Here is a 130,553-nt window from a genome sequence, read left to right as displayed (position 1 = left end):
ACCTTGCAAGACGTAGCTATAATTCGGGTTCCTCTTACCCACATGCACACTTTGCACTTGTCAACATTGAACTTCATCTGCCACTTGCACGCCCATTCTCCCAGTCTCGCAAGGTCCTCCTGTAATCGTTCACATTCCTCCTGCGACTTGACGACCCTGAATAATTTTGTGAAAATGTAAATTTATTAACGTGTGTAAATGAATTGATATTGAAATGAAAGTAAATTCTGTCAAGAGCAGTTTATATTTCCCTTGCTTCCCTTTAAAAATGTAAATAAATTAATTTTGGCTTTTTTTTAGTTCTGCCACAGACTGCAAATTTCAGTGTGCCATCAACATGAACATTTGCTATAAAGCAAAGTTTGAAGGATATGTGCTATTGCTATAATTATTTTGCAGGGTATTTTCATTATAATAGACTGGTCAAGTTTAAGTTATGGGATACTGTAACTATATATTAAATGTCAGTGTTTCCATTAAGTATGTATGTGGTTTATGTTGATGCAGGACAGTTGGGCAGATTATTTATTTAGAAATCCGTCATCAAGTGTACTCTAAGGCATTATTTAGTACTATCCCAAGAAACATACCTATATACAGACACCCTGATATTCAGTGTTAAACCCGATATTCACTTCCAGCCATTTCCGGCGTCTGGCGTAGAATATCCAGTTTCATTTTTGACTGTGGCAAATTAACTGGTTAAGTCAATATTCAGTGCTAACCCATTAAGTGCTTAGCGATTAAAGATAGGCCTGCTATTTATGCGGCCTAATTTAACCGCTAAACATACTTGGTTTGGCACTGAATACCTGTGTTGCACGATATAGCCAGTTAGTGGCTAGCTGCTAAACGTGGATGTTCAGCAGGAGATGACAGGTTATCTCCTGCTGAATAGCCATGGTTATGTGCTAAAATGCTATTTAACTGGCCAAGAGCCGTTCCTGGCTGGTTAAATAATTTTGAATATCAGGCCCATAGTGCCCACCCATATTAGCTTTGGGCCCACCCAAAATATCAGGTCTGGCTACGCCACTGCTACACAGCCTGTGCTAATTTTGTGCACGCCCTAAAAACGCTAGTGCACCTTAGTATACAGGGCCCCTAAAGTGCTGCTAAATAGTAATATTTGTGGGCAGGTCAGGGGCAGAGTTGGAAGTGCCAGTATCCAGCACTTAGAGGCATATTTTCAAAGCACTTTGGGAGGCTAAGTTCCATAGGTTTCTATGGAACTTTGGGAGGCTAAGTGCTTTGAAAATGAGCCTCTTAGCCTCATAACTTGGGCTGCATAAAAAGCTGTTCTCTATGTTTATGTGGTTCACCTTAGGCGGTTAAGTGCTGAATATTGCACTTAACCTCACTGAATATCCAGGGATAAAGCCAGTGACGGCCAAAAGAACATAGACCACCACCAGCTGAGTATCGTCCCCGGGTGAATTTAAACGCAAGGATGAGGGTGATAGTTGCAGTACAGGACAATGAACCAGATGGTTTGCAGTAGCTTCAGGGAAAAATGGTTAAAGAACAGACAAATGCAGATGTGTAAACCCTCACACTTCTCCTAGCTGGCTGCGACTGCTGATGTGCAGAAAGGCCCAGTAAAGTAGCGCAACTTATCCACTGGAAAGTGTGTAAATACTATAATGTTGCTGTACGAGAAAATTGTTGGGATTACAGCTGTAACAGAATTACAGAATAAAGGGAAATGGGACTTGACATACCGCCTTTCTGAGGTTTTTGCAACTACATTCAAAGTGTTTTACATATATTCAGGTACTTACTTTGTACCGGGGGCAATGGAGGGTTAAGTGACTTGCCCAGAGTCACAAGGAGCTGCAGTGGGAATTGAACTCAGTTCCCCAGGATCAAAGTCCACTGCAGTAACCACTAGGCTACTCCTCCACTAGCAATGTTCCATGTAGTAGCCTGCCCTTGTAGATCAGCAACGCGGCTGCGCAGGCTTCTGTTTCTGTGAGTCTGACGTCAAAACAGAAGCCTGCGCAGCCGCGTTGCTGATCTGCAAGGGTAGGCTTCTACATGGAATGTTGCTAGTGGAATAGCAACATTCCATGTAGAATCTCAAATACTAGCAACAGAATCTCAATAGTAGCAACATTCCATCTCGAATCTCCAATAGTAACAACAGAATCTCTACATTCCATTTAGAATCTCAGATAGGGAAAGGGAAATGGGACTTGATATACTGCCTTTCTGAGGTTTTTGCAACTACATTCAAAGGGGTTTACATATATTCAGGTACTTATTTTGTACCAGGGGTAATGGAGGGTTAAGTGACTTGCCCAGAGTCACAAGGAGCTGAAGAGTAGTAAATCACCAGGACCTGATGGTATTCATCCCAGAGTATTAATAGAACTAAAAAATGAACTTGCGGAGCTACTGTTAGAAATATGCAATCTGTCCCTAAAATCGAGTGTAGTACCGGAAGACTGGAGGGTAGCCAATGTTACTCCGATTTTAAGAAGGGTTCCAGAGGAGATCCGGGAAATTATAGACCGGTGAGTCTGACGTCGGTGCCGGGCAAGATGGTGGAGGCTATTATTAAGAATAAAATTGCAGAGCATATACAAAAAATGGACTGATGAGACAAAGTCAGCACGGATTTAGTGAAGGGAAGTCTTGCCTCACCAATCTAATGCATTTTTTGAGGGGGTAAGCAAACATGTGGACATGGGGAGCCGGTTGATATTGTATATCTGGATTTTCAGAAGGCGTTTGACAAAGTGCCGCACGAAAGACTCCTGAAGAAATTGCAGAGTCATGGAATCGGAGGTAGGGTATTATTATGGATTAAGAACTGGTTGAAAGATAGGAAGCAGAGAGTAGGATTGCGTGGCCAGTATTCTCAGTGGAGGAGGGTAGTTAGTGGGGTCCCGCAGGGGTCTGTGCTGGGTCCGTTGCTTTTTAATGTATTTATAAATGACCTAGAGATGGGAATAACTAGTGAGGTAATTAAATTCGCCGATGACACAAAATTATTCAGGGTCGTCAAGTCGCAGGAGGAATGTGAACGATTACAGGAGGACCTTGCGAGACTGGGAGATTGGGCGTGCAAGTGGCAGATGAAGTTCAATGTTGACAAGTGCAAAGTGATGCATGTGGGTAAGAGGAACCCGAATTATAGCTACGTCTTGCAAGGTTCCGCGTTAGGAGTTACGGATCAAGAAAGGGATCTGGGTGTCGTCGTCGATGATACGCTGAAACCTTCTGCTCAGTGTGCTGCTGCGGCTAGGAAAGCGAATAGAATGTTGGGTGTTATTAGGAAGTCCAGGTGTGCGGATGTTATAATGCCGTTGTATCGCTCCATGGTGCGACCGCACCTGGAGTATTGTGTTCAGTACTGGTCTCCGTATCTCAAAAAAGATATAGTAGAATTGGAAAAGGTACAGCGAAGGGCGACGAAAATGATAGTGGGGATGGGACGACTTTCCTATGAAGAGAGGCTGAGAAGGCTAGGGCTTTTTAGCTTGGAGAAGAGACGGCTGAGGGGAGATATGATAGAAGTGTATAAAATAATGAGTGGAATGGATCGGGTGGATGTGAAGCGACTGTTCACGCTATCCAAAAATACTAGGACTAGAGGGCATGAGTTGAAGCTACAGTGTGGTAAATTTAAAACGAATCGGAGAAAATTTTTCTTCACCCGTGTAATTAGACTCTGGAATTCGTTGCCGGAGAACGTGGTACGGGCGGTTAGCTTGACGGAGTTTAAAAAGGGGTTAGATAGATTCCTAAAGGACAAGTCCATAGACCGCTATTAAATGGACTTGGAAAAATTCCGCATTTTTAGGTATAACTTGTCTGGAATGTTTTTACGTTTGGAGAGCGTGCCAGGTGCCCTTGACCTGGATTGGCCACTGTCGGTGACAGGATGCTGGGCTAGATGGACCTTTGGTCTTTCCCAGTATGGCACTACTTATGTACTTATGTAAAGTCCACTGCACTAACCACTAGGCTACTCCTCCACATAGAGAAGTTAGGATTACCCGGGCCCTTCCAATTTCAACGGATAAAAAGCTTGATGCAAGAACACTGGACTTGGTAAATAAATAAACAACAGCGCCAGGACACACTTTTATACAAATTCTTTTAGAAGATCCTCACGTGCAGAAAAATACAGAGATTAAGAAAATGCAACTGAAATATTCTGCAACGGGCTTGTCAAGACACACTTGGAAATTGCATTTAAGTCTCCTATATATATATTGCATATGTGGGTTCAATTCCCACTGCAGCTCTTTGTGACCCTGGGCAAGTCCCTTAACCCTCCATCGTGTCAGGTACAAAAACCAAGATTGTGAACCCTCTAGGGACAGAGATAGTACCTGCTTTTAATTGGATTGTAAGCCACATTGAACCTGAACTCTGTTTGGGATAATGGGGGCTACAAATGTCTAAATAAATAAATAAATGTATTGAAGGAAGTTGTCTTTGGCACAGTGCAAGTACTGAAGCAAGCAGTAGCAGTAAGAGAAACCGAGATAATCTCCAGCATCCCCCAGTTTAGTAGTGAGGTTAAGAACTGTCATGATATGTTAGTCCGGTGGAGGTTAGCGTACCTACTAGTGTTTCTATATAGGGACCTTCAGCTAGATGTAGTAGCGGAGAAGGCAGGGGTTGCTAGGCAGTGCCTGAGACTGTGATAGCCATTTTCAGTTAACCCCTGGGGTTAGAGAGAAGCTTTATTGCCACAGCTCAGTGGGATTTTTAAAACGGGGGGGGGGGGGGAGGTAAGGAAAGCATTAATAAAAAGTGCATGAATGATTAAATGCTGGTGTGGGGAAGGGTGGTGATTTTTAAACTGTTAATTTAATTCTATTGTTTTTTTTTTGTGTGTGATGTAAGGGTGTGAGAAGTTCAGCAAGAAAGTGTCCCTGGAAAACTTTGGATTTAACTTCCCATGTTAAGGGAGAACGAATCGAAAATACATTTAAAATATTTCAGAGCAGCTTCATGGTTAATTGGTAAAAAGCTCTTAGGTGGTGTGATGGAAGGAGGGAGAGAGAACGGAAAGAGGGAAAAGGGTCAAAGGATACATTTTTGACATGGAGATTAGGATACTGCCAAAATCATAAAATTGAGTGTTACTGGAAAAAACCTGGCTGGGATTTCAGAGTTGTGCAAGCTCTGATGTAAATCAAAGGAAAGAGCTGTATTTTTTTAGCTTGACAACAGATCTGTGCTTTTCAAAATATGTTTAGTTTCAGTTTAAGAGAAGCTAAGCAAAGAAACTCACTAATATAGAACAAGAACACCAGCTGTAAGAAGGGAAACTAACCCTTCCCTGTCCTCACAAGACAAAAAAAATGTTCTTCTATAAAGAATATAAGAACGTAAAAGTTGCCATACTGGGTCAGACCAAGGGTGTATCTTCCCCCGTTTCCTGTTTTCAACAGTCCAAGAACCAAATGGTAACAAAATTCCATGCTGCGTAACCTCAGGAAAAAGCAGGGGCTTTCCCCAGGTCTACCTTAATAATGATTTATGGACTTTTCCTCCAGGAATTTGTCCAAACCTTTTTAAAACCCAGCTACATTAACTGGTTTTACCACTTGCTCTAGCACAGTTCTAGAGCTTAACTATATGCCGAGTGAAAAAATATTTTCTCTTGTTTTCAAAGTGCTACTATGTAACTTCATGACGTGTCCTTCTCGTCGTCGTACTTTTGATAACCAATCAATTTGCGTTTACCCATTCCACTCCATTCAGGATTTTATAGATCTCTGTCATATCTCCCCTTAGCCATCTCATCTCCAAGCTGAAGAGCCCTAACCTCTTTCGCCTTTCCTTGTGTGAGTCATTCCATCTCTGTACCTTTTCCAGCTCCACTGCAACTTTCTTTTGAGATGTGACCAGAATTACTCACAGTACTCAATATGTGGTCCCACCATGGAATGAAATTTAATGTGGACAATTCAAGGTGATGCACATTGGAAAGAATAATCCGAATCATACCTGAATCTAGGATCCACCTTGGGGGTCAGCGCTGAAGAAAAGATCTAGGTGGTGGTGTAGATAATACGCTGAAATCTTCTGCTCAATGTGCGGTAGTGGCCAAAAAGCAACTAGGATGCTAGGAATGGGATGGTGAATAAGACCGAAAATACTATAATACCTTGTATCGCTCCATGGTGCATCTGCACCTTAAGTATTGCATTCAGTTCTGGTCGCCGTATCTCAAAAAAGATATAGCAGAATTAGAAAAGGTGCAAAGAAGAGCGACCAAAATGATAAATGGGATGAAACTCCTCTCATATGAGGAAAGGCTAAAGAGGTTAGGGCTCTTCAGCTTGGAAAAGATGGATGAGAGGAGATATGATTGAGGTCTACAAAATCCTAAGTGGTGTAGAATGAGTAGAAGTAAATCGATTTTTTTTTTTGTACTCGTTCCAAAAGTACAAAGACTAGGGGACACTCGAAGAAGTTACATGGAAATACTTTTAAAACAAATAGGAGGAAATATTTTTTCACTCAACAAATAGTTACGCTCTGGAACTCTTTGCTGGAGGATGTGGTAATGTTGGTTAACGTATCTGGGTTTAAAAAAGGTTTGGACAAATTCCTGGAGGAATGTCCATAGTCTGTTATTGAGACAGACATGGGAAGCAATGGTTGCCCTGGGATTTGTAGTATGAAGTGTTGCCACAATTTGGATTTGGGTTTCTGGCAGGTATTTGTGACCTGGCTTGGCCACTGTTTGTAAAACAGGATACTGGGCTAGATGAATCACTGGTCTAATCCAATATGGCTACTCTTATGTTCTTAGTGATACAGAGGCATTTATTCTCTATTCCTTTTCCTAATAATTCCTAACATTGTTTGCTTTTTGGCATTTGCTGTACATGGAACAGAAGATTTCAATGCATTGTCCACAATGACCCCTGAACCCTTTTCCTCAGTGGTGAGTCCCTAATGTGGAGCCTAGCATTGCAGGGCTAATTAAGTGATTAGCTAATTAGGTAATAATTACTCTGTTAGTAGCTTGTCTCGTCTGTTTGGAGTATGATTTTAACCTAAAGTTTTGCTGGCAATATAAGAAGAATGTCACACATTGGAAAAATATTAATTTATTGGTTATATAAATAAATAAATGTGTTAAGAAAAAAAAAATATTTAAGAAAGATATATTAGTATGGTAAAAACAATAAGCAAAACTTAGCAGTAAGACTTATCAGTATGCGGTAGAACAGTGAGATAGTAATATCAATGCAACAAATAATTATTTCTGAGACATAACAGTGCTAACCTAAGAAACCACATGCTAAAAGGTTCTGACTCACTTGGAACATGGAAGTGCTTTCTGTCTCACCCCAGGACCATAGGAAAGATAACTGACCTCACCTTGTAGGCTGTCTGGAAAAGTCTTTTGGCTCCCTCTGTGTGGCAGGTTTCTCCTTTCCCTCTCGGACTCCTGGACAAGGCTGTGTAGATAGGCTGCCTTCTCCACTGTGTCTTCAATCAGTGTTCATTGTGGAAGGCTATCAGTAATGAAGCTGGAATGCACACAGCTCTTCTCTGGAACTATCTTAGTTGAAGCTGAGATGCTACTCAATACTGGTTCTTACTCAGTATGGCACGCATTCGTAGTTCAGTTTATGAGCAATGAGGGTTATAGCCTCTCAGTGATACTCAGAGGAACTACATCTTGGCTGGCAAAGTGACAGACATCTGTCTCTCAGGCCAACTCCAACTCCCCCACTGTCCTGAAAGAGTGCATGATATACAGGACATTGTATCATGTGTAGAAAAGTTCTCTGGTTGGACGAGCTGGGCAGACAGATTGCTGGCATGAAGGGTGCACATGGACAGTAGATGGTAAAGCTTTGGTCCACTAGGATCACCAAGCTACATGGTAATTGTCATTACCTTGGCATAGGAATGCTTGTCCTGTAGATATGATATGATGAGGCCCATGGCCTTGTAGATGGTCTTCCTTATCACATCGTCAAGAAAATGTAGCAAATTGGTGAGGCAAGACTTTCCTTGGCTGAATCCATGTTGACTCTGTTCCATTAAACTGAGTTTGTCTATGTGTTCAGTAATTTGTTCATTATAATGGTTTCTACCATTTTGTCAGGCTTACCTGGATTGCTCCTGGTGTTTTGTTGGCTGTCTTTCAATCTTCAGGTACTGTGGATGATTTTAATGACAGATTATAGTAGACTAGTAAAAAAGCCCTGTTTCTGATGCAAATGAAACGGGGGCTAGCAATGTTTTCTTCTGTGTGCATGTGGGAGTGTGTGTGTCCCTGCCCTCTGGCCTCTCTCCCCTCCCCCTCTGAGTCCTTCACTGTTACAGAGCCAGCGATTTGATTTCGTGCTCTGCTGTTTTCCTTCACTGACTGTGTTACAGAGAGGGCGGGGCAGACACTCATAGGGAAACTGGATATCTCGCCCCTTCACACTTCCGGCTGGAGGCTTCATAAAACGTTGGTGTTGCCTTTTATATAGAGAGATCTGCAGTTTCATTTTTTTGGGTTCTTTGCCCGATACTGCTTCCAAATGGCGCCCCTAGTGGTAGACGTGCTACTATCAAATGTTTACCATAATAACTCAGGGGTTTTCAACCTGGTCCTTGGGGCACACCCAGCCAGTCATGGTTTTCAGGATCTTGAAAACCTCACAGTAGCTATAATGAATTGAGAGGGGGCAGGAATTCCTTTTCAGAGAAAGGCAAGCCCTCCGAGCCACTCTTTTAAACAAGGTGAATAGCCTTCTGATCAAAATTTTTCTAAGTGCTGAATTTGAGTGAACCGAGCCTGTGGGCTCATTGTCAGGGGTTATCTGTTTGTTTAAGGAGATGTAAGGATGTTGGCATGCCAAATTATCCAAACTGGCTGGCAGACTCAGGGTTTGCACAGTTGAAGTTTCTTAAATTTCCCAGTACTTACTGAAAATAACAGAGGACATCTCTATAATAAGGATTCCTGTCATTGAAATGATTAAGTGATGTCAACTCTTAAAATAGCATTTATCGATGTGCAGTAGGCCATTTATACAGCCTGATCTCTGCTAGACTTGGAGAGAGATATCAATGAGCTTAAGGAGATGGGGTGAGTCGGCAGTGGAGCCAGGATTAGAAGGGAAAGGAATGTTTTCTGGGCTTCTGCTTCTTTGGTCTAACCACGGGACTGTGTCTCCTCTCTAAACTGCATCGGGACTTTAAATGAAAGCCTGAGCCTGTCATGGGTACCACATTAAAGCAGCACAAACGCTAATGTCAGATGAAATGAAAAACAGAAGAAACTTTAGCATCAGACTCCTCAGAACAGCTAACCAGTGTGCTGGTTTTTTTTTTTTTTTTTTTTTTAACATAGAGGTGTATTTTCAAAGCACTTCGACTTACAAAGTTCCATAGTAATATATGGAACTTTGTAAGTATAAGTGCTTTGAAAATGAACCCCATTGTAACATAGTAACTGATGCCAAAGACCTGAGTGGTCCATCCAGTCTGCTCAACAGCCACATTCATTATCAATTCAAGATTAAATCAATAATGGAACGCGAAATTATATACTTCATCAACTGTAGCGCCTTGACTCATAAGAGCCAACTTTGTGGGTGCTGTGGGTCCTTGAGCACCCCCTATAATTGAGAAAATTCTTTGTATGTGTCCAGGGAGGGGTTATTTCCACTGGGCTTAGCACCCCCAATAATTTTGAAAAGTTGGCTCCTATGCCTTGAATACTTTCCACTTTGCAAACAAGAGTTATTCAGGATGAAAGACTGTCCCACATTATGAGATTCATCAAACCGTGTAGCTTTGTGTATTTAAAGCAGTTTTTACATTTCTTATAGCATGGCATCTCAAATATATGGACCATTGGACTGCTGAGTATTGTTTCCATGAGTTGAAGTGGGTGTGGATGTTTAATATTAGGAAATACAGTACACCAACTTGCAATAAAAAACTCGTGTAATATGAAAAAGTTCCTGTATAACCTGCTTCAGCAGTTGTTTTATTTCTCTTTCTTGGCTAAAGTCGTGTGGTATCTGTGTTAATCTACTGTAAAAGTTACCAAACGCTCTGCTGGGTTTCCTGAGTCTCTTCCTTTCGGGGCATAACAGGGAGACAGTTAGCGACTGGCTAGCAAATGTATCCTAAAATTATGGAAAAACTAACAATTTTATTATGACAATACTGAAGCTGCTTTAAAGACACCCAACATACTAAATGGGGGGGGGGGGTGAACTGCTCCCTAGAAAATGAAGTATTCATGGCTGGTTTACTGAGTCAGCTAAACAAGGAGCAGCTCATAGGTGGAGGAGTTTCGTAATCTTGTGGAAACTATCAGGTAACACAATGTGAACTGGATTTAACCTGGCAGAAGGAGCTAGTTACAGACCAGTGGTTTAGTTTTCAGTCCAAGCTATCCCTGGTCGGTAGTTTCCAAGCTTGCTCTGGTCAAGGGAGCTGTTTTTAGTGTTGTTGGCAGCTACCCTTCCATAAGAGATGAGTTAACAATTTTTGTGGCCCTTTCAGTTGGTAATTTAATTGGAGATAAGTACCAATAATTGTCATTAACAAGCATTAATTAGCTCTAATTAGCAGTTGTGCATATCTTACGCCCCTATTTTGTAAACAGAGCACTTCTCAGAAACAACTGCAAAGGGGGTGTTAATGTGGGAGGGGAATGGGCATATGAAGGGCATTCTGACTAACCTTGTGCATACTTTATAGAATTATTGTTTTTATTTGTGCATCTGCTTCATGTAGGCGCCAAATGGCATAAGCGGTTGCACCTACTATTGGGCGCGTTACAGTTACGCTAGTATTCTGGAACATTCAGTGCACTGTTACAGAACACTAGCTGAAGGGTCCTTTCACCAGGGTGTGCCGAAAAATGGCCTGTATTGGAAGTGCGGCAAAATAAAAATTGGCGCGCATCTATTTTGGGCCTCAGACCTTACCGCCACCCATTGACTTAGTGTTAAGGTCTCATGCGTTAACCGAGCGGTAATCATCTGCGTGTGTACAATGCCGATTACTGCCCAGTTAGCGCCGCTGGTGGAAAACTTTCCAGCACACGTAGTGGAAGTGCGTAAAAAATGAAATTTCCGGTGGTGAAGGTTACCCATAAAATGGAACATTTATACCAGATGTGAAAAATGACTGCTATAAGAGCTGGACACATTATACAATTTTATGGACAATGGGACAAATATGTTATATGGAGATCCCAAGCTGGGATTGATCTTGATGCACCTAGGTTGATAGTACCACCGGCTTGATTGACTGGCAAGATGACATGCCTATGGACACTGGCCATCAGTTGGACAAGTTTCATTAGCAGGGGCGGGGGGAGGGAGGTGGTGGGGGTTAAGATTTAAAGGCATTGTTAATCAGTTATTGCCATAATTGCTTGATGTGTGACGGTTAGTTGAATTTAAAACTTTAATAAAAATAATTAAAAAGAAATTACTGCCCGGGTCACATGGTAACCATGTTGACTATTGTCTGCGATTTCAACACCCACTTCTTCAGTCTGGTATTTCTCTTCTGTGGTTCCTTACAATCTGGTTATGTTTTAACTGCTTTGAATACTTTTGTGTCCTCTGCATTCAGTTCAGTCATTGCTCCATAAAATACCACCACTCCCAGCATAGATCCTTGGCACTCCACTGTTTACCAGTTTCTGTTGGGAAAACTGATCAAGATGTCAGCCTCTAGAATTTTGGGCCAGTGTCAAAGTTTTGTCCTTTCATGTGTAACTAATGATTCTAAGGCACAGCCAGGAAGGAGCTGTAAAGTATCTGCTAAAGAGAGAAGGAAAACAGGATCTACGGAAGAAACTTATTACATCCTTTAATAATTCAGTGTTTGTTACACTAATAGGCTGGGAAGTAAATACTGCTTCACTGTAAATTCAGTGGTGCATTATTTATAGTGTTGAAATTTGAGATTTAATTAAGTCTTTAGTCCTAGACTTTTAAGCTTTTAATGAAACACGGTCTCACACTGGCAGCGGTAAGGTTTAGGAGGTTTGTTTTATTAAACTTTGTTTTTATTTAATTTTTTCTTTAAAATGTTGTCCCTGAACAATCAAGCTTATCATACACTATTATCATGAATGTCACAGGTTTCCAATGATACAGACTAGGGCTATGGATTTCTACATCATTCTGAACAGCATTCCCTATATTGCCCTGGCATATTTTGTTGGAAAATGAGATTTTCTGCCAGTTGGGAGAACAGTTAATTCAGTTTTCAATGTTCAGCTCTCACTGTTGAACTGATGATCCATTGTGGATCCAAGAATTTGTGTTCAGGAACAGGAGCAGCCGGCCAGGTGCTAGCCACTGCTAGCCTCATGAGCATGTGGGACAGTAGATCAAGGAATAGTCAAGGAGATGGGCACAAAACAAACCCTTTTCTCCAGAGGTACCACGAGGAGCCACAGGGAGGCTGCAGCAGGGAATGTTTTCTGGCTTCCAACATCTGTTGTGGGATAACAGTTTGGTTTTTAAGGGACCCTTTTTACAAAGCGTTGGTAAGCCCAAAGCAGGCTTACCGCATGCTAACTCGTTACTACCGCCGGCCCAATGTGGCTACCGGCGGTAGTTCTGCTTCAAATGCGTGCCATTTCTGGTGTGCCGGAAACATTTTTATTTTATAGCGTGTTGCTAACCCGGCGGTAATCATGCATCGCCGTGCGCTGCCTAGTTACCATGGGAGCCCTTACTGCCACCTCAATGGGTGGGTGTGCTCCCCCCCCCCCCCCTGCATGGCTACGTGGTAAGAGTAATCTTACCGCGTGCCCATTTTTTAAAAAGGGGCTTTTTACCTGCTGCGGTAAAAAGTGCCCTGGTGCATGGGAAAACGTTTCTTGCCGCTATCGCAGGGCCCTTTTCCCCCACAGCTTATTAAAAGGATCCCTACGTTTTTAAAGGTAGCCGCAGTGGATTTCTCCTTTGTGCATACTTTATTTATTTCACAATTCTTGATAATATCCGCTAATCACAAAATTACATTGCTGCTATGCGGTTCATGAAATCAAGTGTAAAAGAGCCAGAAAGTGCAAGAGAGGAGGAGAAGAGAAAAAAAAAACCAGAAAAGGGAGACAAAGAAAGCAAAGAAGAAGCTGAAAGGTGCCTGGCTGAAAGATGAGCTGAAACAGTGAGGTTTAAATCAGCATCTTGAACTTGGTGTCTGAGGATTGTTATCTAATTTGTAATGGAAGGGAGTTCTAAAGTTTCTACCGGCATAGTTGAAGGCGTAGCCTGAGAGATGTCTAAACACGTGGGGGAGGAGAAGGAGTAATTGTTGAGAGGAATGTGGTAGACAATCAGGACTGTAAGGGATTAATGGGTAATTAATATAATTGGAAGCACTAAGTAGGCAGCCTTTGAACAGTAAAGTGCAGAAACCAGTAACCAGTGTTTGCATTTGAGGAGTGGAGTGACAGGTATGTTTTAAAATATTATAACTGCAGTTTAGGGCACAATGTATTTATTTATCGCCATCCCATAGATCCCTTACACTGCAAAACAATTATAAGCCTATCTTCTAAATGCTTCCTAAAAGTCCTAGGTAGAAGAGCATATAATGAAATGGTAATACTTCTAAATCAAATATTTAATTACACTTGATATATCGCCAATCGCCATATGGCAGCTAGCTGCTTAACAATAAAACTCATAAAAGAAAAGGAGGCAGATACAAGTGAGATTAGAAGTTCCAGTTAAACTCTGGAACTCACTGCCAGAGGATGTGGTTACAGTGGTTAGCATATCTGAGTTTAAAAAATGTTTGAACAAGTTCCTGGAGGAAACGTCCTTAGTCTGCTATTGAGATAGACATGGGGGAAGCCACTGCTGTCCCTGGGATTGGTAGAGTGGAATGTTGATACTCTTTGGGTTCCTGCCAGATACTTGTGACCTGGATTGGCCACTATTGGAAGCAGGATACTGGACTAGATTGACCCTTGGTCTGACCTAGTATGGCTATTCTTATGTTCTTAATCAACATGCTTCCATCAAGTTCTGTAACACTCTAAAGAGCTACCAAATAGCCTGGTAGGTCCCTGTGGTCTTACTGGACTATATATTGGGTTTTGAGGAATTGTAGCCTGGTGCCAGGCCCAGCCAACCATAAACTACAGTACTGCTCTGTGATACTTCCATTATGACTTTTGTTTGATTCTTATCATCTTTTGCTGTGCCTTGCTGTCAAGGGATGGAAAGGTGGACTGCCTGCAATACTATATTCCCCAACCAGGTTCCTACCAGATAAGGACCTTTGGGCCCATCTAGTCTGCCCAGTTTCACTTTTAAGTACAGTGCCACAGACCCCAGTCTCTTTGCCGCTAGGTATTTCTGTACTCCTTGTATTACTCTATTTGTCTCCCTGTCCTCCACAACCCTTTCGATGAGCATGTTTCTTTGGATTTTGCTCAACTACTGTGATAGTCGCTGTTTCTATGACAAACAGATTGGCCTGGTTTTAATACTTGGAAGTACTGTGATAATCCAAGAGATACCTGAGTGGATTATTTAAAGACTTTTTAGAGTGGGTACGTTAAACAGTCTGAATGCATTCTTCATTTACTTCCATTCACACTGACCAGAATTATTAGTGGTTGACCTTAGCTGATTCTTTTGGGGTTGTCAACACCAGCTGATGCTTGAGCCGCTGTACAGAAATACATCTTTGTTTCTTTTTATTCCAGTATCAATGTTGTGTGTAGCTTTGAAAAGAATAGTAAAGCAATATGCCAGCCCTCATTCTTTTAAAATTTATACTGGCAGTGTGGTGTATGTCCATTCTGGAGATTAAGGTTCAGTTTTCATGGGTGGGGGTGAATTCAGTCATTGCACAACTCAGCTCCAAGTGGCTATGCTCAAAATGCACCTCATGTGGGTAATGGAGGGAACTGCAGCATATGACTTCTGGCCTTAGACTGCTGCAGTGTGATTGACTGGGGTTACAAGTTATTGGGGGGAATTGAGGAGCGAGTTAAAATTGCGAATGAAGGCTCATCACACAATAGCCCCAGTAGAGGCTTGCTCTAATTAAGCTGGAGGCTCTGAGGACTGAGATGAAATTGTTGGCCAATAGGAAAGGAATAGAAATACAGCTGGATCGCTTTGTTCCTCTAATCAAATTCAAGTGTCCCCTTCATCTGTCCAGTTCAGGCAGTGAATCCTCATTCTGTGAATGTGGTTTAAGCATTATCTTATGAAAGTAGACCTAAGCAGGAAGGGGTGTAAAATGTCATATAAACTGACATATAAATAACATGATAGTCACAGATTTTGTTATTTCCTTTAAGCCTCTGCAATCCAGGAAATTACTTTTCTTCTATTCACCAATTCTTTTTATTTTTTAATTATTCATCCCAGGAGACATGGGGATCCCAAATATGTGAAAATGACACCCCTGGACAACTGGATGCATTTAGCGGTTGTAGCATGTGGCGAGCGCCTGGAAGAGACCCTGACCATGCTTAAATCTGCTCTGCTGTTCAGTAAGAAAAGCCTTAGATTCCACATCTTTGCCGACGATTCCCTGAAGCCCGAGATTCAGAAGAAGGTAAACACATGATATTTCGAGCTCATCATCACTTCTCATTGGGGTTGAACAGCTAGGAAATTCTTGCTAGGGACAAACCAGTCAGTTTGCTTCATTTCTTCAGCCTAAACTCTTCCAAAACCAGACAGATCTCTCAAGATAGTTGCATTTCAACCCTGTCCTGGAGGTGCCACTCTCCAATCTGGTTTTCAGGATATCCACAGTGAAAATACACGAGAGAGACTTGCATACACTGGCCCTTGAAGTTTTTTTTTTTTTTTTTGTAATTTTATCAGTATATTCCACGACCTGTATACCACAGGTTTTCAACCCAGTCCTCCGGGCATACCCAGCCAGTCGGGGGGTCAATAAGGATATTCTGAAAACCCAGACTGTCTGTGTGTGCCCCGAGGACTGGGGTGAAAACCCTTGATCTATGAATTCTCATTGGATAACAATATTAAAACCAGTGGCATAGCCACAGGGGCCTGGCCCCCTCAACATGGATCCAGGGCTCCCAGTTTGGCTGGCGGGGGTCTCCAACCCCCGCCAGCTGAAGCATTTCTCCAGCATTGCTCTCCTAACATTGCCTGCCCTGCTTCCCTCTTGTTGCTTGCATCTTCAGTTTTAGTGAAACAGCATGTGCGACACTTCCGTATACTCAAGTTCATTAAAATCGAGCGTGCGGTATCTGTGTTCAGTTTTAATTTTTATGTTTTTAGCTTGCATTGTTTTATTGATTTATATATGCATATTAATTTACTGTTTCATTTGTTTGTATAGACCCCTGACACAGGCATTTTTATTTTTAGCCCACCCTTATCCAGGGTGGGTTTCAATAAAGCATTCATTAAAAATACAATAAATTAAAAAAAAATCAAAGCACATCACAAATACATCATCAGTCTGAATTATAATCATGGCCTTAGTTCCGAAAAACAACAAAATAGAATGGTACAGTGGGGAGACATTTCTAGCCTTCCCTCTCAATTTCCCGTATCATTTGGAGGAGTCCTGCTAACTGGTGAGTGACCCTACACTGCGAAGAGCTGGATTCTGGATCTATGGCTTGTTAATCGGTGGTTAGCTTGAGTCTTGCTTAGCCTTTTCTCCTGGAAAAATGGAGGCACAGAAGCATCCCTGGCCTAGTCACTGCCGACAGGTAGTGTAACACCATTTTAACAGCAAGGTGTTTCTATTTCAAAATGTGCAAGCTGTATTTGCAAACTACCAGACATGCTCTCTTCGTTATCTTCCTTTTCCCTCACTTCAGGGTTCAAAAGCCAGAGACTGAGGCAGACACTCTTCTTTGTGCATTTCACACTTCCTTAGGCTCAGCTCTCTTTCCTGACAATTTTTTTTTACTGAATGCAACTATTTCTCTATGTTTGGTGAGCATTTTATTATAGCAGGGCTATACTTTTGGGATTACAGTACAAGTAAAGCTTCCTGTTTTTCTGCTGTCATAGTTTCTAGAGAGACTGCACCAGTGAAATCCTGTTTGCTTTAGAAATTGGTTCTTATCAGCCTAGAGCAGGGATGTCCAGTCTCAACCCTTGCTAGTTCAGGTTTTCAGGATTTTCACAATGAATATGCATGAGATCAGTTTAAATATAATAGAAGCAGTGCATGCAAACAGATCTCATGTATATTCATTGGGGAAATCCTGAAAACCCAACTGGATTTGCAGCCCTTGAGGAACGAGATTTATTATGCCTCTAGGCCAGGGGTATTCAATGTGCAACGCAGCTCACGTAGGTACAGTTGGTAAAGGATTTCCGTTCTGCAGTCTAGAGGGGAAGATCAAACAAACTAAGAGATTTTACTAAAGACAAGAGTATTGATAACTACTAGCTTTATAGTACATAACTATCATAAAGGACATTTAATGAAAAACAAAACAGTGAATAATGACTGTGCAAATATGAGTAAAAAGTTCAGGACTTGCCTCTGGTACCTTTGAGGACCAGGACTGAGAACTGAGTATTTGGGCTGGGAAGAGAGATAGAGACTTGGCTGTCTATTCCTTTCTACCATAGTAGAGATGGCTGATCTCTCCTGCTGTTTTCTATAGAAAGACATTCTTTGTTTGCACAGTTCTGAAATATAGAACACTATAACCTGAAATAGTTATAAATGAAAACAAAGTAATGCAAACTCTCACTTCAAGCCTTTCAGGAGCCATTGATGCTACCAGTTTTGTCTCTGGGAAAGGCCAACTTACTTGATTTCTACTAGGATATGATAATATTCAGGAGAGAAATTTGCATACACAGTATATGAAATAGAGCTCCTGCATATTCATTTTAGGTATCCTGAAAATGTAATTGGCTGTTGGTTTCTCAGGACAGGTTTGGGAAGTCCTGATCTACAGAATAAGATTCATCTTGGCATAGGATCACTAGGGAACAGTATGAGCTCTGGAAGAGTATTCGTAGAATGCCTGACCATTAAAATTCAACTAAATCTAGAGTTAGTGCTGTACATATTTTGTTCTCAGTCAGTGTTCCTTTCACCTTGAAGTCCAGTTTTAATGCATGGTTTACATTTTTTTTCCAGTTGCAAGAATGGCAAAATTCACACAGAATCGAGTTTGACTATACCATCTACCCCATCACCTTTTCAGTAGGAAACGCCCAGGAGTGGAGGAAATTGTTCAAACCCTGTGCGGCTCAGCGGCTCTTTCTTCCGGTAAGACACCTGCTGTTCGGAATGTGTAACTGCAGGAGGACTGTGGAGGTGGCTGTGTGAAAGGTTCTGGGCCCACAGGCTGTGGCATTATTTGCTGGGCTTTGTAAGAACAGCTTTTCCCATCTCTTCCGAGAAAGGACATTTTTAGTTTTCCTACCTAGTACCAGGAAATTTTTGCTTTATTCAGTTTCTCCACTGACATTCTGATCAGGAGGATTTTGACACCCTTTCCCTTCCAGGTGCAACCAGTGGTTGGGGCGGGGGGGGGGGGGTATACTTCATTGATTAAATAAATGCAATTGTACTCAAAACAATTTCTACAACTTAACTGGCTTTTTACCCACTGATTGTAAAGCCGTACCTTGGAGATGGCACAGCAGTGAAATTTGAAACTAATATTTTGGGGTGGGAGGATTTTTTGACTTAGGTAAGCCATTTGAGGGGTCAGAGGGCAAAGAATGGCAACTCATCATGCAGAAGAAAGGAATTTTGGTTTCTTCGGCAGGGCCCAGCTGTTCTGGTTCTGTGTACTCCATAGTCCCTGGAAGTTTCATTGGTAATATCTTCTCCCACTTAGTATTTCTATCAGATCGGGTCACCTCTTGGGGCCTGGTGGTCTTCAGCTTTACAATGAAAGGAACAAACATCATTATCACTATTCAAACCGTGTACGGTCTGCATAGTTTTCATCTGCACACTTTACACCAGTGTTCAATGGAAAAGCTTTCCCTTTGAAAGTTATGTAGGCAAATGTATGAGCTATTTGTGCAGCTTTCTTTCTTAAGTGTAAAATTACACACCTACTTTTAGAAATAGAAACTTATGCGCGTAAATGTAATCCCTGCGCCTAGGAACACCTCCTTCCCTGTGCATGCTGTTTGTACCACGTTTTAAATGCACAAGGGGTTTAAAAAAAGATTTGGATAACTTCCTAAAAGAAAAGTCCATAAGCCATTATTAAGATGGACTTGGGGAAAATCCACTGCTTATTTCTAGATGAAGCAGCATAAGATGTACTGTTTTGGGATCTTGCCAGGTACTTGTGACCTGGATTGGCCACTGAAACAGGATGCTGGGCTTGATGTACATTCAGTCTGTCCCCAGTGCTTATGTTCTTTTCAATGGTGACACAGGCCCACCCAGCTGCAGCGCCACACTGCTCTCTTCCCACACCCTCCTCCACGGTGTTCTGGCATCTGCATTCTGGTCTCTGAACCCCTTCCCTCCCCGGTGTCGGTACAGGTGTCCTTGGTGCCTGCATCGATTTATTCTTACTGCTTGCTCCAGCTCTACAGGCTTTCATTTGCCACGTTCCGCCAGACAGGAAACAGGCAATGACGTCAGCGAGGGCGGGATGTGTCAGATGGAAGTCTGCGGGGCCGGCACAAGCAGCGCGAATCAATCACTGCAGGTGCCAAGGACACCTGTACTGACATCGTGGAGGGATGGAGTTCAGAGACAGGAGCACAGAATGTGTACGTGACATGAGGGGAAGAGAAGGGAAGGCAATGCAGTGGAGACCAGCACTGGACAAATGCTTCAGCTGGCAGGGGGGAGAGAAGCGGGGAGGTGGGCCACAATGTGCCCCTCTCACACACTTTGGGCTCTGGACCCTCCCACATCAAGGTCTGGCTAAGCCACTGCTGCGTGCTAATGATTAGCGCAGGATTAGTGCATGAGCCCTTAACGCCTACAAAATAGGTGCTGGTAAGGGCTCATGCACTAAATTTTGTTGGCTGTACACAAATGGCAACATTAGCACATTGCCAATAAATTGGAAAATCATTCATTTTCTGGCTGCAGCAAAAAAGTGGCCTTAGTACGTGGAAAAGAAGGCAGGCTAAGGCCACTTAGTAAAAAGACCTCTGAGAGATTTTTTTTTTTAAATATTCAAATCTCTTTATTCAAAAAGACAACATACCATACTAAAGCCAACATACACTTGTTCCCTTTGTACACTGATTAAAGAATAACAAGAAGCAATAAAAAGCCCCTATTCACATATGTAATAGTGGCATTTACACATGAATATCACAAAGATGATTCTGGCCAGTTTTAGAGCATTAGATATTATGTACTGAAGTTTTATGTTATGCTATTGTATTGTTTGCTAACTTTTTTTTATGTATGTTTTATTCTATAAGCCACCTAGAACTGTAGATAGTGCAGGATATAAATGTTTTAAAATACATAAATAAATAAAATAAAGTACCGATTTCAGAAAGCTGCTAGTTATACCTGGAAATCTGTGCTACATATAGAAAAATCCATAAGCCATTATTTAGATAGACTTGGGAAAATGCACTGCTTATTTCTAGGACAAGCAGCATAAAATCCATTTTATTGTTCTGGGATCTTGCCAGGTACTTGTGACCTGGATTGGCCACTGTTAGAAACAGGATACTTCACTTGATGGACCTTCTGTCTGTCCCAGTATGGCAATGCTTATTTTCTTACTAAAGACACCTTTAATGCTTATAAGTGGCATAAAGCTCTAGGTATGAGCTTATAGAATTTCCCCATTACTGTTTTTAATATGCATGTACTGCTATAAAGTTTAATTTGATCCACTTTTGGATTGGGTTATATTGCAGTGTCAGGTGAGGTGACTTGCAGGCTTATTTTCGAAAGAGAAGGGTGCCCATCTTTCGACACAAATTGGGAGATGTGCGTCCTTCTCCCAGGGTCACCCAAATCGACATAATTGAAAGCCAATTTTGGGCGTCCTCAACTGCTTTCCGTCGTGGGGAAGACCAAAGTTCACGGGGGCGTGTCAGAAACGTACCGAAGGCGGGACTGGGGCGTGCTTAACACATGGGCGTCCTTGGCCGATAATGGAAAAAAGAAGGGCGTCCCTGATGAGCACTTGGCCGACTTTACTTGGTTCATTTTTTCTTGCAACCAAGCCTCAAAAAGGTGCCTGAACTGACCAGATGACCACCGGAGGGAATCAGGGATGACCTCCTCTTACTCCCCCAGTGGTCACTAACCCCCTCCCACCCTAAAAAAAAAAAAAACTTTAAAAATATTTTTTGTCAGCCTCAAATGTCATATGCAGGTCCCTGGAGCAGTTTTAGTGGGTACCTCAGTGCACTTCAGACAGGTGACCCAGGCCCATACCCCCCCCCTACCTGTTATGTTTGTGGAGGAAACAGCAAGTCCTCCAAAACCCACTGTACCCACATGTAGGTGCCCCCTTCACCCCTTAGGGCTATGGTAGTGTTGTACAGTTGTGGGGAGTGGGTTTTGGGGGGCTCAGCACCCAAGGTAAGGAAGCTATGCACCTGGGAGCAATTTATGAAGTCCACTGCAGTGCCCCCTAGGGTGCCCGGTTGGTGTCCTGGCATGTTAGGGGGACCAGTGCACTATGAATGCTGGCTCCTCCCACGACCAAATGGCTTGGATTTGGTAGTTTCTGAGATGGTCGTCCTCGGTTTTCATTATCGCTGAAAACCGGGGACGACCATCTCTAAGGTCGACCTAAATGTTGAGATATGGGCGTCCCCAATCGTATTATCGAAATGAAAGATAGACCCCATCTTGTTTTGATAATACGGGTTTCCCTGCCCCTTCGTGGGGATGTCCTCAGCAAAACTTGGGCGCCCCGCCCCGTTCGATTATGCCTCTCATTATTATTATTATTATTTATGTATTTATTTTTTGCTGTTTTCCAAAGTGTGACTTCATCTATTTTGGTAGAGTTTTAACAGAAAGCAAAGGAAGTCCCGCACTGCTATGCACCCCCTCCCTCAGAACATATTATGTTGTGACATTTCGCTGATTATTGTGAAATTTTTACTTATTACACAGCACTGTGAGCATAGCTGGAAACGCTTTTAAAATCAAAATGAAAAAGTGAATAATCAAAATTGTTGAAAATTGTAACCAATCAATTGAGATGTTGCCTGTGCAGAAAGTGTCCCAAAGTGGGGGACCCTTAAGCATCTCCCCCATGGATCACCTTCTCTTTTATTTGCATTCTCTGAACAGGTCATTTTGCAAGATGTGGATTCACTCCTTTATGTGGACACCGATGTTCTCTTCCTAAGGTCGATGGATGACATCTGGGCCTTTTTGAAAGAATTCAATGCCACTCAGCTGGCAGCCATGGCACCAGAGCATGAAATACCAAAGATTGGCTGGTACAGCCGCTTCGCTCGACACCCATACTATGGGCTCACGGGACTCAATTCAGGAGTCATGCTGATGAATTTAACTCGCATACGAAAAACCCAGTTCAAAGTAAGAGGGTTCAATATTGATCCCTGCTGGTATTTATTGTGGAGATAATACATTGTACCACCATTCAATAATTGCCTGAAATGCCTAGATAATATGTAGACATTTTCAATCATGATCACAACTATGGAATTTGGAATTAGGTCACAAATTTAATTAACTACAACTTAGGGCCCCTTTTACTAAGGGAAGCTAGTGGATTTAGCGTATGCTAAACACTAACTTGCCCATAGCAATAAAATGTAATTAAACTCTGGAATTTGTTGCCAGAGATGTGGTAAAAGCAGTTAGCTTAGCGGGGTTTAAAAACGGTTTGGATAGCTTCCTAAAAGAAAATCCATAAGCCATTATTAAAATGAACTTGGGAAAATCCACTGCTTATTTCTAGGATAACTGTCAATCTTAGTGGCGATGATCTACTACCATTAACAAATGTACAATACAAAAAATAGTAGAATATCCAACGGAGTGTCAAATGTCTTGAATTAATTATGTATAACACTATAATATTCTACGGGGAAGTCTCATAGAGTCACTGGGGCAGTTTGACCCACCAATATAGGTGAACCCCTGTTTTGTGACAATTATAATCATTAACTGACCCCTTTCCTACCTATGTTTGTGATTTTTGTGTTTGCTTTTTTTGTTCAAGATTTTTTTTTATATATTTTTGTAAATCTCTCAAACTTGTATGTCTCTGGTGTTCAATGGTATGATTACCTCATAACTTCATATTATAGTCCAAGACATCGATTGACTCATTTGTATATAGAATCAAGTACCAGACGGTATACTCAACGTTACGGCAGTGCTTAATGTTTTGTTACAGCAGAGAAATTTGAGTCATCACTTATCTGCGTGTCCAGGTGCTGTACTTGCCCCGACAGGTGCCTGTTTCGCTCAATGTGGCTTTCTCAAGGGATAGACGCACTCAGGACCTGGAACATTAAATGCACATCCATCAGTGTGTCTATCTGGTGCTGATGCACACTGACGGATGTGCATTTAATGTTCCCCTTAGAATATTATAGTGTTATACATAATTAATTCAAGACATTCGACACTCCGTTGGATATTCTACTATTTTTTTGTATTGTATATTTCTAGGATAAGCAGCATAAAATGTATTGTACTGTTTTGGGATCTTGCCAGTTACTTGTAACCTGGATTGGCCACTGTTGGAAACAGGATGCTGGGCTTGATGGACCTTCGGTCTGTCCCAGTATGGCAATACTTATGTCTTTGTTTTTAGCGCATGCTAATTTTTAGCACACTAAGGCCCCCTTTTACTAAGGCGCGCTGTTTTTAGCATAGGAATGCATTGGCATCTCTAATGTTTAGCGCACCTTAGTAAAAAGGGGGCCTTAACTACACATGCCTCAAATTCTTTAATGACTGCAGACAAAAATACAAAGTCTAAATATTTGTACTTTATTTGAGACAGATTTCTACAAGTCAGTAAACACAAGCCCGGGAATATGGCAGCTAAAGTTGCACATGTAAATCAGTGCACATTGGCGATCTGCACACACAATTTAATTAATGAGCCAATCGGCACCAATAATTGGCTGCTAACAACCATTTGGCATTAATTGGCCTTAATTGGAATTTACATGCGGATTGTATGCTATAATGCTGTGTGTGTAAATCCTATATTGTGTAAATTCAAGGAGGCATGGCCAAGGGGCGTTCCCAGAGTTTACATGCATTGTTACAGAAGAGACCCCATTGGCACTTTAAGTTGTCACTAGTCTGAGCAGGGATGGCGTCATACAAGTGCTGATTTAATTTGTTGTCATGATGCATCTCTCCTAGAACAGCATGATACCAACAGGCTTGACATGGGAAGAAATGATGTATCCTTTATACCAAAAATATAAAACTACATTACGTGGGGCGACCAGGATTTATTGAACATCATCTTTTACTTTAACCCAGGTATGTAGTGAAATTTATTCTTATGCATTTATCATGTTTTAATATACCACCTATGACAAAAACTGTAGAGCAGGAGAAAAACAGATGTTACAAAAGAAAAGATACAATAAACTAAAAAAAAACATTAAACAATTTACAGCAATAAAATACTATTTAAAAAATACGTACATAAAAGGAAATCTATAAAAACCTCCATCCAAAACTTTGACTGAAAAAAACCAAGCCTTCAGCTGTTTACAAAATCTTAATGAGACTTTGTATAGAAATCAAGAGGAAACCATTCCACAAGGATGGTACAAAACCTAAAACTACACTGTTTCATCAGCATTGATTTAATTGCTTGTCAAATCATTCACTTGGAATTGAAAGTTTCAAAGAGCCTCAGCTATGAAGGAGGGATTCTGCAGAGGGCACATATAGTAAAAATGACCAAGGAGACCCTTTCCAACAATAAACACCCCAAGAAATATAAAAATATATATTTAAAATTATTATTGCTCAGCAGTCTTTTCACTAGTGGAAAGAAGGACCAGAGTGAACTTTCCAGAGGGCAGAGGAACAAAGATTAATGCAGTCTTTTACAGGATTAATTCTCCTGCTTGGCTCTGGGCAAGTCAAAGCTTGAGTTCAGTTCTGCCTAATTATTAAGTGCTTCAGCCACGGTGAATCAGCCACAGCAGGATGAAATTAATCCCGAAGGTGTATAAATAATAATAATAAGATGATTTTCAAATTAAGCTATTTTCTCCATGATTTGGGCTTTAGTGCCTACCTAATCCACTGGTACTCCTACCCCTACTGTTGTTCCAAGTTCTGCATGCTCTCATGCAATTTTTTTGATGATCAGAGAGCAGTAGGGTAATTTCATCCAGCACTGAACCCTAACTTCACAGAGAAAATAGCTTGCAGTGGAAGAAGGTCGCTTTTCTCTAAAGCTAACAATGTGGCTTCCTCAGCGACCCTCCAGACCGGTCAAGACGCGTGGGTTATGTACTCCTACCAGCAGAGGGAGACTGAGAAAACACTGAGCTTTGAACACTGCCTATATAACCTGTGCAGTACATACAGTAGCCAGTATTTTCTCAGTCTCAGCAGAGGTAGAAGGACAGCCTGTGCAGTCTTCAATAGTCTGGTGAGGTAGCTTTGATTTTAGGGATTCAGGATTTGGATTTCTTTCAGAGGATTTTATCCTTTAAGTACCCTGTACGTGGTTTACCAAAAAAAAAAAAAAAAAAGTGCTTCGGGGCCCTGGGTCCGGTGGGGCCCAGTAGTTCCCCCTGGGGTGTCACACCTGCTTTGGGGTCCCTCCCCCTGTGCTGCTCTCCAGTACTGGGTTACTGGCAGCTTTGTGCCTCGGCTGCTGTCTGTGTACTGCAGCCTTGAGAGCCTTGCAATTTTCAGCTGCCAGACCTGTCTCCTGTCTCTTTAAGGGAGATATATTTATTATTTAGTACGGAACGAACGGGAGTTCTTTTCCGTCTTAGTAGCGAGAGCAGTGTTGCTGGAGCCTGTCTGACATTGGGGCCGGTAAGGGGAAGCGCTGGCTTTACCTTGTAGTTATGGCGGGAAACTACTCCGTTGTCGCGCGTGCTCGCGCCGGGGCATCGAATCGCCGGGTGGTCAGTGTCGGTTGTGCGGTGAGCCCAAACGTGTAGGCAGTTCCCCCAGAGTTAACCGCGGAAGTCCCGGCGTTATCGGCGGCCCCCTTAGCAGCGGCAACTCAAGCGAGTCCGGCAGCGGCGCTTTCAGTTTCGGCGGGAACGGCCGCCATTTTGAATTCAGCGCGATGTGCAGAGGCTTCTGTGGTTGAGCCAGTTGCTCCCGTGGGGCACACAAAGTGCCTAATGAGGTCCAGGAGGGGTTAGCTTTCCTCCAGAGTTTGTTGGACTCTTTTCCAGGCTTGGAAATCGGGCCCCCCCCTGGGAGTGGAGGGGGTTAGTCCCATGCTGCCTAAAAGACCCCGGATGAGTGGACAGAGGATGAGGAATGTCTGTCTCAGGTGGGCACGGAAGGCCCATTTAGTGATGGGAGAGTCTGAGGTTTGAGGGTCCGGTAGATCCGGTGGACTCCCTTCCTGGGGAAGACCCTCAGTAGTTAGGATTTTTCATAGGGATGAGCTTTCGGAGCTCATTGATCAGGTCACAGCTACCCTTAAATTTAATCCTGAGGTAGCTTCAGGTGAATCTGGGCAGGATCCCTTGGTGAAAGGCATTCAGCGTAGAGCTCGGACCTTCCCTATGAACAAGGATCTCAGGGAGATGATTTCCCAGGAATGGGATTCGCCAGATTCGCCGTGTAAGGTTTCTAAGGCAATGGCGAGACTTTATCCCCTGCCGCAGGAGGATAGGGATTCCCTTAGGGCTCCTACGGTAGATGCAGTGGTGACAGCGGTTACTAAAGCGACGGCTATTCCAGTAGATGGTGGGGCCGCACTCCGTGAACCCCAGGATAGGAGATTGGAAGCATTTCTTAAGCGAAGCTTCGACTTGTCGGCGCTAGCTCTCCAGGCCTCGGTGTGTGGGGGCCTGGTGGCGCGGGCGTGTTTTCGCTGGGCCGAGAAGCTCCTGGATGATCCCGGGGAGTTTGGGACCTCGGGTTTACAGGATTTAGCCAAGTTGGAGATGGGTTCGTCTTTTTGTCTGACGCACTGTATGATTTGTTGCGTGCGTCGGCTAAAAATATGGCTATGATAGTGGGAGCGCGTAGGGCTCTCTGGTTAAGAGGTTGGGTCGCGGATGCGGCCTCTAAGGCTAAGTTGTGTTCTCTTCCCTTCAAGGGTTCTAGGCTTTTTGGAGAAGAGTTGGATAAGTTAGTGAAAGGCCTTAGTGAGGCAAAGGTGCCTCGACTCCCGGATTTTCGTCCCAAGCTGGGAGTTAGGGGTAATTCCTCTCGAGGTAGACTTGAGGCTCGACGGTATAGGCCTGGTAGGTTTAGTGGGGCCTCTAGAGGTAGGTTCTTCCAGCGCACCCAGTCCTTTCGCGGGAGTCGTCGCGGAGGCCGGGGCTCGTTCGGGGGAGGTCAGTCCTCGGGGCGGCTTGCCCAATGAAGGTGTGCGGACCCAGGTTCTGGTGCGTGTAGGAGCTCGGCTGAGTCAGTTTTACCAGAACTGGGTCCACATCACATCAGATCAGTGGGTTCTCGAAGTGGTTCGAGATGGTTATGCCCTGGAGTTCGAGACCTCTCCGCCCGAGCGGTTTCTAGAGTCCCCTTGTCACTCGAGGCTCAAGAGAGCAGCAGTACGAGACACGTTGCGTCGTCTTCTCAGTCTGGGAGCAGTGGTTTCTGTTCCGCCCGCTCAGCAACGCTCGGGGTGTTACTCAATTTACTTTGTGGTGCCAAAGAAGGAGGATGCCTTTCGGCCTATTTTGGATCTAAAGAGTCAATGCAGCGCTCAAAGTTCCCTCTTTTCACATGGAGACCTTGCGGTCGGTCATTGTGCAGTCCGGCAGGGAGAGTTTCTAACTTCTCTGGACTTGACGGAGGCGTATCTTCACATTCCCATTCGAGCGGCGCACCAGCGTTTTCTTCGCTTTGCAGTTTTGGGGAAGCACTTTCAGTTTTGTGCCCTGCCCTTCGGTCTGGCAACAGCTCCCCGCACCTTTTCCAAGGTCATGGTGGTGGTGGCGGCAGCGTTGCGCCGGCAGGGTATCTTAGTGCACCCGTATCTAGACGATTGGTTGATTCGGGCCAAGTCCCGGGCGGAGAGCGAGGGGCGACGTCGCGTGTGGTACAGTTTCTCCAGTCTCTGGGCTGGGTGGTGAATTTCAGCAAGAGTCAGTTGGTACCATCGCAGGCTCTGGAGTATCTGGGGGTTCTCTTCGATACGAGGTCGGGTCGAGTGTTTTTGCCTCCCCGAGAATCAGCAAGTTGCAGGACCTGATTCGGCGGTTTCTTGCACTGCCGTCCCCGACGGCCCGGGCTTACCTGCAAGTTCTGGGGATGATGGCGCGACCATAGAGGTAGTTCCTTGGGCCCGGGCGCACATGCGTCAGCTTCAGTCCTCTCTCCTCAGTCGGTGGGCTCCCCTGTCGCAGGAGTTGGAGGTACGGCTGCCGATGTCGCTGGTTGTCCGCCGCAGCCTCCGTTGGTGGCTCCGAACTTGCAATCTGGAGAAGGGAATGCCGTTGGAGTCCCCTCAGTGGGTGGTCTTGTCACAGACGCAAGCCTGCTAGGATGGGGAGCGCATTGTCTCGGTCAGGTAGCGCAGGGGCGGTGGTCCCAGGCGGAAGCAAGGTGGTCCATCAACCGGTTGGAGACTCGGGCCATTCGGTTGGCTCTTCAGAGTTTTCAGTCAATGCTTCTCCACAAGGCAGTCAGAGTGCTCTGCGACAATGCCACAGCAGTGGCCTATGTCAATCGGCAAGGGGGCACAAAGAGCCAGGCTGGTCGCGGAGGGAGACACGCACTGTTATGCCACTGGGCGGAAGGTCATCTTCAGGCGCTCTCGGCGGCTCATGTGGCGGGGTGGACAATGTAGACGCAGATTTTTTTGAGCCGGCAATACTCTGGATCCCGGAGAGTGGTCTCTGCATCAGGCGGTGTTCGGCCGAATTGTGTCGGTCTGGGGTATGCCAGGTATGGATCTGATGCCACGGCGCGCAATGCCCAAGTCCCCCAGGTTTTCAGTCGTTGGAGAGATCCGGTGTGGAGGGTCTCGACGCTCTGCTGTTACCCTGGCCGCAGGGATTGCTGTATGTGTTTCCTCCGTGGCCGTTGGTAGGTCGAATAATTCAGCGCATCGAGCGGCACTCAGGCCGGGTAATTTTGATAGCTCCAACTGGCCGCGCGTCGACCGTGGTACGGAGATCTGGTGCGGTTGCGATCGCGAAGCCCCTTCAGTTGTCGGAAACGGTACTCTTGTGTCAAGGGCCGATAGTTATGCCAGACCCGGCTCGGTTCTCGCTTATGGCTTGGCTCTTGAGAGGCACAGGTTGTGAGGAAGAAAGGGTTTACTGCCAGAGTTATTGATACCATGTTGAAGTCCCGCAGAACCTCCACCTCTTTGGCGTATGTTCGGTGTTGGAGAGTGTTTGAGCACTGGTGTGCAGAGCGGACGGTGTTGCCTTTTCGTTCCTCGGTGGCAGAGGTGTTAGAATTTCTGCAGGATGGTTTGGACAGGGGTCTGGCCTTGGCTACCTTGAAGGTTCAGGTGGCAGCGTTGTCATGTTTTCGGGGAAGGTTCAGGGGAAGTCCATTGCTTCTATTCCGGAGGTTTGTTCGTTTTTGAAGGGTGTGAAGTTGTTGCGGCCGCCTTGTCGGCGGTTGGTTCCCCCGTGGGATTTGAATCTCGTTTAGATGCCTTAGTCAGACCTCCATTTGAACCTTTGGTTACGGCTTCCTGCAAAGATCTTTCCTTGAAGGCGTTTTTTCTGGTAGCTATTACCTCAGCTCGGAGAGTCTCGGAATTGCAGGCTTTGTCGTGTAGAGAGCCCTTTCTGTCTTTTGCCAAAGAAAAGGTGTCTTTGAGGGCCGGTGCCTTCCTTTTTGCCAAAGGTGGTGTCAGAGTTTCATGTTAATCAGGTCATTTCGTTGCCTGTTTTAGGTGACTTGAAGGGAGATTCGGAACCAGCGTCGGCTGGCGAAGTTGGATGTTCGTCGCATCTTGCGGTGTTATCTGTCTAGAACTCAGGAATTCAGAGTGTCAGATCGTTTGTTCGTGCTTCATGGTGGCCCTAAAAAGGGCGCAGCGGCATCCAAGGCGACTATAGCAAGATGGTTGAAGGAGGCGATTGCGTCGGCCTATTTGGTGAAGGGCCGTGAGGTTCCTAAGGGTTTTCTGCTCATTCTACCAGAGCAGTTGCGGCCTCCTGGGCGGAGAATAGTATGATTCCGCCTTCAGATATTTGTCGGGCGGCGGTTTGGTCTTCTTGCATTCGTTTGTGAAGCATTATAGGATTGATGTGCATGCGAAGGAAGAGGCGAGTTTTGGAGCTGCAGTGTTGACCCTCTGGCCTTCGTAGATCCCGCCCATAAGGTAGTTACTGCTTTGGTACGTCCCACGCGTCTTGACCGGTCTGGAGGGTCGCTGAGGAAGGTGAAATTAGATCTTACCTGCTAATTTTCTTTCCTCTAGACCCTCCAGACCGGTCAAGGACCCGCCCAGATATACTGTAGGCCAGGAGGGTAGTTTTTCTGTGAGCATCTCTTGGCAGCTGATGATTGTCATAATCTCAGACTCTTGTTACCAGTTTGTGGCTGGTCTGTGGTCTGGTGCAGGTGTGGCGTGGCAGACAGTCCACCTGTGGAAGCACGAATTGACAGTCTTTACAATGCAAATAAAGAAACAGTGATTAAGAAACAGTGATTGTTCTTGCAGTTGGCGGAAGCCATGTACAGGGTTGCTAGTTTAAAGTTCAAGTTGTGTGTTTGTTACTCTGCTTTGTGAGTGCATACTGGCTACTGTATGTACTGCACAGGTTATATAGGCAGTGTTCAAATGCTCAGTGTTTTCTCAGTCTCCCCTCTGCTGGTAGGATTACATAACCCACGCGTCTTGACCGGTCTGGAGGGTCTAGAGGAAAGAAAATTAGCAGGTAAGATCTAATTTCACCTTTGTGCGTACGCCTTAGGGGAGTATTTCAACATCATTAAGGTTCATGATAATCCTTGAAAAGCACACCTTGCTTGGCCTTTGCCCATGGTGCTGCTAATGGCACACTGCATTTATTCACAGCCTCACATTTCTCAGTATGTCACCTGTTATGCGTTTAATCTTGGAACCAGCTTGGCCCGCCCTTTAAAGCCTCTCAGTTAGACAATATAGTGTTCCGTAGGTGGGCTGAAATGGGAATCACAAGGCTAGAACATGTTTTGGGATCTAGAGGTCAGATGCTGGAGTTGGGGGCCTTGGGGGTAGGAATAGAGACCAGCTCCATGTTTGCACATTGTCAACTTGCACATTATGTTAGGTCCCTGGAGCCTGGAAGTTGGGGGGTGGACATGGCGGCGCCTTAGAGCATTTTTTCGATCAGTGCCGGGGGATCACCTATCAGGTTCGGTCTTCAGAGAGCTTTGGGGGAGCAAAGTAGGGGGAGGGATACAGGGAACATACTGCAACGCTGGGCCCAAGATCTGCAACGACCTAATTTGAGTCTTGATTTTCAGAAATTAATTGCACGCATTCCCACGCTGTCGGGTAATGCGACACTGGTGAATGTCAATTTAGAATCACGTATAGAGCATACATGACCAAGGGTCAGGTATTCCGATTTGGAGGTGTCCAAGATCCGACCTGTATGAAATGTGGACTGGGAGAGAGTACATGGTTTCACTCGCTATGGGAATGCCCAAAAATAAAACGTTATTGGGGGGATATAATTAAGTATTTGGAATCAGTGTTACAGGGAGGTGTTCTTTCTTCCCCAGAGGGATTCCTGCTTGATAGATATGAAGTCTTTGGGCAGTATAAGGGGGGGACTCGGCAGTTCATTCGCAAGGCGGGAATTATAGGGAAAAAACTTATTATGGAGGCGTGGATGCAGGAGGAGCCGCCAGACTATTGGCACTGGAGGAACCGCTTACATGAGCTGATGATGCAGGAACGTAGGCTGGTGGGAATGCTCCCCTAGAAGACGGAAGGCGTTCTTGAAGATCTGGGAGCAATATATTCAACTCTGTCAGCCAAGGCTCACAGTTTTGTTTTGAATCGCCTTTGAAGTTTTTTTTTTTTTTTTCTTTTTCTCACTTTAGCTTCATTAGTTATTGGTGTTTGGGGGGAGGGGAGGGAGGGAAGGGTGGAAGATAAGGTATGGGGCCTGTAGGATAAATATCTGTTAAGGAAGCTTGTCTCAATGGGAGGGGGCGGGATGATTGGGTAAGCGGGTAGCGTTATGTGTTCAAAGGTGTCTTAAAGGGGGAATGGGGTTGGAATTCATCACTGTTTATAAGTCAGTCTAATAGTGTTATACTCCATGTTGTACTACAGAATGGATGAATGTTTATTAAGGGAGGGAGGGGGGGGGGGATGGCATGGGAGAAAATCAAAATAATTTGACGTCGGAAGGAACACCGACAGATGCCTGTTGCATTAGTTCTGTTATTGATGTATTATTAATGAATGAAAGATGATGAAAGCTGTTTATTCTGTGTGTTAAATTAATAAACAGATTTAAACATAAAGCCTCTCAGTTATACACAGACTCTTCAACTGCACTAGGATGGAGGAGTGGCCTAGTGGTTACAGCATCAGGGTTGTTATCCAGGGGTGCCCAGTTCAAATCCCACTGCTGCATCCTTGTTATCTTGGGCAAGTTACTTCACCCTCTATTGCCTCAAGTACAAAATGAGACTGTGAGCCCTCCAGAGACAGAGAAAAGGCCTAGTGTGCCTGAATGCAACTCACATTGAACTACTAGAGTATGAGCAAAATCCAAAATAGATCACTCTAAGGAATCAGCTTCCAAAGGTTCATTTTGTTAACCTTAAGGTATCTCTGAGGCCTTTTAAATGTATAGAATAGACCAAGTCAGCTTGCAGCAGAACTGATTGTCCAGCCTAATAGACACAGCAGAGGGATGAAAATCAGGGACGCTTGGTTTCAAATTCCACTGACACTTCTTTTGATCTTAGGCAAATTACTTACAATGCATAGATTCAAAGTTTGAGAATTACCTACTATACCTGAATGTAATTTGCCTTGAGCTACTACTGAAAATGCGTGAGCTAAATATGAATGCTTCTTCCTTTCAACTTTCTATATGTCACTAATTTTGCATTATATAGCACTTTAGCAACACACCTTCTTTAAAGGCAAGTGAAAACAATAAAACTATATCATTGGATCTGTGTAGGGTCTTGTGTGTACAACTTTTTTGATATGGGAGAAATTTTAAAATCTGTGTGCACAGTGGTAAAGACCACTTCCTTCACATTTGGCAGACCAGTCCAGACAGGCACCTTGACATAATAGCCCGGACAAAATAGCCCATGACAAAATGGATTGCAACAAAAGAGCCTTGTAACAAAACAGTCCTTGACAAAATAGCCTTGAAACAAAATAGACTTATAACAAAATGGATTGCAACAAAATAGCCCTTGACAAAATAGCCCCTGTATCAAAATAGCCCATAGCCCTTCACAAAAATAAGTATAGTAAAAACTCTTGTGTTCCTCCCTCTGAGGGTCCAGCATCTCTTCTCCCCCTCTCTCCCCACCTTTCAACAAAGTCCAACATGTCTCCCTCTTCCTCCTGCCTACCCTCCGTGGTTCAGTATCTCTCCCGCCTTCCTCCTCTGGCAATCCTCCAACGTTCCTGTGGTCCATTGACTGTCAACAAGCTGCTTTGGCTGGCCCTGGAAGCATTCTCTGTTGTTTCCTGCCTACATGGACACAGGACGTTGCATCAGATGAGGCAGAATACAAACAGAAGGAATACTTCCGGGCAAAGGGGAGACATACCTCAGCTCAGAAAGATTTTTCAGCTGCGCTATTTTTGTGGAATTGTTCTTTATTGATTGGGCAGTACTTCACAGGGACCCATAAAAATCCATAGCATGATTGTGGCAGTGTGGAAGACACCTGCAGATCCTATTTGGGATGGAAGAGCAGTTACAAGGCTCTACTTGCTACCTAAGGAAGAGAACGTGGCACTGTTTTCCATGCCTATGGTGAATGCACTCATCTTGGCAGCGGTCAGAACAATAACAATCCCTTGGGATTAGAAGGTGGAAGCCCATAGGTAAAAATGCCAGTGGCCAGTTTGAAAAACACCTCCAGTGGTCCTAGACTGAAAGTCATTCATTTCAGCCCTGATTAGTCCACTGGAATACATAGAAAGAAAGGTGAGTAAACAGTTTATAGGCACAATCTTAGTATTTCATTTACTTCACTGTTGTGGTTGCAATTAGAGTTAATAACAACAATCTCTCTGCTTCTTATCTCACTACTGCATCACCCCTCATTCCCAAATTAAAACCAGAGTGTTTGTTGTATTCCTGTTAAAAATGTGTGAATTCTCCAAGCAATAACTTAACCGTTTTGAAAGCGCAGTTTGCAATCTCCTGCTTGTGCTTCCCAGAGAGTGTCTACGTGCTTCCATGCCAGTGGAACTACAGGCCTGACCACTGCATGTATGGAACTAACTGTAAGGGAGCGGAGGAAGAAGGTATCTCCATTCTCCATGGCAATCGAGGTGTTTACCATGATGAGAAACAGCCGACTTTCAAAGCCGTCTACAAAGCGATCGATGATGTAAGTGCTTAGCATTTGACACATTCCATGAACCACGTCGGTAATCTTGAATAGCGGTGTCAAACTGCAATCCTGCAACCCAGTTTTCAGGATCTCCTTAATGACTATGCATGAGAGAGATATCTACACGTACTGTCTCCATCACGTGCAAATATATCTCGTGAATATTCGTTAAGGATTTCCCGGAAACCTGACTGGTTTTCTGCCCTTAAGGACTACATTTTCATGCTGTTGGTGTATAATATGTATAGTACTGTTTTAAAAATAAGATTAAAATCACACTACTCCCATGTTGTCACTGAAAGCCACCTCTGCACACAGCTCAACCCTGAGAGTGGGCAGTCAGAAAACTTTTGTTTAGTGTCGTTTCCTGTGTTATTTTACAGGAATGTTCATATCGTTTTGGGGTTTTGGGGCATTTTTCATGACAGGAGCAATGATAAGAATGTGAGTTCTTTTGGAAAGATTTCATTGTCATCATAAATATGACACACTCTTCTGAAAGCGCACAGTTTCTGAAAGAGGGTGTACTATTGATGACAAATGAAAAATACAAAATTTCTTTTTTTTTGCTTGCTTTTGTTTGCTAATATGGAACAACATGGGATACGTTGTTGACATTTCCTATGTCATTTCAAACAAATGCAGAACCATACCTGAGAGCAGCTCAGCTGGGGAAAGCCAAGTAGAGAAAGAGAAGGAATGATGCAAATATGACAGAATTTAACAAAAAGAAACAAAGGGTGCTCTGGTATTGTGCAGGTGAAAAAAAAAACCAGGGTCAGTCAATTTATGTAGAGTAGTTAGGGCCTAAGTCCACCTGATACCGAGTTATACTACCTACTTGCACAGTCAGACACTGTGAACTGGATGACTGGTTTTGGCTTCTTGAGAATACATTGCTATCTACTTGTTAAGAATTGTTCATGCTATGTTTGGCATGAGTTATTTTTTTCTGGTGTTCTATGGATTTCTGTCATATCGATTTGCTGTACTAGGGGCAGTTTTTAAAGGAGTTTTCTATAGGTAAACAGGTCTTTATATGCGAAGTCCCCTTAAAAATCATTCTGGGTCCTCTGCAGGGGAAAGTGTGTGCACTGCCAACAGCATACATATTTCTCCTGATCGGAAAAAGAGATGGGGCTGGTCAGGCTGGTTGAGATTAGTACTGAAATTTCATTTTGAAATCACAGCATAGTCTTCACCCCACATACATGGTACTTTCAGAGTAGAAGCCAACCAAATTTCGGTTTCAGTTTCGGCGGTGAAAGTGGCCTGAAACCCAGCTTCGGTGTCGTTTGGTTTCATCCCAAAAATGACGGTGTATTTTAGCTGAAACAAACTGTGCTAAGCAGCCCACAGCCTCCACTCTTCCCCTCCTGGAACCGCACTTAGGCCCAAGGATGGGCAGAAGCAACCCAATCTCAAAATGGGCTGCTGGGTCCTCCTGTGGTAGTCTTCCAAGACTGCTGCAGGAGGTCCTGGAGGTAATTTTGTCAGCGGAGTGGGCATGTGCAGAAGTGAATGCGGATTGCTGTTGCCTTCTCCCACCAATGATACTGTAGGCCTGGGGAGAAGGAAGGGGAGGGCCTATGTATGGTTCCAGGAGGGGCCTACGTGTCATTGGAACCAACAGAGAGAGGGAAAGGGCTTTTTCTATTTGGGGTGGGGGTGGAAGGAGGGAGGGGGCTGGGCCAGTTTTGATATCGGCTGAAACTGAGTGGCAGATTTTAGCCACAGATTTGGTTTTGGCCGAAACTGAAAAAAAAAAAAAACTGGTTTTGGTCGTCCTCTGTTTCAAAGTATGTAGAGGTAAGAGATCCCTGCATCTCTGGCCAGCTAGAACAGGAAGACTCAAAGCTACCCTTCGTAGCATCACAGGATCCATCTCCGATTCGATGCAGAAGGATAGTATGCATGTGGGCTCTGTAGGGGATTGGGGTGTTTCTGGGAACGAAATAAGGGTAAATAATAACTATATTTTAAGCATTACAGCCAATTTGAAGGCTAGGGTTTGAAGCAGGATGTTTTCTATTTTGGCACTAGTCTCAGAAAATGAAAAATTTAGAAAATTGGTGAAAACTATACCTGTTTCGTGGGCAGTAAGATGGAAAGAGAAGACAGAGGACTGTTGGGTTAAAACAGAGGGCACAGAGTGTATTAACTTGAATCGGTGACAATGTATATTATGTTTTAATAGTTTTTTGCATGTCTGATTTTAAACTGCTTCCTTGTAATATGTTATTGGTATAGGCAGGATATAAGAATTGTAGCAAAGGCTTTTTATTTTTTTTTAAGTAGAAAAATGTAGTGGAGTGTAAACCTGTTAATTTCTGGCAAGAAAAAAAGTGGAGAACAGCAATGAATGTGTTGACTTAACTACCACAGGTAATATGATATTTCAGTTTGGCATTTCTATCAGTAACATATTTAGAAAAAAATGACTAGCCTTGAAAATGAATAGTTGTGTGTTAAAGATGGTCCATTGGAAATACTGAAAATTATATTTCTTTATTTCCTTTTTAGTTTACCTTTGAAGACAATCTCTTTCAGTCCTTGTACTATCCTCTCCAGGCAAAGTTTTTGGAAACCGTGCACACACTGTGTGGAAGAATTCCCCAAGTTTTTCTGAAACAGATTGAGAAAACAATAAAGGAGGTGTACCAGCAGCGTGTTTTTGTCCACATGGCACCTCCAAACTAACTGTAATCACGTTTCTGTATTTGATGCAATGTTTTGCACTCCTGCGTCCCAAGTGTTTGAAGCGAGCGCTTGAGGAAAATACTTTGTGAATTAAACTGGATCCACTTCTGAACGGAGGTTGTGATGTGAAGCAGTAAAGTGCAGAACTGCAGTGCAATGCCAAGGCAGACAACAACTACAGTGATTTTTTTTTTGGATGGTTTTTAGCATTTTCCTTTAGCAATAATCCTGTTTAAATATTAAGCGCACTGATACCAGGTTACTCTATTTTTCTGTAACAGAACCTGGGTATGGAAATACTTTTAAAACAAATAGGAGGAAATATTTTTTCACTCAAAGAATAGTTAAGCTCTGGAGCTCGCTGCCGGAGGATGTGGTAACGGCAATTAGTGTATCTGGGTTTAAAAAAAGATTTGGACAAGTTCCAGGAGGAAAAGTCCATAGTCTGTAATTGAGATAGACAGACATGGGGAAAGCTACTGCTTGCCCCGGGATTGGTAACATGGAATGTTGCTACTGCTTGGGTTTCTGCCAGGTACATGTGATCTGGATTGGCCACTGTTGGAAACAGGATACTGGGCTAGATGGACCAGTGGTCTGACCCTGTATGGCATGTTCTTATGTCATAAAACAGGCTTTTACCAAGTGGCCCTGAGGTGCCTAAATAGGGGTCCCTCTTATAAATTACCTACCCCCTTAGGACTAAATTCTATATATGGCTCAAAAAAAACCTTGCTGTTTATAAGCTGTGTCCAAAGTTAGGCAAGGTTTATAGAATAGCGCTTATGCCTGGGAATCGTGTCTAACTTTAAGAGCGGCCATGTGCATCAACTGAAACTTGGTGGAAATGTACACACCTACATTAGGTGCATATTCCCCCCCCCCTCATTCTCCAACTGCACTTGCAAATGTTAGTAATGCTCCCATTCTGCCCATGACCCTCAGATTTCTGCGTATATAAAATTTAGGCACGGATAAACCAATTAAATCTAATTAGTGCCAATGATTGCTGGTTAAAAAGCTAGTTATCGGTGCTAATTATCTTGTTACTCAATTGCACGTGCAAACTGGGCAACTTTTTAACGACTTTTGTAGAATTAGGGGGTTAAATGTGTTACTGTACAAGAAGCAAATCAGTAACCATGTGAAGGAAATCGGAAAAGCTGGATCTACTGTAAAAACTTCCAAATGCCTACTATCATTGCAGAATACAGCTGGAAGGTTGTGATGCTGTGATCAGGTCACTCCCCTGGTGAGAATGTTGCATTGGTTGCTGTTTGAGGCCCGTCTGTCTTTTAAATTGGGTACTTTTATCTTCATAATCATTCATGGTCTGTTTCCATCTTGTATGGTACCTCTTTTATGAATTCCCAGTCTCTTAGATCATGGAGAAACAACAGCTTGTTATTGATTTCTTTCCCTTTGGCTGAGATTAAATCTCAAAAGACTTTTGTTTCTTTATTTTCTTATCGAGCAGCATATTTTGTAAGTCTTTAGCTGAAGATATAAGATCCAATAGGAATTATTTGAATTTTTGAAAGAAATGTAAAACTTTTATTATTATGTTAAAAATTTTTGGAAGTTTAGACCTCGTTTTTATACATTATGTTAATTCCCAGTTTATGATTTGTTATCTGTATGTGCAGTGATCAGATACACTGTAATGGAAGAGTATAAGCAACATATTGTATTGTATTGCATTGTTTATTTATTCACAAGCTCTCTCTCCTTATCCCGTGCTGTCTAGTTCTCATTAGAAATTGTTTTCTGCCTGCAATATTTTTCTGTTTTTGTTTACTCCCAGAATCCTTTCTTGTACATCAAATATGGCAGTAGCTATGGAACTGTTGGAACAATGCTTCGTAAGTACATCATCTGTCATTTCAGGTGAAAGAGCCCTATAGTGGTATTCAGAAGTTGTCTTATGTTACTTCTGGTTTTTATTGCGCAACTACAGTGAAGGTTCAGTGCAAATTATAAAATAAAGACTAACTGAACAAACAAAATACCAGGGGCTACATAATTAAAACAATGAAAAAAATTACACTTCCAATAAGAATGAAAACAACACAAAATTATACTTTCAAAAGCACATATTTAAGAAATAAAAATGTCTTCAGGGCTTTTCAAAACATCTGATAAATATTTAAGTATTCTTATGGATAATGGCAGCAAATTCCAAGACAAAACAGTATGAAAATGACGAATTTAGTATCTTATTAGATACTATCTTCTTTATAGCTGCAAAACATAATAGAAATTGATCATGTGTATTATACAAATCGCTTTTATGAAGCGGAGATACCAATATGGAGCAGTGTAGCAATATAGAATTTTGAAAACTGTGATACATATCTTAAATTGTATTCTGGCTTCAATAGAAAGCCAGTGTAATTCCAGAAAAAAAAAATGGAGTCACAGAATTATACTTGTGAACTAAATAAATTGCTGTGTTGTAGTTGTATGATCAAAGCTGTAGTACAACCTCTATAAATAACATTACAGTAGTCCATTCTAGACAAAATTAGAGTCTGGACTAACAGTTTAAGGGCCCTGTTTAATAAGGCACGCTAACATTTTAGCGTGCATTAACGCATTGGGCTTACCACCGCTGTATAAAAGGGCTCCTGAATAAGTTAAACTGGACAAAGATAGGACTGCTATTTCTGAGGTCCTATGCCAGGTTAACTTATCCAGGTAAGTGCCTCGGAGCAGCCTCAAAATAGCTGGCGTTGGCTTTAGCGGTTAGAGGGGATATTTATCGTCACCATCCAGTCAAGTACTGCCGAATGGTCTCTTGGGCTTTGGTCAGTATGAGTTAATCGGATAAGAGTTTCTCTCACTTTGGATATTGACATTAAATAATAAACTTGACCAAACAGCAGATTGGCTATCATTAAACAAACTAAAACAACTCCTGACAAAACACAAGGAGTACTTTTTTCTTTGAAAGAAGATCCTAAACCTATTGTTCCAGTTAGTATTGCAGAATCCACAGATGTTCCGCAATCTGCTGTTAAAGATTTAGGAGTCATTCTGGATCAGCATCTAACTTTCAGACCGCAAATCTCTATTATTGTTTGCTCTTGTTTCTATAAGCTTCACATGCTCTCCTCCATCCGACATTTATTTACACAAGGAACCCTATGAGCATTAACTTGCGTGTTTGTTATTAGTATACTCAACTATTGCAAATCCTCAATGGAATACATTCATTTGATACTCAACGATTACAGATTAGCAGTTAAACTAATTACTAATTCTCGGAAATATCACGTTACTCCCATCTTATGTCATGAACACCGGTTACCATTTGCCCACAGAATAACATACAATGTCCTAATTCTTACCCATAAAATTCACTATTCAGTGCAGCCATTATATCTTTCCTGCTTTCCGATCCCCTACATGCTTTCTCGGTCCCTTCGGTCTTCTCAACAAAATCGACTGGCGATTGCTTCTTTTCATGCAATACCCTTAGAGACCATTTCAGATCGTCTGTTTAGTATCACAGCCCCCACCCTGTGGAATTCTTTACCGCTTTCATTGAGGTTACAAACCTCTCATTCTATTTTTAAAATGGAATTGAAAACCACCTTATTTCGGGATGCATATCGGAATGAGTAGTCCCAAGGACGGGCCCCTCTTGGAGGACAAATACCAGGCCACTGCTGATGCAGTACTTCAACTCTTTTTTTTCCCCCTTTTCTCATCTCCTTCCTATTTCTTTTCTATCAAATTTCTAGTTCCTTTCTATATTTTATTATAATTAATATATATTGTAAACCACGTAGATAGTGCGGTATATCAAGAAATAAACTTGAAACCCCTAAAATTCTTAAAGTGTACTAATGAATGAAAATGTGCCCTAATGAATGCACATCCTTAAGAGGTTAAGGTTAGGTCCCCCCATACTGGCACTCCCACTGGGCTGCTTTTCTCTGTGGTGTGTTATTGGACTAATATTTTTTTTAAAGGTAGTATAATACCCTTAAAAGAATCATTATCATTGCTTTTTTTAAACTGCTGTCTGCTAATAATATTTAGGTAGCGTGCAGTGTGGTACTTTCTTTCTGAGCCAGGACTGGAAGTTCTGCACAAACACTAGATGTTTGTGTGCAGCATTTTTGAGTGATGGAGCTAGTTTCCCTTGAATAGCGATTGATTGAGCTGCAGTGTTGTCAGCCTGTGAGGGAACTCCTGGCTGTGGCCTACATTATTCACATTACTCTCAACTGCTTAGGTTAATCCTTTTGATATCATCTGTTTAGGCCTAGAGCCAACTCCCGTACAGTGGCCTGGGGAGGTGCGTCATCTTCCTTGGCTCGAGACTCAGAGCTGTAATTAAAGGCAGGTCTTTGCACTATAGTCAAGGGAAATGGACCATATTTGGTTCCTGGAGCAAGATTAGCACTCACAAATCGAAACTACTGTGAGGAGGACAGGGCACATTGGATTTCATGCGCAACAAGGCCTTATCGATACAAAGCAAAAGAGAGTTTCAAAACAACTGCCTGAAAATGGTGCAGCATTGTGCGGTAAATTAAATGAGCCATGCCAATAATCACCATTTTTTTTTCATTTAAAACAGAATTCTTTTTTTTTTAATTATAGTTTACAGAATTATTGTGGATTACACATGAGTTTGCTACTCAGTATAAATATAAGAACTCATGCTTCTGTATGAAATGTGCATATAATTCATTATTATACCTTTCAGTAAGCAAGGTGCAAATTCCAATGCGCTTCCACTGCCAATATGATTGTTTCATATTGTATCTAAACTTAGAAAAGCATGCCATTAATTTCTAATTCTGTTTATTTTTATTATCTGATATATATGCACATATATATTTTATGCAAGGAATCCATTGGGTATTTGATTCCAAAACTCTGTACATATTTTAGTAATAATTTCCCTTTATTCTATTTTTCAATAATACCAGTGCTTATTCTTTATAACTAGCAAAAGTTCCTAAAATGCACACATATCTATATAATTATCATTCATCGGTTATCTTTTTTCCGTTTATATTGTTCCAGTATTGATAAGAATATAACAATTTTGTGTTGCAGGAATATTCATTGTGAGGGCAATGTTCAGACTATTTTGCTCTAGTGGTGGTATAGGAATGTTTAAAATAATAAAATACGTTTCTTTTCCCCACCTTGAGGGAGCACTTTTTTCAAAGGGGTTTTCTCCTGTGGATAAATACACGTTTTATCTACAGAAATCCCTCTGAAACTTGCTCCATTGTATAAACAATTAAAAATGTCAACCCTCATGTAGCCTGTTTCCTGGGGGGGGTGGGGGGGGTGTCAATATGTGAATGGGTAAAGAGTTGTAATTAGTCCATGGCTGTCAGATACTGTAGTGGACCAGGGGGTGAAATGCTTTCTGTCGTGGAATGACCATGCCTGTCTTGGGATGGAGTTCTGCAAGACAGAACGGAATAAATTCATGTAACACCTTTTTTGTGATTTCACATGATTTAACTTTTATTTACAGAGGACCAATCCCCAGGAGGTTTCACAGTCAGTGCACTGAGTACTCCACACTTTGGTAACAGCAATGGCTCCCTAAAGCATATGTCAGTTTATTATTCAGTCTCTTCAGAGGAAGAGAATGGAATTTGCTGAGTGGTTGCCTCAATGAACTCAAATGTCCATTTTTTCCCCCAATTTCTTAGAGATTCTCAGAAATATTAAGGCACTCCTGCTAGGGATCCTGAATTCCTCTTAGTACCCAGTAAAATCAACATCACTATTCATCCTTCTCAGGTGTGGACACTAGAAAGGCCTTCTCAAAAGAGGACGTTCTGCTGGTGGTATGGCAGTGATCTCCTAGGGACAATAAGCCAGCCCAGACTCAGATATGGTGAGTTGCTGGAATTTCCCATACTGGGTCTGGAACTGGCCTGGTGAAATATTTACTGTTTGCCTTGCTCTCTCAAACTACCTAATCTCACTATACCAGTTTTAACAATAGAGAGCTCTCCTGACATAGTTTAGTGGCCTCTACATAAACAAGGTTTCCAGAGTTATGCAAGGTGAAAGACAAAAACATCCAACTGCCCATTCAGCAGGACTCTCTTATCACTATATATCTCTAGAATATAAGGGAGCAACTAGTTCTATTGTGCAGTACACATTATCCCCTGGATTCTATACAGTGTGACCGAAATTGCGTGCGCAAATCTGGTCGTATTGTGGATTTCCACGTGCGATTTAATTACTTAACAAGCCAATCACTGCCAATAATTACCATTTAACAAGCAATTATTGATACTGGCATTAATTAGAATTTAGGCTTACAACTTGCTAGGTGTATTCTGTAAAGTGGTACACATAAATTCTATTATGCGCTGCCAAAAAGAGGACGTGGCCATTGGCATTCTGGAAATCTACAAGCACAGTTATGCTCCGTGCTTAACTAAGGCGCCGGTATTTACACTAAGCTTCACTTGGCGTAAATGGATGTGCCTAGAGTTAGGTGCAGGCGTGGCCGCTATACATAGGCGTATTCTACAAACCGCGCCTAAATCTGTAGGTGGAAATATTTTCGGTGACGATTTTGCAGGCGCCATATATAGAGTCTAGTCCTATATGCAGGTACTTTCTCTGTTCCTAGTGTTCCTCAATCTAAGTTTTGTTGTAACTGGGGCAATGGAGAGTTAAGTGACTTGCCCAGGGTCACAAGGAGCTGCAGTAGGCAGTTCCCCAGGATCTCAGTCCGCTGTACTAACCATTAGGCTAGCTTGAGCTACTACTGAAAAAGGTGTGAGCAAAAAAATCCAAATTAAAAAAAACAAAAACAAAGATACAGCATCCTTCAAGCCAGAAATGAACCAGGTTTGCATGTATTTAGGAAAGCATGACACAGCAAAAAGCAAAGTTGTTCTCTGGAAGCAATAATGGACACCCTGTTCAATTCTGACATATAAATTATAAGGCAAAATAAATAACTAAACCTGTTTAAACTTCAGAAGACTACCTGCCAGGTATTTGTGACCTGGCTTGGCCACTGTTGGAAACAGGATGCTGGGCTTGATGGACCTTTGGTCTTTCCCAGTATGGCAATACTTATGTAAGTTATATGCAGGTCATGAGCATGACAGTTTACAGCACAACATACTTTTAAGGTCTTATGCTATATTTTGTAGAGATGTGCAGAGAAAACAAAGGAAATAAAAGGAAATATCTGCCTTAATTCTCCCTCACCCCTGCTCCTCCAGTCCACCATTTGCCCCAGGCATCACTTCACATGCTGAAGGGAGGGCGCCTCGCCAGTGGTTCCCAAGGCTGTATCTTCTCTCTGAACACTTCATACCCCCTAGAGCCTGTGCCAGCACCATGCATATGCAGGCAAAAGGCTCACAGGCTGTACTTCCTTGTCTGCTGACCTCAAAAGATTGAACTTCATCTCACAGGAGCAGGGGGCAGGAAGTAGCCTGTGAGCTTTGAATAGTTTCCAAGTTTATTAGGGACTTAAATTCCACCCATTAATGATGTCTGAGTAGCTTACAATAAAATTATTTTTAAAAAAGTAAGAGTGCATTAAATCTGCTTGGAGTGCCAGCAGAGACATCATGGTGTGGTTGGTAACTGCTGGAGCTCCGCTGCTCTTTTTCTGAGTGGTTTTCTCCATCAATGACATGGAAAACACAAATGATATTTTTCATTTGGTTCTGTGTTGTTTTGGATTAAAATGACACAATTAGATTAACGTGGAGGACACTACTATTTTTATTTTCATTTTAAATGACTGCACATTCCTAATACTTTGTCATGGGGGGGGAGAAATGTGTTTTTCAGTTCATTCTTTTATAACATCTAGAAAGTGACTTTTTTTTATTATTTTTTATCCCAACTGGAATAAAAATGGTTATGGACAATGTCTGCATAGTTTAAATTGTATTTGGTATTTTTTAATTGAGAAACTCTGCTGATTGTTTATGGCTCCCAAGGAGACCTTTGTAATGCATCTGCAGGTTGTACAATTTTGTTTTTACTGTGATTAAATTAACTGTTAAGAAAACAATGTTTTTATGTGTGTTTATAAATCCCTGAAATAAATAAATGCCAATACTCCAGATCCACGCTGTTCTGTAAACTGGCACCTAAATGTGATGGTGCATAGCTTGAAGGTAGGACCTACACATGGGTGGAGTCTGGGGCTGAGGCGCATGGGTGGTATATACAGTTACATGTGTGTAAATTATAGAACAGTATAATTTATGTGTGTTTTTGGCAATCAAAGCATGAGCATTTTAGAACAGCTTGTGTGACTGGTGTAAATGGTCATGCCTAAAATATGCACACATATTTGTCCAGCTACACTACGCAGTGGTTCCCGACCCTGATACTGTTGGCACCATAGGCAAGTCAGGTTTTCAGGATACCTATGACAGATATTTGCATGCACTGCCTCCACTGTATACAAATCTATTTTCAAAACCAGGAGGCCTTCAGGCCCCTTACTGACAGTCTCTTGGTACTACTGCTAGGAATCAGACTGCCTAATCAGGGACACACACCAGAGCACTGCAAACTTGAGAAAACCTTGAATAGAACATACTCACTCTGAAACAGAGACTTTTTATTCATGAGAAAACTTTTTATAAGTGAGGCATACATAAGAATCTGTAGTCAGAAGAGTAATAAGGATTCATTTTTCAAGTTAACAAGCTGGGGAACAGAAATTAAGCACATTTTGGTGAAGCCCAGGGGCCCTTTGGCAGGTATTTGCTTGCAGCTCAGCCTGCAAAGGCAGCAGGAAGACAACCTCCCTTTGCTGCCTTCAGCAGTAATAACCCTGGACCCCAGCAGCCATGTCTCATAGGTACACCTAAGTGACAAAATGCAGGGCTCAGTGGAACACCGGTTTCACCTAGCTTGGCATTCCTTGTGTTCTAATACATACAGACACGTTTCCATCATTCTGAAATGCGCTTAAAGAGATTTTCGCTTGTTTTGTGCAACAGTCTGCTTTGTTGGTGGTTTAAAATGTGTGAGGGAAAACACAGTCTCTTAATTAAAAGCTTCTGTTTGTAATTTGTAGTTTCTGGTTTCTTTAACCTAATTTATTTGTCAGTCATTGGTTTCTATTAGTCTTTTGTTGATCAGTTTGTTGTCAACTTTGCTAAAAAAAATAACAGTAAAGGTGGCCAGATTTGTACTTGGCATCTTTTAGTTCTACAATATGTGCAATCTTAAGGTTTTTTTGCCACCCTCCTACATTACATACTGGTTTCTTTTTCTTCACAGAATATACAAGTGGTGTGCTACAACTGGTAGCTTGGTCTATTCCAGACAGTATTAACCAGAAAACTAGCTTAGGAAAGAAAACAAAGTTATTGCAAAGAGAATATATTTATTTATTTGTTACATTTGTATTCCACATTTTCCCACCTATTTGCAGGCTCAATGTGGTTTACATAGTACCGAAGAGGTGTTCGACGACTCTGGTATGAACAAGTACAAAGTGATGTTGTGGTAAGATAAAATTCATGTGGAACAGACACATTAGGCAATCGTAGAGCGGAAGAGTTGTGTTATGTCCATTTCGTACTTCGGTTTCATTGTGTTGCAGAGTTCAGGCATTTAAGTTGGATCGGTAAGGTATCCCTTTTTAAACAGGTTAGTTTTTAGAGATTTCCGGAAATTTAGGTGGTCACACGTTGTTTTCAAGACTTTTGGTAATGCGTTCCACAGTTGTGTGCTTATGTAGGAAATATCAAAAAAGAATTTACTGTGTGAACTTTTAAATGGTAGAACATGACAACATTCATGCCGTGTTGTCGCTGCTGCTCAGTTGTGGGTCTCTCTTGCCTGAACACTGCCTCCTGCTCTCCTCCCCCCACCTCCCCTCGTGGTCAGAGTTAGTACTCGTGTTCTCGATGCCTCAGACATCTCCTGTATTTGCCTCTGCAGTATTTTCAAAGGAAAAAATAAATAAACTTGATCTACAAGTTGGAAAATTAGCTTTAGTTCTAGAAATTATACTTTGCTAAGATGGTCTCTGACCTTGTTTGTTAAATATAAGCTGGAACAATAATTTAATACTCTACTACATGAAACCAATTGAAAGAATGTCTTGCCATTATGGTATGATGATGCAACAGGCAATGATTCCGACTTAATAGAATGTATGGATGATTTGATTTGATAACACTTCTCAGGAAGCAGGGTGAATTTGATCTCAATCATAATTCAGATTACTAAGGGCCCTCTTTACTAAGCTGCGCTAGATGCACGTTAGCGTTTTTAGTGCCTGGAACAACCTTCCTGAGCCCTTACATCAAGCCCCCTCCCTGCCCATCTTCAAGTCTCTGCTTAAAGCCCACCTCTTCAATGCTGCCTTCGGCACCTAACTCTTACCTTCAGGATATCCAGACTGCCCCTATCGAATTGACTACTCACTTGTCCTTTAGATTGTAAGCTCTTTGAGCAGGGCCTGTCCTTTTATGTTAAATTGTACAGCGCTGCATAACCCTAGTAGCGCTTTAGAAATGTTAAGTAGTAGTAATGCGTGCTGTGTAGGCACCCATAATATTCCTATGGGCACCTACACAATTGGCATGTGCTAATTTTGTGCATGCGCTATAAACACTAGCGCACCTTTGTAAACTACTACTACTAATTATTTTTATAATGCTACTAGACGTATGCAGCGCTGTACACTTGAACATGAAGAGACAGTCCCTGCTCGACAGAGCTTACAATCTAATTAAGACAGACAAACAGGACAAATAAGAGATAAGGGAATTACTGAGGTGGGAATGATAAAATAAGGGTACTGAACAAGTGAGTAAGGGTTAGGAGTTAAAAGCAGCACCAAAAAGGTGGGATTTTAGCCTAGATTTGAAGATAGCCAGAGATGGAGCTTGATGTACTAGCTCAGGAAGTCTATTTCAGGCATATTGTGTGACAAGATAAAAGGAATGGAGCCTGGAGTTAGCGGTGGTGGAGGAGAAGGGTGTAGATAAGAGAGATTTACCCAGTGAATGGAGTTCCCGGGAAGAAGTGTAGGGAGAGATAAGACTGGAGAGCTACTGAGGAGCCGCAGAGTGAATGCACTTGTAAGTCAATAAGAGGAGTTTGAAACTACTACTACTACTACTACTAACTGACATTTCTAAAGCGCTACTAGGGTTACGCAGCGCTGTACAATTTAAACATAGAAGGACAGTCCCTGCTCAAAGAGCTTACAATCTAAAAGACAAGAGAACAATCTAAAGACAAGTGTACAATCTAGAGGACGAGTGAACAGTTAATCTGATAGGGTGGATAGATTGGGGCATTCTACATTTCTCGAGCGGTTAGGCGCCGAAGGCAGCATTGAAGAGGTGAGTTTTAAGCAGAGATTTGAAGATGGGTAGGGAGGGGGCATGGCGTATGGGTAAAGGAAGATTGTTCCAGGCATAGGGTGAGGCAAGGCAGAATGAGCGGAGCCTGGAGTTGGCAGTGGTGGAGAAGGGTACTGAGAGAAGGGCTTTGTCCTGTGAGCGGAGGTTACGGGCGGGAACATAGGGGGAGATGAGGGTGGAGAGCTAGTGAGGAGCCGCAGACTGAGTGCATTTGTAGGTAAGGAGGAGGAGCTTGAATTGTATGCGATATCTGATCGGAAGCCAATGAAGTGATTTGAGGAGAGGGGTGATATGAGTATATCGGTTTTGGTGGAATATAAGACGTGCAGCAGCGTTCTGAACGGATTGAAGGGGGGATAGATGGCTGAGTGGGAGGCCGGTGAGGAGTAAGTTGCAGTAATCAAGGCGAGAGGTAATGAGAGCGTGGACGAGAATTCTGGTGGTGTGCTCAGAGAGGAAAGGGCGAATTTTGCTGATGTTGAAGAGGAAGAAGCGACAGGTCTTGGCAGTCTGTTGGATATGCGCAGAGAAGGAGAGGGAGGAGTCGAAGATGACTCCGAGGTTGCGGGCAGATGGGACGGGAGGATGAGGATGTTATCAACTGAGATAGAGAGTGGAGGAAGAGGAGAAGTGGGTTTAGGAGGAAAGACGAGGCGCTTGGTCTTGGACATGTTCGGCTTCAGGTGGCGGTTGGACATCCATGCCGCAATGTCGGATAAACAGGCCGATACCTTGGCCTGGGTCTCCGCGGTGATGTCAGGTGTGGAGAGGTATAGCTGGGTGTCATCAGCATAAAGATGATACTGAAAACCATGAGACGAGATCAGTGAGCCCAGGGAAGAGGTGTAGATTGAGAAGAGAAGGGGTCCAAGGACAGATCCCTGGGGAACTCCAACAGATAGTGGGATGGGAGTGGAGGAAGATCCATGGGAGTGTACCCTGAAGGTGCGGTGGGAGAGATAAAAGGAGAACCAGGAGAGGACAGACAGGGCCTTGGAACCCAAAAGAGGACAGCGTGGCAAGAAGTAAATCATGATTGACAGTGTCAAATGCGGCTGAAAGATCGAGGAGGATGAGGATGAGGATGGAGTAGTGACCTCTGGATTTGGCCAGGAGCAGGTCATTGCAAACTTTAGAGAGTGCCGTTTCTGTCGAGTGCAGAGGGCGAAAACCGGATTGAAGTGGATCGAGGATGGCATGAGAGGAGAGAAAATCAAGGCAGCGGCTGTGAACGGCGCGCTCAAGTATTTTGGAAAGGAAGGGTAAAAGAGAGATGGGGCGGTAGTTGGAGGGGCAGGTAGGGTCAAGTGAAGGTTTTTTGAGGAGAGGTGTGACAACGGTGTGCTTGAAGGTGTCAGGGACAGTTGCAGTGGAGAGAGAGAGGTTGAGAATGCGACAGATAGAGGGGGTGACAGTATGGGAGATGGTGTTGAGTAGGTTGGTGGGGATGGGATCAGAGGGAACAGGTGGTGCATTTCGAGGAGGAAAGAAGGCGGGAAGTTTCATCCTCGGTGATCTCAGGAAAAGAGGAGAAAGAGGCCTGGGTAGGTTGGTTGAGGGAGAGGGTTAAAGGGTGAAGAGGAGGTGGTGGCTTGGTCGTGAACTCAAGGTTGATCTTTTGCACTTTGTCGCGGAAATAGTCGGTCAGTGATTGAGGAGAGAGAGAAGGGGGAGTAGGAGCGGGGGGTACTTTTAGGAGGGAGTTAAGGGTGGTGAAGAGACGACGAGGGTTGGAGCTGAGAGAATTGGTCAATTGGGTGTAATAGTCCTGTTTTGCACGGAATAGGGAGGAGTGGAGGGAGGATAGCATGAATTTGTAGTGGAGGAAGTCTGAAAGGGTACGAGATTTCCTCCAGAGGCGCTCAGCGGATCGGGTGCAGGAGCGAAGGTAACGGATGCAAGGAGTCAGCCAGGGCTGGGGATTGGTGCGCTTTGTGGGACGGGAGATGGATGGCGCGAGGGTGTCCAAAGCAGAGGAGAGAGCGGTATTGTAAGCGGAGACCGCTTTGTCGACAGTTTCGGAGGACGTGATGGAGGGGAGGAGATTAGAGATAGTAGATGATAAGGTGGAGGGGTCAATAGCCTGGAGGTTCCTGGGAGGTGGTGGTTAAAGTTGGACGGGGTGGAGGGGGGGGGGGTGAAGAAGTGTGAATGTGATCAGGTGATGGTCGGAGAGAGGAAGAGCTGAGACGTGGAAATTGGAGGGTGAGCCGGAGGAGGAGAGGACGAGGTCAAGACAATGGCCGTCACGGTGAGTAGGGGTGGTGGAGCACAGCTGGAGGTTGAAGGAGGATGTTAGGGTGAGGAACTTAGAAGCATGGGGGTCGGATAGGTCATCAGCATGTACGTTAAAGTCTCCGAGAATGAGGGACGGAGATGAGGGGTCAAGAAAGACGGAGAGCCAAGCATCAAAGTCGGTAAGGAAGGAAGGGAAGGATTTATCAGGGGGGCGGTAGATGACTGCCACTCTGAGTGGTAGCGGGTAGAATAGCCGGATGGAATGGGCTTCAAAGGATGAGAAGCAGTGAGACTGCGGTAGGTGGAGGGGTTGGAAACTACAGGAAGGTGAGAGTAGTAGCCCAACGCCTCCGCCGCGGCCAACTGGGCGGGGCGTGTGGGAGAAGAGATAGCCTCCATGGCAGAGGGCTGCAACTGAGGCAGAGTCTTCCGGGGAGATCCAGGTTTCGGTTAGGGCGAGCAGTTGAAGGGAGCGAGAGATAAAGAGATCGTGGGTGAGAGACAGTTTGTTGCAGACTGAGTGGGCATTCCACAAGGCGCATGAGAAGGGGAGGGAGGAGGGGAATAGAGACGAGATTGGAGACATCCCGGGATCGTTCGCAAGGATAGGACGGGGACAGGTGAGGGGGACCTGGATTAGGGTTAATGTCTCCCGCGGATAGCAGGAGGAGGAGCAAGAGAGTGCGGAGGAGGGTGGGGGAGGTTGGGCGACGAAGGCGACGAAGATGGGGTGTACTTAGGAGGAAAGGGGATGTATGCAAAAACGGATAGGGAGCCAATGAAGTGACTTGAGGAGAGGGCATAGCAACACTGGCGGAATATAAATCGGGCAGCAGAATTTTGAACAGATTGAAGGGGAGAGAGATGGCTTAGTGGGAGACCTGTGAGAAGCAAGTTGCAATAGTCTAAGCGAGAGGTGGTAAGAGTGTGGATAACGGTTCTGGTAGTGTGCTCAGAAAGGAAAGGACAAATTTTGGTAATATTATAGAGAAAGAAACAACAGGTTTTAGCAGTCTGTTAAATATGTGCAGAGGAGAGAGAGGAGTCAAAGATGACCCCAAGGTTATGAGCTGACGAGACAGGGAAGATGAGAGTGTTACCCACAGCAATAGAGAATGGGGGAAGAGGCGCGTTGGTTTAAGAGGAAGACAAGAAGTTCAGTCTTGGTCATGTTTAGTTTCAGATGGCGGTAAGATCTGGGAGTCATCAGCATAAAAGTGATACTGAAAACCATAGGATGAGATCAGAGTACCAAGGGAGGAAGTATAGATGAAGAAAAGAAGAGGTCCCAGGACAGATCCCTGAGGTACACCAACTAATAGTGGGATAGAAGTGGAGGAAGATCCACCAGAATATACACTAAAATATGATGGGAGAGATAAGATGAAAACCAGGAAAGAACAGAGCCTTGAAATCCAAGTGAGGACAGTGTATCAAGGCGTAGGCGGTGATCAAACGGTGTCAAAAACAGCAGATAGATTGAGAAGGATGAGGATAGAATAGAGACCTTTGGATCTGGCCAGAAACAGGTCATTGGAGATTTTAGCAAGCGCTGTTCCAGTTGAATGAAGAGGGCAAAAGCCAGATTGAAGTTACATCAGAGAGGCGGCCACAGTAAAAAGGAGAGGCGGGTGCTGGCGCAGGACAACACATGGGAATCGCGCCTGCTGCCACCGACTTTTGGAACCTGAAGAAAAGAAGGTAAACTCCTGAACGGGGTGGAGGAAAGAAGGAGGAGATGCCTCTTCCAAAAGAGTGCAACCTGAGGCCCCCGCCTCAGGTGGCCTGTCGGGCTGCTCCTGTCCTCACTGCAGCAACACAAACTAAGGGGCATTTTTACTAAGCTGCGCTAAAAGGAGCCATGCATTATGATTAGCATGTGGATTTCTTTGCACCCTGAGACCACATTTAGCTGCAAAAGGGCAACATTTCCATATTTTTCCATTAATAGCCAGGTGCTAATTTTCCAGTTAGCACATGGCCAATTAGCACGTAAGCCCTTACCAACAGGACCTAGATTGTGGAATTCTGTACCTGCTCACCTCCGAGCCTTACGAAATATGAATTTAAATGAATTTAAAAAGGTTTTAAAAACTGTTTCATTTCAGCAAACATTTTATATCTCTTTTTAAGGGTAAGTTTTGGACTGCCTGAACAATGCTGGTTCTTGAGTTTTACATTACTGTTGTGGTATATGTTTTGTGACAGGTCTAATGCTATTATGAATGCATACTGTACCCCACTCAGGGTTGTAGATGTGCAGGTTATCCTATACAATAAAACGCACCTCCAACATTCTAAAGCTGACTGCATGGCTGAGGCATTCCTGCTCTCTGTATCCATCTCCTGAATTGACATCACATACTTCCGGGTTCGTCACAAGCAGAAGTGACCAACCACACGAGGTTTCTCGGCTTCAGAATGTTGTAGGTGCATTCTATTAAATAGGACTGGTCAGTTCCTTGAAGCACAGCCAGAGCTCAGCGTCCTGCACAGTAACGCTCAGACACCAGAGAGAGAGGGGGGGGGGCCTGACACCAGAGAGAGGGAGGGGGGCCTGACACCAGAGGGGGGGGAGGTATCTCTGTCACACACACTCTCTCTCTCACAGTCAATGTCTTTCTGTCTCTCACTCTCACACACTATCTCTCACACAATCTATGACTCACACTGTATCACATTCACTCTCTATGTGTCACACAGTCACTCACACACTCTCTTGGTCTCATACACTCAGTCTTACAGAGAGTCTGTGTCTCTCACACACACTCTCTCGCACATACTGTATCTGTGTGAAACACACTCTCTCTCTCTCACACTGTGTCTCACATACGCACTTGCACACACACATTCTCACATACACACTCTCTCTCTCACAGACACACTCACACCCAGACACTCTCTCTCTCACACACATAGTCACTCTCACAAACACTCTCTCAAACATAAACACTCAGAGGAAAACCTTGCTAGCGCCCGTTTCATTTGTGTCAAAAACGGGACTTTTTTTACTAGTAAATAAATAAAGTAGGCAAAAAGGGCTCGCACGCTAACCATGTGATTAGCACTAGGTCTGCCTATTCTCTGCCCCCTAAACACACCCCTGGGAAACTGTACACAGATGCCTGAACTACCACCAGGCACCTGCACACGCCTGTGGTAGTGCATTTTAGGGTGCGGGAAGCATGCATTAGTACTGCTTACCGCTACTTCATAAAAGGACCCCTAAATTTAAGATGAGATTCTCTGACCTAGTGTATTGCAGTGCTGAGTCTTAGTGAATCCCACAGTATAAGCTTTCTGCAGTAAAATAGTTTTTAAAATTACACTATTTTACCCCAAGTTTGTAAATAGGGGCTTTAGACTGTAAGCTTGCCAGGGACAAGGAAGTACATACCATACCTGAAATGTAAACTTGCCTTGAAAAAGTTGGCGTTTCAGGTACAAAGAGGCAAGACTTTTATTTAAATAAAATACATACAAAGGTCCAAAACAGCAAAGGAAAGCACCAAGAGCCTTCAAAGCAGGGACACAAATGCTTTAATCATACTCCTTTCGGAAACAATCTTCAAAGATGACCCGACACAGGCCGTGTTTCAGCACACAGCGCCTGCATCGGGGGGTCACAGAATCAGCGGGAGCAATATTCAGTAGCAAAATTTGCTCGATAAGAATTGTAGAAGATATAAACAGCGGCAGTATATGCTCCTCTGCACATTTAACTCATCTGACCCCGACACTGAGAGAGTGCGTTATAATATATTTATTATTTTATTTGTTACATACTTTGTATCCCATATTTTCCCACCTATTTGCAGGCTCAATGTGGCTTACATAGTACCGGACAGGCGATCGCCAACTCCGGTATGAACAAATACAATATGATGTTGAGGTAGGGGTAAGGTTCATGTGGAACAGACACATTATGTAATCGTAAAGCGGAAGTTATATTATGTCCATTGCGTGCTTTGATTTCGTAGTGTTGCAGAGTTCAGGTGGATCGGTAGAGTAATGCCTTTTTGAACAAGTAAGTTTTTAGTGATTTCCGGAAGTTTATTTGGTCATACATTGTTTTCACGGCTTTTGGTAATGCATTCCACAGTTGCATGCTTATGTAGGAGAAACTGGGTGCATAAGTTGATTTGTATTTGAGTCCTTTGCAGTTTGGGTAGTGGAGATTTAGATATGTGCAGAGGAGCATATACTCCACTGTATATATCTTCTACAATTCTTATCGAGCAAATTTTGCTACTGAATATTGCTCCCGCTGATTCTGTGACCCCTGATGCAGGCGCTTGTTGCCGAAACACGGCCCGTGTTGGGTCATCTTTGAAGACTGTTTCCGCAAGGAGTATGATTAAAGCATTTGTTTCCCTACTTTGAAGGCTCTTGGTGCTTTCCCTTGCTAATTTAAATAAACAAATGTACTAAGGGCCATGAAACCTAGAAGCCATCCAGGGCTGGTGCTAGACATGCTGGGGCCCATAGCAGAAATTAAGGAGGGGCCTCTCCAAATCCCTGCCTTCCCCGATCTCCCCACTCACCATAACTACAAGACATAAAACAACTTTAAATGACTTCTTCATACACAAAAAAAACAGACAAACCTTTATGAAATAAAGAACAAAGCATCACGAATTAGAAACAGAAATATGAAGACAAAAATTAAGCTGAAAACCCCAAAGAAGTTAAACTCTGCATCTACTTGGTTCCAGTTGTTTGAAAGATGGTATATGAAGTGAAATAAACTAAACTAGACAACTACAACAATGGAAACATTTTAAAAAACAGACACTTCTTTTTATACTGAACATAATACTAAGACATCTGTGATGCATATATCCCAAAGCTATCATATTCCAGTTAATACGTTCAAAATAAAACTGTTTCCTACCTTTGTTTTCTGGACATTTTATGTTTCTCTCATGTTAGTCCCACTTTCTCTTTTCTGCTTTCCTGTCTATCTCTGCTAATTCTCCTTCCAGTGGCTGAAGTCCATTCGTCTTTCTCCCTCTTTCCTGTCTTGTTCCAGTCCCTCAATACAATAGATCTCTGACATATCGATCTTTCCCTTTTAGATCTTTGGTTTTTTTTTCCTTTTCTGTCTCTCTGTCCAATCAAATTCCACCATTTTTCTCACCCTTCTTTTTACTTTTGGTCTCCTCCCACACCCTAGCTCTCCCATTTCCCATCCCACTCCTTCCCCGGCCTCTTTTTATTTTGGATTTCCTCACACCTTTTCAGTAGCAGCTCAAGATGAGTTACATTCAGGTCCTATTTCCTTGTCTTTCATCTACTCTCCATTACCACATTTCTACCCTCATTATCATCCTCTTACTCATCTCCTTGCCGCCGCCGCCGCCCCCCCAAACTTGGCCTCTACCATATGGCTTTGCCATTACCAGCATATCCTCTCACTCTCTCTTCCCACCCTTGTAGCCTGACATCTTCCTGTCTCATCTGTCTTCCCTCTCACCCCCCCCCCCCCCCTGTGGTCCAGCATATCTCCCTCCCTCTTTTCTGCTGCCCTCCCCAAATGATCTAGCATCTTTCCCTCTCTCTTTCCTACCTCCTTCATTCCATCCCTTCTGTCCCCAAGTCCAACATTCCTTTGAACTGTCCATCCAGCATCTGCCCCTGGGTCTTGCTCTTTCTTCACCCCCCCCCCATCCTCCCTCGCCAGCATCTCTTCTTCCCTCCCTTCCACTCCAGATCCAAAATCCCTCTCTCCATCCCACTGTCCACTATCTCTCTCTTCCTCCCCTCTGTCCATAGGCTGTCATCTCTTTCTCCAGTCCTCTCTCCCCCATTCCCACATCTGTATTCCCCCCCTCACTTTAAAATGTATTTTTCTTCTCGTAGGGTGCCGGTGCAGCAACCATTTTGATGGCTCTTTGGAAGCTGCCACCCTAGCCAACCGCCTTGCCTTAATACTTCGGGCGACCCTAGAGACCTTGTCTTAAATGGGCTACAGACATTGACTGGATACTTTTATACATCAGAACTAGAGGTGGATGGTTGCACTAGGGTAAAAACAGGGCTTTATGAGAAAGATTCAGGTGACAACAGGGCCTACCTTAGCGGAATGCAACGACGGCAACTAGTTGGGGTCCCAAAGTCATAAAAAGGCCCAAGTCAACCCTGATGAAAGCACGACCAGCTGCTGAGCTTTTGGGCCCCCCCCATGAATCTACAACCTTCGACTCTCTGCTATCTCATTAACACCCCATCCCACTCTTCAATGGAAGCGCGGCTGCACGCGACCCTTCAACATTTTTACTCGGAAACTAAAGTCAACCCAGGGCAGGCCATCAATCATATACGCCAGCAGTTAGCAAAGCAGCCAATGGCGAACCTCGTCCGTCCTTCCGTGCTTGCGCTCCTTCTGTGTCACGCACGCGCTACCACGTCCGGGATCGCTCGCGCTCCGCCCGCCCTCTCCCTACCCCAGCATCCCCGCGCGGGTGACGTCACGGGCGCCATGTTGGAGTGCTGATTTTTGTCTCTGAGGTGCCCCGGGGCTGCCCGTTTCCTGTGGGCTTTGGTAGGGGGGGGGAGGAGGGAGAAGGAAGCGGTGGGGGGGGGGAAGCGACATTACCCCCTCCAGGAACAAACCGAACCCTATAGCCCCGCACCCTGCTCCTCACCTGGGAAGAGACATGGACGTCGACGGACTTCAGGAGGCTTTGAAAGGTGGCTGCTGGGCTGAGGCGCCCTGAGAGCCGGGGTGCCGGCAGGGAAGGGGACGGGTGGGCAGACAGCGGGGGCGGGGGAGGGGAGTGTGCCGCCGAGCCCCGTGGTCTGAGTGTGAATGGAAGGAGGGTGGGCGACTCCCGGGTCTCCCCCACTCGCGCTCCCAGGGCGTCAGCTCATCCCATTCACAAAGTCCCGCAGTCGCTGCCTGCAGCGTTTTGCAAACTTTTCAACACTTCACGATATGTCTTTAACTTAACCCGCCCTCTCGCCCCTCGGATCAACGCTCCGCTCGCTCCCCGCCGGAACCCTCGGAGGACTTTATACAAAGTTTCAGTTCATTTGCTCTCTCTCTCCGCCCCCCCCCCCCCCCCCCCATTTCACTGTCCAAAGCAGGTGTCCCTATGCTCTGCTAAACTCTCACTCCTTGTGTGTGTGTGTGTCCTGTGTCTCTCTTCCAGATTTTGAGAAGAGGGGGAAGAAAGAAGTGTGTCCTGTGTTGGATGAATTTCTTGGTCACGTCGCAAAGACCGGAGAGACGATGTGAGTCTTTAATGTGTGTATTTTGTCGGGGCCTTTCACAAGTAGCCTTTGACACACACCACATCCGATGCTGGGTTATGTATTTGGTAATTTAATGCCCGTCTTTTACCTCCTCCCCTCCCCTTCCTTCCCTGATCCATTCATTTCACCTACTGTGCATCAGTCTCGATCACTTTATATTGCAGTTTCTATGCATAAAAAAAAATGTGTGTCTACACACACTGCATGTGTATCTAGTAGCTGCAGCCTGGAATAGAACATCCGAGGCCGAAGTTTGGATTACTTTGGTGGTATAGTTTATTTGCTTGGTTGTCAACTCTATTAATCTGGGAAAAATTGGAGGGCCTTCTTATTGCTCTTAATAAATTGGAACGTGATTTTCCAAAGTAGTTATCCTTAAACTGTAGCTTTGCATTTCTCTGGGAGCTTTTGTTGCCATGGGGAAACAAAAGGGAATTCTCAGGCTGTTCCATTTAGATTGGCACAGTGAAAATATGAGATTTGTATTTACTTTTTGTACTGATGTTTTAGTAGTAGTAGTAGTAGTTGGGAGTTGGCAGCTTTCTATGGCTTTGCTTGGCGGGAGGGAGAAAAAGACATTTGTGTGACGCCTATGCATGAAGATTTCTCTTAAGGCCTGCCTGCAGTATGACATCATTTGCTAAATCTGTATGAAAGCTGGTGCAGGAAAAGTGAGAAGTACCGAAGGAGTTACTAATGTTTACCTCTAGTTTCTGCCTTACTACTACTTCTTGCTTTTAGTGTGCTTCCTGCTGAATCCATTTAGGAAAGGAAATGGGGAAACTTGTTGGAAAGCACTGGGCACGCACGTTTCTCTAGTTCTATGGTAATAGATCTATATTTCAGAAACCGTGTTTGAATAGGTTCACTAGCAGGCGAGACTTCAGTATCTCATTGTATAGATAAAACCGGCTCCACTTTATGGCTCTTTCAATTGCATTAACCTCCCTTCGGAGGTTAGTTTCCAGCAGATCTGTGATTTTTCTCTTGATCGGGCTGGCGTTGCTTTTAGTTGGCTCAAGTGGCAGGAAGGGGGACGCGGTCATTCGGTTTTCGAGTCGGTTGTAAGCAGCTGCTGCTAGGCCGTCCCTGCTTCCAGAGGCCTACCGTGCCAAAGGCATTCAGCCGAGCCTGTGTCGTTCACGCTAAAGGCAGCAGCTGCATCATTTGTGTCGTTCGTTGAAAAACTCTGGCTCAAAGAAAGGCAGCTTGAATATTTGTTTCGGATTGTAAGGTTTATGTGCACTGAGCCAAAAGCTTTTAGCGATTTGTAGTAATTGCACATGATCTTTGTAAATCGTGGCCTTTAAAACATTTTGAGAGGAAGCTAGACAGTACAGATAATGGTCTATATATTTGGTGGGTTTTTTTTCAAGCCCTGCACATTTTCTGTTTTTCTTTATTTTTATTATTCACACACCTATGCCTGCTTAAAAATAAAGGTTGTCATTTTTTTGCAAGTGCCACTTTTTCAGCACTTTTTTTTTTTTTTGACATCTCAGTTCTCCCTCCTTTTCTGACCAGTTCACTCAGAACTAGGTTGGGGTCTGGTATCATTAGGCTTCCTTTGTACTACCTGGAGACCTACTACCCCTGCCCCACCCCACATTTTTTAAATATTTATCCTTCTCCCTCAACAAACTCTGTTGGCTCACATGTGATTATTCTGGTGTAGCCTGGTGCTTTGTGGAATCTCCCAGCCATGGGCCCTGACTCTTAACCATTTTAAAGTGTTGTTTCCATGCAGTGATCACATGGTCTGGGGACTATACTGCTGCCATCTAAGCATGCCAGCCTAGCTGACTTGGGAAGGGGAGGAATTTGTAATCTGCAGTTAGCATCGGAGCCTAGAATAGGGATAAGGGATTGGTGGGATGTGTCATTGTAAATTTGATTGCCCCTTGGTATCAAAATATGGTGTCTTCTCTAAAAGTGATTTTGCTAATTCTCCAGTCTCATTTGTTTTTGGGTGTTTTTTTTTTTGTCTGTTAGGTATTACTGCTAGAAAAGTTCCTGGATAAAAATGTTAAATTGCCAAATTTATTTCTGCAGCGACTATATAATTGTTTATTGTATAATATATGTGCATGAAGCAAAATAACTCATTTGACTTGCTAGTACCTTCAGAATTCTATTGCCTGCTGTCAGAAGGGAACATTTATTTCAACAAAAGACTTCTCAGGTGAAGATAGTTATTCTACTAAACTTCAGGGAGTTAATGTGGCTTTATGTGCTAGATATGAAACTGGGATCCTTGATTTTTCCTTATACCTGTAGCTATAGACGGAGAAAATGTTTATGTAATGTGTTGTTCCTAGGAATCAGTAGCTGGCAAATTGTGCATTGATGGCAATTAATAGGCTGCCGTCTGAAGTAAAAGTTTATTATAAATTATGATGTTGCTGAAGTTGTAACTTTGAATACCAGAATTGTAAGATGCCATCAAGACATAATTTCTCTTACATATTTGCTTAAATGTGACATTTGGGAATGATAGCCTGTAAAATGAAAGATACTGTGAAGTTAACGATGTGATGTGCATTGTGTAGTGATTTCTATTTGGAATAGAGATGGGTATATACACACTTATAATTAGGGTTTCTATTTTTAGGTGTTTATAAATTTAAGTGCTTATTTTTTAGCTAATTAGTGGTTCTTTGAGGATGCAAAGTTTAGCGTGTTCATGGTAACAGGTATTGCTGGGTACCTTTTTGAGCTGAATCAGATGTATTTATGTAGCCAAGGAGCCGTTGGTATGGAAGAGAGTGTTTGAATGAAGAGGCATTTTTTAGTGTTCAGTAAATACTTTAAAACTGCCCTTGATATAAAAAGATTATCTGTGTTCATCAGTTAAATCTTAAAATTGAAAACAATATATATAATGTTAAGGAATATGCAGATAGCTAATTCAGATTAGCTTTATAGTCTGCTCAGCTGTCAGTTCTACATGAATACATAAGTACTGCCATACTGCCATTTGCTTACTTTATTTATTTATTTTTTGTCTATTAGATTGTAAGCTCTTTGAGCAGGGACTGTCTTTCTTCTATGTTTGTGCAGCGCTGCGTACGCCTTGTAGCGCTATAGAAATGCTAAATAGTAGTAGCAGTAGACCAAAGGCCCATTAAACCCAACATCCTGTTTCCAGCAGTGGCCAATCCAGGCCACAAATACCTGGCAAGATCCCAAAAAAGTGCAATACATTATATGCTTCTTATTCTAGAAATAAGCAGTGGATTTTCCCCAAGTCTATTTTAATAATGGTCTATGGATTTTTCCTTTAGGAAGCCATACAAACCTTTTATAAAAACCCACTAAGCTAACTGCTTTTACCACGTTCTCTGGCAATGAATTCCAGAATTTAATTATACATTGAGTGAAGAAAAATTTTCGATTAGTTTTAAATTTACTACTTTGTAGTTTGGTTGCTTGCCCCCTAGTCTTAGTATTTTTGGAAGGAGTAAACAATCGATTCATGTCTACCCATTCCACTCCACTCACTTTATAGACCTTTATCATATCTCCCCTCAGTCGTCTTTTCTCCAAGCTGAAGAGCCCTAGCCACTTTAGCCTTTCCTCATAGGTAAGTTGTCTCATCCCCTTTATCATTTTCATTGCCCTTCTCTTTACCTTTTCAAATTCCACTATATCTTTTTTGAGATGCAGTGACCAGAATTGAACACAATATTCGAGGTGTGGTCACACCATGGAGCGATACAAAGGCATTATAACATCCTTATTTTTGTTTTCCAATCCTTTCTAATAATACCTAACATTCTATTTTCAAAACTATTCAGAGAAGTCTGCGCTTTTATTCTTTTCTGTAGCATCTGCTACGTCATACAAGGTTCAGCGTTAGGAGTCACGGAAGGAGAAAGGGACCTGGGAGTCATCATTGATGATACGTTGAAATCTTCTGCTCAGTGTGCTGCTGCGGCTAAGAAAGCAAATAGAATGTTAGGTATTATTAGGAAAGGGACGGAAAACAAAAATGAGGACATTATAATGCCACTGTATCGGTCCATGGTGCGATTGCACCTAGAGTATTGTGTTTAGTTCTTGTCGCCGCACCTCAAAAAAGATATAGTGGAATTAGAAAAGGTGCAGAGGAGGGCGACAAAGATGATTAAGGGGATGGGACGACTTTCCTATGAGGATAGGCGAAAGCGGTTGGGGTTCTTCAGCTTGGAGAAAAGGTGGCTGAGGGGTAATATGATAGAGGTATATAAAATAATGAGTGGAGTGGAAAAGATAGATAAGGAGCGTCTGTTTACGCTTTCCAAAAATACTAGGACAAGGGGGCATGCGATGAAGCTGGAGTGCAGTAAGTTTAAAACAAATAAGAGAAAATTTTTCTTTACTCAGCGCGTAATTCGACTCTGGAATTCGTTGCCAGAGAATGTGGTTAAGGCGGTTAGCTTAGCAGAGTTTAAGAAAGGTTTGGACGGCTTCCTGAAGGAAAAGGCCATAGAATGTTATTAAATGGACGTAGGGAAAAATCCACTATTCCTGGGACAAGCAGTACAAAATGCTTTGCTCCGTGGATCTTGTCGGGTAATTGTGACCTGGATTGGCCACTGTGGGAGACAGGGTGCTGGGCTAGATGGACCTTTGGTCTGTCCCAGTGTGGCGATGCTTATGTCTTATATCAAATGTTGTGAAGATTACAGTAGTACACAGTTATGCTACCAGTATCTGTCTTAACTTCCTTCACTCTGTCTAGCATGCTTCAATAAATTGTCTCAGATTTCAAGACCCTTTTCCGCACATTATTTGACCTCTTCCTGCACATCTTGGGAGTATGGGAACCACAGGTTAAGAACCTCTGTACTAGTTACTCCAGTGTCTTGGAGTACAATAAATTGGTTAGATCATGTAACTTAGTGCCCTCCTTCCCAAACTTTATGCATCCATGATACCACTTCGCAGGGCAAACACATGTGCGATTCCAACTCTATCTAGCTGCCTGTGCTGCTGCTACAATCCCTACTGTTGTATTGGCTCCAACGCTGTCATAGTCCATCTTCTGTCAAGCCTATTCATGCCTGCCTTATTGATTGATTATCTTTATGAGGAACTTTACCCAAGACTTGACATAAAACTTAAAATGTTATCACCATAACAATAGTAAAATTACAAATAAGTACAATTACAGTCAGAAGGCAAATTTAATCCTATTAGGAATAATGTACAGCATCAGAAATTATTCTACTGAGCTGATTTAATTTGTATATGGCAAATAAGATAAATGTCAGCAGGGTGCAATGGATACATGGAGGAACATTCTTACAACAGATATACACATGACTGTGGAGGTAGTCAGTACATTTTTACTGATTCTGTCTCCAGCTTCAAAATAAAAGGTACTTTTATCATTTAATACTTATATATATATTTTTTGCTCAGCTTCTTTAAGACTTCAAGTATATTTTGTGGTCTGTTGGTCCTAATTTTGTACATAAAGAAGTATCCTAAGTTTCTGTAACTAATTAAATTTCTGCTAGACTTACTCTACATAGGAGGGAGTGGGGGTCAGACAGTATGAAAATAGTCATCAAAAGTTTGGTGTACAGATTCCACAGCCCTGGATATACATATAACATAGATAGAAGCATAATATTATACGACTGGAGAAGGGGGTAGATAGAAGCATAATATTATATGACTGGAGAAAGGTGGCTAAAGGACTTTAAAGATATTAAAGAGCAATGGTAAGAGTGAGTCTTGGGGTACTCAAGATAAGGACTATATGTAGGAAGGTTTTCCAGAGAAGTTAACAGAGAAAGTTCAACTTTGTAGGAAAGGGGTAAACCGTTTATGTACCATTCCTGCAAGTCCAGTGCCGTCTAGTTGTTTAAGGAGTGGTCATTGATCGAAGGCTATTCAAAGGTCTGAGATTACAAGGTCAATATTTCCTTGATCAGGTATTGAGTGAAGTGTTCACCAAGAAGGGAAGCCAATGCTGAAAACCTGCCTGGTGAGGATGATGTGTCAATGAATGTTCTATATGGGAAAGAAGTTGGTGAAAATATTTTTTCAGTTAGAGAGGAAACAAATCTTAGAGACAGGTCAGTAGTTGGATGGTTGGGTTGAATCAAGGGAGGCTATTTTTCAGAATGGGATGCACTGTTGAATGTTTCTTAGAGGAAGGAACTGAGCCCATTGAAAGACTATGATTAATTAAAAGAAGTGATATCAAAGTTTGAGATGAGATTTAACCAGGTAAATGGGAGTGGGTCCATTGGACAGCTAGTTAATCATATAGAGGATATTGTGATGGTAAAGCATATTTCCTTAGCGTCCCTCCGGACCGGACCAGGATTGGACTCTTGGGTTGTGCTCGCCTACCAGCAGGTGGAGACTGAGAAAAACTTGTGACTCTGGAAAGCCAATAAGAGCCCTGGTCATGTGACCCTAGCCTCAGTATTTTCTCAGTCTCCCAGCAGGTAGGAAGCGAGCCCATTAGTCTCTCTCTTTCTCTTTTAGAGGTTAATAATAAGAACAACAATGCTACCTCTTCTTCTGTGCCTAGGAATTCTCTGTTAGACGCTGGTCAGGTAGGGATTTCTTTTCCTTTCTTTCTTTTACAGCCTCTGGGGGTGTTAAACTCGGGGTGCCCCCGGGTCCCTCCCCCCTTCCTCCTCATCTCCCATACGTAGCTGGGAAGGGCTACCCTTTGTTTAGCAAGGTGTAGGCCTCTGGGAGAGGCAGCCACTCTGGAAAGTCCCACATTTTTAACCAGCAAGCTCAGTTGTTTAAAAAAACAAAAACAGACTGCTATTTTATTTCTCTTCAGCACTGTTCTTTTCTAGCTCGGCTGTATTGTTTGGCCATTTTTAATAGGCAGCCATTTGTTACTCTAAAGGAATTAAAAGAAAACGAAATTAAGACAAGAAGCTTTTTCCTTCTCCAGACTTTTACTGGCAGTCAGCTCTTTCTTAGCTCAGCTTTTAAAATATATATGTATATACATGTGTGTGTGTGTGTATACATATATGTATGGATATATAGATATATTTATATATTAATACTAGCGAATTATTCAGCGTCTGTGTCTTTAAAGGGGCGATTTTTTTCTTCACAATTATTTTCCTCAGTTTTCTTACATTTAAAAAAAAAAAAAAAAAGGCACGAATCGCTTAGGCGTGGGCACGCTCTCCGACGATCTGTCGACAAAGCTCATGTTGAGACGTGCTGTTTATCAGCGTCGGAGGAGAGGCTAAAGTTTTTGCTATTTCCTGCTTCGTCACCGTCATCTCTGCCTTCGTGTCCTCCATGTTTTTCTTCTTCGATCCTCGTTCTTTTTTACTTTTGGCGCGATAGGACACCATTTTTGAATGCAGCGGCAGTTTCATTTCCGCGGAAGCGTTGCTTTTATTATGCTTTAGTTTCGAGACTGTAGAAGGACGGAGATATTGTTTCTGGGATAGTCTGGAGATTTGCAGCAGAGAGGTGTTTCCCTCGGGGTCTTTTTCTTCTAAAGACTTTCAGCTTCAGTTCCTATTCTCTCTATGTAAAGTATTCGGTGCTGTGTGTGTCTGGTTCCGCTATTCATATGTTAAAAATAATATTTTGATTGTCCCTTATGCTTTTATTCTTAGGTGGCCCCTATAGGGGATGACTGTATGTTTTGGTTTACTACTACTTACGCAGCGCTGTACAAATGAACATGAAGAGACAGTCCCTGCTCGACAGAGCTTGCAATCTAAATTGGACAGGCGAAACAGACTGCATTTGGACAGTCTGTTTGCCTTTTGGCGGTGCGTAGCTAGTGCACAGGGAGGATTTCCTTCTTAGTATGTTTGCTTTTTCTCATCTCAGGTATCCTAAATTTTTCCTTAGGCATGGTGGCAGTCAGGCATTCATTTAGCTGCACTTTCTATAAAAAAAAAAAGCTGCAGTGTGGTGCAATTGTTTTTTCAGAGCTATTTCTGTAAGATGTCTGTGTGTGTATATATATGTATATACAGTGCTTTTTTTGTGCCGGTACGCAACGGTACGGCGTACCGGCATCTTTTTCTCCTCCCCTCCCCTCCCATTACTTCCAGCGATTCTCTGCCTCTCTCCTGCCCTCCCATCGACGTGCAGCGATTTTTCCGTCCCTCCCCTGCCCTCACCTCTCTCATATCCAGCGATTCTTCGTTCCCCAGGGTCCACTGCCTGCCAGCCAGTCGGACTCAGAAGCGAACGGTGCAGGCAGCGATTGGCTGGCAGCGTTGTAGCTTCCCTCTGCAAGTCCCGCCTATGCGTAAACAGGAAGTTGTAGGCGGGACTTGCAGAGGGAAGCTACGACGCTGCCAGCCAATTGCTGCCTGCACCGTTCGCTTCTGAGTCCGACGCTGGCTGGCAGGCAGTGAAGGAGGACCCTGGGGGACGAAGAATCGCTGGATATTGGGAGAGGTGAGGGCAGGGGAGGGACGGAAAAATCGCTGCACGTCGATGGGAGGGCAGGGGAGAGGTGGAGAATCGCTGGAAATAATGGGAGGGAAGGGCAGGGGAGAGAGAATTGCTGGACATGGGATGGGAGGGAAGGGCAGGGGAGAGAGAATTGCTGGACATGGGAAGGGCAGGGGAGAGAGAATTGGACATGGGATGGGAGGGAAGGGCAGGGGAGAGAGAATTGCTGGACATGGGAGGGAAGGGCAGGGGAGAGAGAATTGCTTGAAATCAATGGGATGGGAGGGAAGGGCAGGGGAGAGAGAATTGCTGGACATGGGAAGGGCAGGGGAGAGAGAATTGCTGGACATGGGATGGGAGGGAAGGGCAAGGGAGAGAGAATTGCTGGACATGGGAAGGGCAGGGGAGAGAGAATTGGACATGGGATGGGAGGGAAGGGCAGGGGAGAGAGAATTGCTGGACATGGGAAGGGCAGGGGAGAGAGAATTGCTGGACATTGGATGGGCTGGGAGGGAAGGGCAAGGGAGAGAGAATTGCTGGACATGGGAAGGGCAGGGGAGAGAGAATTGCTGGACATGGGAGGGAAGGGCAGGGGAGAGAGAATTGCTGGACATGGGATGGGAGGGAAGGGCAAGGGAGAGAATTGCTGGACATAGGATGGGATGGGAGGGAAGGGCAAGGGAGAGAGAATTGCTGGACATTGATGGGAGGGCAGGGATGAGATAATTGCTGATCATGGAGGGGAGGGCAGGGAAGATAGAATTGCTGGACATGGAGGGGAGAGAGGAGAATCGCTGGATGGGGAGGGGAGGACAGGGAAGAGAGAATTGCTGGACATGGAGGGGAGAGAGGAGAATCGCTGGACAGGGAAGAGAGAATTGCTGGACATGGAGGAGAGAGAGGAGAAATGCTAGAAATGGATGGAGAGGAGAGCAGGAGATAGAGGAGAATTGCTGGACATGGATGGAGGAGTTGGCTAGGAGAGAGGAGAAATGCTGACTTGGATGGAGGAGAGGGGAGAGAGAATTATTGCTTTATGTGGATATAGAGGAGGGAAGAGAGATGAGAAATGCTGGACATGGATGGAGGGGAAGAGAGAGGAGAAGTGCTGGACATGAATGGAGGGGAGGAAAGAAAAAAGAAGATGCGCATGGATGGAGATGAGGGAAAGGGAAGAGGAGAAAAACTGCACATGGATGGAGAAAATAGGCAAAAGCTGGATCCATGTTATACCTCCTCCAGTCAATTCCATGGAGGAGGACCCAGCTTTTACTTATGGATGCAGGGCAACAAAAGAAGAAGAAAGGAGGAAAGTAAAGAAATAAATGGAAAGGAAGCCCTGGAAACGGAGTTAAGAGAACAGATAGAGAGCAGCAGAATCAGAGACTGGGACCAATATGGATAGAAAAACAAAGTCACCAGACAACAAAGGTAGAAAAAATCATTTTATTTTCATTTTAGTGTTTGGAATTTGTCTTATTTTGCACTGGGTATACTGGAGCTGTAAGAGCTTACAGAAATTATTTATAATGAAAAAAAATCACATTATTTTTTCTCCTATACTAGTATAATATTTTCAATGATGTCTGTTTATATGCGCCATGGCTGGTATAAGGGGTGTGGCTAATGTGGGTGTGGCTATAATAGGGGCGGTGCCATGTGTGGTGACCCCGCCCACAATGAGTACCGGCACCTTTTTTTCTACAAAAAAAAGCACTGTGTGTGTATATATATATATATATATATAAAATGTATAGTAGTACTGCCACACTGGAAAAGGGCCTAGAGTCCATCGAGTCCAGCTTCCTAGCTACGAAAGCGGTCAATCCAGGCCAAGGGTGTCTGGTAAGATTCCTAAACGTTCAAACATTCTATAGAAAACAAATCATTTATACATTTTGTTCAATTCAGTTTCCCGTGAATTGGCGTCAAGCGCTTGGGGATATTTATTTATTTTTTGTTGCAGTTGTATCCCATGTTCCATTTCATCATGCATGATGAAAATATATAGGAGATTATACATTTAGTATTGCATAAGGACCTTTGGAGTCATTAAGTGGCAAAGAAAATATACTTTTAGTGTGGCATAGGATCTTGGATGTTTCTTCTGATATCATATGAGTTTCAAGGGTATATTGTGTAACTGCAGCGGCTGGCAGTTTATCTGGACCTTCACTCAAGTCTGCAATAAATATAGCATTGACAGATTGTACACATTCTGGTTTTTTGTCCAGTTTGCCCTTTCATAGCATCTACTATCTTTTTCTCTTGCTTACAGACCTTATGTTCTTGTCTCAAGCTTTCTTGGAGTCAGATACAGTCTCATACTTTCTTACAGTCAGATACAGTCTTGTATTCTCCGCCTTCACCAGAAAGGCTATGGCACAAATTCACCACCTTTTTTCCGTTTATAATATTTTTCCTTTTCGTGCTCTGCTCTCTCACTCCAGAGCTTCTTTTCATTTGGAAGGGGATTTTGTTTTCACTTCCTGGGCATTTTTGCCATCACTACGTTGGGCCCAATACAGGTTGTAATTACCACATTCATCTCTATTGGGTGTGGGTCCGTATATCTCACTATGGCAGGAGAAAAGACCATGATGCGAGGATGATGACAAGGTCCACATTACCAATTTTAATGCCCTGCTGTTTCGTAGCGGCGCTCATGAAACAAGGGCTCCTCGTTTCATCCTTTCCTGGACGACCGGTTCATGACAGAACGTCTTATTGGCAGAGTTGTCATGTCACGCACAGGGAGGTGCATTTTTCTGCTGACATCTAGGTTGGGTGGTGAATGTTGCTAGGTTTATCATTTCTTCTCTCCTTTGATTTCTCATGCGATCTCATTAGATTTCATTACATATCTCTGCTTTTCTCTCTTTGTTTAGTCAAGCTGGAACAGAGTATTCTGTCTTCTCTACATGCATCCCACTTTCTGTTTCTAGCGCCCAAGAAGGAATTTTTCTTCATTATATTTCGAGTCTCAGTAGTCTCCTTTGACAGCTTTTCACTTCTTCAATGTCAAGGACATGGGAATATTTGTCTAACTCTGGGAGAGTGTTTTTTCTTTCCCTACTGGATAGCGAGGTGATGAGAGTCTGACGGACAATGCCTTAACAGTAGCTTAGGTCATTTGTCAAAGTACAATGAAGAATCTACTCTTCACATGGCATGTGGTTGGATTAAAAAAAAAACAAAAAACGCATTGTGTGTATTTCTTCTCTTGGATTTCATTCTTCTTTCAGGGGAAGAGACTTGCATCTTCTGGGCTTTGTCAGCGGATAGTACCTTAATGGGATGTCCCTCTTCTACAATTTTTTGTTGTCGCTTTGACCTCACGTATGCTTCGCTTAGTCTCTTGCTGCAAAGACAATGGCAGGAGTACATGTCCTCTGGCAGCAGGGATCTTACGGTCTTCTTCTTCTCTATCTTTTTCCTCGATATTTTCTCTTGGGGTATGACTTTCTTTACATCTCTCTGATATTCTCTCACCTCTCATATATTCTCTCCTATCTGGTTATTTTTCTCGGATGGAATCCCTCAGTTGCCTTTGTAGTCTTTAGACTGCAGCACTCTGGTCTGCTGGTTGAGATTGAGCATCCTCTCTGTAGGTATGTCTCGAGAATATAGACAGTGGACAATTTTTCTACATAGGTACATGTGTATTACCACACTCTGAAAAGGTCAAATGTCCCATCGAGCCCAAAGGGCACCTGCCTAGATTCCTAAACGGACAATCTTTCTATACATGTTATTCCTAGAACTGTGTAGTGGTTTATGGAATTCAGTATGATAAGAGGTATTAATGAGGGTATTAACAAGTGTCTACATTTCATTTCATTTATTCACGTTTCCTCTAATTGGTGTTTGCGGCAAGAATTTCAGGTGATCTGCTTGCAGAGGCAGCAGCTACAGATGATTGTTCTATCTCATTTCAATTGCGCTCTGAGATATGTTTTCTCCATATTCTGTAACTGCAGCGGCTGGCACTTTATTTGTACCTTTAGTCAGCTTGGCGGCAGGGATTTAGGTGCTTTCTTCTTCTGCATAGCATTTTCGGCTATGATAATTTATTTAATTGTACTCTTATTTTCACTTTTTTAGTTTCAGGTGATCAGGTACTTTGTCTCTGTCAGTTTTTTCTTTCTTCCAATCTGCTATTAGGTCGGCTAGGATATCTGTAGGAGTGGTAGTTCAGTATTCCTGTTGCCATTTTTCTCAGCTGAGGTGGATTCTTGGCAGATTTTTTGTTTCGAGGCGGCTCTGCCTTTAGCTTTGCAATCTTTCTTTCAGCAGTTTTTTCTCTTTCTAGAGTTTCCCTGTCCTTCACGCTGCACAGCTACTGCGGTAGGTAGGGGACAATAGTCATCGTCGCTTGGACTTGTAGGTTTTTTTTGTTTGTTTTGTAGTCATCCTATTTGGTTTGGTGGCGGCTCTTAGATCTTCAAGCTTTCGGCTTTGTATTCATCCTAGTCTGTTTTCAGGTACTCTTCCGCGTTCTCAATGTCAGTCCCTCCCGTAAGATTACTGCTTTGGTACTTCCCAAGAGTCCAATCCTGGTCCGGTCCGGAGGGACGCTAAGGAAGGAGAAATTAGACCTTACCTGCTAATTTGCTTTCCTTTAGTCTCTCCGGACCGGACCAGGCCCCTCCCATGTTTTGTCATTTTTTCAGCGGAATAGTAACATAAATAAATAAATAGATAATTAAAAAAAAAAATAACAACAATAACAAGCTTGTATATTTAGTATTTTCAGTGACCCATGCCACATCTCTAGTTGGAGTTGCGGGTGGGTTCCGTTGCTGCTATATATGTGTACGTATGTATGTATGTATCTATACAACTTTAAGGGGACCTTACCGCTTCTCTGGTGGGAGTTGTTGGTGACCTATACTTCAAGTGAGCCAAGTGAGTCATACCTCTTCTCTGGTGGGAGCTGTGGGTGAAGTATGATACAAGTGGCCTATACCACTTCGCTGGGGACAGTTGCTGGTGACCTATACTACAAGTGGGCTATACCTCTTCTCTAGTGCTGGTGTGCTACAATATGAGTGAGCCATACCACTTCTCTGGTGAGAGTTGCTGGTGAGCTATTATACAAGTGGGCCATACCACTTCTCTGGTGAGAGTTGCTGGTGACCTATACTTCAAGTGAGCCAAGTGAGTCATACCTCTTCACTGGTGGGAGCTGTGGGTGAAGTATGATACAAGTGGCCTATACCATTTCGCTGGGGACAGTTGCTGGTGACCTATACTACAAGTGGGCTATACCTCTTCTCTAGTGCTGGTGAGCTACAATATGAGTGGCCCATACCACTTCTCTGGTGAGAGTTGCTGGTGAGCTATAATACAAGTGAGCCATACCACTTCTCTGGTGAGAGTTGCTGGTGAGCTATAATACAAGTGAGCCATACCACTTCTCTGGTGAGAGTTGCTGGTGAGCTATAATACAAGTGAGCCATACCACTTCTCTGGTGAGAGTTGCTGGTGAGCTCTAGTACTCGGCTTTGTCGAGGAATTTGTGGCTGCTAGGATTCCATACGGCACAGAAGGTTTCTCTCTTTCTGCTTGGTTAGTCAAATACTGAGGCTAGGGTCACATGACCAGGGCTCTTATTGGCTCTCCAGAGTCACAAGTTTTTCTCAGTCTCCACCTGCTGGTAGGCGAGCACAATCCAAGAGTCCAATCCTGGTCCGGTCCGGAGGGACTAAAGGAAAGCAAATTAGCAGGTAAGGACTAATTTCTCCTTTTGTAGTGCTGGATATGACGGCGTACTGGGGGTGGGAACTACTGCTGGGCTGCTGTGGTAGCCTGGCGGTGGTACTTTTTAGCGAACAGTAAGCCCACATTGGACTTACCACTGCTTTGTAAAAGGGGCCCTGATTAATTTAAAACACCCCCAATTTCTTACTTTTGAGCACTTAATATTGTTGCCTCTTTTGGTGAAAGATTGTTTTGATAGAGGCATGCTGTATCTCCCCCTCCCTCCCCAAAACCTGAATGAGTGTTTAATTTTCTCTGTAAATCAGATAGAAAAATGGGATAGTCAAATACTTTGATTTCATGCAGTTCTTATGGCTCTTTTAGGCCAACAAGCATACAGAAATAGACCATTTGTAGGCACATTGGGTATGTTGCTCGCATTTTATACTAGCAATTAGTCTGAATAATTATGTTAATCAGTATATCAGTATTTATGCTTGTTCTGTACTTCATTGGTTTATGCTGCATAGTTCTCCCCCCCCCCCCCCCCCCAAACATCACTAGTAAGTAAACTCAAAACTGCAGCTTTTATAAACTTATGAGTATGGTATCTTTAACTTATTTGGATCTAGTTTTATTACATGTTCCAAGTAGTACTCTGAAAAATGTTGACTTCTGGGGATTAATATTTTGCTTGGCTTCTTGCAGTGTTTGTATATTTTCTGTTGACCTTTTTATTGCACTTATCTGTGATGAATTCTTGGTAATCTTATAATTCCTTCATGTTTCCATGCTTATCTTCACGAGTGTGTGCCGTTATTGGTCGGCATTCAGTAGTTTCCTAAATTGGGGGCATTTTGTACACTTTCTATGTATGTAAATAAACTTTTCCTTGGCATTCAAACCAGCTCAGAACCTGCGGGTTATGTCAGTCAACCATAGGTTGTGGTCTGGTAATACTAAAGGAAAGAAAATTATCAGGTGAGACATTATTTCTCTATATAGAGCACTGTTTCTGCTATAATCTTGGCTAGTGTCATCGAACAAATCATTTGTTTTCACATTTGACAGTCATTTATTAGTTCTTGAAATGCCTTGAACATCAAATTACCTTTAAATCTCAGTACTTGAAGCAGGATCCAACAGTTGTAATTTGGAGGACTCAATTTTATAAATGGCGCCCAAATTTGGGCACTGATAACAAATATTAGTGCCAAGTGCAAAATCTCTCCCTCTCTCCTCTCCTGCCTTTCTTCCAAAGTATATATATTGAGATAAGTCTGTCCCCATATGCTTTATGATGACCACTGACAATTTTAGTAGCTGCCCTCTGGATCAACTCCATCCTGTTTATACTTTTTTGAAGGTGTGGTCTCTAGAATTGTACACAATATTTTAAATGAGGTCTCACCAGGGGCATCATCACCATCTTTTTCCTACTGGCCATTCTTCTCGCTATGCACCCCAGCATCCTTCTAACTTTTGCAGTTGCCTTTTTTCTATCTGGCCCCCTTACGATCATCACTTCCTCAGCATGAGCAGCAGATGAATGCAGAAACTGGTGGGTTGTGTCCATGTACCAGCAGGTGGATATAGAGATCACTGAACTGAACTTGATGTTTATAGGACAGCCATTTCCTCAGTCAGCCAATATATCTCTCTCTCTACCAGGTGGTGAACAGATTCTATCCAGCTCCTGGATTCTGTGATCAGGGTGGCTCCTGTTTTGGTTTTGCTGACTCAGTTGAGCTTGGGGGTGTACGGCAGTGTGGTGCCCACTTTAGGGAGGCATACCTGGTGGTACCAGGTTCCTTCCCTACCCTGTGTTCCCCTTCAGTGAGTGCCCTTTGCCTTTGTTTTCCTTCCTCACAGCTTTGGACACATTTAAAAAAAGGCAAATCTTCAGGCAGTTCCAAGGCAGTTGGGAGGCTTCCAGCTTTTAGCTGCTGTAGAGGTGGTGGGCTGTGGTTTTTGGCTATTTTGGGGGCGCTTTTGAAGGATGGAAACCCGGTTCAGCAGGCACACTAGACCCAGTGAGTGGCCTTTTAAGTTTCTTGACAGTTGGGTTGTTCACCTGCAGTGCAGTATGTTGGCAGAGGTCGTTAAAGAATGTTCTCACTGCGGGAAGCAGCGGTTGGAGCATGACTCTTCCCAGTCGGATGCACGGAGGCCCTATCAGGAGACAGTGCAGCCATTGTTGCTGAGCCAGTGTTTTCCAGGCTTCCAGCCTCACGGTGATTTTCCCACCAGTGCAGTTTCGGAGGCAGAGGCTACGGTTTTCACTCGGTGCTCTGTTGGGTGCTGGAACGCTCCCAGACCACATTTCTGTGCTTTCAGCGACCTGGGTGCAGGTTCTTCCCTGATGGGTTTAGGGGGTGAGTTACCGGGCCCTTCAGGGGCCACGGAGCCATTTTTGATGGATTTTATATTGCTGTATCCGGCCTATTTAATGAAGAGATCCTTTCAGTGCTCAGCCCCTCTCTCGGTTAGGGCCTTCTGGGTTTGCGGGGCCTTTGGGGCAGAATGCATTTGGTTGGTGATCCGGCCCACAAGAAGAGTAGGATTGATGCTGCATCTGAGGTGTTGATGTGTGGGCTCCCTCCTCTTCCTCCCCTCCAGGCTGCCTTGTCGGTAGGTTCTCTGTTCTTCTGGGCTTGAGGAGCTTCCACAGGGCTTTTGTGGCATGCTGCATTTGGTTGCTGATCTGGCCCACAAGAGGCGTGGGATTGATGCTGCACCTGAGGTGATGTTGTGTGGGCTCCCTGCTCACCCCTCCTCCAGCTCAGAGGCCGCCTTGTCAGTAGGTTCTCTACGCTCTTCTGGACTTGAGGAGCTCCAGCAGGGCCTTTGGGTCAGGCTGCATTTGGTTGCTGATCCAGCCCACAAGAGACTTAGGATTGATGCTGCATCTGAGGTGCTGTTGTATGGGCTCCCTCTTCCCCCCTCCCTCCAGCTCAGAGACTGCCTTGACGGTAGGTTCTCTACTCCCTTCTGGGCTTGAGGAGCTGGAGGAGGGGTAACTAATCCTGGAAGAACAGGATGATCCCACATTGGTGCGGATGTTCCGTAAGTAGTAGTTGCCTGCCTTAATCACGAGTGCTGGAGGCTCTCAGTATTTCAGACCTGGAGGTGCAGGCCTCAGCAGCCATCAGTCCAAAGAGATCATCGCAGGCTTTTCCGTTGTACAAAGCTATTCAGGAGCTTATTCAGCTCAGTGGACCATGGTGGATTTGGGCTTTAATGTCTAAGGCAATGTCACACCTGTTTCCTGTGTAGGCGGACCACTTGGAGAAATTTTCCTTACCCACAGTGGATGCTTTGGCGGTGGTCACCAAAAAGACGACCCTCCTGGTGGAGGGGTGGATTGGCCCTCAAGGATGTCCAAGATGGGAAGCTGGAATTCTCACTAAAGCTCTTCCTTTGAGGTGTTCACTCTAGCTCTTCAGGCTGCGATTTGTAGTTCGTGGGCAGCCAGGATGTGCCTGTGCAGGATGCAGCAGGCAGCGGAGCAGGATCCAGGGTCAGATTCGTCTCTAGGCTCCTCCTTTCCACAGATGGAATGTAGTCTGGCCTATTTAGCGAATTTGCTTTATGACCTGGTGCGTGCCTCTGCCAAGCATTTGGTGTTGGCGGTTATTTCTCGTCAGTTGTTGTGGCTTCACCACTGTGCTGCGGATGCTCTGTGCTTACCAAGTTGCCCTTTTGGGATAATTTTTTGTTTGGGGAGGATTTTGAAAAAACACGCAGGATTCCAAGTCGCATCGTCTCCCGGAGAATAAGCCAAAATCCGCTTTCTGATCTTTGGACAATGAGGCCCCGGCTCCCGGATGTGAGACGGTATCTTCTGGGTAGGTCTTCTACATTGTTTCAGCACCCCGGGTCACAGCAGTGCTCCTTTTGGGCGGACAAGCATGCTTCAAGTGCACCACTTCAACCAGGGCCTGCAGCTCTATCTTCCCAATAATGGGGCGCCGTACCACTCTGGTTACCAGGGGGGGGGGGGGCTGGCTCTTTTACGAGTGGGCCAAAATCATCATGGATCAGTGGGTGTTGGACATTATCAGAGACGGTTACAAGTTGAATTCTTCACTCATGTCAGAGATTTTCTTGGAATCCCTGTGCCATGCCTTTTCCAAGCAGCAAGCGGTCAAATCCACCCTTCAGTCCTTGAGTGGTCTTTTTGCCTGGTGTTGGATCTCAAAGGGGTGAATCGCTTTCTAAGGGTCATACACTTTCGCAGGGAAACACTGAGGTCTGTTCTGGTGATTGTGCAGCTGGGGGGAGTATCTTACGGCCTTGGATCTTAATAAGGCCTACTTACACATCCTTATTTGGCCCCCACACCAACGTTATCTTCATTTTTGCTGTCTTGGGTTGTCATTTTCAGTTTCAGGCCCTGCCCCTTGGTCTTGCTATGGCTCTTCAGACCACCTCCAAGGTCATGGTGGTAGTGACAGCATTCCTGCATGAGGAATCGGAGTGCATCCCTATTCGATGACTGACTGATGCAAGTGGCGTCAGAGCAGGAGAGTCGGATGGCCACTTCCAGTACAATTGCTCTCTTGCAATCCCTGGGGTGGGTGGTCAACTTGGCCAAGAGTCACCTCGTGCTGTCCCAGTCCTTGGACAATCTGGATGTGCGTTTTGACACTGCACAGGGCAGGTTGTTTTTACCGGACTCCAAGGTGGCCAAGCTGCAGGGTTGGATTCGCTTTCTATTGGAGGTGCTGTGTCTTCTTGTTTGGGACTATGTGCAGGTGCTGGGGTCCATGGCAGTGACCCTGGAAGTAGTGCCCTGTGCGATGGCACATATGCGCCCATTGTAATAAAAATCTGAATCGCTCACTGGTGTCTAAAGAATAACACATGTGCCTCCGTTGGTGGCCTCTGGTGAGGCGCAGCATAGCCTGGTGGCTTCACTTGCCCAACTTGAGAAGGGGGGGTGCATTTGGCATCTCCTCCGTGGATAGAGGTGGTGGGCTGGGGAGCTCACTGTCTCCACCGTTAACATGCAGGGGCTCAGATCTAAGATGGAGGCAGGGTGGCCGATCAACAGATTGGAGTTGCGTTGATTTTCGTACATGTTGAGGGCCTTTTGCGATCTTCTGGAGGGTCTAGCCTGTTCATATTGTCTGACAACACGATAGCAGTAGCCTACATCAACAGGCAGGGGGCACTTGTAGTTCGTCCTTGGTGGTAGAGGCCTGCCTGCTCCTTCAGTGGGCAGAATATCTGGAGGAGTGGCCTAGTGGTTAGAGTGGTGGACTTTGGTCCTGGGGAACTGGGTTCAATTTCCACTGCAGGCACAGGCAGCTCCTTGTGACTCTGGGCAAGTCACTTAACCCTCCATTGCCCCAGGTACAAATAAGTACCTGTATATATGTAAGCCGCATTGAGCCTGCTATGAGTGGGAAAGTGCGGGGTACAAATGTAAGAAAAATAAAATAAAAATAAATCTGTTGTGCCTCTCGGCAGCATATATACAGGGCATCTCAATGTCCAGATGGATTTTCTCAGTCTGACTGTCTTGGACCTGGCAAAATGGGAGTTGGTGCCAGTGGCATTCCTGCAAATCGAGCAGTGGGTGGGGTACACCAGCTATGGACCTTATGGTGACAGGTTTGAATGCCAAAGTGGCCTGTTTTTCAGCAGGAGGCAGGAGACTGGCTCTGAGGGCTTTGATGACCTTTTACGATCCTGGCTGACGGAGGAGCTTCTCTTCTTTCCCCGTGGCCATTGATAAGGAGGGCCCTCCACAGGATCAGGCACCACTGGGGTTGAGTTATTCTGGTAGCTGCAGATTGGTAGAGCTATAGAAGTGATTTATAGTAGCAATGGTATGCAGATCTGGTTCGACTCCTGCTGGTTGTGCTGTTTCTTCTTCCATTCTTTCTGGGGCTTCTCCGTCAGGGTCCAGTTGACATGGAGGAGTCTTACGGCCTGGCTCTTGAGTGGTCATGATTGAGAAGAAGGGTTATTCGGACACAGTCATTGTGACTCTTCAGGTGTGGAGGCAGTCCACTTCTACAGCATATGCGCAGGTGTTGCGCACCATGCACGGGTGTTGTATCCTTGCCGCAGCTGTTGGCCTTTTTGCAGGAAGGGCTAAAGAAGGGTCTTGCCTATAATTCCCTCCAGGTTCAGGTTGTGCTATTGCCTTTTACAAGGGATGTGTTTCAGGATCCTCTCTGGCGTCACATCCTTATGTGGTGCGTTTCTTGCGAGGGGTTAATCATTTCTGACCTCCATTGAAAGTCAGCTGTGTCCAGATTGGAACCTTAACCTGGTTCTCAGGGCTCTATAGCGCTCTATTTGAGCCATTGCAGTGGGCCTCAGAGAAGGATCTCACTTCCTGTCAAGTGTTGGAGCTGCCGGCATTGTCTTCTGGAGACCTTTTTATTGCACTTTACTGAGTCAGGGTGTCATGGTTAATGGATCGTTTCAGCATTTCATCTCAATCAGCCAATTTTCCTGTCTTCCTTTCATGCAGTGGCTTATCCGGAGGTTTTTGGTAGGCTTCATTGCTTGGGTATCCATAGGCTGCTCCTCTGGCAGTCACTAATGACTTTCGTTCACATCCAAATCATGGCCTTATGACTTTGAAGGTGACTATTGCGCAGTGGATTAAAGAGGCCGAGTCATTCGCGTATATTCTGGTGGGTTGGAGTTCATACCACCAGTTTCTGGATTCATCTGCTGCTCATGCTAAGGAAGAAAAAATTCTCTAATCCGATAATTTTCTTTCCTTAGTAGCAGCAGGTGAATCCAGGATACCACCCTTGCACCCCTGTGTCGGTTTGTAGGCTAATGTGAGTTTCTGTTGTAGGTGGTGTTTGCAGTGTTTTTGTAATTGCTTTCTTCATTGAATCTCTGGCTTTGAGTAAGGTTTTCCTATGTACTTGACATTTCCTTCCGCTTTGATGCGAGGAATACTGACTGAGGGAGCTGGCCGTCCTATAACACTGAGTTCAGTTCAGTGATCTGTATCTCCACCTTCTAGTAGATGGATACAACCCACTGGTTTCTGGATTCATCTGCTGCTACTAAAGGAAAGGAAATTATCCTCCTCTTTCATTCTCAAAAGTTTTCACCCCCTAAACTATACCATTCCCTTAGGTTTTTGCACACCATCGTGGCATCTACCCTATTTCAGATTTTGGTATCATCCACAGAGGCAAACCTTACCAGGTAGCCCTTCAGCAATATCACTTATAAAAATGTTAAAAAGAATAGGCCCAGGAACCTAACCTTGCATCACACCTCTGGTAACATCCATTTCCTCAGAATGAGCTTCATTTACCACTACACTCTGTCGGCTTTCACTCAACCAGCTCCCAACCCAGTCAATCACTTTAGGGCCTATACCAAGGGCATTTTTTTTTAATTTATTCGTCGTCTATGTGGAACTGTGTCAAAGGCTTTGCTAAAATACACCACATCTAGCACTCTCGCTCGATCATCTCTCTAGTCACCTAGTTAAAGAAGTTAATCAGATTTGTGTGACAAGACCTGCCTCTAGTGAAATCATGTTGCCTCAGGTCCTGTAATCCATTGGATTCCAAAAACTTTACTGTTTACTACTATTTTACTATTTAGCATTTTTATAGCGCTACAAGGCATACGCAGCGCTGCACAAACATAAAAGAAAGTCCCTGCTCAAAGAGCTTACAATCTAATAGACAAAAATAAAGTAATCAAATCAATTAATGTGTACAGGAAGGAGGAGAGGAGGGTAGGTGGAGGCAAGTGGTTACTGTTCTCTGTTTTAAAAGCGTTTCCATTAACTTACCACAGAAGTCAAACTTACCTGCCTGTAGTTCCCAAACTCTTCCTTCCGCCTTTGTGGAAAAGGGACCATACTTGCTCTTCTCCAGTCCTTCGGGACCACTCCTGACTCGAGAGAAGTATTGAGAAGTCAGCCAGCGGAGCTGCTGGAACTTCCCCAAGTTCCTTCAGTACCCTCTGATGTATGCCACCTAGTCCCATCGCTTTGTCCAAATTTAGTTTAGCCAGCTCCTCACATACAGTGTTAGTTGGCTTGTTTATCAATTGGATACATGCAGTTTTGAGTGCCATACATAGAAATAGGGTGTAAGTGCAGGTGTATCCAAGAATATAACAAAAAGTGGGCGATTCTTAACGGGTTCCCTCTAGTCCCAGTAATGAGTCGCCTGTTTGCACCTCAGCATGGGTCCTGGTCCTCTCTTCTTCTTACATGTTTGGCACAGGCAATGCTAAGTAATGTTTCATACATTCTCAAAACAAAAACTAACCCTGTAAGATATTAGAATCCCACTGTTGATAAATACTGTTAACATAACGTGGGTGAACCACTGTGATCACATCACACCATCACTAGCGCTCCCACATGTGCAGAAATGTGCCCAAATTAATAAGTGAAAACAGAGATTCTAACACACTAAAAAGATGCTCATAGGCAGGAACAAGTGTCCCAGGGTTTCAAAATTCCAAAATAGACCAGACATCCAGACCTAAATCAAAAAGCACTTATCTGTATAAAGGATCATATTGCAAATTCACAAGTCCCGTCTTATTCGTAGCTCTATAAGGCTGTTTGAAGGTGGTTTTACCACATCATGGAAAAAATCTGTGGTGAATTAAAATAAGAGCTGGTTTACCTCATAACTGCACAAATATGCATCTGCCTTGTGTACTAAAGAAATGAGCGTTATTTTTTAATTTAAAAACATTTCTAAAAAAAAGGAACCTGTTTCCGAGTAGAATATGTATTGGATATATCACATGAGAATGCACCTTTATTGGAAACTCTTCCTGTCTTAAATGGATTCGATTTAAACCTATTTGCCCTGCAAGTAATTATGCCTAAAATGTAATAGCTTTATTTTATCTTTACCCCCCTTCCCCCCAATCACCACCACCTCCCATTATCTTGAAGTACACAAAGTCCTGGAAAATTTTGGTTGATTAACTCCAAATGTTTAATATTTGAAAACTTCATTATCATTCCTTCAGAGCTACAAAGATGAAAATGACCTTGGATTCTTATTTTTAAAAGAAATTGAAAATTAGTACACTCTACAAGAATATTTGAGGGCACTATAAACTCTGTCATACATATTGATATATCTGTGCATCCCTTTATTGCTATATGCAGTCCCTACAGCTTGTTTTCATCCTCTTGTTAAAACATTGTAAATGTACTTTAAAGTGTGGACCATTGATTTTGGTAACAAAGAAATAAATAGTCCCCCTCTCTTTTTCTAGGATTCAGTGGTCACAGTTCAAAAGTTACTTTATGTTCAAACTGGAGAAAGTGATGGATGATTTCAGAACTGCAGCCCCTGAACCCAGAGGACCACCAAATCCCAATGTGGAATATATTCCATTTGAGGAAATGAAAGAGCGAATTCTAAAGATTGTCACTGGTTTTAATGGGTAGGTATCAAGTTGTTTACAGTAAATGTTCATAAATTATCCTTCCTCCCCCCCCCACCCAGAGTAATTAAGTTGAGTAACACACCTTTAACAAAAATGTATATAATCGATGCTCATTATATTAAAAAAAAAAAAAAAAAAAAACCAAAACACAGATGCTTGAGTCATCAGCAATTATTTTTCATGTACCTGAAATATTAAGTTAACTTTCTTGTGTATTTATAGTAGTCTCAAATCCAGGATGTTTTTGTTCATATAAGATAAGAATATCTATACTGGGTCAGATTGATGGTCCATCTAGCCCAGTATCCTGTCTTCAGTAGTGGCCAATCCAGGTCACAAGTACTTGGCAGAATCCCAAAGTAGCAGGTTTCTATGCTGCCAATTCCAGGGACAGTAGTGGTTTCTCCACATCTATCTCTATAGCGGACTATGGACTTTTCCTCCAGGAATTTGTCCAAACCTTTTTTAAACCCAGATACACTAACCACTGTTAACCACATTTGCTGGTAACAAGGCACTGCTGCTGAAATCTTGGGTACCAGATGATTATGGTGATTGATTTGCAGCCTGGTGACTACCTTGCATGGCATTGTATCTGAGAAGAATGCTAGGAGAATGGGTGAACAGGAAGCAGGATACAGCTGAAAGGATGTACACTGGAGGTAGGAGGGTGACTTAAGTCTGAGATTACAGGCTGGGAGGTGGAGGGTAGGGATTGAGAGAGCCTGAGGTGGGGGGAAGAATGGGTAGTGAATACTGAAAGCACAGGCAGGGGAGAAGGTTTTAAAGCAGGATGAAAAGGTGATGCAGATGGGATTTGAGACAATAGAGTGAAAATAAAGGGGGTGAGAAGTGAGGAAAGATGGAATACTTGAAAAATTGTTTGAAGGAAGAGGGATGAAAAGAGGTAAATGGGAAAGGAAATCTTGTATGAACCTTACCACCAGAATAGAGGAGTCGGTGTAGGTTAGTGATGCCCATGTGTCTCTGATGTATGGCCTCTGTTGACCATTGGAATTGAGAAGTACTTCTGTTGGTGACAATCGCCTCAGAAGCCTTTTGTACCTATGTTAAGTCATCTAAGGGACTTGCTCCTGTGTTGCCCTCTACAGTAAATAAAGTTCCATCTTTGAAGGTTCAGAACAATAACAGTCTTCTAAACATTATCTGCTTAGAATAGACTTATGCTCAGGGCTGTGGAGTCAGTACACCAAACCTTTGACTCTGACTCCTCTATTTTTCTACTGTCTGATTCCAACGACTCCAAATTTTTGTACTGGATCTAATGTACTGGTAAATATAACTTATATTTACCAGTACTTGATCCAGGACCAAAAGAAAATATAAAACATGATAAATTTACCATATATTATAATGTATGTAAGTATTTTGAATCTGGAATCAGCTGGTACATTTTTTACTAACTCCACAGCCCTGCTCATAAGTACTATATCGATTTACTGGCAGTAAGAAGTAAATGTTTCACTTGCAACACTGAAGATTTACTATTTGTACAGCTCTACATTATGGTGATTCTAACGTGCTTGCTTTCATGATAATGTATCCATTGTTTATGAAATATGGTTGAGAGAAAATTGGGAAAACGGCCTTGAATAGCCTTCAGCAAAGCTGTTTGAATAATTTTTTATAGAATCATCCAGTTTACTTCATATCAGTTGCTTTGATTTGCAGAACACTGCTGCTCATCCTGTTGTGCTGTTTGTTTTTGTTGTAGAATTCCTTTCACTATTCAGCGACTCTGCGAATTACTAACAGACCCTAGAAGGAACTACTCGGGGACAGAAAAGTTTCTCAGAGGAGTAGAAAAGGTAGTACTTAATTCCATTCAATCTGATATATAATAAAATCAGCCCTGTAATTACCTTGGGATAAGTACATAGGGTCTCTAAGGGAGAGGAAGGGATAGTAGATGGTATGGATGGGCAAATTGGGTAGGCCATATATGGGCTTTATCTGCCTTCACTCTTTTATGCGTCCAAGTTTTGGTGGCATGCTGGGCTAAGATGTCTATTTCTCATTGGGGTTTTGTGGGGCTTTGGGCACCAAGTATATGCTAGCACACAGTCTCAAGATGTGCTTAGGAGAATGTTTAATTATAAATTTGACTTTAAAAAGCAACTTGGGGTGGGGGGTGGGGAGGTCACTTAATGGCTGCTTAAGGAAAAGATGTGCCTTGCAGAGCTTCCAGTCCTCGCCTAGTTACAGATTATTTTTTTGTAAAGTCCCAGTGGATGTTATACTGTGATTTGCTGTAGATGGTCTCCTAAGTGCATGAAGAGTAAGGTGAAAGGGCAGCAAATCCCCAGACCTGCAACTGCAGTTAAAACTGGCAGAGGATCGCAGCTACTCACAATGGGTGGTGTACATGGCCCAACAAGATGGTATTGAGCTCCTAGCTCTGATATCATGCAAAAGGCAAGTACCATGCTGGACCTTAGTACTTGTGGAAAACCAGTCTGGCAACACCACTGTTAACAGCAAACTGAACAACCTCCAGAGCAAGAGAGGAGCAATTTGCTCTGAGCTAAAGGAGGTGCTTGGATGGATTGAGCACACAGAACAATGGTGGTAAGCATAGAGAGAGAATCGACTAACACAGGGGAGGCTCTGCAGAAAGCTTTGGTTAAAATTGAAAATCTGGAGTGCCGATCTAATAGGAACAATGTTTGCTTTATTGGAATACCTGAAGGAGAGGAGTCTGCGGTGGAGGACTTGGTTACATCTGTGCCATGGGAGATCTTTGCTGACCAGCTGCTGCTACAGAACATGGCTTTAGAAAGGGCAGCCTCACATTACCCTATGGAAATTATTGAATTTTCATCATAAGGAACTTACAAAGCTTGCAAGAATTGAGATTTTGAATACTAAAATCGTGTTTGCTGACTTCAGCCCCTAGAGTGAGACAAGTTAAGGATGCAATATCAGGAAGTGAAAAAGTAGTTTTGCTTGCAGCACGTACCTCAGATCATGATGTATTCTGTCAAATTAGATTTCTTGAAAAGGGGAGAGTGTAACTTTTTCCTCCCTATGTGAAGCTCACAATTTTCTGCAACGCCACTTTCCTGCTGCAGTCGGATGATGTGCAGAAGGACTCTTCCATGACAGAAACTATGCAGAGGAAGCAGATTGTGCTCTGCTAACTATGGCAAATGATGCAGACTGTGCACGGGTTTCCAGCCTGACACAAAGCCCACACAGGAGGAGGAAGAGGAGGCAGTGCCTGTGTACGTTCACCAAGTCAAGGCATCAGTGCTGACTGCCACTACCTGGCATAAGTCATAATGGAGATCCATAGGGAAGGGAAGCAATCCTGTTTCTGTGATTCCATCTGCTGATGAAACTCCATTTGGGGACCAAACCCACAATTTGAGAATCGCTGAAGTAGAGGTATACACATTTTTCAAGATTTAAAAAAATAAATTATTCTTTTTCCTAGTTTGACTTAAATCACCAGAGCCATCCTTGCCATTAGGGTGTGGCAGAGTTTGGGGGAGGGGGAGGGGCAACCAGAGAGCAGAGTTGTAGCATGGGAGGATGGGTGGCAAGAGAAGGCAAGATGTTGGATACCTGGTGTTGCAGGGAGTAGGCAAGAGAAGGGATGATGATGGACACTTGCTTGGTGAAGGGGGGGGGGGAGGAGATGCTGGGCATCAGGATGGCGAGGAGGTGCACAGCTCCTGCTTTGTTTAGGGTGTTGGATACCCTTGGGCCGGCCCTGTGAATGATGTAGTTGGATTGCCATGTTGCTTGAATACACTGTAATAAAGGTTGTCAATCAAGATAATTAAGACCTTTTTAATGTTCTAAATGAGAACACGTGATCAGCTTTCAGTGGCTCTGCTCCCTTCATTGTGTTAGTGCAGAATGAGCTATAGATAATTTTGAACATATAAGCCAAATAACAGTCTCATACCACCATTGAAATTCAGTTTATAATTTACTTGTTTAGGCAGGTAATGCCATTCCTAGATCATTCTGCATTGATTAAATGAAAGAGCAGAGCTCACCAAAGCTAGTCATAAATGAATTTACTTCTTTTAAAAGGACTATTGTCAAAACGCCCATAGTACCACAGGTAGCAAGGATAATGAACAATTCTTTCATGAAATGTTGTAGTGAAAGATCTTGCCATATATGGCTTTGAGAGAGCTTTTTTAATTTTTTTAACTAAACCTTTTTTTTCCTTTCAAACTTGTTACAGAATGTTATGGTAGTGAGCTGTGTATATCCATCTTCAGAGTAAGTAACAATCATTTATTTTTCTGATCTCTAGTATATTTGGATTGTTAAATTTATTTTTCTGATATTTTTCTTAAAGGGATACGTGGAGATAATACAGTAAGAATTGTACAAGCTGGGTAACAATTATGCAGTTTACAAAGCACTATAACTTTTTTTTTTTGTATAATTATCATGTTTATATTTTTGAAGAATGAAATCTAATAACCCATATTTGAGTTCTTGCTGTTATTCAATTACAGATTGAATAAAAGGGCAGAAGAGTGTAAAGTACATCTTATTAATGATTAGAGTACTTGTTCAGTTCCTTAAAACCTTGGACACATCCCCTTTTATGCCAAATTTTAAAGTGTATGAAAAGCTAGGCCTGCAGTATAGCAATACTATCTTGCCACCAAGTGGTTACCTTAGAATAAATCTGGTATCTTAAACTGCACATTGACCTGCACTTCACACAGCAGAAAAGAGAAAATGCCACTCAGCAGGGGAAAGAAGGCTGAGTGTGGTTCCCTGTTTGATCCCTGTGGTTAATCCAGAGTGTGATTCTCTGGCTGATAAATATAGACTGCTGCACAGTCAGTGATAGATCGTGTGAATGTTTAACATTTGAATGCTGCCCCAGTGTGTGAATGGAAGGAAACATATTTTTTATAAATAGACATGGCAAGTAGGTTTATTAATGCAAAGGTACTTGGTGTGACAATACCCAGTTACATGTAGGGGGTAGATTTTGCTTACAGATGTTTCTGTGAACTTCTGATGGATGGCACAAGTTCAATACTTTGAGAGAACGTTTGCATGTAAAAGTAGGGGGTTATTATAGTTCAACTGTTGATAGAAGCTTTACATTATAGTTCCTGTAGCTTTACCCATCACTTTGGCATAAAATATGGTACAATTACTACTATTACTACAATTTAGCATTTTTATAGCGCTACAAGGCGTACGCAGCGCTGCACAAACATAGAAGAAAGACAGTCCCTGCTCAAAGAGCTTACAATCTAATAGACAAAAATAAAGTAAGCAAATCAAATCAATTAATGTGTACAGGAAGGAGGAGAGGAGGGTAGGTGGAGGCGAGTGGTTACGAGTCAAAAGCAATGTTAAAGAGGTGGGCTTTCAGTCTAGATTTAAAGGTGGCCAAGGATGGGGCAAAACGTATGGGCTCAGGAAGTTTATTCCAGGCGTAGGGTGCAGCGAGACAGAAGGCGCGAAGTCTGGAGTTGGCAGTAGTGGAGAAGGGAACAGATAAGAAGGATTTATCCATGGAGCGGAGTGCACGGGAAGGGGTGTAGGGAAAGATGAGTGTGGAGAGATACTGGGGAGCAGCAGAGTGAGTACATTTATAGGTTAGTAGAAGAAGTTTGAACAGGATGCGAAAACGGATAGGGAGCCAGTGAAGCGACTTGAGGAGAGGGGTAGTATGAGTAAAGTGACCCTGGTGGAAGATGAGACGGGCAGCAGAGTTTTTTTTTCTGTGACCTACTAAGGCTATATCTGTAAGAAACATAAATTCCAGTTTGCTTTTTAAATTAGATATTTCATGAAACAGAAATATTAAGGTATGCTGACCATTTTCTGAAAATAGCTCTCTTGTGGCAAAGCATGATTCATAACTGTCACTTTTTTGTAGGAAGAACAGTTCTTCCAATAATGTACACAGAATGAACGGTGTAATGTTTCCAGGGAACTCACCAAGTTATACTGAAAGGTAAACATTATACCTTGCTTGAGATGATTTTTAAGGCTTCAATAGATTTCCATTGAAGAGTAATCCCTGTTGCTTTAAGAAACATATTTTTGCAAACAGCAATGTATGTAGTATGTCCTATTTCCTATCATTGTGAAGGAGTATGTGGACATCAGATTCCCAGCTGCAGTGTGGATCCTTACTTAGTATGAAGTGCTGCAGGATGTTCCTGGATCTAGGACATTTTTGCAATCAGGTTGTTGCTTCTATCTTGAATTCTGAGTCAAGTTCTTTAAAGAATGAATTGAATCTGGTGTATGAGTTTGATAGGAGGAGTAAAGTCCCTTTTGTTTTGTTTTGTGTATATAGAAGAGTTTATAAACTTTGGGTGCTTGTTAATTTTGGACTCTGTTGATACTGCCTTGCTAGTTTCCTTATTCTTCTAGACCAGTCCAGACCTATTGATTATGTCCCCTTACCAGCAAATGGCAACATAGAACGTAAAGGTTCTGATGATCTCCCTAAGGAAAGGTGCAGCAAGGAATCTTCTAGTATTTCTCTGCCTCCAGCAGATTGTGCAGGTGGACTGATGCAGCAGGATTTATTTTATTTTTTTTCAGGTGGACTAGACTCCCCAGGCCTTGCACTATAGCTCTTAAATGGATCTAGACACAGCCAGCAGAAAGGCAAGTCCTTTAGGGAGCCTAGAAGGCAGGGAGGTTAAGGTTCCTTACTTCTGCTGACACTCCAGCTAGAGAGACCAAGGAGCCCTAATGGGATTCAGCAGGCCCTCTCTGCAATGAGCTTGGTTAGTGGCAGACTGACTTTTTCACCAGAAGTGGGCCACATTATCTCAGATCATTGGGTCCTTGGTGGTTTGTCGTGGCTATGCACTTGAGTCCATAAGACCAGTCTCGTATATCTTGATTTAGTTCCCTGTGGGGCAGATTCCAAACAGTGAGTAGTAAAACTTTGCCTGAACCCAAGTAAAACTGAGCTTTTCTGGGTCCCTAACACAAGTGGATGCATACCCGACATCAAAATCCCTTTTTGGAAGTATGAACTCCCCCTGAAATCACAAGTCCTTGGAATACAGTTAGACTCAACACTTAACTCTGATTCCCCAAATCCAAGCAACCTTCAAGAGCTGCTGCTTCTATTTGCGACAGCTACACTGCCTCTTTCCTTACATCGAGAAGGTAAATCTTATCCTAGTTGTGCATGCCATGGTAACATCAAGACTGGATTACTGCAATGCACTATATAATGGTCTGACTACAAAGGGCCTGCACCAGCTCCAATTGATTCAGAATGCAGCAGCAAGACTCATAGAAGGTTGCAAGCGACGTGACCACATCACACCATTTTTGCAAAACCTTCATTGGCTACCAGTACAATACAGGGCTAAATTTAAAACTCTGATCTTCAAGGCCCTGAAAGGAAATGGCCCAGAGTATCTGAAGAATAGGATGATCCTCCACACACCGCCAAGGACACTAAGGTCCTCCCAAGGACTTTCACTAACTGCACCCTCTCCAAAAGAGGGTGATACCTGCAAGCGAGCCTTCTCCGGAGTAGCCCCCACACTCTGGAATGCATTGCCTGAAAGGCTCCACTTAACACAAGACTACCTCTACTTCAGGATGCAGGTGAAAGCTTGGCTCTTCAACCAAGCCTTTAACGGAAGAAGTGACTAACTTGTTAGTCTCACACACACAAGGATTGACTTGGTCTGCACATACTGCACATGTTTGTCCACTCCTACCCTAGCTGAGATAATATTTAACCATCTCTCTGACCTCATGTGCAACTTTCTTCAAATCAATCACCTTACTTTCTAATTCTTCCTACTTTCTTACTCATCTATACGTTACAACTTTGCCTTACCCTTCACTACCAATTATAATGTTCTAGTACATATTGTGTTGTCATTGCAAGTAGTATACCATGCCATAGTTTGTATCGTTTGAATATTTATTTTTACTGCTCTAATTGGCTCCTGCTTATGTTTGATCTATTCTTACTTGTACACCGCCTTGAGTGAATTCCTTCAAAAAGGCGGTAAATAAATCCTAATAGATAAAATAAAAGAAATCCAGGTTGTGTGGCCTGGATTCTCTGGTGCAACCATGGCCTGAGCTCTGGTTGCTTTATTTCTTTCCCCCTTGTCCACTGATGAAGCTGGGTGGTTGCAAGATCTACAAATGCAACAAGTAATAAATAAAGGCATCTGTTTCCCTAGGCATTCAGATTGCACAAGATTAATCTCACTGGTCTTGGAGTGTGGATATTTACCTCTTCGTATGTCTGCTGCTTTCCCTGCCGAAAAGGCCAAGCAGCTGCTTCAGGGCCTGATTCTCATGGAAGATCCGGATTCCTTCAGACTTACAGCATGGTCCTTTTAAAGGAAGGGGTTTTCTCTTTCCATTATTACCGCTCTATTGAAAGCATGGAAATCCTCTACTTCCTTAGCATCCCTCCGGACCGGCCCAGGATTGGACTGATGGGTTGTGTTCGCCTTCCAGCAGGTTGGAGACTGAGAAAAAACTCTGACTCTAGCAAGCCAATAGGAGCCCTGGTCACGTGACCCTAGCCTCAGTATTTTCTCAGTCTCCCAGTAGGTAGGAAGTGAGCCCACTAGTCTCTCTTGGTTGCTTTTTAGCCTTTTCTCTTCTATTTTGGCTTTTGTCTGCTTTTTCTCTGTGCCACAGGAATTTTTTGGAGGCTTGTTAGAACTTTCAGCTTTATTAGCTTTCAGCCTCAGGGGTATACTCGGGTGTCCTGAGTCCCTCCCCCTTTTCCTCCCCACCTTCCTTCTAATAATTCAATTTCTAAGGGAAGGGTTGCCCTTTTGAATAGCAAAGGGTTAATACCTTTGGGAGAGGCAGCCAGGTTAAAATTAACTAAATTAATAAGGAGTTTTCTTTCCCCATTTCTCTAACGAGCAGGCAGCTCTGGTTGTTACAGTTGTATGTGTGCTGGCTGTTTAAAAAAAAAAAAAAAAGACACTGAAAGATTCAGCAGCGTTACCTTGTTCTTGCTGGCCTGTTCGTTTTTGGGGGTGAATTTCTAGTTTAGACGCTATTTGACGGAGCGGGGCCCTCCTTTATAAAAAAAAATTTTAAAAATTTTTTTGCGCGAACCGCGTGTGCGCATGCACACGCACACGCATGACCGAAAAACTCAAGCGATGCGCCGTCTGTCAGCGTCGGGGGGTTTCCTCTTCTGGCGCTTGCAAGTATTGCAGGGCGCTAGGGGGAACGTCGGGTCCGGTTCTTTCTTCCTCTTCGGGAGGTCAGTCGGTGATTTCGGCCTCCTCACCGTCGCGCTCGGAGCCAGTTGCGGAGGGGGCAGGCGCGCCCCCGGACACTGGTACAGCAATTTTGGCGCGAACGACGGCCATTTTGAATTCTTCCCCGTCTTCACAGATGCAGACTTCAGCTGTAAATGCTCCAAATTTGGATTTCCTTTTCTGCGGGAGCTCTGGTGCAGGCTGGGCCTACTCAGGCAGGGGGTTTTCCTCCTGAGTTTGTGCTCCAGATGTACCAGGCTTTTTTGATGCACAAAGGTGATGCAGGAGCTGGGGCAGGAGTTTCTAGCAGACCTGCTCCTCCACCTCCTAAAAGATTTAGAGAAGGTGTTCTGCATGATGATTTTTGGGACGATCAGGAAATGCCCTATTTGGAGGAAGAGGAAGATCTAGAAGAAAATGTTTGGAATGATCCTGATCTCTCCTCTGCAGATCCTGAGGCTGCATCTTTTGTCCAGGGGGATGATCCTTCAGTGGCTAGAATTTTTCACAAAGATGATTTGCAGGAGCTTATAGCTATGGTCTCATCTACGTTGAATTTTGAAGATCTTCCGCCGGTTTCTCAAACCCGAAAGGTAGATTCCTTGATTAAGGGGTTTAGATCCGCAGCCAAAACTTTTCCCATGCATCAGGACATTTGGGATGTTATTAAAGCGCAATGGGAGGTTCCCGATGTGGCTTTTCATCCGACTAGATCTATGGCTCGTCTCTATCAGATTCCGGAAGCGGATATGATTCTGCTTAAGGTGCCAGTCGTGGATGCAGTGGTGTCAGCGGTTACTAAGTGCAATACGGTTCCCGTGGATGGGGGAACGGCTTTGCGGGATGTTCAGGATAGAAGGCTGGATTCTCTGCTCAGGAATAGTTTTGATGTTTCTTCCTTGGCAGTGCAGGCTGCCATTTGTGGTTCCTTAGTCGCTAGAGCCTGTTTTAGATGGGCAGAGAGTCCTGGACAGGACTTCGGATGATCTGCAAGCTATTGATTTGGAGGTGGCCAGGATTGAGTCGGGGGCGGCTTTTCTGGCTGATGCCCTGTATGATTTGCTCCGAGCATCTTCTAAGTCGTTGGCTTTGGGGGTCGCTGCTCGTCGATCCTTATGGTTGAAGGGTTGGTCGGCGGACGCGGCCTCCAAGTCAAAGTTGAGCAAGTTTCCCTTTACAGGTTCTTGTTTGGAGAAGAATTGGATAAGTTGGTTAATTCTTTAGGAGATGCTAAGGTTCCTCGCCTACCGCAAGATAGGCCTCGTCTGTCTGGCCGAGGTTCTTTGTTTGCTAGAGGTTCAGGGAGAGTTTTCCGTAGGTTTCAGGCTGGTCGGGGTTTTCAACCTCACAGATCTCGTTTTTACAATAGGATTCAGTCCTTTCGGGGTTCTCGCAGAGGAAGGGGTTTCTCCAATCCAGGTTTTAGATCCCAGACCCGTCCTACCCAATGAAGGTGCGAGGGCCTCTCCTCTGGTCCCTGTAGGAGCTCGGCTTTCTCACTTCAGATCAGTGGGTCTTGGAGGTTGTTCGAGACGGTTATGCCTTAGAGTTCGCAACGCCTATTTCAGACGCCTTTCTGGAGTCTCCCTGTCGCTCTCCTCTCAAAGTGAAGGCGGTTCGGGAAACTCTAAAGAGGCTTTTAGATCTTCAGGCTATCTGTCCAGTCCCTCCTTCCGAGTACAGACAAGGCCGGTATTCCATTTATTTTGTGGTACCCAAGAACGAAGACTCTCTTCGCCCTATTCTGGATCTCAAAGCGGTCAATCGCGCTCTGAGTCACAAGCTTTCGCATGGAGACCCTGCGATCGATCATAGTGGCTGTCCGCCAGGGAGAATATTTGACAGCCTTGGATCTCACGGAGGCCTATTTGCATATTCCTATTCGTCCGGCACACCACAAGTTCTTGCGCTTCGCAATTCTAGGGCAACATTTCCAGTTTCGCGCCCTACCCTTCGGTCTTGCAACTGCTCCACGCACCTTTACCAAAGTTATGGTCGTGGTGGCCGCGGCCTTCAGAAAAGAAGGGATCCTTGTTCATCCATACCTAGACGATTGGTTAATCAGAGCGAAGTCTTATCAAGAGAGTGGTCGTGTCACGGATCGAGTGATGCAGTTCTTGCAGTCTCTAGGTTGGGTGGTGAATGTCGCCAAGAGTCGGATAGTTCCATCTCAGTCTCTGGAGTATTTGGGGATCAAATTCGATACAGACATCGGTCGAGTCTTTCTACCACAGGCCAGGATTGTAAAGCTCCGGAATCAGACGGGACTTTCTTCAGCAACAGCGTCCCTGTGCTCGGGATTATCTTCAGGTTCTTGGGTCCATGGCAGCCACTATAGAGGTAGTGCCCTGGGCCAGGCTTCATATGCGTCCTCTTCAGTGGTCCCTTCTATCCCGATGGTCATCTCAGAGGGACTCTCTACTGAGGCGTTTGCCTCTTCGCCACCGAGAATGCAGCTCTCTGTTTTGGTGGCTGCGGATGAAGAATCTCACAGTAGGAATGCCTTTGGAATCACCTCGGTGGATACCGTTAACGACAGATGCCAGTCTCCGAGGCTGGGGGGGCGCATTGCCTAGGCAAATGGACCCAGGGACTCTGGTCTTGTCTGGAAGCAGTTCAGTCAATCAACTTTCTGGAGACAAGAGCGATCCGTTTAGCTCTGCAGCACTTTACTCCTCTCCTGATAGGCAAAGCGGTGCGAGTTCTTTCGGACAATGCCTAAGGCAGTCGCCTATGTCAACCGTCAGGGGGGAACGCGATGCCGTCTCCTGTGTCGGGAGGCGGAGACTCTCCTCGCCTGGGCAGAGGTTCATCTCTTGGCCATTTCAGCTTCACATGTAGCAGGAGTGGAGAACGTTCAAGCCGACTTTCTCAGTCGCCACACTCTCGATCCGGGAGAATGGGCTCTCAGTGCTCAGGCATTTCAGTTGATAGTGGATCGCTGGGGCACTCCAGTTCTAGATCTGTTCGCCACCAGTCTCAACTCGAAGGTACCTCGATTCTTCAGTCGCCGAAGAGATGCAAGGGCAGCAGGGGTAGACGCTCTCTTGCAGCAGTGGCCCTCCGACCTTCTTTACGCATTTCCTCCTTGGCCGCTCATAGGGCGCCTCCTTCAGAAGATCGAGGAACACGGAGGACCGGTAATTTGGGTGGCACCAGACTGGCCTCAGCATCCGTGGTACGCGGATCTGCAACATCTGTCGGTGGCGGCTCCTCTTCGGCTCCCAGTTCACAGGGCTCTGCTGGTACAAGGGCCCATTCTACATCCAGATCCGGCTCGATTTTGTCTTACGGCTTGGCTCTTGAACGAGCCCGTTTAACTAAACGAGGTTTTTCAGCACCAGTGATTTCCACCATGCTTCGGTCTCGTCGGTGTTCCACTTCTCTAAACGACATTTGCACTTGGAGGATTTTTGAGGCATGGTGTGCAGAGTCTAGCATTCTTCCGTTTCGAGCGTCCATACCTCAGATGTTAGATTTTCTTCAACGAGGTTTTGATAAAGGGCTATCTCTTTCCTCTCTTAAGGTGCAAGCGGCAGCTCTTTCTTGTTTTAGAGGTCGGATTCGGGAAAAATCTTTCGCCAGTCTTCCTGATGTGGTCCGTTTTTTGAAGGGAGTCAGTCTTCGTCCTCCGATAAGATCAGTATTTCCATCTTGGGATCTTAATCTCGTTCTTTCATCTCTGACGAAGCCACCTTTTGAGCCGTTGCAATCATGCTCTTTGAAAGATTTGACTCTTAAGACAGTGTTTTTGGTGGCTATTGCCTCAGCTAGGAAGGTCTCGGAGTTGCAAGCTTTTTCCTTTAGGGCTCCTTTTCTGGAATTTTCTAAGGAGCGAGTAGTGCTTCGTCCCGTTCCTTCCTTTTTGCCTAAGGTATTGTCTCGGTTTCATCTGTCCCAGTCCGTTTTTCTTCCAGTTCTGGGATTGGCCTCAGGGACGCAGAAGCAGAGACGGTTGCATCCAGAGTATGCAACCGTCTCTGCGTCTCTGCAGAAGCAGAGACGGTTGCATACTCTGGATGTTAAGAGAGTGCTTAAGCGATATCTCTCAGTTACTGAGGGCTTTCGGCGCACGGACCGTCTTTTTCTACTCATAGCCGGTCACCGTAAGGGGTTGTCGGCTTCTAAACCCACATTGTCAAGGTGGATTAAAGAGATGATAGCGTCGGCCTACCTTCTGGCAGGTAAAGCAGTCCCAGAAACTGTTAAAGCTCATTCGACTAGAGGTCAAGCAGCGTCCTGGGCCGAGTGTTCCTTGGTACCGCCTGTGGAGATTTGTAAGGCTGCAACTTGGTCCTCTCTTCATTCATTTTCTAAACATTACAGACTCGATGTTCAGTCTAAACAGGAAGCGGTCTTTGCATCCCGAGTGCTCACGGCGGGTTTGCTAGGGTCCCTCCCATAGGACTACTGCTTTGTTACGTCCCATCAGTCCAATCCTGGGCCGGTCCGGAGGGATGCTAAGGAAGTAGAAATTAGGCCTTACCTGCTAATTTGCTTTCCTTTAATCCCTCCGGACCGGCCCAGGTCCCTCCCTGTTCTAGCTTTCTGTCTAGGTTTGCATGTTCTATTTATGTGTTTGCAGAGCTGTTTTTTGCTAGTTAGTTAAAAAAAAAAATCATTGATATTCTGTTAAGGCCATACCGCTGCTCTGGTTAGGGTACGTGGTGAGCTATTTCAGTGAGGCCATACCGCTGCTCTGGTTAGGGTACGTGGTGAGCCATTTCAGTGAGGCCATACCGCTGCTCTGGTTAGGGTACGTGGTGAGCCATTTCAGTGAGGCCATACCGCTGCTCTGGTGAGGGTATGTGGTGAGCCATTACAGTGAGGCCATACCAATGCTCTGGTGAGGGTAGTCGGTGAGCCATTACAGTTAGGCCATACCGATACTCTGGTAAGGGTTCTCGGTGAGCCATTAAGATAAGGCCATACCGCTGCTCTGGTGAGAGTTGTCGGTGAGACTTTATTAGAGCACGTTCGCAATAGTGCTTCCTGGTTGCTGGAATTCCTTGAGGCACAGAATGTATTGTTCTTCTTCTTTCTGCTTTGTTATTCAAATACTGAGGCTAGGGCCACGTGACCAGGGCTCCTATTGGCTCGCTAGAGTCAGAGTTTTTTCTCAGTCTCCAACCTGCTGGAAGGCGAGCACAACCCATCAGTCCAATCCTGGGCCGGTCCGGAGGGATTAAAGGAAAGCAAATTAGCAGGTAAGGCCTAATTTCTACTTGTCTTATATCTGGGTCTATAGGGTGTTTGAATCCTGGTGGTGTACTAGCAGATCCTCCCCTTGGCAAGCCAGCCATTTTGGCATTTTTGCAAAGAATCTTTAGAGAATTCAGTGCCAACCCCTCAAGGTTCTGGTGGCAGTGCTTGCCTGTTCTAGAGGCAAGGTGGGTGGTTCTATTGTGGACCACCTGATTGTAGTCTGTTTTTCTGTGGGCCTTCAATTTGATCTAACTGCCTCTCTGAGTGGTGGTACCTCGTGGGATCTCCAGTTAGTCCTGGAGGTCCTTTCTGGGCCTTTCTTTGAGCCTCTGCAGTCTTTGGTGAAAGATCTTAATATCAAGTTTTTTTTCTGGTTGCCATCTCCTTGGCTAGGAGAATTTCTGAGCTGTAGGCCCTTTCTTGCAGAAATCCTTACTTAATTTTCTCTTCTGATTTGATTTCCTTGCAGGTAGTTCCCTCCTTTTTGGTGGGATCCTGCCGTCGTTCCAGGAGTCCTTGGCATTTAGTTTGCCAAATCATTTTTTATTTGTGTCCTCTTCCAGGGTCTTCACAAAGGGTCTCACGCTTTTAAGTTGTCCGTTGCGGGTTGGATTAAGTCAGTTGATATTATTCAGGGCAGATCAGCTCCTCAGATCTACCAGAAGAGAGAATGGTAGCTCCTGAGGATATTTGTAAGGCAGTGATGTGGTCTTTATGTTCATTTTCCAAGCATTACAAACTTGATATCTGTGCCAGATGAGGATGTGCCTATGGAAAGGCAGTCTTGAAGGGGACTGCCTTGCCCTGTGGGATAAGAGCTTTGGTACATCCCATAGTTCTGCACTGGTGTAGCAGAAAGTTGAGGTAAAATTTGATCTTATCTGTTAACTTCCTTAGGCAGAGGAATGTTGCTACTAATTGGGTTTCTGCCGGGTACTTGTGACCTAGATTGGCTGCTGTTGGAAGCAGGATGCTGGGCTGCATGGACCATTGGTCTGAGCCAGTATGGCTATCATGTTTTCCTTTAATTTACATTAGGCGAGGATGCTATTCAAAAACACCATCCTGGAAGCCCAGGCCAAATATATTCCGTATTAAAAAAGGAGGACGGAAGACCAAACGACAGCCGGCGTGGTTAAATAGTGAGGTGAAGGAAGAGCTAAAAGAAAACCCTTCAGAAAATGGAAAAAGGAACCTACTGAAAATAATAAGAAACGGCATAAGGAATGTCAAGTCAAATGCAAAGTGCTGATAAGGAAAGAAAAAAGATTGCGTTGGATGCAAAAACACATAGTAAAAATTTTTTTAGGTATACTAAAAGCAGGAAGCCGGCAAAAGATTCTGTTGGACCGCTAGATGACCAAGGAGTAAAAGGGGCGATCAGGGAAGACAAAGCCGTAGCAGAGAGATTAAATGAATTCTTTGCTTTGGTCTTCACCAAGGAAAATTTGGGTGGGATACCGGTGCCGGAAATGGTATTCAAAGCTTACGAGTCGGAGAAACGTAATGAATTCTCTGTAAACCTGGAGGATGTAATGGGGCAGTTCTACAAACTGAAGAGTAGCAAATCTCCTGGACCGGATGGTATTCATCCCAGAGTACTGATAGAACTGAAAAATGAGCTTGCGGAGCTATTGTTAGAAATATGTAATTTATCCTTAAAATCGAGCGTGGTACCAGAAGATTGGAGGGTGACCAATGTAACGCCGATTTTTAAAAAAGGTTCCAGAGTAGATCCGGGAAATTATAGACCGGTGAGTCTGACGTCGGTGCCGGGCAAAATGGTAGAGACTATTATTAAGAACAAAATTACAGAGCATATTCAAAAGCATGGATTAATGAGACAGTCAACATGGATTTAGTTAAGGGAAATCTTGCCTCACCAATCTACTACATTTCTTTGAAGGGGTGAAAAAACATGTGGATAAAGGGGAGCCGGTTGATATTGTGTATCTGGATTTTCAGAATGCGTTTGACAAAGTACCTCATGAAAGACTCCAGAGGAAATTGGAGAGTCATGGGATAGGAGGTAGTGTTCTATTGTAGATTAAAAACTGGTTAAAAGACAGAAAACAGAGAGTAGAGTTAAATGGTTGGTATTCTCAATGGACAAGGGTAGTTAGTGGGGTTCCCCAGGGCTCTGTGCTGGGACTGCTGCTTTTTAACATATTTATAAATGACCTAGAGATGGGAGTAACTAGTGAGGTAATTAAATTTGCTGATGACACAAAGTTATTCAGTCATTAGCGGGAGGATTGTGGAAAATTACAAGTGGACCTTACGAGACTGGGCGTCTAAATGGCAGATGACGTTTAATGTGGGCAAGTGCAAAAGTGATGCACGTTGGAAAGAGGAACCCGAATCGCGCCAAGAGAACACGTTTTAAACCAAGGCATGGCTCTGAACCCACACACCTCCCCCCATCCATCCTGTCTGCCCCACTGGGAAAAGAATAGGAGAGACCAGGAAACTCAGAGGTGGACTGTAGCAGCAGGTTACTGTGCACACTGCTTCCGGATCATTTTGGAATTAGGTCTAATCACACACCCAATGGAAACAAAAACAGCCAGAAGAAAACGTGTGACCAGTCAGCATCAAAGCATGCTGCAGGCGGACAGCAACAGGACTGAATCCTACTAATTTGCTTTTGTCATGCCTGCTCTGCAATCCAGTGAACACTCACTAATCCTGGAAGCAGTGTTACCGAGAATGCTATCTTATGCTATACAGATCTTCTATTACGCAATTACCAAATTTTAGTTCAATGTGGAGGAGTGGCCTAGTGGTTAGGGTGGTGGACTTTGGTCCTGGGGAACTGAGGAACTGAGTTCGATTCCCACTTCAGGCACAGGCAGCTCCTTGTGACTCTGGGCAAGTCACTTAACTCTCCATTGCCCCATGTAAGCCGCATTGAGCCTGCCATGAGTGGGAAAGCGCGGGGTACAAACATAACAAAAAAAATTACAATAAGAACTGGAAATAATAACCCAGGAGATTACATTCCTTCAGACTCCAGTCCTAGATGAATATAAGAAACCTTCAGACTCCAATCCTACAGTGTAGTAAATTTTAAAACAAACTGGAGAAAATGTTTCTTCACCCAACGCATAATTAAACTCTGGAATTCGTTGCCAGAGAACGAGGTGAAGGCGGTTAGCTTAGCAGAGTTTAAAACGGGGCTAGACGGTTTCCTAAAGGACAAGTCCATAACCCACTACTAAATGGACTTGGGAAAAATCCACAGTTCCAGGAATAACATGTATAGAATGTTTGTACGTTTGGGAAGCTCGCCAGGTGCCCTTGGCCTGGATTGGCCGCTGTCGTGGACAGGATGCTGGGCTCGATGGACCTTTGGTCTTTTCCCAGTGTGGCATTACTTATGTACTTATGAATTATAGCTACATCATGCAAGGTTCCACGTTAGGAGTCACGGACCAAGAAAGGGATCTAGATGTCGTCGTTGGTGATACGTTGAAACCTTCTACTCAGTGTGCTGCTGCGGCTAAGAAAGCAAATAGAATGTTAGGTATTATTTGGAAAGGAAAACAAAAATGAGGATGTTATAATGCCTTTGTATCGCTCCATAGTGTGACCGCACCTCAAATATTGTGTTCAATTCTGGTCGCCGCATCTCAAAAAAGATATAGTGGAATTAGAAAAGGTGCAGAGAAGAGCAACGAAAATGATAAAGGAGATGGGACGACTTCCCTATGAGGAAAGGCTAAAGCGGCTAGGGCTCTTCAGCTTGGAGAAAAGGTGGCTGAGGGGAGATATGATAGAGGTCTATAAAATAATGTGTGGAGTTGAATGGGTAGATGTGAAGCGTCTGTTCACGCTTTCCAAAAATACTAGGACTAGGGGGCATGCGATGAAGCTACAATGTAGTAAATTTAAAATGAATCGGAGAAACTTTTTCTTCACTCAACGTGTAATTAAACTCTGGAATTCATTGCCAGAGAATGTGGTAAAGGTGGTTAGCTTAGGTGGAGTTTAAAAAAGGTTTGGACGGCTTCCTAAAGGAAAAGTCCATAGACCGTTATTAAGTGGACTTGGGGAAAATCCACTATTTCTGGGATAAGCAGTATAAAATGTTTTGTACATTTTTGGGATCTTGCCAGGTATTTGTGACCTGGATTGGCCACTGTTGGAAACAGGATGCTGGGCTCGATGGACCTTTGGTCTTTCCCAGTATGGCAATACTTATGTACTTATGAATCCTGCTAGACCAGTCTAGGACCCATCCTAGAATATGGTGTTTTCCATGGTTTGCCATTGGTTAGTCTGTCCCACACTGGTAATTCTCACTAACCCCTCCCTTTTGGAGGGGAGTTGATTTTGTTTTGTTTTCTCTTCAATTCTCTTCCTGTTCTTTGAGCTGCTTTGGCATTGGTGTACTAGAAGGTTCCTGGAGTGGAGGAGTAGCCTAATGGTCAGTGCAGTGGCCTGAGAACCAACAAGATTCAATTCCTACTGCAGTTCCTTGTGACTCTGGGCAAGTCACTTAACCCTCCATTACCCCATACTGTATGTAAATGCTTTGGTTGTAACCACAGAACGGCAATGTATCAAATCCCATCCTCTTCCCTTTCCCTCTCCTTCAAATTTACTTCCTCCATCTGCTGGTAAGGGGACATAACACAAGTCTGGATTGGTCTAATAGGATTCAAGGAACGGCAATGACAAGTAAGATGAAATTTCACTTTTAACATGCTAGACCTTTTCACTGGTTTTGATGTTTTTAATTAAAAACAAATGTGAGGGTCTTTCTAAGATGATAGTGTAAATGAGCTTTTGAGACCACTTCAATCCTGTCTTCAGGTTGGGTGAGTTTGAGTGAGGAAAAATAACTTTTTAACTTTTTAGGTCAAACATAAATGGTCCGGGAACCCCAAGACCTTTGAGTCGACCGAAGCTTACACTCTCAAACCCAATGACAACAAATGGTTTGCCTGATGGCACAGAAAGCAAAGAATCAAGCTTGCAACAAGCAGAGGAAAAAACACACAGGTGGTCACTTCTTTGCTTCTTCAAAGTTCTTAACAAGCTTAAACTATTTCAGTGTGTCTTGCTGGCTTTAACATTTGTACTAAAATAAATAAATAAATTTATGTTTCCAAGTAAAACATTTCTCATTGCATAGCCATACTACGACCAGAGGTGCCAAATTTGTGCCACTTTTTTTTCCATGTTTACTAGCTAACACTGGGTGGAATTCAGCAGAGGATGGTTCTTCCTTCTGCTGCCTGATCAAGCACTTTCCCCTGCTGCCCGTCCACGAATAAACATGTTGCTTCCCCAGCCCTGCAAAGTTTCTGACATCACCCTTGAAACTCTGCTCCTCTTTAGAGCCACCTACCCATAGAGCCAGTGCTTGTGATGGTGAATCTGCCAGCCTACTTGCATCTGAGGACTGATAGCTGTAGCCTGAGTCACAAAAGTCTTTCAGCAGAAAATGCATATACATTATTGTAGGCTCATTTACCCGATCTTTTGCCGACAGACCTCACCCAACCATATTATATACATATGGATATTTATAAAAATAGGGCTTGTAACAGCATATTATGTTGTACTTTCTTCTAACGTTCTATCATCTGCAGTATCTGTCAGTTGAGAAAATAGATTAATGCATAAACTGGCCCAACTTAGTTCTTCAGCTCAAATTCCTAAAAGATGAGAACATTGACATTGGCATGCATAAGAACTGCTTGGATATCTGTGGTATTTTTCTTGTTATCCCATAGTTACATTTTGTTGATTTTATTAAACGTGGTTATTGTATTTAATTAGCGAATCGCCAGTAAATGAAGCAGAAGGTCCTCATGGAAGTACTGTAAAGAACAAACACGCAGAAGATGACCCAATAGAGGCAGAAGAACATGAAGTGAAAAGACTTAAATTTGATGATGATGAGGAAGACAGGGAAGCAGAAAGCCCGCCTTCATCAAGTGAAGTTTCTTCAGATATGGTAGCAGACACCCCAGACAAAGAGAGAGCAACTGGCTGTGGTCGACAGCACTGCACGAGTGCCACCACTGAAGGTATTACTGAAATACAGCGAAACTGTTCAGTATATTAGTTGTACAAGCTGGTCAGCATTCTATTCTTCTGATAAAGATGATCAGAATTTTCATTTAAAAATTACATTAATTGAAAAATAAGAGTTCTATAATCTTGATAGCAAATTTGAATTATGGTAGCCTAATCACACATTTGGTCAGAAATAAAAATGAAAAGCAGTATAATTAAAAACTGCACATACAAAAGATGCTTCATCCATTGTCATTACACTGAGGTATTTTGTGTTAAACAGCACAGGGTTTTATTTACTGTTAGGGAAAGTGTTTTCGTTATGAAACATAAAAACCATTGTGTACCAACATCATTTCCTCACCTGCTGTGTGTTAGGTAATGTACAAGCCTAGTGCCCTGAACTCAAAATTAAAACCTCTTTATAAAGGATTTTTATTTTTTCTTACCTTTCTTGTGATTACAGTGCTTTACAACATAGGTAGATTATACATTTTAAAAGTGTTGTAATCCCAGACAAGTTAAAAACTTTTTGAAAAGTATATACAGTTAAATATAATTTCACTACATGTATGCAAAACATTTCAGAATATTCAGCTTTCAGAGTGGCTGTGTTAACGCTTTCACAGTTTTAACTCACTTTTAAAACATCTCCATGTGTAAAGAGCAGCATTTACACTTGTAAATGATTTCAGAAAGCTGCTGCTTATATGTGGAGATATTGGAGTCCAGAGACTTCAAGGGGGCATGGGTGGGCCCAAAACCTGGACATCTTCCCTATCATATGTGGGGAATAAACATCAGTTAATTCCTGGTCAGGTTTTGCACCAGCTCTGAGGCATGCACAGGTTTTTAAAAAGTGCTAGTTTTTGCATAGTGCTTTATAGGAGGGAGTAAGTTGCCTCAATCCCCATTTGTGTTTCTGCCTCCAAATTTAAAAAAAAAAAAAAAAAAATTGTGGCCTTAGATAGTAACACAGTAGTAGATGACTGCAGATAGACCTGTACGGTCCATCCAGTCTGCCCAACAAGATAAACTCATAGCATAAGGTTGATGTGATCCTACATATTCATAGGTGATCTTGATTAGTCCTTGCCGTTTTCAGGGCACAGTCTGTAGACGTCTGCCTGGCCCTAGCCTTGTTCTCCAACTTTTGAAGGTATCATCGAAGCCTCGCTAATTAATTGGCAGCGCTTAGACATTTGTAAAATGGGACCAGCTACATGTGTAAGTGTTGGCAGCTACATGTGGAAGTAGCAAAATTACCATTTCTACATGTAAGTTCTGACAGTTACATGTGGAAAATGCTGAATTGATGTTGCTATTTTTGTGTTCATGTAAATTGTAAGATTGCTCCTACTGTATATGCTGGCAAATACACAAAGCACTACTGCATTTTTAATGTGTGTTTTACAAAAGGTTTCACATTTGACAGGGCTGTTGGAATTGAGCACATCCTGATCTGGATGTCTGAATTACGTTTTTTGCTTTCTGTGTAAAATGGACTTTTAATTGCCATTTCTTTGTTTTCAGTGTCTTTCATGTTATCAAGAGAAATGCCTTCAGAAAAAGATCACAGGAAAGATACTAATAAAACCTTAACTGTGAATGAAGAGAACAGCAGCATGGAAGAATCGGACCAGTCTCATGTGGAAAAGGATTTACTTTCTCAAGGTAGTGGAAATACCACATCTGCCATTAGTAGTGGCACTGACTGCAGAGCTACTGAAGAACGAGGAACCTTTGCCAGGGAAACTGCTGAAATCTCCCAGGAGTCACCAATGGAAAACAGCGATGAAACTACAGACGCTGCAGAAGAACCTATGGAGCAAGACTAAGGCCATTTTGAGGCGGTATTTTCCTTATGGCTCTGGTTTTACACTGTATAAAAAATTTTATGTAATAAGTGGACCTATAGTTTTACACGAGAAGCAGGTTGTAAAATAAACTCTACAGAATAAAACCTGAAAGCTGTCCATGCTAAGAACTGTGAATACTGGCTGCTTCGGGTCCTGCTTACCGCTGAATTTTTGGTTTGGTCAAATCAGTGGTTTGTGTATAGACTTTTTTTTGTTTTGTTTTTTTAATTTAGAATTAAAGTTTTTAAACTGGAAGGTTATAATTTTGACAACTTTTTTTTGGAGATTACCACACTTAGCTGTATGTATGCAAGATGTCTGTCTTGTCCTTCTAACGGCTATAGCAGTTATTTCCTATTTTGGTCATAGTTTCAACATTAGGGTTTCATGCTGGTCTTGATTTTTATTAACCCAACTGTGAACTATCAAGTCTTCAGTGAATGATAACCATATGCGTGTGTGTATTTATAAATGTACATATACACATGTATATAGAAACTCCATTCAAAGGGAAACATTCTATTTTTCTGCTACTCTCAAAGATCCCTTCATAAATATTTTCTCTCTTTCTGTTGGGAACCGAGGTCGCCATTTTACTAGAAAGGAGGGAATGCAGAACTGCAGTAAAATTGGTGTGTGTGGAATGCTGGCGGTCTGAGTAACTTTGAAATACCAGGTTAAACACATTCCAGGGGATCTTACCAAACTAACTTTTTTGTATATTTCTGAGGTGCTTGAGTCAAAAGATTTTGGGTAGTCTAAGAAACGGCTTTTTGTTGGCAGTTCATTGTTCTTGGAGCATCAGCTTTAAGTTAATAGAACTAATGTGTGCAGACCTCCAGAGTACATCCCAGAAGATTGGAACACGTACTCTGCCTGACGTGCATTTATGAACCTTGTGAATACTAAAATTTCTGTCCAAAGCTATTCTAAAGTATGCAAGTAATACTGGTGTGAAATACACCACTGTATTTTGAAGAGTTAATTAATATATTACCTTAGTTATGTACCTGAGCTAAATGAACGTTCTAGGGGTGCTTGAAATCACCATAATTTGTATAACATTTTGAAGTGAATTAAATATTTTTGGACATGCTACTTTGACAGCCAGCATTGTTACATTTTTCAAACCAGCGCAAAGCACAATTCCAGCTCTAAGCTCACAACATTTTCAAAGCTCTCAGTCATGCAAAGTGCAGCTTCTCCATCGCAACTGCTGGCTGTCAAATTTATACCTGTTTCTTCAACTGTACCTTTTTTGATATTTAGAATTTTAAAAATTTCTGTAAAGTAGATTTTGTAGATTGTAACACGTGTTCACTGCCTTTATGAAATGGTGTATAATTCGTGTGTAAACTGAATGATTGGGCTTTCAATACAGTATTCATATAAAAGCAATAAATATAAATGTTTTAAAATGCTTGAGTGCATTTTTATCAAAAATTCTGAAATTCCCCTTTTAGTTCATAATTGTAGATGCTTGAACTACACACATGACCTGTAAAATGGGCTTAGTTTCTTGCACTTTGTATGTGTGTATTTATATATATATATTTCATATATAGAAGTTCTAACTTAATTACTAAACTTCTTGCAATATACTGAAGCTCAGTTTGTACAAGTATAAGGTAACATATTACTAACCTTCTGGCACATCTGATTTGAACTAGGCATGGTAGTCGATCAAAGAGATGTGCCAATCGTTGTTTCCCTACTCTCCATATCCAACAAAACCAAACGCTGCTAAGTCTGTTTTATTCAAGCCACTAGCTGAGCTGATTTGGTCAATGGACACTCAGTTCTACATCTATGTGGATGATGTGCAGCTACTCATACCCATTGAACCTGACGTACCTACAGCTGTGAATAAACTGATTACCTGTCTAACATCAATTCAAGAATGGGCTAAACGCAACAATCTTTGCCTGAACCCAAGCAAAACTGGGCCCTTAACACAAGTGGATACATACATCAAAATCCCTTTTGGGAAGTATGAACACCCCCTCAAATCACAAGTCAGGAACCTTGGAATACAGTTAGATTCAACACTTACTCTGATTCCCCAAATCCAAGCAACTTTCAAGAGCTGCTTCTACTATTTGCGACAGCTACGCTGCCTCTCTCCTTACATCGAGAAGGTAAACCTTATCCCAGTTGTGCACGCCATGGTAACATCAAGACTGGATTACTGCAATGCACTACATAATGGTCTGACTACAAAGGGCCTGCACCAGCTTCAGTTGATTCAGAATGCAGCAGTAAGACTCAGGTTGCAAGCGACGTGACCACATCACACCATTTTTGCAAAAACTTCATTGGCTACCAGTACAATACAGGGTGAAATTTAAAACTCTGATCTTCAAGGCCCTGAAAGGAAATGGGCCTGAATATCTGAAGAATAAGATGATCCTCCACACACCGCCAAAGACACTAAGGTCCTCCCAAGGGCTTTCACTAACCAACACCCTCTCCAAAAGACACGATGTGATACCTGCAAGCGAGCCTTCTCTAGAGTAGCCCTCACACTCTGGAATGCATTGCCTGAAAGGCTCCGCTTAACACAAGACTATCTCCAGGAAGCAGAGAAAGCTTGGCTGTTCAACCAGGCCTTTAATGGAAGAAATAACTAACTTGTTAGTTTCGCTCACACACACAAGGAGTGACTCAGGCTGCACATAACTGCAGCGGGACATGTTTATCCACTTACTTTAGCTGAGATAATATTTAACCATCTCTCTGACCTCATGTGCAACTTTCTTCAAATCAGTCACCTTTCTAACTCTTCTACTTTCTTACCCATCAATATGTTACAACTTTGCCTTACCCTTCACTATCAATTATAATGTTCTGTTACATATTCTGTTGACATTACAAATAGTATACCATGCCATACTTTGTGTTGAATATTTTTACTGCTGTAACTGCCTATTGCTCATGTTTGATATATTCTTACTGTGCACTGCCTTGAGTGAATTCCTTCAAAAAAGGCGGTAAATAAATCCTAAAAAAATACACAAAATAAAATTACAGCAGTAGTAACCATAATAAACATGTCATAAATTAAAGGAAACATGCGATATAGATGTTGAAATTAGGGAAACATTCTAAGATTTTATTTGACACCATAGTGCATTTTGCTTTTCTGTCTTGAGGAATAATTTGGTAGTGAAAAAACTAATTTGTTAATTTTTTTTAAAAGCTGGTTCCTTTTTAGAATGTTTATTTGTGAAAAATTGTCAATAAACCTATTCTTTGAGCACCTACACCATTTGATATTCTGCTGTAGTTTCCAAGGTCTGTACTTAGTTATGTGGCTATTGACGATAACCTTAATGTATGGTGTCCTAGTCATTTGAGGGGGCTACTTATGTCTATAGGCCTATAGAAGCTGTGAATGCAAATGCAGTTTCATTGGGCTTTTTGTTGCTATTCTTACAAAATTCTATCACAGCTACCAAGTAGAATCCTATATAATAATTCTCACCACCAATGTTCTAATGTGGGACTGCCTGGGTCTGTGGCTCCTGGAGTTAATAAGCAAGGCTCCGTAACAAGGATGATGTCACAGCTGATTCCAAGGCAAGGGGAGGACTAGGGTACTCCTTCCCCTGCCTGGGAATCAACTGTCAGGCTGCTCCCTGCCACTTCGGAGCAAGTGGCAGGGAACGGCACATCAAAAAACTACAAGCATGGAAACAAAGACCCCCCCCCCTTCCCTCAGTGCATCACCCAAGTCCCCCACCTGGCACATCAAACACCCCCCTCCCCCACCCGAAGCACATCTTCCCCTGCAGCCACCCATGTCCAGCGACCCTCCTCTCCCCTGCCCCCCTCCAGCCACCCATGTCCAGTGGCAACGCTGCTCTCCCTCTGCCCCCCCCCCCCCTCCAGCGACCCTGCTCTCTTACCGGCCCCTCCTTCATCCACCCAGGTTGTGTTTAACAAAATCTTCAGGGCAGGCAGGAAACATCCACATTCCTGCCTGCCCGCTGCTCCCCCGATGCCGGATTGCTGTTCAAAATGGCTGCCGTTACAAGGGCGACCTCCAAGACTTCAACAGAAGCCTCGCGCGACTGCCATTTTCAACATCGATCCAGCATCGGGGGAACGTCAGCAGCAGGCAAACAGGAACATGGATCTTTCCTTCCTGCCCTGAAGATTTTGTTAAACACAACCTTGGTGGATTAAGGAGGGGTGGCTGCAGTGGGGGGCAGGGGGAGAGCAGGAATGCTGGGCATGGGTGGCTGCAGGGGGGCAGGGGGCGAGGAGGGTCTTAGGACATGGGCAGGGGAGCGGAGGGTCGGTGGACATGGGTGGCTGCAGGCGGGGAGGGCAGGGTCGGTGGACATGGGTGGCTGCAGGGGAGGTGAGGGGACCAGAAAGGAGGGGATGGAAGGGGGGCCTCAGACCATAAAGGGAGGGTGTGTACAATCACTATCACTCTCTATCACATACACTGTCTCTGACACACACTCTATCACACTACATCTCTCTCACACACACACACACTCTCTCTCTCAAACATACACTCCAAGGAAAACCTTGCTAGTGCCTGTTTCATTTCTGACAAACGGGCGTTTTTTTTTTTTTAACTAGTAATGTATATTGTAATGAGAAAGATCAACCTAGGCTGACAGACAGACCCACAAGGCGATAGGAGAAAAGGGAAGGACAGTCCACCTAAAACCCAGACATAGAGTTTACCTGAGGGAAGGGTTTGGGTGGGGAAAAAGCAATACCTGAGAATGGTCAGCAGAGGGAGTAACAATTTTAAAATGTTGTTTCCATGGGTACAGAATCAGTATAGGATTCCACCCACCTGTGGGGAGAGGGAAGATAAGGGAAACCCAGCTGTGAAGAATTTAAGGAGCAGGGTGGAGAGGGAGCTGATTGGATGGAAGTCCTAGAAGAAGGGCTGGGTAACCCAGGGGACGGGGAGGTGGAAGGAGAGTAAGTAGCTATGGACTGTGAGGAGCCAAGGGACCAGAGTCTGCAAGTATGAGGGGGCAGTGCAGGTGGACACAGGAGTGAAGTATCTGTGAAGAGGGAGGTGAGCTGCCCAGCCTGCATTTTTTCTGATTAGAGTGAGGATCAGGAGCAGGCTATCCTTTTGTTTTTCTGACCTTTTTGTGAATCAGTTTTATTTTTTTTATGTACTGTGGATGGCTGAAACTGAAAACTGACAACCGTGTTGAATTATAAAGCGGACTGTGTATTTTGGTTCTGAATTCAAAGAGACCAGTTGATTAGGTTTCTGGATTAAAAAAAAAACTGGTTCCTAAGAGGAGTTTATTTTTGAACTTTGTGGCCGGTTGTACTGAAAGACCAGGGCTACCATTGGAGGGCAGTAGCCAGGGATCTGCCTCCACATACCCCAGACAACAGGGAAGTTTACAATATTAAGTATGTCAACATTTAGGGCAATTCAAACCCTGAAAGCTGAGCTGAAAATAGAACAATTGGTAACAAAACCAGAATGGGCTGACAATTTTTACTTTAGATCAGTGGTTCACAAACCTGGTCCTGAAGGCACCCCAGTCAGTCAGGTTTTCAGGTTACCCACAACAAACCCTTGCAATCACAAAGATGCACCAAACACATTGAGGTTGACAAAAAGAATGGAAGCTAGATGTTTTGATATTTTGAAGTTTATTAAAACATCCAATGACTTGACACAAGTCATGTTTGGGCCGCAAAGGCTTGCCTCTGGAGTCTTCCATAGGATGTCACTAAACGCACTAGCTTTCCAAATATAACCACAAATGATATCACACCTTATGCGAGACACAATACTCTTGGCAGGCCTTTGCGGCCGAAACACTACTACTACTCAACATTTCTAAAGCGCTACCAGACTTAAGCAGCGCTGTACAGTCAAACATGAAGAGAGACAGTCCCTGCTCAAAAGAGCTTACAGTGACTTGTGTCTAGTCATTGGATGCTTTAATAAACAACTGATATTTTGAGCAACATATAGCTTCCAACTCCCTTGCTGTGTTTGGTGTATCCTGAAAACCTGACTGGCTGGGGTGCCTCCAGGACCAGGTTTGGGAACCACTGCTTTAGATCACTGTGCACAGTCTTACAAAATTTGGTGGTCATTGTCAAGATAGATGTATGCAGATGGTAATTGGTATTCTTGCACTACTGAGGAGAAATGCACATAAACCAAGAATCCAAGCAAACAGCTAGGTAATGCAAATTATTGCACTGAGAAAAATTGGGGTACCAAGAAGTATTTGCCATTATCTACTTTGATATCACTATAAATGCAAAAAAAAAGTAACTTGTTTTACACTGCCACTTGCCTAGAAGGTTGAGTGTATTTAACTTTTAGTTAGGTGGCTCTTTTAATATTCAAGAGGTTTCCCTGTTTTATACTGAGCCACATAATAGGATTGCTTTAGCTCTGGTATGCCTTGTGTGGATTATCATTACATGTGCTAAGTAATTGCAAGCAGAAATGCCTAAAGAAGGGATGGTCAGTTGTTTTGACACTGTGAGTGTATGTATGTATGTGTACACATACATGCAGTGATAATGGAAACCTGAAACTGGAGTATGTTCATATCAGAAATGTATTTTTAAATGTTTGGTAAAGTTAGGCACATGATAGTCATGATTGGTCAGTAGGAGCTTTTCTACTTCATAACTAGAATTGTTAACGCATATATATTGTACTAATATTTACACTTATGTAGTGTGTTATCACCTTCCAAAAACGGAGCAAATAACTTGTCCATTGTAATCTACTCTTATCTTGTACCACAAAAGCAGATGAGTACCTTATATTTCTCAGTCCACTGTATTTATCTTTGGATATCTGCAAAGACTGCAAACAACTAGCTGTCTGAATCAAGCCATGGTGGGAAAATTTACCAATAGCTCTAATGTTTTTTCCATTGGGACTGTGTGTAAATTGTACAACTAATCCAAAATAGATCATAACTCCATTGACCAAGTCCATTCCATGGATAAATCCTTCTTATCTGTTCCCTTCTCCACTACTTCGCTCCTGTCTTGCTGCACCCTACGCCTGGAATAGACTTCCAGAGCCCCTACGTCTTGCCCCATCCTTGACCATATTTAAATCTAGATTGAAAGCCCACCTCTTTAACATTGCTTTTGACTTGTAACCACTTGAAACCAGTAGTGGCTAATCCAGGTCACAAGTACCTGGCAGAATTCCAAATCGTAGCAAATTCCTGGCTTTCCCCATTTTTGTCTTAATAGTATACTATTGACTTTTCCTCCAGGAACTTGTACAAACCTTTTAAAACCCAGCTACACTAACTGCTGTTACCACATCCTCTGGTAACAAGTTCCAAAGCTTAACTATTTGTTCAGTGAAAAAATACTTCCTATTTGTTTGAAAAGTATTACCATATCAAGTCCCCTATAGCGCTGCGTGAGTCTGGTAGTGCCTTGGAAATGATGAGTAGTAGAGCCAGTGGGGGGAGGCGGGGCTAGTGCTGGGCAGACTTATACAGTCTGTGCCCTGACAATGGCAGATACAAATCAAGGTAAGGTATACACAAAACGTAGCACATCAGTTTATCTTGTTGGGCAGACTGGATGGACCATGCAGGTCTTTTTCTGCCGTCATCTACTATCTTACTATGTTATTCTTAGTACTTTTTGAAAGAATAAACAATTGTTCATGTTTACCTGTTCTACACCAATCAGGATTTTGTAGATTTCTATCATATTCCCCCTTCATGTGTGGCGTTTTCCAAGCTGAAGAGCCCTAATCCTTTTTAAGCCTTTCCTCATACGAGAGGTGTTGCATCCCTTTAAAAATTTTTGGTCACTCCCCCACCCCCCCTTGAACCTTTTCTTATTCTACTATATCTTTCTTGATACAGTGACCAGAATTGCACACAATACTCAAAGCTATCTAAGCCTATCTCGTCTCAAAAACTTATAACCTACCATATCACAGTTTAGGATGAATCCAGTAGAGCTGTGTTTGTGATATCAACCAGTTTTTGTCAGACCTACTTAAAATAGTAGGTGGGGGCAGGCCAAGTGTGATTTTAGGAAAAAGATGAAAATAGGCCCTATGTATGGACACAGCAAAATGTATAATGATATGAAATGTGTTAAATTTGTTTTTCAAAGTTGTAGCAAGTATGACACCATTTTATCTAGTTGCATTTGATTGAACATCAATCTTAGAACAATAAGCTCTGAACTCCATTTCCAATTTAAAAAAAAATGTAAAAACAAAACTCCCAATGAATTACATTTTCAGACACTTGCAAATTCATTTAACTCCAGATGAACAAAGAAATAAGACAACATTCTCCCTCATCAAAAGTTGGAAAGTGGTTGGTGCAGCCCATATGAGTGCAATGCTCCCAGGCAGTCTAAGGGGAATAAAGCGTGGCCTGTGAATGCAGCTGTTTCGTGGGCTATGCAGGTTGTAATGGAAATACATAATGGGGGAGGGGGAACAGCTACTGATTGTCTGACCTCATTGGATCATGACCCATAAGGTAGTATCTCCATATGGGTTAGTTTTGTGTTCCATGACAGGAGTGAATCTCACTCCTATGTCAACATGTTGGAGATGATCTCGGATCTACAGCTAGTATAGAGAGCTGCATGGGGTTTGCAGGATTCCTGCAGGGTTGGAAGCAATTCTGTGGGGTTCCTGCGGGGACGGAAGCAGTTCTGCGGGGTTCCTGTGGAAGTGGAAGCTACACCTGCACCAGCCTTTCATCTACCGAGTACCAAGTTCTTTGAGTGCTGTCTCCTCCTCCTCCTCCTCTTCTTCCTCCTTTAACAGCACAAATGTGGAATGTCTTCTATTGAGGAGGTGGTAGAGACACAAATGATGATGGAATTCAATGGCTGCATGTGTGTGGATGTGTGAAGTAATGCTTAGATGGCGACTCTGGCTGTGATTAACTAGGGCCGATACCGGGCAGACTTGTATGGTCTGTGTCTAATATATGGAAGTCTGGTTTAGGATGGGCTGGAAAGGGCTTAGACAGCAACTTCAGTGGCTGGAACATCTGTGTCCCACAAATGAGAAGATGCATAGACTGGAGTGGGCTTCAACAACAACTCCAGCAGATGGAACATAAGGCTAGGGCCAGATAGACTTCTATGGTCTATGTTCCAGAAACACAAAAGAAAGACCATAATCCAAGTATATAGTAACACTAGTAAAAAAGGCCCGTTTCTGACACAAATGAAACGGGCGCTAGCAAGGTTTTCCTCTGAGTGTGTATGTTTGGGAGAGTGTATGTGAGAGTGAGTGTTTGAGAGTCAGAGTGAAAGTGGCCATCTGTCCCCTGCCCCCTCCATTCATCCTTTTCCAGCAATTCCCCTCTGTCCCTGAGCCCTGCCCTCCCAATCCATGCCCATCCATGCTCCTCTGTCACCTGGCCCCTCCATTTTTCCCTATCCAGCATTTCCCCTCTCTGCCTGAGGCCTGCTCTGCAATCCATATCCATCCATGCCCATCTGTCCCCTCCATTCATCCCTATCCAGCAATTCCCCTCTCCCTGAGTCCTGCCCTTCCAATCCATGCCCATCCATGCTCCTCTGTCACCTGGCCCCTCCATTTTTCCCTATCCAGCATTTCCCCTCTCTGCCTGAGGCCTGCTCTGCAATGCATATCCATCCATGCCCATCTGTCCCCTCCATTCATCCCTATCCAGCAATTCCCCTCTCCCTGAGTCCTGCCCTTTCAATCCATGCCCATCCATGCTCCTCTGTCACCTGGCCCCTCCATTTTTCCCTATCCAGCATTTCCCCTCTCTGCCTGAGGCCTGCTCTGCAATCCATATCCATCCATGCCCATCTGTCCCCTCCATTCATCCCTATCCAGCAATTCCCCTCTCCCTGAGTCCTGCCCTTCCAATCCATGCCCATCCATGCTCCTCTGTCACCTGGCCCCTCCATTTTTCCCTATCCAGCATTTCCCCTCTCTGCCTGAGGCCTGCTCTGCAATGCATATCCATCCATGCCCATCTGTCCCCTCCATTCATCCCTATCCAGCAATTCCCCTCTCCCTGAGTCCTGCCCTTCCAATCCATGCTCCTCTGTCACCTGGCCCCTCCATTTTTCCCTATCCAGCATTTCCCCTCTCTGCCTGAGGCCTGCTCTGCAATCCATATCCATCCATGCCCATCTGTCCCCTCCATTCATCCCTATCCAGCAATTCCCCTCTCCCTGAGTCCTGCCCTTCCAATCCATGCCCATCCATGCTCCTCTGTCACCTGGCCCCTCCATTTTTCCCTATCCAGCAATTTCCCTCTCTCCCTGAGTCCTGCCCTCCCAATCCATGCCCATCCATGCTCCTCTGTCCCTTGCCCCCTCCCTTCATCCTTTTCCAGTAATTCCCCTCTCTCCCTGTGCCCTGCCCTCCCAATCCATACCCATCCATGCTCCTCTGTCCCCTGCCGCCTCCATTCATCCTTTTCCAGCAAGTCCCCTCTCGCCCTTCCATGCCTCCCCCCCGTCGCATCCATGCTACTCTCTCTCCCATGTCCCAGCCTGGCCCGCCCTCTTCTCCCCCCCCCCCCCCCCTTCGCATCCATGCATCGTTTTGTTTTTTTTTTTCTTCTTTTTCAATTTACCTCCGTGGTTCCGGCAACGAAGCGTCAGGGAAGGAGGCGGCGCTCCCGATGTCTAGCTTTCCCTTCGCTGTGTTCCGCCTTCTTTTTAAGGCGGAACACAGCGAAGGGAAGGCTAGACGTCGGGAGCGCCGCCTCCTTCCCTGACGTTTCGCTTCCGGATTTGTTTGTTTTGTTGCGAGGGCGGGGCAGAGACGGCTGGCTGGCTTGAAGGCTTCACACCACGAATCCACGAACCCTTCAGCCTCAGCCTGGGAGTGACGTCAGATGGCTTCAAGACTTCAGGCTTCAGACTTCCGGCTTCAAGCTTCCGGCTTCACAGAACGTTGTCTTCAGAACGTTCACGGTGCGTTTTATTATATTAGATAGTAGATGATGGCAGAAAAAGACCTGCACGGTCCATCCAGTCTGCCCAACAAGAACTCCATATGTGCTACTTTTTGTGTATACCTTACGTTGATTTGTACCCGTCTTTTTAGGGCACAGACCGTATAAATCTGCCCAGCACTAACCCCGCCTCCCAACTACCAGCCCCGCCTCTGCCATCCAATCTCCGCTAAGCTCCTGAGGATCCCTTCTTTCTGAACAGGATTCCTTTATGTTTATCCTACGCATGTTTGAATTCTGTTACCATTTTCATCTCCACCACCTCCCGCGGGAGTTGGAACTCAGTCAGCCTACACATTCTGCTGTCTTTGAAACTGAGGACGGTGACTTGGGGTTTTGTGTTATTTCACAAAAAGTGCCTGCACTACCCAACACTGATGCAGGCAACAGTTTGACAGGGAAGGTGAACACTGGAAAGCAAGCTGGAAAGCATACTGACATTGGGAGTGTGGAGACTAATGAACAGCAGGTCTTAGGGCTGCAGACACAGGTGAGCTTAGTTAGCTCCCTGATTGAGGCACCAGGTTTTCAGCCACAAGTGGTGGATTCAGCAGCACAGCCAGGCTCAGGGAATCCCCGGCACAGAAGGGAAGATGAGATAAACTCTGGCTCTGTAAAAACTGTAAGCAGCCTCACGCGGGACCTGCTAGTGCAGGGAGAACAGAGCTCTCCTCAGAGTGTGTCAGCAGTCTCTCTGACAGAAGATATTGCTGGGGGATCGGCAGCCCAGGCAGAGGGAGCTCACTCCCAGGGAAGCATTGTGAAAGTTAAGGACTGTTCAGAACTGGTTATAGATTCCAGGGGGCTCAGTTCTCTGGGCACTGACTGTGGGCAGGGAGGAGGGGGAGGGGATGATGTTCAGGATATGTTGATTTGTGATGTGAGGGAGGGGGGTAAGGGGGAAGGGGCAGAGGGTTTGGGGAACTGTTCTGTTGGTGAAAAGGTTGCTGAACGGGTTGTTCCAGTTTGTGGAAGGGGGGAGGGGGTTGATGGGGAGATGGTAAGGGAAGGTAAAGGGGGTGGGCAGGATCAGCAGGGGGGGGGGAAGGGATCTTCAGGCAAGGAAGGGATAAGCTCAGGGAGGAGGGGAAGTCAGTGGAGGCAGGGTCAGCCCTCCTTTGCAGATGTGGTTAATAGGGAAGGGGCAGTTTTCCTTTAGTAATGACACAGATGCTGGATTCGGGGAGAGGTAGGGGTTATGGGCAACCGCCCAAGAGAAGGAATGTGGTCCAAATCAAGTGGGTGGGGGAGGGGGGGAATGCCTTCACGTGATACAGTGTTGAAACTAGTTTTGGGGTTAGGGTTTGTCCCAGAAGACCTCTATGCCTGTATTCATCCAGTTAATCTCCCAGAATACGATGTCAGTTTTCTGACCCAGAGAGGCATGGAGGTCTTCTGGGAAAAGTATGAGGGGGTAAGAGGAAGGGGGGATTGGAAATGTTATAGGGTAGTTCCCATCAGTCGGCCAGATTTAGTGCAGGTGACTCTGCTAGTCCGTAACGAGTCCATCTCAGGGGCAGACTTGGCCTTTTGGCTGCACAGGTATGCCGAGTTGAGGACTCCATTGACCAAGCTCCCGGATCCAAGTAGAGTCTGGGCGGGGGGGGGGGGGGGGGGGGGTGAGGGCTTTGGTTAAACTTCACCAGGTAGGGCAGGTAGTACAACACATTCCTTCAGCGGCTTTTATTGGAAGGGACAGAATCCTGTGTTTTTACAAGGGACAGCCAAGACAATGTTTTTCGTGTGGGTCTTTCCGCCATTTTAGCATGTCCTGCCCAGTACAGCAATGTGCTAAGTGCGGATCGAAAGATCATCCCACCGAAGAGTGTTCTTCGATCAGGTGCAATCTTTGTGGTGGTCTGGGGCATGCCTTCCGGGACTGCCCTAGGGCATCGCATAATGGGGGGAGGGAAGAGGAGGTGCAGGGGGAGGGGGTGGGGGGAGGGGGGTTCAGGGTCGGGATCAGGGGGCAAGGGGGGCACAGAGGGAGGTCGTGGAGGTGGGGGTTCCAGAGGCAGCAGCACAGGTGGGGAAACAGGGGCAAGGGCTGGAAGGGGTAGATGAGTGGGCCCAGGTCCCCAAGAAGCAGAGGGGGGTGAAGGGAAAGGGTAGAGGGATTTCAGGGGGGTCAGGAGAGGGGGCTCGGCAAGAGAGGGAGACAGGAAACTGGTTTCAGGTTTTGGCAGAGGAAGAGGAGGTGGTGGAAGAAGAAGGGAAAGGGGTCGGTGGGGTTGTGGGGGGAGGGGAGGAAGGAAAAAGGAAATTAGAGGGGGTGGAGGGAGAGGGGGGTAAGCGTAAGAAGAAGGGGGGAAGGTTAGGAGGATGGAGATTAGTGTGGAGGGTGGGGGCGGGTTGGACGGGGAGGGGGGAAGAGGGGGGGGCAGGAGAGGGGGAAAAGCTTATGAGGCGATCGGATAGAATTCGAGCTCTACAGGGGAAGGATCACGGGAGTGAGAGGGGGAAGGTTCAGGGGGTGGGAGGGGATCAGAGGGGGGAGGGGGGCAAATAGAGGAAGGAGGGCGGGGGGGTTTGTCTTTGTCTGAAGAGGAGGGGGGGTTGGATGAGTCTAAGAAGAAGAAGGGAAGGAAGAAAGGAGGGGGTGGGGAAGGAGGGAGGTTTTGAAGCCGGGGTTAGGGATTGGGCGGAGGAAGAAGTGGTTGAAGAAAGGGTCTGGGCTCTAGGTAGGGGTGATGTGAAGGAAGCAGTTCAGCAGGAAGAGGTTGGGAGACAGTCATCTTTCCCTACATAATGGCAGGTATTATATTATTATTTGCCACTCTGAATGTGGTGAGTGTGGCCTCCCAGAGGGCGCAATGTTTGGCCTTTGAGGGCCTCTCCACGATCCAGGCAGACTGTTTCCTAATCCAGGAGACACGCTTGCAAACCATGGAGGCGATCAGGCGTGCGAGGAGGGCCTGGAGATGGGGGCCTTCGGTTTGGGGCTTGGCAGGGGACAGGTATGGGGGGGGGGTAGGGATATTATTTAAAACACATAAGGTACAGATTCAAAGGGTGATGGAATTAGGAGTAGGGAGGTGTTTGGTGGTGGATGTTTTGTGGCACAGGGTGACTTTCCGGATTATTAATGTTTATGGGCCACAAAGTAAGAGGGAACGTTCACAGTTATTTGGTAAAATTAAACCCTATTTATACACGGCACGTCAGGTGGTTTTGGGGGGGGGGGGGATTTTAACACCATTTTGAGGAAACAGGATAGTGGAGGAAGGGCAGCGCAGGTGAGGTATGATGGGATACGGCTAGCTGGGATAATGAAAGGGGCAGGGTTGGTAGATGTGCACCTTGAATTTTCACCAGAGGTGGAGGGTTTCACATTTGCACGGGGACAGTGTAGGAGCAGGATAGACAGATTTTTGGTCCGGGAAGGGGCATGTGTTCGGGGGCCCAGGTTGGTGGACGTGGACTTCTCGGACCATAAACTGGTGTTGGTGGAGGTGGGGGGTTGGGCAGGACATAGGCCGGGGAGGGGGTTATGGCGGCTTAACCTTAAATGGGTTACAGATGAGAAGGTCAAGGAGGAATATCGGGCCTTTTTGGGTGACCAGCTTTCGATCCAGGGTATTTTTCCCTCCATTGGAGAGTGGTGGGAGTTAGTGAAGAGGCGGACGAGGTTTTTTTTTCACCCGTCAAGCTCGGAGAGAAGGAAGGGAGAGAACTCGGCTGGGGACTGCCATTAAGAAACGAAGGGACTATCTACTCTCCAATGGAGGGAGAAAGGGGGATATTCTGGATTTGCAGGAGCAACTTGAAAAGGTCCAGTATGATCGATATGCCTCCTTGGTCTATGAACGGGACTTTGGGAAATTGGTCAGCCCAGACCTGTTTATGTGTTGCAAGGAGCAGAGGGAGCATAGGATTGTGGGGGGTTTAAGGGACATGGGAGGAGTAGTTCAGGTGTCGAAGGAGGGGATTCTAAAGGTGGTGGAAGAGCACTTTGCACGTTTTTTTTCAGATAAGCAAGTGGATAAGGAAGTGATGGGTCACTATATTGCGGGGACACCGGGGGGTGGGAAGGGGGGGGCCCGTCTCTTCAGGCCCTGTTGCGCCCCTGGTCGCTGGGGGAGGTAGAAGAGGCCATTGGGGCCTTAAGGAGGAAGACAGCACCAGGGCCAGATGGACTCACAACAGAGTACTATCAGGCATTTAAGCACCTTCTGGCCCCAATCCTGCTGCAAGTCTGGGAGGCTGCACGTCAGCAGGGGGTTTTACCTCAATCCCTGACCAAGGCGGTGTTGATTCTTCTGAGTAAGGGAAAAGATCCAGAGTCCTTGGCCAACTGGCGTCCGATTGCCCTGCTCAATGGTGATCGGAAGATATTCGAGCATATACTTCTGAATAGGATGAAGGAGGTGGTGGGGGGGTGTTGGCAAGTTCACAGGCCTGTGGGATTAAGGGGAGGGGGGTTCTGGAGGCAGCGGCTTGGGTAAGGGAAGGTGTGGAACATAGTTGGGGGGAAGGAAGACTAATGGTGGCATTAGATCAGGATAAGGCTTTTGACAGGGTACAGTGGGCGTTTCTTTGGCAGGTTTTAGAGCACTATGGGTTTCCTAGGGATTGGGTGGCTCAATTACGTTTATTGTACACGAGGGCACGGTGTTTTCCCCTGGTGAACGGTTGGAAAGGGAATAGGTTCGGGGTGACAGCAGGGGTGCGGCAGGGATGTCCTTTAAGCCCGGTACTTTATGCTTTTGCAATTGATCCCTTTGTTAGGCGGTTAGAGCAGGGAGGGAAGGAGGGACTTCGGGGGGTGGAGGTGTGTACAGGGTCTCAATTAAGGGTGGTGGCTTACGCTGATGATGTCACGGTGTGGGTGGCAGACACAACAGAGGGGGAGAAATTGAAAGGGGTCATTTCTGGGTACTCACAGGCTACAGGGGCTTTGATAAACTTCCAGAAAAGTCAGAGTCTGTGGGTGGGTCCTCCAGGGGGCTCTTTTGATTTGGGAGGGGAGTTTCCGGAGGCCATTAGCAGACTGCGGGTATTAGGGGTATATTTTGAACAGGGGGATTATGCAACCTTTAATTGGCAGTGGTGCATACAGGGAGCTAAGGAAAAGGTTGACAGATGGAAAGGGTGGAGGATGTCCATGACTGACCGGGTTCAGCTGATTAAATCTCACCTGGTGCCTATGTTTTTGTTTGTCAGTTATATTTGTTTGTTGCCAGTGCATTGTTATACCACCCTATATAGTGTTTTTTCTCAGATGTTGTGGGGGAATCGGCTGAACCCGGTCAAGCGTAACATCACATACTTGGCCCGGGAAGAGGGGGGGGGGGGGTAGGGATGGTAAACACTGTACTTTTCTTTAGCTCCCTGTTTATTCAGTTTAACCTGGGACGGGCACTGGACAGAAATCCGCCAGGATGGGCAGGTAGCGTTCTGTCTTGGTGGGAGAGATTCTGGCTCCCTTGGAAGTTGGGAAGGAGGGTGGGGGTGGTAAGGAAGGGGGCTCCGGACCAGGTTGGGTACTGTAGGCCCTTAGTTTGGCTGGTACGAGTTTGGGGAATTTTGGCAGAGGAAATAAAGACAGGGAGGAGGGAGGTATGGGTGGAATGGGTGAGGTCCCAAACATTCTCATCGCCCCTGGTACTGAAGGATGCACCTGGTCCAGTGCTGAGGCAGGGCTTGCGGTTGGTGGCCTCACAGAGGATCCCGCCGAAATATAGAGACATTGCTTGGCAGTCTTTTCACGGGAAATTGTATGTCAGAGGGAATATGAACTACAGGAATGTGCAGGAACGGGATTGCCCAAGGGGGGAGTGCGTGGAGAGGGAGGAAACGATGGAACATTTTTTACGGGAATACCATTCATGTAAAAGGGCATGTGGCAGGGTAGCAGCGTTATTACACATCCCGAGTTTTAATTCATATTCATATGCAGATTGGGTTTACGGGCGGCAGGGGGGAGGTGGGTGGTTAGATCCGGTGACGGAGTTCCTCATCTCGGTGATACTCCGGTTTAGCCTCTGGATGGCTCGGTGTGGGGTCTCCTTGCACCAGGACTACCGATCAGCCGACAGCGTTAGTTGGGAGGTGGTTCGGGCGGTCCAGGGGGTAGCCCAGTGGGAACGGGTGGCGGAGGGGATAGCAAGAACCAATGTTTGGTGGAGACATGTGCACTTGAAACCTCCATAGAGGGGTTGGACAGTTTATTTTGAATTGGCTTCGAGTTTTATTTGAATTTTATGTTCATTTAATTTCATTTTAGGATGGGTGGGGGTTGACAGTGTATATAGGTAGATAGGTGGATTTGTGGGGGACTTGTTTGTATATATTTGGTTTGGGATTATATGTTTCTGTATGGCTTTGCGTTTCTTTTTTAATAAAAGAGTTCTCCAAGCATCCACCACTCTCTCAGTGAAAAAATACTTTCTGACATTTTTCTTGAGTGTGCCCCCCTTCAATCTCATTTCATGTCCTCTAGTTCTACCGCCTTCCCATCTCCGGAAAAGGTTTGTTTGCGGATTAATACCTTTCAAATATTTGAACGTCTATCATATCACCCTTGTTTCTCCTTTTCTCCAGGGTATACATGTTCAGGTCAGCAAGTCTCTCCTCATATGTCTTGTAACGCAAATCCCATACCATTCTCGTAACTTTTGTTTGCACAGCTTCAATTCTTTTTACATCCTTAGCAAGATATGGCCTCCAAAACTGAACACAATACTCCAGGTGGGGCCTCACCAACGACTTATACAGGGGCATTGAAACCTCTTTTCTTCTGCTGGTCACACCTCTCTCTATACAGCCTAGCAACCTTCTAGTTACGGTCACCGCCTTGTCACACTGTTTCGTCGCTTTCAGATCCTCAGATACTATCACCCCAAGATCCCTCTCCCCGTCCGTACCTATCAGACTCTCACTGCGTAACACATACGTCTCCCGTGGATTTCTACTCCCTAAGTGCATCACTTTGCATTTCTTCACATTGAATTTTAATTGCCAAACCTTAGACCATTCTGCTAGCTTCCTGAGATCCTTTTTCATGTTTTCCACTCTGTTACAGATCTTAGTATCATCTGCAAATAGGCAAACTACCTTCTAACCCTTCGTCATGGGGCAATGGAGGGTTAAGTGACTTGCCCAGAGTCACAAAGAGCTGCCTGTGCCTGAAGTGGGAATCGAATTCAGGTCCTCAGTTCCCCAGGATCAAAGTCCACCACCCTAACCACTAGGCCACTCTTGAACAGAATCGGCCCCAGCACTGATCCCTGAGGCACTCCACTACTCACCTTTTCCTCATCTGAGCGAATTCCATTAACCACCACCCTCTGGCGTCTGTCCGTCAACCAGTTCCTAATCCAGTTCACCACTTCAGGTCCTATATATATATATATATATATTTTTTTTTTTTTATTTAATGAGTTGTAAGGGGAAATGCCTTGCTCCATTGTTAGTAGAATGTGGAGACTATGTTACAGAACTGAGTGGTGTGGAGTTTTTATTCAGATTGACTCATCCTGTATAGACTACAGGCTTTGTATGTGTTCCAATTTTGTTCTAATGAGCCAATTATGGTGATTTGTTGTCCTTTGGGGAGAGATTTTGCCCCCAGATGGACAGATAGACAGGTAAACACTGAAGCCAGGGCCGTGCCAACACGGTAAGCGGGGTAAGCATGGCAGGGGGACTGCCCGCCCTCTTCTCCCCTCCCAACATCCCTTTTCTTTTTTTTTCTTTTTAAATTTACCTCCGTGGCGGGCAAGCAGCGCAGCATCAGTGAAGGAGGTGGCGCTCCTCACGTCTCTAGCCTTCCCTTCACTGTGTTCTGCCTTCTTCTGATGTCATTTCCTTGACATCAGAAGAAGGCGGAACACTGCGAAGGGAAGGCTAGAGACGTCGGGAGCGCCACCTCCTTCATGACACTGCGCTGCTGGACCGCCACGGAGTTAAATTTAAAAAGAAAAAAAAAGAAAAGGGATGTTGGGGGAGAGAAGAGGGCGGGCAGTTGAACAATGGGAGCGGGAGGGCAGGGGAGAGAGGAGCAGGGATGCGAAGGGGGGGGAGAAGAGGGCAGGCCAGGCCAGGCCAACTGGGACATGGGAGCGGGAGGACAGGGGAGAGAGGAGCATGGATGCGAGGGGGGGGTCATGGAAGGGAGAGAGGGGAATTGCTGGATAGGGATTAATGGAGGGTGACAGAGGAGCATGGATGGGAGGGGCAGGGCTCAGGGAGAGAGGAGAATTGCTGGATAGGGATTAATGGAGGGGGACAGAGGAGCATGGATGGGAGGGCAGGGCTCAGGGAGAGAGGGGAATTGCTGGATAGGAATGAATGGAGGGGGCAGGGGACAGAGGAGCATGGATGGGAGGGCAGGGCTCAGGGAGAGAGGAGAAATTGCTGGACATAGAGGGGAGGGAAGAGAGATGAAGGAGATGAAATGAGGGAAAAGGAAGAGAGGAGAAAAACTGCACATGGATGAAGAAAATAGGTAGAAGCTGAGGACCAGAAATGAAGAGGAAAGGAAAGAAATAAATGGAAAGGAAGCCCTGGAAACGGAGTTAAGAGGACAGATAGCAGCAGAATCAGATACTGGGCCAGCATGATCAGAAAAAGAAAGTCACCAGACAACAAAGGTAGAAAAAAAATCATTTTATTTTCATTTTAGTGTTTGGAATATGTCCACTTTGAGAATTTACATCTGCTATCTTATTTTGCAATGTATAGCAATTTGTTTCTAAGAATATTGCTGACAATTCCTGTCAGTGTGGCAAGTGGTGAGCGATCATTTTCACGGGGGGGGGCGCCGCCGCCGCCGCCAACTGATAGTCTGCAGGGGGGGGGGGGGGCGCCAACTGATAGTCTGCAGGGGGGCGCCAGAGACTCTAGGCACAGCCCTGACTGAAGCAGTAATTGGCCCTTGGTAGAAAGACAAGATTTTTTTTTTATTTATAAGCCAGCAAAGAGAGAAATTCTTTATACCTCTTTACAGTTCTGAAATTTCATTTAAGGGCTGTTTTACTAAAGGACATTAAACCTTAATGCGTGAAAAATCAAATTGATTCTTGAAAACCTCTAATATCCCAGGGTTCAGTGCGGTTTACATTCTAGGTGATACAAAAGCTGATAATGCTAGTGTGAGGTATGAGAACAATTAGAGACCATCGGTGTAATGTAACCATTATTGGAAAGGATAAAGGATGATACTAGGAGGTAGGAGGAGACAATACTTACTGCAAAATTCCTTAAAGTATTTTGTGCTAAGTTCCCCTTTTCGGTGTGCTTACTGCGAGTTACTTTGTTAAAAATAGTCTTTGGAGGGGTGGATCATGGCGTAGAAACGTTTATCCAGCTAGCACATTCTGATTAGCATGCACTAGCTGGAGAACGCAGACTGAACATTGGAGCATTTGGTGCCCTCCTACCTAGGAAGTGGTTTAATTATTTGCAGCTACCACGCATTAATGACATTAGTGTGTGACCTGCAAATTTTTAAAAAACCAAAACTTTATTTTGCAGCTGCATTAAATATGAGCTTAATGCATGGGAAAGTCCTGTGTTAAAATGCACTAAGCTAATTTTTCAATGCATTTTAGCAAAAGGGCTGTTTCATTTTGTTTAGTGTAATTTACCGGATCGGCGTCAGCCTTTGTGGTATGATGTAAGCCACATTGAGCCTGATGCTGTTGGAGAAAATGTGGGGTATAAATGTGATAATAAAATAAATAAAGACAATCGTATTGCCAAACCTCAAACTGAGCTAATTGTGTTGCTTCCTGCTACTGTGCATGTGGAAATAGTCCAGCTGCAGTCACCATTGCCTGCTTCCTTGTGTCCTGTTAGGGTAGTAAGTTGGCCCAGGAATACATTACAGTACACAAAGATGTTGATGTACTAAACTGTGATAAAAGGATGTTTTCTGGTGTTATGGCAATTACAGATTGGTTCTGTGGTAAATGATTCATTAAAATTAGTGTGTTTAAATTGCATGATATTTAACTAGGCAATGAGCTGATTTACATAATTATGCAATTCATTACCTATTTTGCTTAGATTTTACACTAGAATTCATGAGAATTAAATAATGGACTAGATTCAGTAAATCGTGCTGAAAAATCGGCATGGAAAAAATGATGCATCGAGCACTATTCTATAAAGAGTATCTGCACTTTTAAAGATATTGCCTAATCCGTGCCTAATTTAAGGCGTCTGCTGAAACCAGGTATACATGCCGGCACCTAAATCGGGTACGTATCAGATGTATTCTATAAAAATAGGCATAACTCATAGGAATGCCCCCTAAACATACCCCCTTGAAATTACACCCTATAGGGCTTACATGCACAGTTATAGAATATGCTGTGTGCGTAACTCCCAAGTAAGGCCAATTAACTGTTAGCTGCCAATTATTGACGTTGATTGGCTCATTAGGCTATGCATGCTGATTGGCATGCACAACTTTAATTGCTATATATAGAATCTGGGGGAATGTGTGTTAGTGCATATTTTATCATGCTTTTATCAATGTACCTCGACTTGCTTTTGACACACACACCTTTTATGAGTCTGTGTATATTGTGGGAGGAGTGTACTAGCCACTTCTGCTTTCCCTCCCCCTCTCACCCCTTCTCTTTCTGCCTTTCTTGCTTTTGGCCAAGCTGTTTGGTGGGGAAGAGAGGATTAAATCAGAGGCGTACTGAGGGTGGGGTGGTCCGCCCTGGGTGTACACCACTGGAGGGGTGCAGAAAGCAGCCGCACGGCTATCGGCTCCGCTGGTTCCCTGCTCCCTCTGCACCGGAACAGGTTACTTCCTGTTCTGGGGCAGAGGGAGCAGGGAACCAGCGGAGCTGACAGCCACGCGGCTGCTCCCAGTAGGTAAGAATACACCCGGGGGAGGGGGGCTTGGGTAATACGCCAGGGGGAGGTGTTCATGCGCCGTGAGGGGGGGGGGGCGCAGCGCCGATCTGCCCCGGGTGGCAGCCAACCAAGGATCATGGCTGGATTAAATATTAGCTTAAAATAACATTGAAAATATTTTTTCCTGTGAAAAGACTAACAGCCAAGGTGTACTGATAACTGCTTAATGCTGACACTGCCTGATGCTAATAATGTTGATACTGCTTGATATTGAAATTGCTTAGTGATGATATTGCTGATACTACATTTATCCACGGACTAATGTCCATACTGCATGACGTGACTATGCTTAATGTTGATAGTGATGATATTGTAGAAACTGCTTAGTGATGATATTGCTGATAGTGCATTTATTCACTGATTAATGCTGATACTGCTTGATACTACATTTGTTCACTGCTCAATGTCCATACTGCCTGAGTTGACACTGTTTAATGTTGACACTACTAGATGTTCACACAAAATTTCACTCACTAACACTATCAGGCATCACCAACCCTACTAACCACAGCCAATATGAACATCAACAAATTGCTCATGATAATTTACTTCCTCCCCCTAAATTTATCACGCATTGACAACTCCCAACATAGACAAAAATCTACCCACATCACACAAACCCTACAGACCACCCAATTACAACTCTCCAGACCAAAAGAACAACAACCAACTAAAAGGAAAAACAAATACATACGAAAATAACCAACAGAAAGGGAAGAAAGGACACAGCAGAACCAGATACCAAGAAAACAGACAACTAATAAAAATTAACACATCCAAAGCCCAAACTGAACCTTATCATCCAATCCAAATGGGATACATAAACGCCAGATCAGTAGTAAATAAAACAGAAACTATAACAAACTGGATCACTTCAGACAATCTTGACCTCCTATTCATCACCGAAACCTGGATTCATGAGCTTAAGGACCCCATAGTCTTAGATTTATGCCTACCAGGGTATAAAATTACCCACTGGACAAGAAATGGAAAAAGAGGAGGAGGAATAGCCAGCCATTATATACAAATCTGAGTTCACCATCACAACCACAGCTGAATCCATTCTACCACAACTTGAAAATCGCCTCAGTAAGATCAATCACCCCAAAACTACAGGAACACCTTAACGTAGTTCTGCTCTACAGACCACCAAGCAACTGGCAAGAGTCCCAAACACACTTTATGGACTTTATCTCGAACACTTGTGTCTCTTCCTCAAACCTTATCATAATAGGAGATATCAACCTGCACCTTGAAGATCCTACCTCAACAAACACCCAAGAATGCGAAAGTTCCTACACCTATGGGATCTTCACAGACCAAACAAGCAGCCAACTCACAATAAAGGACACACACTAGATTATCATCACATACAAATTCGATCCCAACTCAAACCTTATACTACCAAACACAAAATGGACACCTGTACCATGGTGTGACCACTATAAAGCAAACATCTTCCTCCTATGGCGAACGAGACTCACCTAACAAACAAGAACGAAAAACCTACACTACGAGAGGAAAAATTAGACCCGGTAATATTCTGGCAACATATCTACCACAATGAATGGACAATAAAAACAGATACAAACCAATTCCTGCTAGAATGGGACGATAGATACAGATCCATATTAGACATTATTGCTCCAACCCAAACCAGAACCTCACACAGAAAGAATTCAATACCATGGTTCAATGAAGAACTGAAAAAAACGTAAAACACAGTTAGAAAGTTAGAACATGCATGGAATAAAAAGAAAGACGACCCCACATTTAACACCTGCAACTTCAAAGAAAATACAAATATACCATAAGACCATAAGACAAACTAAAAGATTATATTACAAAACTGAAATTGGACCAAACTACAAGGACACACATTAAACTCTTCCAACTCGTGAATAAACTACTAGATACTACTCCAGTCACTACCAATAGCAAAGATACACCAGGAGCAGACAATCTCGCAAAGTACTTCAATGAGAGAATTATACAATTACGACTTAAAATACCTGCCAGTACCACCAACTACGATGAATTCCTTGACTGCCTAGACCCCGACCCTGGCGTATACCCAGCAGACAGAACCTGGATCAACTTCGAAACATTATCAGAGGATATTATCTCCCAAACGCTCAAAAGATTTGCCAAATCCCACTGCAAATTAGACATATGTCCAAACAACCTTATGACATCTGCTCCTCAACAATTTTATAACAGACCTAACAGAACACTTGAATTATATGTTACAAAATGGACTCTTCCCGAAGGAGAAAGGAAACATTCTACTTACCCCCATACCCAAAGACGCAAAGAAAGAGCCAATGACCTAACCAACTACAGACCAGTAGCATCCATTCCCTTAATAACCAAACTAAAAGAAGGAATGGGACCAAACAACTCACTAACTATTTAAATAAATTCTCAATACTCCACGACTCCCAGTCAGGATTTCAGGCTAACCACAGTACAGAAACAGTACTGGTTACTCTTATGACCAAATTCAAACAAATGATAGCAACTGGCAAGAACATACTACTTCTACAATTTGACTTGTCTAGCGCTTTCGACATGGTTGGTCCTGGATACTACTATACATTCTCGAGTACTTCGGAATTGGAGGCAACGTTCTCAATTAGTTCAAGGGGTTCCTAACCACATGATCATACCAAGTAACATCCAACTCGACTACATCCACATGGATACCCGAATGCGGAGTTTCACAGGGATCCTTCCTCTCGCCGACCCTATTCAATCTAATGATGATACCCTTGGCCAAACTATTATCAAACCAAAACCTCAACCCATACATTTACGCAGACGACGTAACGATCTACATCCCATTTAAAACAAGATCTAAAGGAAATTACCAATGACATCAACCAAAAGTCTCCATATCATGCATTCATGGGCGGATGCATTTCAGCTGTAACTCAATGCAGAAAAAACCCAATGCCTAATACTTACCTCTCAACACAACACGAACAAATTCACCACCATTAATACACCAAACCTGACCCTTCCAATTTCCGATACCTTAAAAATTCTTGGAGTTACCATCGATCGACACCTAACACTCGAGAGCCATGAGAAAAACACAACCAGGAAGATGAGCCATGAGAAAAAACACAACCAGGAAGATGTTCCAATCAATAAGTTATGTCCAATAAAAAAGGTGGTATCTTATTTCTTTTCCATGTTTTATTTTGTTTGATTTCTATTAATACCTTAAGAGTGGACGAACACGGCTACCACACCTCTCTTCCAATCAATGTGGAAATTAAAATGAGTAAGACCTTTCTTCCATAACCTGGTACAATCAATGGTGCTCAGCCATCTAGACTACTGCAATGCACTCTACACCGGCTTGCAAAGAGCAAATAATCAAAAAACTTCAGACAGCCCAGAACACTACAGCAAGACTCATATTCGGCAAATCAAATATGAGGGTGCTAAACCCCCCTACGAGAAAAGCTACACTGGCTCCCACTCAAAGAACGCATCACGTTCAAAATATGTACCCTAGTTCACAAAATCATTCACTGAGAAGCACCAGCCTACATGTCAGATCTGATAGACTTACCACCCAGGAATGCTAAAAGATCATCCCACACATTCATTAACTTGAACTTCCCCAACTGCAAAGGTCTAAAATACAAACTAATGCATGCGTCGAACTTTACCTATTTGAGTACACAGTTATGGAATGCACTGCCGCGCAACTTAAAAACGATTTACAAACTAACCAACTTCTGCAAACTACTGAAGACCCATCTCTTTAATAAGGCATACCACAAAGATCAACAATGTGAACATACACCACTCCTCCACAAATATTCAGAACTGTTTTCGCCCTCTACACTCGACAGAAATGGCACTCACTAAAGTCGTAATGACCTGTTCCTTGCCAAATCCAACGGGTCACTACTCCATCCTCATCCTTCTTGACCTATCCGCTGCTTTTGATACTGTTAATCATAATCTACTTCTTGATACACTATCCTCATTTGGGTTCCAGGGCTCTGTCCTCTCCTGGTTCTCCTCCTCTACTCTCCCACCGTACCTTCAAAGTACACTCTCATGAATCTTCCTCCACCCCCATCCCGATCTCCGTTGGGGTTCCTCAAGGATCGTTCCTTGGACCCCTTCTTTTCTCAATCTACACCTCCTCCCTGGGCTCACTGATCTCATATCATGGTTTCCATATCATCTTTATGCGACGACACTCAGCTTTATCTCTCCACACCAGACGTCACTGTGGAAACCCAGGCCAAAGTATCGGCCTGCTTATCCGACATTGCTGCCTAGATGTCCAACCGCCACCTGAAACTGAACATGGCCAAGACTGAGCGCATTGTTTTTCCACCCAACCCACCTCTCCTCTCCCTCCCCTCTCTATCTCAGTCGATTGGCACCTCATCCTCCCCGTCTCATCTGCCCGCAACCTTGGAGTCATCTTCGATTCCTCCCTCTCCTTCTCTGCCATATCCAGCAAACAGCCAAGACCTGTCGCTTCTTCCTCTACAACATCAGCAAAATTCGCCCTTTCCTTCTCGAGCACACCACCCGAACTCTCCTCCACGCTCTCATTACCTCTCGCCTTGACTACTGCAAACCTACTCCTCACTGGCCTCCACTAACCATCTATCCCCCCCTTCAATCCATTCAGAACTCGGCTGCGCGTCTCATCTTCCG

At 44.1% G+C, this 130,553-nt stretch overlaps 2 protein-coding genes and 1 long non-coding RNA gene across 3 annotated transcripts; all 3 read left to right on the top strand.

Annotated features, from left to right (window-relative positions):
• Positions 1-15,363: 15,363 nt before the first annotated feature.
• LOC115471693 (glucoside xylosyltransferase 2-like) lies at positions 15,364-37,649 on the top strand. The gene is given in 7 exon segments (XM_030205473.1): positions 15,364-15,549; positions 18,088-18,219; positions 22,210-22,461; positions 24,274-24,340; positions 24,343-24,396; positions 34,412-34,584; positions 37,111-37,649. Coding segments are annotated over 7 exon segments (1,017 nt in total). The 5' UTR covers positions 15,364-15,387; the 3' UTR covers positions 37,288-37,649.
• A 700-nt stretch (positions 37,650-38,349) lies between these two features.
• On the top strand, positions 38,350-41,889 carry LOC115471694. The gene is made up of 2 exons (XR_003942398.1): positions 38,350-39,023; positions 39,275-41,889. It is a non-coding gene; the product is annotated as an uncharacterized LOC115471694 (long non-coding RNA).
• Positions 41,890-57,462: 15,573 nt separating this feature from the next.
• Positions 57,463-105,425, top strand: LOC115472023 (serine/threonine-protein phosphatase 4 regulatory subunit 2-like). The gene is made up of 9 exons (XM_030206055.1): positions 57,463-57,587; positions 58,049-58,130; positions 81,498-81,668; positions 83,407-83,500; positions 85,894-85,931; positions 87,565-87,642; positions 100,982-101,125; positions 101,909-102,159; positions 103,682-105,425. Exons 1-9 carry the CDS (start codon positions 57,554-57,556, stop codon positions 103,984-103,986), a joined length of 1,197 nt encoding a protein of 398 aa, XP_030061915.1. The 5' UTR covers positions 57,463-57,553; the 3' UTR covers positions 103,987-105,425.
• Positions 105,426-130,553: the final 25,128 nt, after the last annotated feature.

Source organism: Microcaecilia unicolor, chromosome 6 (assembly GCF_901765095.1).
Source record: "Microcaecilia unicolor chromosome 6, aMicUni1.1, whole genome shotgun sequence".
Classification (NCBI taxonomy): Eukaryota; Metazoa; Chordata; class Amphibia; order Gymnophiona; family Siphonopidae; genus Microcaecilia; species Microcaecilia unicolor.
The sequence above is the reverse complement of the archived record's forward strand: the minus strand, read 5'-3'. Positions and strand labels throughout refer to the sequence as shown.

What these genes read in the sequence shown, in the direction of transcription:
- LOC115472023 (XM_030206055.1), top strand. Translation starts at nt 57,554, where the DNA reads ATGGACGTCGACGGACTTCAGGAGGCTTTGAAAG. An exon ending in TGTGTATATCCATCTTCAGA is followed by an intron (nt 85,932 to 87,564) that starts GTAAGTAACAAT and finishes ACTTTTTTGTAG; the next exon opens with GAAGAACAGTTCTTCCAATA. An exon ending in TCACCAAGTTATACTGAAAG is followed by an intron (nt 87,643 to 100,981) that starts GTAAACATTATA and finishes TTAACTTTTTAG; the next exon opens with GTCAAACATAAATGGTCCGG.